General features: G+C 44.8%; 2 protein-coding genes and 1 pseudogene across 8 annotated transcripts; 1 reads left to right on the top strand and 2 right to left on the bottom strand.

Moving 5' to 3' along the window:
* The first annotated feature begins 17,972 nt into the window (after positions 1-17,972).
* On the top strand, positions 17,973-50,821 carry LOC133115128 (SH3 and cysteine-rich domain-containing protein 2-like). Of its 3 annotated transcripts, none has more exons than XM_061224873.1 (12): positions 17,973-18,639; positions 25,711-26,107; positions 30,455-30,818; positions 32,658-32,752; positions 40,286-40,370; positions 42,417-42,532; positions 43,052-43,127; positions 43,864-43,958; positions 45,175-45,263; positions 46,328-46,379; positions 47,527-47,664; positions 48,070-50,821. In XM_061224873.1, the coding sequence occupies exons 2-12, from the start codon at positions 26,096-26,098 to the stop codon at positions 48,166-48,168; spliced, it is 1,221 nt and encodes a 406-aa protein (XP_061080857.1). In that variant the 5' UTR covers positions 17,973-18,639; positions 25,711-26,095; the 3' UTR covers positions 48,169-50,821. The 3 variants fall into 3 exon arrangements, with proteins under 3 accessions (XP_061080857.1, XP_061080856.1, XP_061080859.1); XM_061224875.1 differs by having other exon boundaries at positions 18,563-18,639; positions 25,699-26,107; XM_061224872.1 differs by lacking the exon at positions 25,711-26,107.
* Positions 50,822-75,747: 24,926 nt separating this feature from the next.
* Positions 75,748-91,567, bottom strand: LOC133114969 (P43 5S RNA-binding protein-like). 5 transcript variants are annotated; one of them, XM_061224673.1, is made up of 11 exons: positions 90,244-91,567; positions 89,473-89,647; positions 88,474-88,598; positions 88,201-88,297; positions 87,797-87,885; positions 86,485-86,558; positions 85,431-85,511; positions 84,091-84,183; positions 83,390-83,619; positions 82,011-82,064; positions 75,748-76,212 (listed from the first exon to the last, which is right to left on the bottom strand). In XM_061224673.1, exons 2-11 carry the CDS (start codon positions 89,599-89,601, stop codon positions 75,961-75,963), a joined length of 1,224 nt encoding a protein of 407 aa, XP_061080657.1. In that variant the 5' UTR covers positions 89,602-89,647; positions 90,244-91,567; the 3' UTR covers positions 75,748-75,960. The 5 variants fall into 5 exon arrangements, with proteins under 5 accessions (XP_061080657.1, XP_061080658.1, XP_061080655.1 ...); XM_061224674.1 differs by having other exon boundaries at positions 90,365-91,567; XM_061224671.1 differs by lacking the exon at positions 90,244-91,567 and adding an exon at positions 89,959-89,977.
* A 196-nt stretch (positions 91,568-91,763) lies between these two features.
* LOC133114971 (alpha-2,8-sialyltransferase 8F-like) lies at positions 91,764-104,771 on the bottom strand (annotated as a pseudogene).
* Between the last annotated feature and the right edge of the window lie 13,206 nt (positions 104,772-117,977).

The following is a 117,977-nucleotide window of genomic DNA, read 5'->3' as shown; positions in this document are numbered from 1 at the left end:
AAAGTCCAAACTGCAAGTTTAAATGCACACTTTCTTCATACGGATTGTGTGTATTTATTTAGGGACTGTGCATTTTGATGCCTTTGCAGTATCAAACACTGAGAAAGTATCAAACACTTTTAGAACACTTTTTAATAACTTTATATTCCACATAGCAGGGTTTAAAGTTCTCAGGCGCCATGCCTGATTTCAGGCATATAGAGCAGTTTTAAATTCATATAATACTTAATTCAATACATTGTACACATTTCCACCTGGACAACTTTTCAGGCTCGCTAATCTTTTCTTGCTTTAATCCCTGACATAGTAGGGAAATGTCTTTTTTTTTCCCACACATCGGCCACCAGCTCAGGCCCATGAAAGAAGGTGCAATAAGTTAACCAGGTATGGGCTGCTTTCATTGGGTTCTGTGTAACAGAAAGCCAGACCAGGGCTGGGGAGCCATTGATCCAGGCCCAAGGGTGGCTCAGAGAAACCGAGTGTACCTGGGTTTAAGCAGGCTCGCCTTGGAGCATAATGACGATACCAGGGTCTTAGCAGGCTTCAAAAAGCAGCAGACACAGCGGCCCTCCTGGCTTTGAGTTCGAGATCCCTGGTCTAAGGCGTCCCTTAGAGCTCGTCTGTGAGCTGGCAGGTTGCTTTGAAAGCCCATGAGGTGCCGGTGATATTGTTAATATTTAATGGTCATATTGTTGAGCATTAATTCATGTGACGGGGGCACAATAGAGCACTGTCTGCTCTCGTTCAGTCATATGTACCATGGCAACCACAATACCCCACAGAACTCACCAGTGGATACACACCCTTTCACTGAATTACTATAATATGCACACACACGCAGTCCTCTCCGGGATCCTTCTAATCACACATTGACATTTTGAGGTTCACACCCCTGTAGCCAGGAAGAACAGGTCTTAAATCTAACCAAATATGGTTTGATACGGGCACTGCATCAGCACTATATTATGCACAAAACAAAGAAATGTTCCAGACGATATGAAATGTACTCTGTGAAAACTGCTTTGGTTCTTCAGCTGCTGATTTCCCTTGACGTGATAGAGACTTATTACTTAGAAAATAATTTTTAACCTTCACCGCCACTCTTCAGCTAACAAACAGTATTACACCTGCTGCTCCCACCGACTGCTTCAAGAACAGATGAACTCGTAATTAAGTCTGTGTGATTGCATCTGCACTGTGCCACAAACTTCATTTGTTCCTATCGCATCTGTTACCATGGTTGAAATTATTACAGTTGTCAGTTAGATCACATGACCACCGACCATCTTCATTTTTTTTTTTCCTCCACTGATGTCTGTTTGCCACACCGTCTCCACCCACCTGAACCGAACCTCTTTCCTGATCATAAAAGGCTCTTTTAATTAACTGATACAAATATGTACTTAAAGATAAATATGTAACTAGATTGAGATGAACTTCTCTGTACCAGTAAGAAAGCCCAGCCCCTCTCAGTTGTGATACAGTATAATAGCTTAATTTTCCTCACCCCAGTTTAGGCATTGACACTTCATGGAGACTGAAATTTCTTTAATTTCCTCAGTTTCCGCTTAATCCCCACCCCATAGGGAAAAGTGTGTTGTTGTTCTAAATGCTCAAAGTTTGGATATCGCCTCAGAGGGGACAACATTGTACTTAAAGACAAGCTTTGTCTGTGCTGTAAAGGCATACGCCGACAATTTGCATGCATGAAGTTTTAGATTTCTGTGCATGCAGATCTTGTTTCAATGTGCATGGATCTGGTTTCCTCCCAAGATTTTTCGATCATTGATATGATCCTTTCATTAGTTTTTTTACCCCTGTCTAATTGACCAGTGAACTTCTGGTCCTGGAGAGCCACAGGGAGTGTGCCCAGTTGGCACTTAAAGTGATACACTGAGGAACACAAACACACTTTGATGTCGCCGTTACAAATCCGATATAAGCCTTAATTTAGTCAACATTCCTCCTTAACTTTGACTTCCAAGTAAATGTTAGCATACTAGTTTTAGCGATTTCCAAACCCGCCAAACTAGGCCAACCAGCCTGCCGTTAGAATGGACTTCTCTGTATGTACCGTATTTATTTTACGGATACAGTACTGTGCACAAGTTTTAGGCAGGTGTGAAAAAATGCTGTAAAGGAAGAATGCTTTCAAAAATAGAAATGCACCAGCAGACCCTGTGGCTCTCCAGGACCAGGAGTGAGGACGACTACTACAGGCAGTAAGAGGCCTTCAGTGTGCTATGAAGGGTGATGGCAGCAATTCTCACTCATCTGGGAGTCTGTGAGACAGAATCTGAGACTCATTTAAATAAGCAGTGATTGGCCCGTGTTAAGCAGGGCTGAAAATGTCAACAATCAGGCTGCCATGTACAGTTACGTAGACACGTAGCGAGGAGGCTGCCACTCACGACAGCAGAGTTGCACAGCAGATATCAATAGTAGATGGCAATAAAATATATTTTCTGGTGTTCAGTTACAAGAAAAGTTGTGATAGGAGAAGTAAGCTTCATTGGACTATTTTTGGTTAGGGCTACCATATCATCTGTCAGTGTCCCAATGGTTGTTTGTTTGTGGACGGCAGAATCTTCTTCAAAAAGTCAATGATTGGCATCTCACTGTTGCTCCACTCAATTCTCAATTCGATTACATTTTATTGTATAGCGCTTTTTACAATGCAAGATTGTCACAAAGCAGCTTTACAAAGAACCCAGGCCTGAGACCCCCTCAGAGCAAGCCTAGGGCAAGGAACAACTCCCTGACTAACAGGAAGAAACCTTGAGCAGAACCGGCCTCAGAGGGGGAGCCCATTTGCTTCTGGCCGGCACTGGGCAAACAACAGTAGTATTAAACAGTAGTATGTAAGATATGAATTCATATAATTAATACAAATAATCAATTATGCAAATAATAGTTGTGATTATGCAGATGACAATTATAGATGCTCTTTATGTTTGCTTCATGAAACCTCACCCTCCATCACCAGTACGCTAAAGATTTCTCCACTCTTCATGTGCCACTAGGTGTCAGCAACCAGCTGCTTACAGTTCATATGCGACCGTCAGCAAGGCAACCTGCATCCATGCCCAGCTGACACTTAAAGTGATACACTGAGGAACACAAACACACTTTGATGTCACCGTTACAAATCCGATATCAGCCTTCATTTAGTCAACATTCCTCCTTAACTTTGACTTCCAAGTAAATGTAAGCATACTAGTTTTAGCGATTTCCAAACCCGCCAAACTAGGCCAACCAGCCTGCCGTTAGAATGGACTTCTCTGTATGTACTATATTTATTTTACGGATCTACAGTACTGTGCACAAGTTTTAGGCAGGTGTGAAAAAATGCTGTAAAGTAAGAATGCTTTCAAAAATAGAAATGTTCATAGTTTATTTTTATCAGTTAACAAAATGCAAAGTGAGTGAACAGAAGAAAAATCTAAATCAAATCAATATTTGGTGTGACCACCATTTGCCATTCACTTGTTTTGTTCATGCATTTTGTTAAATGATCAAAATAAACTGACATTTCTATTTTTCAAAGCATTCTTATTTTACACCATTTTTTCACACCTGCCTAAAACCTTTGCACAGTACTTTATGTTATGATCAAAGTACACATAAGGGAACCAGATATGGTTTTCCTCCTAGGAGGAATGGCTGAGTCAGCATCACAGCTTCACGTGACCTTATTTTGCAAGAAAGGGATTACGCAGTTGGCCCCCACAGTCTGAGTTTCTCAGTTTCTCTGGACCTCATATGATTACAGCTCTTCATACATTTCAGACACAGTGACCTCTACAATTTTCATACCCATTATGAAGATGAAAAACGTGGGTCTTTGACCGTCTCTCCATACAGATTCTTCAGATCCATATGTCAGCTTGTGGACTGCCCTGTTCTCACCGGAATTCATGACTTTCGTTGACCTCAAAAAGAGCCGCCGGGGCTATTAAATGCAAAACAACCAGCGCCAATTTAGCCATATATATGTCATTTTCAACAAATTAATTCACCAAACCCACTGCTGGTGCGCAGCCACAGACTAAAACAAACTTATTTCTATCCTGTCTCACCGTAACATCTGGCTCCAGTCCAATACCGCTGAGCACTCCAGACACTGACATTTTGTTTATTGTCCTCAATAGAAGCTTTTTGTCTGGCATCCCGTCACAAAAGCCTATTGCCACGGAGGTGGAGTCTGATACTTTGACTTTGCTTTCCCAAGATGCATCCAAGTTACGTAGACCTCCAACGGTGGCACTTCAATTTCTCTTTGGCTCTCGAACCATCTGCCTCACTGTGTGCGCGCAAGGTTTGTCCTTGAGTCCTCTTCCAGGCTAGTTTAGCACTTTTACTTAAACTCAAGGGCAAATCTGGCAAGCACATGGATTAGCGCAAGATCAGTGAGTTTTGATCTTAATTATTGATTATTAGTGGAAAGTTATATCTTTATTTATTCATTTCTTTCCAGACTTGTGAAGGCCAAAAATAATCCATCTCCTTTTTATCTGTCCTTTTAGCTATCCTCAATCAGTATAGATGGAGGATAAACATAAACATCTTTTAAAGTCTCTAATGTTTTTTTTTTCCTTCCCCACAGTGCAGGATGAAGCACAATTTTTGGGGATGAAACAGGAAGCAACGGGAGATAACAATACAGTTCCGAAAGGAGATGATTACAATTTGTTACATTTCATTTAAAATAATTATTAGGGGTGCGCATAATTGCATAATTGCTAATTGTGTTTGTACATTTTTGTCCATCTAGTCTGAACAGGGCTACTGTCATATCACTGCCCTGCCCTCGCTGTGGGCGGAAGGGGTCATTTTTTGGTCACGGAACAACGTGATAAGCATCCCGGGTCCTGTCACTCAAGAAGCCCCCGCTGACACGGCACAGCGACTCGGCTTTTATTTTCGGAGAAACGTCCCTGCGCGCCTCTAATTCCTTTCCCCGTCTCTCACAGCGTGGCTGTGACAGGCAGGCGGCTTATTTGCATTTCTGACCCGCTGTCTGATGCTGTGCGATAAGAAAGAGTCCCAGAAATATTGAACTCTCTCTCTCCCCCCTCTTTCTTTCTTTCAACTGCAGATTCTTCTTTAACCCCTTCTTCCCCCTCTCGCCTTCCAGCCGCCTGGCTTCTGTCGTCCTCGAACTCGAGTTATTCTTCTCTTTATTCTACAATTATTTTTCCTTTTCTGTCTGTCCGGGCTCCTCCACCTGACCTTCCATCTCTATCGTCATTGGCTATGAGGTTATGTCACGGGGCTATGTGACCTATAACCTCTTTCTCTTTCTCTCACATACATTACATTCCTTTAGCATATACTCTTTTTCATGTGATATAAGGGCATCAATAAGCAACTGTTACATAGACCTGACTATAACAACACTAAGTGCGTCATTTCAAAACTACAAATGTGGATTTACAATAGTAGTATGCAAGCATGGCAGGGCAAACACGTGAGCAATCCTACCTATATGATAACAACCACTGGCAACAGGGTGGGATGGAAGTGGAGCCTGGTTGCAGTCTAAAGAGGTGGGTCTCCTGGTCTAAAATGCAGCTATGACCAGCTTGAAATACCTGCTACCAGCTGTTTCAAAATATAGCTTGAGCTGGTCAAACCATGTTGAGTATGGAGCTGATTTATCTGGTCCTAGCTTGAACAGTGTTCTTCAGCTGTCTGAATTATAAATGGCAGGTGATTCATATTACCCAAGAGCCATTCATGGGTGTGTTTCTGCTGGCCTTTCCCCTGTCTGCTATATCCTCATTTCCTCTGGAAAGGGCCTAACCCGGAAATCTGTCCAAACACAGCTATTTCAAATTGTGTCGATGACGTTCCAGTCATGGGACCTTTGGGGAAAACTTTGGATGTTTTCTGTAGAATCTAGGTCTGTGCATACCTGACCTGATTTAGAAGTCTATCCACCAAGGTCTTTAAATATAAAGAAAGGAAGCTCATTCCTGAGGGAAAGAATGCAGATTTTTCTGCAGTCACGGTCATCTAACTAGCCAATTTCCCTTTTACATATGAGTGGACAGCAGTATTTATTGTATGGGATTGTTACTTTGGGTGTCTCACAGTGATTTCAGTGGCTGTGTATTGTGCTGGTGGCATGGATGGTGCAGTGGGTAGCACTGCCGCCTCACAGCAAGGAGGTCCTGGGTTCGAATCCCCGTTGGCCAGGGCCTCTCTGTGTGGAGTTTGCATGTTCTCCTTGTGTTCGTGTGGGTTTCCTCCGGGTACTCTGGTTTCCTCCCACAGTCCAAAGACATGCAGGTTAGGTTGATTGGAGAGTCTAAATTGCCCATAGGTATGAGTGTGTGAGTGAATGGTGTGTGTGCCCTGTGATGGACTGGCGACCTGTCCAGGGTGTATTCCTGCCTTTCGCCCAATGTATGCTGGGTTAGGCTCCAGCCCCCCCTGCGACCCTGTTCAGGATAAGCGGGTTAAGATAATGGATGGATGTATTGTGCTGTGTAATGTGAGTGAGGCCCACAAGAGGCAGCACTGAGGCTCCACTAGGTTGATTTAGGAGTGTGGTGAACTGGCTGTTTAATTAGAAGAATAATTGGTCACACTGGTTCTTGAATTGGCATTAACTAATGTAGTTGTTAACATGAATTAAAGATGGATCCAAATACATCCATCCATCCATCCATCCATTATCTTAACCCGCTTATCCTGAACAGGGTCGCAGGGGGGCTGGAGCCTAACCCAGCATACATTGGGCGAAAGGCAGGAAATACACCCTGGACAGGTTGACAGGGGTCACAGGGATTCAAACCCAGGACCTCCTTGCTGTGAGGCGGCAGTGCTACCCACTGCACCATCCGTAACTTTGCATTAGTTAATGCATTTGTTGACGACCAACTAACTAATTTGTTATATGAATATTTGTGCATTAGCAAACCATAGGATGACACTAACAAATACATTAACTGACTTTTTCATTTCAATATCCAATATCAATTGTCAATAACTAATTGTTATTAACATGAATGAATGATGTACATTAACAGAGACTCTACATATTAACTCCTTAGTTGTAGTTAATTAACAACTACATTAGTTCATGCCAATTCATGGAACCTTACTGTAAAGTGTTACCCAATAATTTCCCCTGTCTTTCCATCTTTTACATTACATTACGTGGCATTTAGCAGACGCTCTTATCCAGAGCGACGTACAACAAAGTGCAAATCAATCACAAGAACAAGTGCAAAAGTAGACCTGAGAGGACAGTACAGTTCCGAGTCCTAGTGTAAACATACAGAAATTCAGAACCCTTGAAGAGTACAATCAGCTTTCAAACTAGCATACCACTGTTGGCAGCTAGAATACAACAACAGTCAATAAAAACAACAATACCTATACAAGTAACGATATCTATACATAAGTGCCATTACGGTCTAAGGCTAATCACAGTGATTGTGAGTTGGGGAGGGAAAGGTGTAGCCTGAAGAGATGGGTCTTCAGTCTGCGCTTGAAGGAGATCAGAGACTCTGCCGTTCTGACATTCACCGGGAATCTACGCTAATGTGAGCCTTCAGAACCAAAATGGCTGCCTCACATCACCCAGGAGGTTGCTACCCCTTTTCAGTGGTCGTTGAGGTGAATTTACTCCCCATTCAGAAAGAAGCCTATTGAGACTGGGTTGCATTTATATGGCTCATAGTTATCATCAGGATCGAAGGAAATATGTGCTTGTTTCCAACTGTCGAAACGTAAATCTAGAGAAAATAATTCAAATTAAAATAAAAAACTGGTGTGTGTCATACACTCGCATTATCCTGCAGGGAAGCCCCTGTAGAGCTCTCCCATCTCTTTCTTGGAGTGGATCAGCAAGCCAGACGAAATACAGTCTGCACACTCTGTCGACTGACTGACAAGAGAATGCCGGTATTTCATTTCTCAGGAAGTGCACAATCAGCTTCCTGTTTTTTAGTGGGCGGAGACTGGCATAGTCATATGGAATAATGTTCATTACTATGCGTTACAGCCACAGGCAATCACATAGGTCACGCTATGGTGCTTATCCCTTAAGCCTGTGAGATTATAAAGAAAAAAGAGACAAGAAAACTGCAATTCAGCAAGGTTCGAAAATCCCCCTCCCCTCAATTTTCCATGGAGGGGAGATTAGTGTCTTTTAAGAACAGGGACTTTTAAGGGAAGGGTTGAAATCCTTTGACCTGTCACACACACCTGTTTTGTCCGCATATTATCTTCGAAAGTGAAAAAAGGCAGGACCACTGCTGTTGTTCCAATGAAGAATAGCTGCTGTACCACTCAACATTCTTCTCTTGTACCAATTTAATATAAGTATTTTGCCATTTATAGTTTTCACAAGTTAAATCAAGATGTTAGGAACTCACGTAGCCATTACATAGTTGTTCATTACTTCCTGTTTCACTGGGGTATAAATACGAGGTGACACGCATTGATTGATGACTTAAAGAACACACTAATGAAATGAGTCTAAAGGGTTTTGACCAACATAAATGGCTATAAAAATATATATCTCCACTATTAGAGCAAAAATGAAGAAGTATAAAAACAACTGGAGCTGTGATGAACCTGCCTGTAAGTGTATGTTGCCCTCATGTACAATTGAGGAGCCCAAAAAATCACAACATAAAAGTTTAAGGATTGCAGAAGTATTTGGATGGCTTGTCAGGACAAAGCCTAAACTTCCATCAAATCACAAACATACCTGCATGAAGTTAACCAAAAATCACTGGAACGTGGTCATCGAACAGCAAGGCTCAGATCCAACAACAATAAAGCTTTATTTGACTGGGTGTAGCTTAAACAGAGGGACGGTCATGCAAAATATAACCTTCTTAAGGAAGAATAGATGACTCAGAGATACTGTACCCAGAATCCAGACTAATTAGAACTGAATCCAGAACACAGCACACACAGTGGGTCATGGAACCAGGACTCTAGAAACAGGATACTATCTGGCTGTGTCACTGAATCCGATCTACTCCCCCTGTTAATTACAAGGTATAACTGACAACTAACTTGTGTTACATTTATGCTTGCAATTGCTTAAAGGAGCATACTGATTGGTTGATTGGTCACATACCATACTGATGATGGCCTGAGTTGACAGCCTGAAGTTTGTATAAGGATAAAACCAAGCCTGCTGCCAAAAGGAGTGTAAATATGTTTTCTTCAAATATACACATGGATTCCCTCACATTTTAAGTTGACACACAAATTGATTACTCGCATGCAAATGCAAAACTTAGACATTTTCATACTCTTTCTTTCAGACACATGCACATACACACACATATGCCCATGCAAATGCATCAAGGGTTCAAATTGTATCCATATGATCATGCTAGGACTCGGAACTGTACTTTCCTCTAGGGTCCTCATCGCACTTGTCCTTGTGTTCATTTTGCACTTCCTTGTAAGTCGCTCTGGATAAGAGCATCTGCTAAATGTCTGTAATATAATGTAATACACTCACATACACATGCACATACACACAACACACACACACACAAATGGACATTGGAAATGGGACACTAATTCCCATAAGGCCTGAAATTGAAACTCAGACTCAATTAGTTTTTGACTGTTCCATTTTGAATAATGAGGGGGAAATGTACTTTTCTCTGGTCATCTAATTATTTTCTCTAGTTTTGGTACAGTAGGCAAGTGAATGGCATGCTTTCCCATCCTTATCCAGGGCAAATGTTCCAGGATCAGTTCTTCTTTGTCTGCAATACCACTTGTCACCAAGTGGGGGCACCTCACATACTAAATCTGTCATTGACATATACACTCAATGAGCACTTTATTAGATATTTATTTTTTAGACTAATTGATCTTCTGCTGCTGTGGCCTATCCACTTAGAGGTTTGATGCGTTGTGTGTTCAGAGATGCTCTTCTGCATACCACTGTTGTAATGAGTGGTTATTTGCGTTACTGTCACCTTCGTGTCAGTTTTGACCAGTCTGCCCCTTTTCCATTGACCTCTCATGAAAAAGACGTGCAGAACTGCTGCTCACTGAATGTTTTTTTGTCTTTCACACCATTCACTGGAGAGTCTGTTGTGCGTGAAAATCCCAGGAGCTCAGCCGTTTCTGAGATATTGAAACCACCCTGTCTGGCACCGACAATCATTTCACGATCAAAGTCACTAAGATCACCTTTTTCCCCCATTCTGATGGTTGATGTGAACATTAACTGAAGCTCCTGACCCATATCAACATGACCTTATGCATTGCACTGCTACCACATGATTGGCCATTTAAATAATCACATCAATAAGGATGTGTTCCTAATAAATTGCTCAGCGCATGTATAAGTACTGGATTCAGCTTCCACTTACTGGTTTCTTGGATTCCTATGGGTGCATGAAGACCCTACATGCGGCCTAATGCGAGGTTTTGATAATGGCGTTTCTGTGGCACCAGAGCATTCACACTGGGTACCTAAACATGCAGGGATGAATAGAATGAAAGAAAAAAATCTTCTTCTGTGGGGAAAAAACTGGCAATTAATTCAGTGCGATGAAAATGTAGAATTGAGTAGTGTTGTCCAAAATAGTTTTGGCATGGTTAAATCAGTTTGGAATGTAGCCTACTTCAATGGGGACATTTGTTTCTTAGCGCGAGAGGCAAGTATGTAAATCTGCAGACCGGAGACTTTGCGTGGGTGGAGTTTCTGTCGCTCACTTTCTGACCAATCAGAAGGCTTGGATTTTTGGAGTGTCCATACGGAAGGAGGGTACATTGAAGCTCTCTATTTTCGTCATATTGTTGTATTAGCGCTTGGTTTCTATATCTATATCATTAATTTTCTAAATCAGGAGAGGGGTTTATTATTATAAAGGCACACCGATCTAATTAGGATTTTAAAACACTAACTCAGATTTATTTCACTCAACATTTCATTTCTTCGCTAGGTTTCTGTTATGCATATTTGTCCTTGTCATCGTTGTCATTTGATGATCTATTCTCTATAAGGATTTCGCACGATATGGTAGGCCTATTACATACCTCTAGATATGTGAACTGGAAAAAATATGACAATGGCAGTAAATAAAGTAGCCTACATTATTCCATACAGTAATATGAGAAACACTGCGCTTTTAATATGTTACCAAATAGCCTTTGCTGCAGAAGTTTAAAATGTGAGTACTTCCATTTTATGTAGCAATTTCTTTCATGAAGTGATATAATCATTATCAAGACATCTTAATTATGAAATAACTGCATTAATTGTATTCAAAGTGTGGACTGTGGATCCTATCAATTCACATATGATAATTATAATACAAACAGAACATACGTTTTTTATTGGGAAATTGCTGATAAAGAAAGTGTAATTCCCTCTAAAGTGCATGTCAATCCCTGGTCCCCTGGATTGTGTCAGACAAAAAGCTTGGAGGTCAGCCAACAAAAATGATATACAGAGCCCCACCCAAAAAAATGAGATCACTCAGCCTGAACGCCTCCTGTTTCCCCCTTTGTAGAGAACGGACTCAGACCTTCTAGTGAAGGCGGCAGTTTGAGAAAGACTAAAATAAGTTTCAAATTGTATATAGAGAGAACATTTATCACTGTTTCACAGTATTCTCCAGCTGAAAAGAGGCCTGCATTCCATTGAAATATAAAAGTGGAAGAGCTTTGATATTATCACCTCAAATGGCCTTTCACAGATACACATGAGAGTTAGACAGACGATACCAAATTAGGATTTTAGTGGAGCAACAGTGTTTATGTGTTGTGATATAGACTACGGCCACCCCCGTTTGTGAGTATGGTACAAACCCAGAAAATTAACTGCTAACAGGTGGCGAGGAAATGAAAGGTGCTCAAAGATGGATGACTCAGCAGAAAAGAGGAAGATGTGATGGGGCTAATGCAAGAAAGGGAGTTTAGAGGAGCAGAGGCTAGCTGCTGGCACGGAAGACTGAGATTGAAATGCCTTGCATGCGCTTGAGTGCAGGTATTAGTGCTGAGTGCTCTTTGAGTGCGTTTCAAGCAAACCTTAGCTTTCACGCTGCCGAAAAGAATCAATTACTCCATTTTTACATTTATAAGCCTCTCTCTTGTTCTCTCTTTATCTGTTTGTGGTGTGTTTAGCCCCTGTGAGGGGAACAGAGGACATGGTGTGAGAGTAAATGTGTTCTTACGACAGGCGTGTCAAATGAGGGCATCACATGCTTTGCTACTGGACTGAGAGTGTCACAGTCCTGCCTGACTCAGTGCGTCAAATACATACCTGCCTCAGTGTGTCAAATACCTGCCTCAGTGCGTCAAATACCTGACTCAGTGTGTCACATACATACCTGCCTCAGTGTGTCAAATACATACCTGACTCAGTATGTCACATACATACCTGACTCAGTATGTCACATACATACCTGACTCAGTATGTCAAATACATACCTGACTCAGTGTGTCATGCACATACCTGACTCAGTGTGTCATGCACATACCTGACTCAGTATGCCATGCACATAACTGAAACAGTGTGTCACATACATACCTGACTCAGTGTGTCAAATACATACCTGACTCAGTATGTCACATACATACCTGACTCAGTGTGTCAAATACATACCTGCCTCAGTGTGTCAAATACATACCTGCCTCAGTGTGTCACATACATACCTGCCTCAGTGCGTCAAATACATACCTGACTCAGTGCGTCAAATACCTGACTCAGTGCGTCAAATACCTGCCTCAGTGTATCACATACATACCTGCCTCAGTGTGTCATGCACATACCTGAAACAGTGTGTCACATACATACCTGCCTCAGTGTGTCAAATACATACCTGAAACAGTGTGTCACATACATACCTGCCTCAGTGTGTCAAATACATACCTGACTCAGTGTGTCACATACATACCTGCCTCAGGGTGTCACATACATACCTGACTCAGTGCATCATGCACACATACTTGACTCAGTACACCATGTACATGCCTGTCCCGGTGAGTCACACTTGCCTGCCAGGGGCATCACACACCCACCTGCCACCTGCCGGGTGCGTCAAATACATACCTGCCTCAGTGTGTCAAATACCTGCCTCAGTGTGTCAAATACCTGCCTCAGTGTGTCAAATACCTGCCTCAGTGCGTCAAATACTTGCCTCAGTGCGTCAAATACCTGCCTCAGTGCGTCAAATACCTGCCTCAGTGAATACCTGACTCAGTGTGTCATGTACCTATACCTGACTCAGTGCATCACATATATATCTGACTCAGTGTGTCATGTACCTATACCTGACTCAGTGCATCATGCACACATACTTGACTCAGTGCACCATGTACATGCCTGTCCCGGTGAGTCACACTTGCCTGCCGGGTGCGTCACACACCCTCCTGCCCAGTGCGTCACACACCCACCTGCCCAGTGCGTCACACACCCTCCTGCCCAGTGCGTTACACACCCTCCTGTCCAGCGCGTCACACACCCTCCTGCCCAGCGCGTCACACACCCTCCGGCCCAGCGCGTCACACACCCTCCTGTCCAGCGCGTCACACACCCTCCTGCCCAGCGCGTCACACACCCTCCTGCCCAGCGCGTCACACACCCTCCTGTCCAGCGCGTCACACACCCTCCTGTCCAGCGCGTCACACACCCTCCTGCCCAGCGCGTCACACACCCTCCTGCCCAGCGCGTCACACACCCTCCTGCCCAGCGCGTCACACACCCTCCTGCCCAGCGCGTCACAGTGCTTGACATGTAATCTGCTAGAATCCTCCGCTTGCTCTTTGATGTTGTCAGCGTCATGCTGAGCCGCCCCTGTGGAACTAGCCTGCAGCAAAATAATTTCCTCTCAATAACCGACAGCAAAAACATCAATAATTCACCGTCAGCTTTGCGTTTCTTTGATTCTGAAGTGCCCTCTTTTCGTGGAAAGACAGGCTTCACCTTGGAGGACAAAAAGTGTCACGCTAAAATAACAAAGGGCCTGAGCAAGAGCGATAGAGAGACAGAGAGAGAGAGTGAGCTGAGAGAGAGAGAGAGGGAGGGAGGGAGCAAGACAGAGAGAGCCAAGAGCAAGAGGGAGGCAGAGAGAGGGAGAGACAGAGAGATGGGGGGGGGGGGGTTGTTATGTTAATTCAATGGGAAAGGCATGATGAATCCTCAATGGCTTTCTGACGGCTTATTTTTCTGTGCCGTCTGGAAGGTCTAATCCTACCTATCTTACTGCAGCTGTATGCGAGACACGCCGCTTTTACATCCAAACACACGCACGTTGATACGTAAACCGAAGTGCGTAAACAGTTGCGCGGTCGCACACTCAGAGAGGTGCCTGCCTCAAACGCTTACATCTCCGCACAGAATGCTCCAGGGATGAGTTTCGCAAACATTGAAGCATAAGTAATAACCATAAATAATAGATAGTAGACCAACGAAATGGAAATGACACAGATTTTCTAATATTTCACCCACCACTGCACCTGTCCTTTAGCCACTGAAATCTTCATTCCTGTTCCAGGGTCTGCTGGCTTTTTTAATATCAGCAACCAATTCAGATCCAGGAAACCAGGTGAGGTGAGCTAACTGTGTACTTGGTTTCTTTAATTGATCAATTAAGAACAGAGTAACAACAAAAACCAACAGAACCTGCATCTCACCGAAACCAAGAATGAAGACCATTGTCTTAAACCAGGGCTGCTAAGCCATGCTCCTGGAGATCTGACATACTGTAGGTTTTCATTTCAACCCATTGTGCCAAACCCAAATTTGGCACAATTAGAGTTTAATAATTAGCAGCTTGATGAGATTCCCAGCTGTTGAATGAGGTGTGCTTTCTTAGGGTTGGAGTGAAAACCTACAGGATGGTAGATCTCCAGGAACAGGGTTGGGCAGCCCTGCTTTAGCTGTTGAATGAGGTGTGCTTTGTTACAGTTGGAGTGAAAACCTACAGGATGGTAGATCTCGAGGATCAGGGTTGGACAGCCCTGCTTTAGCTGTTGAATGAGGAGTGCTTTCTTAGGGTTGGAATGAAAACCTACAGGATGGTTTATCTTGAGGATCAGGGTTGGGCAACCCTGCTCTAGCTGTTGAATGAGGTGTGCTTTGTTACAGTTGGAGTGAAAACCTACAGGATGGTAGATCTCGAGGATCAGGGTTGGACAGCCTGCTCTAGCTGTTGAATGAGGTGTGCTTTCTTAGGGTTGGAATAAAAACCTACAGGATGGTTTATCTCCAGGAACAGGGTTGGGCAGCCCTGCTTTAGCTGTTGAATGAGGTGTGCTTTGTTTAGGTTGGAGTGAAAAGCTACAGGATGGTAGATCTCCAGGAGCAGGGTTGGGCAGCCCTGCTCTAGCTGTTGAATGAGGTATTGTCAGGGTTGGAGGTAGTACTGGTTGTGGCCATCAGGGGGGCTTATTACTTTCACCTGGTGGTCGTTAGTGCTTACTTGATGTCTACCTCCTGAAGGTATTTAAAGCCCTCATTTCCCCTCAGTCTTCGCTTTGGTGTCACTGTTCGCTCTGCCACCTAAGCCGGTATTTAGCACATGGTAGACGCAGCATCTAACGAGTCAGGTATTGTGCTGGTTCGCATTGTGGTCAGAAAAGGTAAGGAAGGGGTCTGCGTGCTAGTGTGTGTACACTGCGACCGCCTTCCTTTTGGTTCTTTTGTTCTTTGTTTCTTTTTATTTTCGGCTTGTGTGAGTCCGTGGGTGAGGGACGTTGTCCCCGGTATTTTGTATTTTGATTTGTGTGTTATCTCGGAGCTGCGACTCCTGAATCTTTATTTTTTGTTCGCCCAGTCTTTTATACTGGGTTGTACTTTTATTTTGGGTTTTCCCCGGTTCGGGAGAGGAATGCTAGCCTTTTACGCACTCATTTTTGGTTTGTGATTTTCGCCCTGGTTTTGTAGGGCAGTTTTATTTTCAGAGCCGTTATTTGGGGCTCTTCCTTTTATTTGTGCGGAGTTGTCTCCGAGTTTCAGAGCTGTCTCCTCTACTCCCCGGGGTCTTAGTGACGGGCACGTTTGTGTGTCCGCTTACAAGGGATTACCCCTTAGTCGCACCTGGCTCTCCGCACCTCCTCAACCTCACAGGTGTGCTTTCTTAGGGTTGGAGTGAAAAGCAACAGGATGGTAGAACTCCAGGAGCAGGGTTGGGCAGCCCTGCTCAAACTGTTGAATGAGGTGTGCTTTCTTAGGGTTGGAGTGAAAACCTAGAGGATGGTTGATCTTCAGGATCAGGGCTGGGCAGCCCTGCCTTAAACAGTCAGTGAAGCATGCAGCTTAGCAAGTTAATGCGGGCATCTCAAACTCCTGGAGGGCCCTCGTGCTCTGCTGGTGTTTGATATGTCTCAGCACTCCAATGCTTAATTTAAGTCATTAATTGGCTGAACAGGCTGCACACCTGGTTTCCAAGATTTAAACTGGTTGCCGACTGAGAGGAAATCACAAAAACCAGCAGGACTGCTGCCCTCCAAGCCTGGAGTTTGAGACTCGTGGGGGGTATGTCACAATTCACCAAGTATAATCTGCAACAGCTGTTTTTACTTTTTTACAGTCCATGTTCCAGTTTTGGAAGGGGTCTGGGTTTTACTCTGAACTTATTCAGCTAACACCTTGCTTTGTGATATACCCCTGAGAGTTGTCTCCCCAAAACACATCTATGACAGGTGTGCAATTCCATTTATTGAAGGCTAGTGTGTTTCTTATTTTTTGTTCAAACTAACTGTGTTGGTTTTAATTTTCGAAACAACTGAACGCACCAGTGCCGGTTTACTCCTGTATCATATAACATTTTTGCCACAGATACGTGTCCAGTCTGCGGCTTCTACTCATGACTCAGAAATGTCAGATCATGGAAATGATCGGGTATGTTATGCGATTAAGAGGAGAAGTTGGCATGAAATCCCAAATCGGAGCTGACCCCATGAGCCCCACATCGATCATCTTTGTGCACTGTCATCACAACGAGACAGTTAAGGCCTGTTGCCCTCAATATTTATTTTAATACACTCATAAATCTGAGTGCGTCTGTGTTGTAGTTTAATTTAGCAAATGCTGTTTATAAACTCTACTCTAGCTTCTGAGGGCTGTTGTTTTGAACCTTTTTAATTTAAAATAAAATAAAAACTCCCTGGGGCTGGGAGAAGCCCTCTTGGGAAAATGAGGGGCAGTGTTTTCTCTGGAAGAAATTATTCAAAATAATTTGATTATGACTATTATTGACTGATACAACCGTTGGAGATCTGAGACATCGAATCTAATGAAAGTGCAGACGAATAACAACAGTCAAATAAGCTGTCATCTGTTATGAAAGACACAGAGGCAGAACCGTCATTAATAAATAAATAAATAAATAAATAAATAAATCCTCCGTCCGTGTCGCTTGCAACAGGAAATTAGTCAAACAGGTAAATACGTTTTTTTTTTTTGTTTTTTTTTACAATTATTACCACTCACCAGTTCTGGACATCTATATTGACTCATGTTTGAGCTCTGCCTCTTTTCCCTGCTAAAATCGATGGCGTCAATGCCGCGTGACAGAGTCATCCGAACGCACATTTCCTCTTTTTTAGTAGCATGAAATTTGGGACCTTTTTCGTTCAAATAATTTAAATATTCAATTTAGTAGTCGATGTGCCATTAAAGAAACTCTTTTCTATAACTCTCTTGTATATTCATTATTTATACAGTTTATATTATTATTTCAATTATTGTTTCTATAATTTCTATAAATATAATCTCTAATATAATAATATTCTTTTTTCTACCTCTGCTTGTTCTTTCCCGTTGGCATTTTTACAATTGTTAACTGTAGACTTAGATTGTATACAGACATTTCGTAAAATAGCGTGTATAAGAAAAAAAAAAATGCACATGTCACTGAAAGTGTAGGCTACTAGAAAAAAACAACTGTGTGACTGCATACCGTCTTCTCGCCTGCACCAGTCTCTGTTTTTCTCTACGTCAGCAATGGCAGCCGGGGAGGGGGGGGAAGAGGCAGGCAGTTCACCAATCACTCGCCAATGCGTAAACTGCGTTACGGGGGGCTCTCGCTTAAATCAACCGCGAAGGTGCGTGTTTGGATACAGGTATACACGGTGTGGCCACTACAGCGCAACACTTTCATGGGAGATAGGACGGAAGCGCGTGACGCGTAATCGTCCCGACATGCCACAACAGAGCTGGTGTTCGTGAAAGAAATTACCTGGACTGTGGAGACTTTTTGGAATTATTACAATTATTCGACCCAGTGTGTTATCGAGATTATTGCACGCCTGTTACAACATATGCATTTGGATTACAGTGGCTAACTTGCAATTCCAATGCTGAGAAGCGCGCAAGAAATCACGTCTTGAAAGGGGGAAAACTTGCGGATAAAACACAAGCGCTGAGTACATCATAAACCGAAATAGTCCGAATACAGTGCATATGTTTTAAACGTCAAGTGTAGTCTGTGTGGATTTTACTGAGGGAATACAAATACAACATCACAGAACCATCGACCCCTCTCTTGGTCAGTGCGTTAAATTAACATCCGAGAATAAAACTGTCCTAGGATAAAACGGACGATGACGGAAAACAGTGAAAAAGAGAATGAACCACAGAACCAAGACCTGGAGAACTCACAGAGCACGGTGTCCATACAGCCCGTATCTAAGGTAAGGTGAAGATCCTACTCGTCTACTGTAGCACCTGGTCCTGGAAGGGTCACGGCAACAAAGCTAGTGATCCAAACCACGGGCACTGCTTGCTAGCAGTAACGGAATGGGATAGTAGCGCACTTGTAGGCTATACCACTACAACATTAGGGCAATGCAATTTTGTTATGTATTTGGAAAAGAATTGTGTAATTGTGCTTTAAGTCTGGCTATATTGTTGGCTCAACAGGAGTACCATTCATTAATACGGATTCAAACTGCATTTATCTGTAACAAGTGCTGAGATCATCGCGGTTATTCGTGGCAAGACCTGTTCAATGAAGCAGTGATTACCGCACCTGTTCAATGAAGCAGATTGCAAAAAAACGTATATAAAGTAAAACATGTTTCATCAAGAAGGAGCTTAAAGTCATCCGGAAAATAAAGTAATGAGGGCAAGCACGTTGTCTTGCTTCTTTCGAAATTGCATTTGTATTCTGAGAGTGAAGCTTATTCCACAAGAAGTAATTATCGAAATTACATTTTTGTTTCTGTTAATTATCTTGGACTGTCATGCCAGGATGGTATTAGCTGAATAATTATTCATTAGTATTGACTTGTTTTCGTCGCTCCTCTGTCTCTTGTTTATTGATATGAATCTGCAATGGCAATTTGGCTGGGCTATATTGGCCATTGTGTGTGCTTGCGCGTGTATATATGCAGGACAGGTATATGCTTCTTAAGTAACTTATTCATAATCTAAATTGTGTCTGAGTCATGTTATAGCCAATGTATGTCTCTATAGACTATCAAGGGTTGGTAACGTAAGTAATTGCAGCGTTCTCTTCACGCATTCCGCATAATGCTTAATCCGTGCGACCTTTAATGAAACCCCAATGTCACTTCTCACGGCCTCTCCTAACCTGCGATGTAGCGGCCTTTTGATTGTAGACTTGAAAAATACAAAAAAAACAACTGGATATGATCATGTGATTAACTCGCGACCTGTCTGTCACCCGCTACATGGACTCGCGAGAGAGAATAGAAAAATTGCACCGTCTGCAACAAAGACCCAAGGCGATAAAAATCTAGAAAAAAAGTATGGAAGGGGGTGCGGGGTATGAAATGAATAAGGCCCCCAAAAGGTCAGACCGACGAACACAGACCATGCCGCGCTCATCGTCCTGTGTGACTGAGGGGGAAAAAGTGCTTAATTTTCTGACCATAATTTGCAAATGAGCACTCAGTGCAGAGAGGAGCTTACTGTATCTGTGTCATTGGAAGCGCTACTAAAAATCTAGGACGTAAGGTCTGTTTCAGTTTAATGCCTGGGGATTGGCCACTTCCAACTGTGCTGTGAAAAGCTGTGAAATTGATATTCAAACAAGAAAAACAAGAAATTAAAAGCTGCTTTAATTTCGGTCTGGCCTTTTCATTTTTTTGGCTTGCAAGAAACAAGAGCCTGGTGACAATTCCAGCTGAGATTGGCTGGGATTCTAAGATGGTTTAAGATGTGTTTTCAACACTCTTAGTTGGTCATAGCTTCTCTGTGGCTGGTAAAAGCTGGTCTCTGGCCCATCAAAGCTGGTTAAACTGGTAAAGTAAGCTTGAAATACCAGCTACCAGCTGTTTGAAAACCTAGCTTGAGCTGTTTTTTTTCAGCAGGGTATGATACAAAAACATGGCAACACCCTGCTTATTAATGTAGTTTGAAATATTTTATACAAATCAAACCACCAGGCTCTATTCTCAAAGAAAAAAGTGTTGTGTTCATGTTCCCCCAGTACTTCTTCTTGGTCTTCTGAGAATACGAGCATGCTTGCAAGTAGCAAGGCTGTTTGGCACTGAAACACGATGAAATTTTCATGTACATATTACCATGTACATTGCTTTACCATTTCACAGACACCGCTATCCTCATATCCTCATATGCAAGAGCGGCCTGTAGCATAGTGGTCAACGTATGTTACTGGGACCTGCAAGGTCATTGGTTCAATCCCCGGTGTAGCCGCAGTAAGGTCCTTCGCATTGCTCCACGGGAGGATTGTCTCTTGCTTAGTCTAATCAATATTAGGATTGTCTCTTGCTTAGTCTAATCAACATTGCTCTGGATAAGAGTGTCTGCCATATGCCTGTAATTTAATGTGTACTTTTTGTGTCATATTCTTTTGATCTCGCCTACTTTTGATCTCAATTCTGCAAAAGTATAACGTATACAGCAAAAAGAACGAATATAATTCTACCGTTACCATACTTTTAGAGGGCACTGTATTATCAGACCCGAAATGACGCGGAGTGAAAGCTTTGTGAGCTCAGGTTACAGAATTGTCCTCGTGCTTGTTAGCAAAAATGCTAGTAAGCTAACAACTGTTGCCAATGGAGGTCTGACTGGTGCTGGCTTTCTGGGAAGCTCAGGGTGGTGATAAACAGTTTACAATCCAGAACACTTGGAGTGCCAGGACTGCTTCCAAAGACCTTGCACAGTCAGGATCCTTCTAAGAATAGGTCGAGGTTGAAACAGGGGTGCAAGGAGAAACGCTAGGATCTGGGTAACATGAAGGGGTATAATCGCTTATGGAAATATAATATACTGCACTATGTTGCAGATAGTATATGAATGCTGATAGTGTAGCATAATGGTTGGGGAACTGGGCCCATTTACACATTATTGCCACTTTTAAAATACTACAATATGTGAAAGTGGCAATATTGTGTAGATTTTCCCATATATTCTGAAGTGTCATGTCCCCACAAACTTTAAGGAAAGCTGGAATATCCCCACCAATATTTAGGTTTATTCATCTAAAATGAGGTATGTTGAGTTTGCGGTTTCACAATTAACTGAGCTTAAACATGTTACGGTTTGCAAACTGTAAGAATTTCCGAAGCTAGAGTAAGCCACAGTATTCAGCATTCCGTTCAACATTGCCGTGTTAAAACTCCTCTCGCGCCTCGCCAGTGAGTCACGTTCTGTCTGTGTGGTGTGCCTGGTTGGCTCGTGGCTTGTTTGTTCATGAGTGCCAAAGTTAGCGTACAGAGGAGCCTGTGAACATGACAGCGCATGATTTGCACTGAGAGATATGACTTATTAGCAGCTGGCAAAGTTTGATACAGTACCCTCTTCTCTGAGATAACTCTCGCTAGAATTACATGGATATGAACAAAGTGGTTACAATGGTCTGTCAAGCTAAAACCGCGAACGTTAGCTACACATTTATGCTGTGCAATAGGCTACATTGGCAAAGCTATATCCTGACTGTGATATGTAAATGTCTTTGATGGCTCAAGTGTAGGCTCATGTGTCTTAAAAGGAGATACGACTGCATGGGTTTATGAAAGCACAAAATTGTTCACATATCTACTAGTTCAGGCTCCTCCTGCCACAGAGTTTTCCAAAATTATGTATTTACATTTGTACATGGCTATGTTACTGTAAGCCTACATCTAATTAGTCTAATTAATTTGTCTGAATAATCACACTGACTCAGACATGACAGGCTGTGGGAAGCTTGACAGAGACATCAGCAGTTATTGGCTCATCATTGAACGTTTCTTTACTTTCATTTCTATTGTTATATTATGTAAGCTCTAATTAGTTGGCTAACATTATCTAGCTTGCTATGTCAACCCTGATGAATGAATAAGATGTTAACATTCAGAATACAACATTTGCAATATAACCAAGGCCCAGTTCTGCATTGCTTGTATTGTTGGTGCCTGTGACATATCTCTCCCTGCAGTTGAAATGATAATATCTGTTTCCATAACCTTAGCAGCCCCCCCCTTCCCACCATCCAAACACAGCCAAGCCCACCCATGCTTCCCTACAAACTTTAAAACCAAACCTGCACCCTTGGCGTTGCTATATATCTTCTCCGATCTTGATAATATTCCATTCCAGTACATACAATCCGGTATGTTCCATATTTGTGATGGATGTGGTTACACGGAGGACAAAAAAGGTGAGGAGGGAGTGAAAAAGTGCAAGAGAAGGATTATAATCTGGCTGCATCTCACAAGTAGACATTACATTACATTACATTATTGGCATTTGGCAGACGCTCTTATCCAGAGCGACGTACAACAAACCAAGGCAGAAGTACTAAGGGGGTTGAAAGTTCCTTTGAAAGCATTCTAAACATTGAGAAAACAAGGACACAGCACCCCAGTTTGTGTGGGAATACTGCAGACATGACCCCTGATTTACCTGCTGTCCCCTGTCCCCCAAGGCCACAAAACACACACACACACGCGCACACACGCATACACACACATACAGTACACACACGCATGCACGTACGTACACTCGCATAAATGCTCACACACACCAAAGAGCACGCATACGCCCTCAGAGTCTTACTCTCTATCCAAGAGCTGTTGATTTTTCAAATCAAACAAACAGATGAATCACTGATAAGCCATTTTGTTGCTGTCCTCATATGAGCGGAGATGATTGGGATTTGATTGGAGAGGCTGGGAGGAAATAGGACTCATCAAGGCAACAGATACTCTCTCCGCAAACCTCCACAATCTCCCACGGTCCCTCAGGGAAAAGACTCTAAAATTGTATACGAAGCCCCCGATACAGCCGGGGGCTTGATTCCCGGACATCATTCCTCTTATATTGTGATTTCATCTCTGTCTGTAACCCTCTCATTTGCAGTAGATAGAGATGAAAAAAATTAAAGATGAAGAGGACAGTTTTGTGATAGGCAACTCCCCCCCCCCTTTCCCAATACAATCTGTTACCCCCTCCAACCCTGCCCACAGGTCCACCACACTCACCGCTGTGCTTAAACCTCAAACTTTGATGTCAGTCCATACCCTGGTGAGAAAGCCTTCCAGAGATACTAGGCTGAATGGATTTGGAGAACCTTTCGACCCCCCCCCCCCCCCCCCCCCTTTCTACCTCTGGTTTCAGCTCTTTGTGTTTAGACTTTACTAGTGGAGCCTCCACAGGGGGTCCAATGCCCCCTTTGTTCTCCTTGGGTGGGTCACCTCAAACGATGAGATTTCTCTGGTGCATCGCCGAATGACGCAAACATCAGTCACACCTTTCAGGCTCACGAATATCCAGTAGCACGTAATGTCGCACTTAGCCAGGATTTCAAAGCTAGCTACGAGATAACAATGTCAGGTACTTGTAATGTCCTGTCGTCAAAATGAAAACAACTTCTTCCACAGCTATGCTAAATGAATGCTGGACAAACATGGTTCTCTATCGGTATCTTCACAAACGGGCACAAACCTTTCTGGTGGTCCTTAAACAGTTTAGAACAGTCCGCTCGCAATAACTTAACCCATGTCAACATTCTGAATGCCGTTTGCAGTTGATTAATTTCCCATTAAAACTTTTCATTTGAACGGCCAAAACAGAAAACAAAGGGCCTATTACCAAAACAAAGGGCATTGTGAGATAACTATGTGATAACAAACTGCATAATATCGGCCAAGCTTGATCGATGAAGCCGTTCTTGTATGCTGTTGGGTAGCAGGCAGGATGATTCAATTCTAAATGAGATTTCTAACAAAGGCATTACAGTGGGCTCAAAGCAAGAATGAAGAAACATTACACAGCAGCACATTTGTAGACTTGAAATGTCTCCATATTACCAAAACACAAGGTTTATACATGTATAATATCATGTATAAAAGTACAATGAAGTGCTTATCTGTGGGTATCTAGTCCGCTGTGCAATAAATCTAGTGTCATATCTAAGGAAGAAAATATGTGCAAAAGACAACAAAATAAAATTTCTATCATTGTATGCAATTGTATTGTAACAAACATGCTCTGAAAGTACAAATTCAACATTATGCAGTATAGAGGTGGGCACAGTCTCAGGGCTAGTGAGTTAAATGAAAAGCACCCTTTCCAACCCATCAAATCCATTATCAGAAATCTTCTGGCACCAAGTGGATTGCAAGAAGCTATCGGCAGAAAACAGTGTTTTTCCAGATGCCCTATCAGAGACGAAGCATCTGGAATCAGGTTGCCAGATTTAGAATTTATCATAACCGGACAGCGTGCGTTGCTGGAGGCTTAATCACGAACGAGGTGGGGAGCTGTCGGAACGGATCATGGGCTGGGGGTAGAGGGGCTGTATATAGAGAACTATAGCAGACTGGGAACGGGGGTTACCTATAGGAACAGATCAGGGACTGGTGAGTGGTTGAGACCATTGATTACTGGTGATTACTCAGACCGTACATTTATATTGTACGATGACAACCTGGACCTGAACGAATGGGTTTGAAAAACAAACATTGTGGCAACCCTAATCTGTCTCCAAAACTACAAATGAAATTGATGCCTCTCACTCTCACTCTCACTCTCACTCTTACTCACTCTCTGTTCAAATTGCGATCGACAGCTGGACTGCAGCTCAACGCAAACTCAGTTGACGAGCTTAACGGTCCTGTCTGGCCGGCAGGTTAAAGGAGAGACATTGGTGAATGGCAGGAAGTAGTGAAGGAGAGGTACACAGTTGCCCTTTCTTTGTTGTCGGCTTTTTTTTCCCTCTGGGCTTTGAACGCGGGGTGTCTGTCTGCATCGCAGATTTAGGGCGCAAGTTTTAAAAGCTACACAAAATCACTCAGGGAAATCAAGTGGCATAAACAGTCCTTGACAGGGGAGCTGTGCCCTTCATTTTAATGACGTCCTTTTCTTATTTTAGTGAGTTGCCGCTCAGATATGCCCAAAATACCTGACTACTGCTGGGTCACCCCATCCTCGACTGCTGCAATATAATACTGAATGGGCAAAAATATACAACAATGTATATAATTGTATTTTAATAATTGTATCACTTATGTAAAGCGTCTTTGAGTACCTTGAAAAGCGCTCTATAAATAAAATGTATTATTATTATTATTATTATTATTATTATTATTATTAGCAGCCTGGTCACTCAGTGGTCCTCACTCCTGGTCCTGGAGGGTGTGCTGGTTTTTGTTTTTGCCTTAATATCAGAAACCAATTCAGAGGTTTCTGAGTTCAAGAAACCAGGTGAGGTGAACTACCTTTGTAATGCACCGCTTTAATTGATCAGTTAAGCGCTGAGTAACAACAAAAACCAGCACACCCTGCAGCTCTCCAGAACCAGGAGTGAGGACCACAGCACACCCTGCGGCTCTCCAGAACCAGGAGTGAGGACCCCAGCACACCCTGCAGCTCTCCAGAACCAGGAGTGAGGACCACAGCACACCCTGCGGCTCTCCAGAACCAGGAGTGAGGACCACAGCACACCCTGCAGCTCTCCAGAACCAGGAGTGAGGACCACAGCACACCCTGCGGCTCTCCAGAACCAGGAGTGAGGACCACAGCACACCCTGCAGCTCTCCAGAACCAGGAGTGAGGACCCCAGCACACCCTGCGGCTCTCCAGAACCAGGATTGAGGACCCCAGCACACCCTGCGGCTCTCCAGAACCAGGATTGAGGACCACAGCACACCCTGCAGCTCTCTAGAACCAAGAATGACTACCCGGGTATAAAAAATATGGAAAATCAAAACATTTATAACAGAACATGCCCTTTGCCATTGGGTTCTTGGTGAGTTAAAAACCAAAGCACTCCTGATCAGAAACAATAATAAAAGACCTTTATTAAATGGGAAAATATAATGAACAGCTAAAACATTTCAACAAGCCTGTCAAGGGAGGGAAGGGTGAATCCAAAAAAAAAGGTCAATCTGATAAATGAGGCGAACTGGAACAGGCAGAGCTTTTAGGCTTAGCCGTTTAGCACATTTGATGGACAGGACCGGAACAATCTGACTTTTTGCCATCTATGACTCTTCCTTCAGAGTCAGAGAAGCGAAGTATTGGGCAGAATAGGAATGGAGAGGGGGTGGCGGGGATGGTGCTAAATGTCAGGCTTCAGGATTTATGACGTGTCTGACTCATAACGTCTAAAGGTTACCGTATAGGAAGGCAGGGAGGTCAGGCTCTGGATTTTCAAATGTAGCTCACGATATTCTTGTCCGTGCCAGTTGGGAACTCCTGTTAATTTGCATTAAATAAACTTACTGCTGTTTATAAAGAACCTATCACTGGAGACGACAAGGTACAGAAGCATTCATTCATTCATTCATTCATTATCCTAACCCGCATATCCTGAACAGGGTCGCTGGAGCCTATCCCAGCATACATTGGGCTAAAGACAGGAATACACCCTGGACAGGTCGCCAGTCTATCGCAGGGCACACACACCATTCACTCACACACTCATACCTATGGGCAATTCATGTCTTTGGACTGTGGGAGGAAACCGGAGTACCCGGATAAAACCCGGATACCACGGATAAAAGTGACTCGGTTGTAGATACAAGCATAAGTACAAGTATTCACGAGAGAGCAGAACAAGTCAAGCTACTGGTTATACTCCAGACAATCAAATAGTCTTCTGTATTGACTGAATCTGTGAAAAACAGATTCATCACCATTACAATGTTCTCTGATTTCAAACGACAACTCAATTCAATACAACACAATGAGTTATGTATGACATCATCACTTCAGATGGTCTTTGCAGATAAAGATTTGGTTTTGAAACATGAAATATAGATCACACCAATTACAGGACAGAACATCCCAAAGTGGCTTCTCAAAGTTCCTCCAACAAATAATGCAAGTACAAGAGAAAAGGGGGAGGGGTAGAAAGACAGGAGAAAGAGGAGAGGATGGGGAGAAGGAAACGAGAGAGATAAGGTGATGAGGGGGGAGATAAGGAGAAGAGAATAGATGAGAGAAGGGAGGAGAGGAAAGGAGAGGAGCGGGGGGGATTTGAGAGGGCGTGGTCCAAGCCCACTGCTCTCCAGGAGCTGTAATCCTCCCTGACAGGATCTTACTCATACAGGAGCTCTAAGCCAGCACCACAGGACTGATAATTACCTTTGTGTGTGTGTGTGTGTGTGTGTGCGCGCATGTGTGTGTGAGTGTGTGTGTGTGTGTGCGCGTGTGAGTGAGTGTGAATGAGTGTGTGTGCGTGTGTGTGTGTGCTTGAGTGTGTGTGCCCGTGTGAGTGTGTGTGTGTGGATGTGTGTGTGTGAGTTAGTGAGCCTGTGCTGTATATGCTTGTGTACGTATCTGCATTTGCATGGGCATGTATATGTGCTTGTGTATGTGCGGAGCTGGGGTTAGGGTGTATGAGGTTGTACGTGAGTGTACAGTATTTGTGAGAGGCATGCTGAAGGTGAACGTGCACTCTTAGGTTCAGTAATCTCTAACTTGGTTTGACCGCACTGCCGCACAAGTGATTTTTCGTTGCATAGTTTCTGGGGAAGATAAACATAAAAAAGCCTAGCTTCTGTAATGAAGTATTAAAATGGACGGCGTTTTTTTGTTTTTTTTACGAGCGTGCTACATCTCTGCTGGAGAGGGGCGAGTGAGCCTCCCGCTGCTATTCGGTTTTGTGGGATACGTCCCCCCTCCTTTCATCATTCATTTATTTATGGGATGCTTTGCACTACTTATTTTTATGCGCCTACCAAATATATTCCTCACCTCTTCAAAAACCGCATGCTAGGCTGTGGTAGCTTCTCCTTCTGTTTACAAAGCCTGAGAACTGATCACCGCCAAGTTACGCTATCTTGCATTAATTGCTGTTTGTTCGCCGAATGATGAATTGATCCTTTCCTCGTGAGCTATAAATAGTATGTTGGGGGGGGAGGGGCAGTTTTCAGGAGAGGTGAGGTAGGGATCCTAGGGGACCAGGCAGGCAAAAAGGACACTTTAATAAACACTCTCATGTACTGTACATTTCCTCATGGCCCCCCAAGGCACAGAATCTGGGTTACTGTTCATTGGTTCTGACAAATAGGACCCAAAGTGTATATAGAGCAGCTCTCATAACTTTCTCATATCTGACTTATAGTATAATTATAATGCGATTACTATAGTTGGTTGGTTGTTTAGTTAGTTCAGTGTAGAGTTGGACAAACCTTCCACACCTTCAGAAAAAAGAAAAATTGTAATCTGGGTTTAAATATAATCATGGTTATGGATAAATAGCGAAGTTAAGATGCTACATAATACTGCCTTGTTCATGCTGTGCAGACTCACTGCAGTGGAGACACATTTTGCTTTATGGCCGTAGGTACTAAGGAACTGCGGAATGTTCCGGAACCTGCCAGAATGCCACCTCTTGGCGATCCATTCCAAAGTCATAAACAGCCCCTGGAGCCCCGACAGAACCCCACATAAAAATAAATTGAACTTCTCTGTGCTCTGTAGTTTGTTTCAGCAAACAGGGTTCACTAAGCAAGGGTTAACAAGGACTCTGTCACGTGTCACACGCAAACTGCTTATTAAATCTGGTGTAATTATGTTCCAGTGCCAGAAATGGCACTGCCAGGTTAGCCTGATTGATGCGGTGCGCTGCAAAAAGCCTATTTACCAGAGAACGCGACCTTTGCGTCTCCCTCTCCTCAGTGCAGGGAACATAATCCAAGGCTCTTGCCCACGTCTTGCAAAAATCCATTTGAATCGCATAAGGGTTGACAGGTAGTACAATATCGCTTAATGAACATGTGCTATATTGCCATTTATTGCAATGCAGAGCTGTGGGAAGTTCTTGCTTAAGTTTTGATCCGCGATAGAAGCTCAAGGCTTGCTTTGAGTTTCCACTTTAAACTACATGCCAGGAACCTTCCCTGGAGGTCTGTCATAAATAGACTGCTCTGAATAGGTGGATTTGTTCGTAATAAAAACACACAGTTGTATGGAGCAAAACAGTTCTGGAGGGCTTGGGATTTGTGAGCAATCTACACTGCCTTATTTCAGTCATTCTAGAAAGGGCTTTGCCTTTATAACACTGGGCAAAATATATTTTTTTGTTCCGACACAACACATTGCTTTAATGTCATCACTGGAAGCTGTGACCTCCCTGTATTATTGTACAATAAACATACCATAATAACCAGCTGGCATCATCATCCTTTGATATTTTTCATCAGCCTAGTTAATACCATCAGAAGTAATTCTTCTGTGACCTTCTGCCTTATCCGTTCCTCTGGCCTGTAGCCTGTGTAGTTATTATCCCCAGGCACTATGTGGTGCCGTTCATTTTTATTTGTTCATAAACAAGCTGAAAGAGAATCCTCACTGCATCCTCATCCTGGAATCAGTGCATCTGTCTACTATTGAGTACATAAACTGCAAAAGTAGTTCATGGAAAAGTAGGCAAGTGTCCTGATGTTACTTTACATTACATTAATGGCATTTGGCAGATGCTCTTATCCAGAGCGACTTACAGTTGATTAGACTAAGCAGGAGACAATCCTCCCCTGGAGCAATGCAACAGCTGTGCGCATCTTATTGTGGCTACACCGGGAATCAAACCGCCAACCTTGTGTGTCCCAGTCATGTACCTGAACCACTACGCTACAGGCCGCCCGATGTGGATATACCAATATGACCAATGTTTAGAACAACCCTGCTGAAAAAAAACAGCTCAAGCTAGGTTTTGAAACAGTTGGAAGCTGGTTGACCAGTTCAGACTAGCTCCATACTCAACATTGGTTCACCAGCTTAACCCTCTGCTGCACAAAAGTGACCCTACTGAGTTCTTATTTCCTCTATCTTTGCATAACGTGTGCTTGTGCATCCCATTTATGTTTTGAAACAGCTGGTAGCCGATCATTTCAAGCCGGTCATAGCTGGATTTTCTTCACACCAGGGAATGTTCTTCATTTCTACAGTCCATCTGTTTCATTCAAAATTTTGCGGTGTTTTCAATTTGCATGCCGGTCCTTCAGCGTGATACGCGTTTGACCCTTGCGATCAACTCTGTCCTAAAGTCCGTTTCCCGTTGTGTTTCTGTTCCCCTCCCTGCAGCTGCAGCGTCTGAAGCGCTCTCTGTCCTTCAAGACCATCATGCGCAGCAGGAGCGTGGACAACTTCTTCCAGAGGTCCAACAGCGACGCCCGCCTCCCTCAGGACTTCCTGAGCGACCCCCCTCCGCCCTCCCCCCCACTCCCGCCGGGCTCACCGCTGGCCGGGGACTGGTCCCCCTCCCTCTCCCCCTCCCCCTCCCTCAGCCCCAACCCGTCCCTCTGCTCCCGCTCGCCCACGCTGGCCTCCTCCCCCGCGCTCTCCTCCAAGCTCGCCCCCCAGGCCCGCCCCGTGCTCACGCACTGCTTCCTGGAGCACGTGTTCCGCCGGCCCACTTCCTGCCAGCAGTGCAAGCACGCCATTGTGGGTAGGCGGCCGTTCAATGTGATTTTTCACCATTTTTTCCCCCAATTACTGATTAACCTTGGGAGGAGTAGATTGTTGGCTGGTTGTTTGGATGGTTTTTCAATATTCAGTCAGTGTTTGAGAACTTCTGGAGCATTCAGTTACCGCTGGTGATTGTCACACCGGCATTACAGTGTTCAGTTAAAGGCCCACCCCAGTAATTTCGGTTGCTAATATAATGGCTTATAACGAGCGAAAAAGACAAAGCTATGGTACAATTGTATAGATTTATTCTCCTAATAAAAGTAACTGTAAAGATACTCATGAAAAATACCTATTTAAAATAAGTCTTACATCTTCCTCATTTCATTCTTCTTCATTGCTTTATTTGACGGATGTTTTGGAGCCCTTGCTCAGCTCATCACCGTGGAAATGAACTGATCACTAATTCGACTGGCAAGATATCGAAACAATAGTTCAATGCCTAACTACCCCATGTGTACGCGACCTTGCCACAATAGCCTCAGGAAAACTTTCCTCATCATAATTATCAGTTCAGTTGCCAAAGCAAAGTTGTTGCCCGGTTTACCAAGATGCCAGTGCAAGACTACGAGTACCGTGATCCACAAAGCTACTTGTCATCTATGTAATTTTCCTCAAAAAAGCAACCGAACATTCAGTGGAAACTACTGAGTGGGCCTTTAAGGACATTCTAATCACGTATTTGACGTATTTGTGACCTCAGACCTTAAGGGGTTAGTGAGGAAATACAGACCATAAACGCCTCATCCAGTGACTATGCCACAAATACCCACATCAGAAGCTTTTACACTCTCTGACAGCTGTCAGCAGAACGAGATGCTCAGCGATTCAGACCAAACACTAGTGCTCCCCGAAGGCAGGCAGACAGGGTCTGGAAATCCGCGTTTCCTGATAAATCAGGACAGGGCACATTCCCGGGTCTGCACAAGAGGCTTGTGTTCTCTTTTGGGTACCATGGTGCCCCATATAAGGGGGGTGGGGGGCGGGGGGGGGGGGTGCAGTTAAGGAAAGTACATCGGTGTCACTGCCCATTACACAACTTTCTGAATTGAATTAAGAGAGAATGAATATTACATATACGAGCTCATATACATGCCCATGCAAATCAGATAGGTACTCAAGCATATATACAAGTTGTGTGTGTGTGCGTGCGTGCGTGCTTGTGTGTATATTCGTAAGTATATGTGCGACGAGTATTTCAAGTGTTTGCTAGTCATTGTACGTTTTCATGCAGGGTTGTTAGTTGTTGACTTTCCTTCCAAGGTAATTCCAAGCTATACCTTCAGCCCCCATTTCTTCTTATTTTCTTTGCCATTTTTCATTTTCGGTAGACCTCCTCTGTTTGTTCTTATTTCTCAAGCTAATTATTTCTCTCTTCTGTTCCCTGCCCTCTCTTAACTCTCCCATCTTTCAGAAATCTGGGCGTACGTGGCTCGGCTTCTCAGGGACACTGTCAAATAATTCCAGATCTTCAGTCTCTTCTGAGCGCTGAAAGCCATTATTCATCATACACTGTCCATTGCCTCTTCATTATGTGCAAAAGACTGCCTCCCTTTGAAGTGGGCACAAAACGTGGAATATGCATTCACTGAAAATATCAATTTTGTCTTTCAGACTCAAAATGAAAGCAGCTTTGATGTGAAATTGTATTCATTTGCTAAAAACGCTAATAGCAGAGACTGATGTGTATGTGTAATGTAAGGAACTCATCTTAGTAAAGAGTTGATGCTCACGCTCTTGCTTTGTGAGGTTGATCAAAGTTTCGGACGATGGTCCTGCCCGAATATTGTCTGTTCCCTAATCCGTTCTTATTCCACAGGAAACTCCAAACAAGGTCTGCGCTGCAAAACCTGTAAGATGGGCGCTCACCTCTGGTGTTCCTCCGAACTGTCCCAGCAGCCCTGCAACGGCAAGGTGAGTCCAGATAGGAGCCCATCACACAGGGTTAAACCAGGCAGGAACACAGCACACAGGGCTCAACCAGGCAGGAACACAGCACACAGGGTTAAACCAGGCAGGAACACAGCACACAGGGTTAAACCAGGCAGGAACACAGCACACAGGGCTCAACCAGGCAGGAACACAGCACACAGGGTTAAACCAGGCAGGAACACAGCACACAGGACTCAACCAGGCAGGAACACAGCACACAGGACTCAACCAGGCAGGAGCACAGCACACAGAGTTAAACCAGGCAGGAACACAGCACACAGGGTTAAACCAGGCAGGAACACAGCACACAGGGTTAAACCAGGCAGGAACACAGCACACAGGGTTAGACCAGGCAGGAACATAGCACACAGGGTTAAACCAGGCAGGAACACAGTACACAGGGTTAAAGGGTTAAACCAGGCAGGAACACAGCACACAGGGTTAAACCATGCATCTGATATGGCATGGATCTTCATAAAAAAACTCTATATGTCTCTAATGCTAACAAATAAAATGACTGCTAATACTAATACATAAAACTAATACTAATACATAAAACTATCACTTATACTATTCTGTAAACTAGCACAAATATCATAAAGTAAAACTTTATTAATAATAACAAGCAAAGCTGCTAATATAATAATACACAAAACTGTGTCTGATACTAATACACTAGCGATAATAGGAATACTTACAACTAGCACAAATGATTGTAAATAAAACTAATACTAATACTAATACTATGTGAAACTAATGTAATTTGTAATGTAACATAAAACAAGGCATGAGACAGAAAACTACTAATTCTAGTGCATAAGACCACTAGTAAAGAAATGAGCACTAATAGATGGAGAGAGGCACGTACTAATGAATCCTTTTTTACTTGCAATACTCTTAACCACTTTTCTATTTTCGGATTCGGAATCCCTAATCGGGGCGGCACGGATGGTGCAGTGGGTAGCACTGCCGCCTCACAGCAAGGAGGTCCTGGGTTCGAATCCCCGTCGGCCGGGGCCTCTCTGTGTGGAGTTTGCATGTTCTCCCCGTGGGTTAGCTCCGGGTACTCCAGTTTCCTCCCACAGTCCAAAGACATGCAGGTTAGGCTGATTGGAGAGTGTAAATTGCCCGTAGGTGTGAGTGTGTGAGTGTGTGAGTGTGTGAGTGTGTGAGTGTGTGTGTGTGTGAGTGAATGGGGTGTGTGTGTGCCCTGCGATGGACTGGCGACCTGTACAGGGTGTATTCCTGCCTTTCGCCCAATGTATGCTGGGACAGGCTCCAGCCCCTCTGCGACCCTGTTCAGGATAAGCGGGTTCAGATGAATGAATGAATGAATGAATGCATGAATGGCATTTACACCCCCGTCCCATCCCCGCGGCTTAAACTGAAACCCCTGCATCAGCTGTCACTCCTATTCAACCTGAACTTAATATCCGCCCTTGGATAATGGAGCTTCAAGGGTTTTTCTTTCTCCTTGCGGCAAATAAGCTGGCATAGATACAGCGTTATGTTCAGAGGACGGTGTGCCGAGACAGTCTGGGGAATTCCTCGACTCATCGCTCAGCGGTTAGTAAATAATAGGTTGTGAATTTGATTTGAGTTGAAGCATTATTGTTGTAATAATGCTCTCGTAATAACTTTGTAATAGCCCAGTCGTTCCCTGCGACAGACGGTACACCTAGGCGCTTCCTTTCTCATTGTCCTCGTAGACAAGTGCATTTAGCTATGTAATCATAGCTACGCCGAGATAAAACCTGGCTTATGAAGTAAGCAGGCAAAGCGGAGCTTTATCTTCGTGATAATGTACTTTCCCTCGTAATAAGTTGTTATCTGAGAGAAATGGTTTATTCCACTGCCCCTTTTGTCATTGGTCTTGGGAGTGCTGATTGGGTTACATAGCCACGGCTCTCAGATAAAAATGTGTCAAGAGAGACAGCCAAAGCGGCAAAAGCAGAGGCAAAGAGACTGAATATCAACGCTGGCTTTCCATTACGGCTGTTGTACACAATGTTGCAGTCAGGTTGTTATTCGCATAAATGGTAAAACTGTTATAAACACCACAAACCACAGCTTTTTAGCTATGTTGTCCGCAAAACAGCTAAACCTTTATCCCAGGAAAATGTTTCAAAGATATCTTAAAGACCCCTATAAAATCAAGGGAATGCTATGCTTTCATGGCCCTCCACATCCTAAAAATGTTTTAAAACCTTGTATAGTTCGGTCTTTGTCTTCTTCCAGCTCTTACGCCCTCTCTCACCTTCTAACCGTCTAGATCTCTCATCTCAGGCCACGAATCAATACTCCCTGGGGGCCTAATTCAGTGTTTTGTGTGCGGAAAGGTCGAGGGTCACGTGACACAGAGCTGCCGTGTGCCACTCACCGTGCCGCAGTCATGGCTGTTCCTGGGGTTCGGTTATGACACTGCTTTCACGCTGTGCTATGTGTACAGGTATCAAAGGAGGCACCAATATAAAGGCAATCAATAAGGTGTCGGGCTACCGCTGTTTTTTTAAATTAAATCTTTGCCGAAACTAAATATGGGCTGAAAATGCACTTGACCACGTCCTGTTTCTATGTATGCACACTCACTGCCAGCCAGAAGAGGATGGGCTCCAAAGTCTCATTCGTCCCGAGATTTCTTCCCGCATCAGTGCATCCAGGCAGTTTTTCCCTTGCCACCACTGTCTTTGTCTTGCTTTGCGGGAGCTTAGTCCGGAGTAGATCTGTAGCGGTCTGTAGCGTAGTTGTTAAGGTAAATGACTGGGACACGCAAGGTCGGTGGTTCTAATCCCCGTGTAGCCACAATAAGATCCGGACAGCCGTTGGGCCCTTGAGCAAGGCCCTTAACCCTGAATTGCTCCTGCTTAGTCTAGTCAACTGTATGTTGCTCTGGATAAGAGCGTCTGCCAAATGCCAGTAATGTAATGTAGATTGTGAAGTGTTTTCTGAAATGTGCTGTATGAATACAATTTCACAGATTGATTTGATTAACCTGTCTGCGCTCCACCCGGCGGTGGAGTGCTACGCCGCTGCTCATCAGCGTTGCCTCGCACGTCGGATTAATGTACGGGCGTGAGGTTCCTGGAGCAGAATTCCCAACACTGCTGTTATTCCCTCAGAGTTCCACACCCTCGTACATCAGCATCCCTCACATCAGCAGCGCGGAGCAGTCTGCGGCCTCTGGCGGTGCTTCTTTTTCGATTATGTGCGAGACACGAGGCCAATACCGGTGACGTATTGAACAGCGAGACCGTTGAAACAAACTAGCACAGAGCCGGGCCACTCATTCTGAGTTCAAAGGAGAAAATTGGCCAGCTTTTGTATCGATTGAATGTTTTATGCTGGTACGATCCCGTCCGTCCAGCTGAGAAGATAAAATCCCTTTGTGTTTGCCTCTGGAACCTGGTTGGCTTGAAGGCGTTGTAAAAAAAAAAAAGGATCAATAGGTGAAAGTCACTGTCTCCAGGCTGCTTGGAAATGTTGAGGGGAGTTGTGTCACCGCAGATCCTTATGGGTTGACTGTGCCGCGGACACAGGGACGCTACAGGAGCAGAAATGCGTTCTTATTGGCCCTCGTCTGACTAGCTCTGCAGTGAAAATGCACACAGATATCCCGGGGTTTTGTGAAAAGGTTGTGAAAGGTGTTGTGAAACCTTTTGTCAAAGGTTGTGTTGGCACAAAACCCAAACCCTGACCCAGATCCATACCCGGACCAACCTGATGCTGCCAGGAAGCAGCATCGTATGGATGTGATGCATCATCTGTGAAAGAATTGGTTTGCCTTGTATTTTTTTAACAACCCTGCTGAGAAAAAACAGCTCAAGCTAGTTTGTGAAACAGCTGGCAGCTGGTTGACCAGTTCAGACCAGCTCCCAGCTCGACATGATGTAGCTGGTTGACCAGTTCAGACCAGCTCCCAGCTCAACATAGTTTAGCTGGTTGACCAGTTCAGATCAGCTCCCAGCTCGACATGGTTTAGCTGGTTGACTAGTTCAGACCAGCTCCCTACTTGACATAGTTTGACCAGCTCAAGCTATGTTTTGAAACAGCTGGTGGCTGGTTGACCAGCTACCAGCTCAGACAAGCTACCAGCACTAGCTGGTTGACCAGCCCGCACCCACCAGACCAGCTTATGACCAGCTCAATTTTCAAGCTGGTCAGGCTGGTAGGCTGGATTTTACAGGAGGGAAGTTACTTCAAACTTCTCTCAAACCTGCGGAACCTGTCAATGGACTGTCTCAACTCAACGTGGCATATACCTAGCTCTGTAAGGCGCTCAGGGACTGTAAGGCAGCATCTGTTAGGAAATGACCACCGCTGGAGAAATGCTGCACACCAGATGCTGGGGCTAGGAGCAGCATGATCTCATCAAAGTAATCATTGTTACCTCGTAAGAATGAGGTTTCGGGTCTTCTCGCTATGGAGTTTGCATGTTCTCCCTGTGTTTGTGTTGGTTTCCTCCCACACCAAAAGACATGTAAGTCAGGTTAGGTCAACTCCATTGCCTTTAACCAAGGCACAGGCCTCTGGAGGGTTGAACTGAACTGAACTGGAGTTGGTCCCCGGGTGCTGCACTGTGGCTACCCGCTGCTCCTAAGTACCTGGGATTGGTTAAATGGAAAGGACGAATTACCGCACAGGGTTCAATAAAGTATATCATAAGCCCTTGCCACAGGTTGCAGCTGAGTCTGAAAAAAAAAACTGTGTATCTTTTCAGAATTCATGCAGGCAATCATAAGTAGGTATCAAGCGTGTAGCCTAGCTTTGCGCACTCTGTGCAAAGAATTGGCCCATTTACACGGTTCACTGTCAGTGGCTTCATCCCTCTCCAAGGCAGAGTCTCCCTCCATCTCTCTAACAAGCCCGCTGACGAGGCTGTCCCCAGGGCCAGACGCTCACATCGAGGGGGGTCAGCTCCCTCCGCGAGTGACACTTACGTTTTTATCGGGGCGCAGGGACGCGCTTCTTTGCGTCCGCTTCAAAATCCGACCGCTTCTTTCTTCATTTCCGGCTTATTGAGCTGGCAGCGTTTCACACCTGCTGCGACATGCTGCCACACAAATTCTCTTTTATGGGTCATGCCAGAGCGATCGCCACCCAGCAACACAGCCCATCTGGCCTCAGCCTCTGTAACCAGCGTCTTCATTTCACACTCGTGAAATGCTGCGGTCCGACTTCTCCGTTTTCCCTGAAAATGAACTTCAATGATTTGACTTTAAGGTGTATTAATATTTGCACTGGTCGTTCCGTCGACTGTTCATGGATAACTGTCAGAGTTAATGGGCAGGGATACTAGGCTTGTGTGTACCTGCGCAGATTTCAAGCCGATTGTGATTAATAAAGAGAACATTTCAGCCCAGTCTCGTGGCGTATACGTAACTCTGAGCATTCTTTTTGCAGAGCCATGATTATGTCCTCACAGGTGCACTTTGCTGCAGTTTTCAAACAAAATGTCTGTTGGGGTGATAAAGGAGCTCAGACTTTAAGGAACGTAACATTGAATTACAAATGAAGATTGCCTTTCCCCAAACCCACCGGGTTTGCACTTTGCACTTTGCTGTACGTCGCTCTGGATAAGAGCGTCTGCCAAATGCCATTAATGTAATATAGTTTATTGTATTTACGCCACGCAGTCTGATATTACATTACATTACATTAATGGCATTTGGCAGACGCTCTTACCCAGAGCGACGTACAGTTGATTAGACTAAGCAGGAGACGATCCTCCCCTGGAGCAATCCCGGCTTAAGGGCCAAGCTGTGCGGATCTTATTGTGGCTACACCGGAGATCGAACCCACAACCTTGTGTGTCCCAGCCATGTACCTTAACCACTACGCTACAGGCCGCCCCAATGTTATTTTATAAATGTGGTTTTCAAACCCAGATCGCAAACAGGAGAATTTGACGTCCTAACCACTAGATTGAACCACTACTTTAAAACTGAGCATTTGTGCCTCATCTCCAGTAATTGAAGGTCTAAACTTCCCTTTAGCGCCCCCAGTGGACATTTGATTTCAAACTGCAGTAAAGTGTACCTGTGAGAACGTATTTGCGCTCTTGCAAATAAGTGGTACACATTTTCCATGAGACTGGGTAGGAGAATTGTGTGCAGGTGAGCGTACAGATGGTTTTACAAACCAAAATATCTTTTATTTAGATTTTTCTTCTTTTTTGCACTCGTAACTTTTCAGGATAGAACCTCCAAAATATTTCAGAAATAAGCCCCTTGAGCAGGGAAATATGGAAATCAAAGCATCCACGGAGCTCTTTGATCTTTTCACTGGCTGAAATATTTATTTACAAGCTTTACACAGCCCGACGACAGCCCTTCACCCATCCTCTGCTACTCTGCACACTTAATCAGGAGAATTGCTTGAGGTATGTAGATTTGCAGATTTCCTTCAGTGTACAGCTAGAATGAGCTTTGTAGAAATTGATGGACACATCTAGCTTTAATTTAAAATAAATGTTTGTTGCCATAGATTACAAAACCTGTCCAAGTACATCAACTGGATTTTTTTCAGAAAGACCTGAAAGAGGTCAGAACACTTATTGTATGGAGAACGACAACATATCTGCAACAGTGTATCTGTGGCAGTATAGTTTCTCAACTGGACAATTACATATTTGTCTTTAAATGCAATATTCATGCATAACACATTCATATTATCCTCACACTATTTTCAGGCAAACTGTCAACTTGATTTCACCAAGTTATCATTTTCTATCACAGTTTGTCTTCCTTTTAACGGAACATTATATCCATTAACATAAAGCGCTTAGAGTGTAGCTGGGAATATTTTTTAACAGTGCATTTCAATTAAAGTTTTCAGAGCATCCACCATTACACACACCTCTTGACATTTTTCCAGCTTAGCCACCAGTTTCTCAACCCATTAAATGTACCAAAACCAAATGTCCTGTCTCTTTAAGACATAAAAATTAATTGGAAAAATAACTATTAATTTCTCATTACTACAAACATTTTTGTTTTTACTACCACAAACACCATTTTGGATACTACCCGTGAGTAAGCCAACTTGTTTAAAACTAACTGACTGACCTGAACTGAGTTTACTGACCTGAAAATGTAATTCCACGGCAGACTGAGATGGCAGTACATAAAGGCAGGAAGGTTTTTAGGTTATGATAAAAACAAGGGTACCTCCCAACAAGGGGTAGTAGTCTCTGGTTCAATGAAGATCTTTAAAATGTTTTTGTAGACCAGGCTTTCTGTATTGATATTCATCACCAGAATTTTGGAAGAAATATTGATATTTCCCCAGTGTAATAACAGCCAGCATGTAAATAGGCAATTTACTCATTCCAAACACCATAAATAAAACAACACGAGGCACTGTAAAATTTTGTGGTTTTAAAACGAATGTGGTCAGAGTAACAAATGGCGATGCTTCTTGGACAAAATATTGAAAGAGTATACAGCTATATTCATACTTTAACACCAGCTGCAATACCAATAACAGTTGAACCCCTCTCTCCTCTCTCTCTCTCAGACCGGGTTATTCAAACGGAACCTCAGTTCTCCGATGCTCATAAACGAACAGTTGGGGGCTGTGAAGGAAGCCCCTCCACCCAAAGGTGAGAAAACGTAAACGTGCTGGACACCCCTTCACCCCGCAAGGAGCGTATCCCTGTCCCAATATGTCCGCTATCTCCCAGCCACTGCCAGTGATAACTCACCCTTAATTCATATTGCGGTCATTAGGTATGTGGTCACCTCTCACCAGTGAATTCCAGGTCATCAGCATGCAGTCCATAGCAGGGATCTGCTAAAACCTCTGCTAAATAAATTATTTGATCTGACAGTTATTTTGTTAAAATCAAGAGGGGCACCTGAAGGCAGCAATTCATCCTTGGTGAAAGTTTTATGTGTATACAGCCGATTAGGAATTAAACCAGAATAAATGTCTGGACCAAAATCCATGATACACAACAACCCTTCAGGAACTGAATTGTGTTACCCTTGTCTGTCATATCTCTCTTTCCAGCCAGTCTTTAGTGTGTCTCTCCAGAATATATAGTGCAGGATTACTTACATCTGGATCTTAAGGCCAGTAGTAGTGCCCGTTTTATTTTCTACTCAATATTGAATTAATGAATTGGGGCATGTTTTGTTTTTCAGCAGGGAGGTCTTGTCCCTGATTTTAACTCCTGATTATAGGAGTAGACTGAGAACCTGCAGCCCTGCTGGACTCGAGGGCCAGATTCGGCGTCCCTGATTTAGCGCCTCTCCTCTCACACACAACTAGTGTTGCACTGCCGTCTCTCCCGTAACTCACAGAGTCCCTCTCCCTGCCCCGTCGCTCATGAAGCACCGTGTCTCTGCGCTCCCCCCCCCTCGCCTGTTTCGGTGTCACATTAAGGTCGTGCCACGGACGGTGCGTTCTCCCGGCCGCTAAATGGGTCGGCCCTATCTGTGCCGGCCAGAGCGTAATTATTCCCCAGATCTCCAGTGTCCTCTCTCTCTGTTAGCTAGCGATGAGCGCTTGCTTCCGGAGCCCCACCCAGGGGCAGCGGTCCCTCGTTCCTAATCTCAGTGGTGCTGTGTTGAAGTTAAATGCTGCAACGGGGTTAGTTCTTGGGAGCAGAACCTATGATAATGTATTTGAGTACACTGAGTACTTACAGTGCTGTGAAAAAGTATTTGTGGCAGTTATTGCTGCGAAAGGTGGTGCAACCGGTAATACTTTTTCCACATGGGTGTTTGATAAGTTTGTGTTTACTCAGTTTCCCTTTGTCTAATATTATTTTTGTCTCATGATCTGAAATCATTCAGTGTGACAAATATGCAACAATGGAGGAAATCAGGAAGGGGGCAAATACGTTTTCAAAGCACTGGAGCTGAGTGTGTGTGTGTGTGTGCATATGTGTGTATGAGCGTGTATCTGTGTATGTGTGTGTATGTGTACATGCGTCTATGTTTTTGAATGTGTGTGTGTGGGTGTACAGTATGTGAATGTGTATATGTGTGAGTCTGTATGTGTGTAAGTGTATTTTTGCATGTGTGTGCGTACATGTGTTTTTGTGTGTGCACGTGTGTGACCATGTGTGTGTGTATATGACAGTGTATGTGTGTGTATGACAGTGTATGTGTGTCCGTGTGTGTGTGTGTGTGTGTATGACTGTGTGTGTGTATGACTGCGTGTGTGCATATGTATGTGTGTATATGACAGTGTGTATCTCTCTGTACAGACCCATAGCAGGGCCGTGTGTGTGTGTGTGTTGTGACAGTGTGTGTGAGTGTGTGTGTATATGTGTATATGACAGTGTGTGTGTGTGTGTGTGTGTGTATGACAGTGTGTGAGTGTGTGTATATGACAGTGTGTGTGTTTGTGTATATGACAGTGTGTGTGTGTGTATATATGACAGTGTGTGTGTGTGTGTGTGTATGACAGTGTGTGTGTGTGTGTGTATGACTGTGTGAGTGTGTGTGTATATGACAGTGTGAGTGTGTGTGTGTGTGTGTGTGTGTGTGAGTGTGTGTGTATATGACAGTGTGAGTGTGTGTGTGTGTGTGTGTGTGTGTGTGTGTGTATGACAGTGTGAGTGTGTGTGTATATGATGGTGTGTGTGTGTGTATGAGTGTGTGTGTGTATATGACGGCGTCTCTCTCTCTCTGTACAGACGCAGTGCGGGGCCGTGTGGACCCTGTGTATGAGACGCTGCGCTACGGGACGTCGCTGGCCCAGATGAGCCGCTCCAGCTTCGGGAGTCTCTCTGAATCCCCCACACGCAGCATGGTGCTGTCCTGGGGCGGGCTCTTCAGCTCTTTGTGCTCCAGTTACACTTACACCCCCTAAAGCTCGTCCTTCTGTCCTTCTGTCCTTTCTCTGTAGACACATCCATATCTGTGTGATTTAAAACCTGGGGCTGTGTCTAAAAATACACTCTCTAAACTTTAACTGATATTCATCAGCAGAGTGCTGGAAGAATTGCTCATATTTCCCTGCTCATAATAGCCAGAAGATATCTCCTCTCTCTCTCTCTCTCTCTCCCATTGTCGCTACCTTTGCTCTCTCGCCCTCTCTCCCTCACTTGCTCTTGCTTTCTCTCTCTCTCATTGTCTCTACCCTCTTTCACTTTTATATTCTGTCTCTACCTTTGCTCTCTTGCCCTCTCTCTTGCTTTCTCTCTCATTCTATCTCTACCCTCTCACTCTCATATTCTGTCTCTATCTTTACTCTCTCTCTCTTGCTTTCTCTCTCATTCTGTCTCTACCCTCTCACTTTCGTATTCCGTCTCCCCCTCTCTCTCTGTAGGGTGAGGGAGGAGAAGAGAGGAGAGAAGAGGAGGTCCAGGCCAGCCCTGAGGAGGACAGCGGTCTGGATGCTGCAGGTAAGGGCTCATCCTCCAGAGCCCCAGTGACAACAGGGTGGAAATGGAGGACGACCCCATTCCCTGTGATGGCCACACACTCACATCACTGCTGTCACATTTAATTTCATGTGCTGCACTTATGACACGGCCCCTTATTACATCCATCAATTACACAGATAGGGTCCTCATAATTGCCCCCTGTGTGTGCCTGTGCGCACCGTCACGTGTGTGCGACCACGTGTGCCTGCAAGGTTGTGTGTCTATGCGTACGTGTCTGCACTGTAGGATGTGCGTGTACCAACCTGTTCAATGCAGCAAATAAAAAGGAATCACACGTTAAAATTTTGGCAAATGTGTCATGTACGTTTATTCACTTAAGAGGTTGTGTTAGAGGTTGCATAGCACTGTATATCTGTATTGGTACAGGATGCCTGTTAGCATGTGTATGAATGTGTGTTGGTGGAGGATGCGTGTTAGCATGTGTTGTCAGCATGTGTGTATGTGTGTTGGTGGAGGATGCGTATTAGCATGTGTTGTTAGCTTGTGTGTATGAATTTGTTGGTGGAGGATGCGTGTTAGCATGTGTCATTAGCATGTGTGTATGAATGTGTGTTGGTGGAGGATGCCTGTTAGCATGTTTTGTTAGCATGTGTGTATGAATGTGTTGGTGCAGGATGCGTGTGAGACAGTATGAGCCTTACCATACTGCCGTTTCCCTGGGTGAATACTGCTCTCTCTCACTCTTTTTCTCCAGATGTCCCTGTCCCTGTCCCTGCTCCTGCTCCTGCCCCTGAGACTGAGGCTGAGACCGAGAAAGTGGAGCCAGAGGATGGTTTGAGCAGCCAGAAGGTATGAAATGTCTCCATCAGTCCTGCTGGTCTGAGGTGGAATACTGCCTTGCTTCTTCATGTCTTCACGAGGTCCATCCCAAACCTCTCTTTCACTCTCAATGTACTTTGAGATTGATTAAATTCAATGACTGTCTATGTTATATTGCATTATATTATACATACTCAGTGAACACTTTATAAGGTATTTATGACTTATTTTTTAGACGTATTGGTCTTCTGCCGCTGTAGCCTATCCACTTAGAGGTTTGATGGGTTGTGTGTTCAGAAATGCTCGTCTGCATCCCACTGTTTTAATGCTTGGTTATTTGCGTTACTCGTCACCTTCTTGTCAGCTTTGACGAGTCTGGCCATTCTCCTGACGTCTCTCATTAACAAGGCGTTTTTGCCCGCAGAACTGCTGCTCACTGGATGTTTTTTTTTTCATACCATTCTCTGCAAATTCTAGAGTTATTCAAACCACCTTGTCTGGCATCGACAAAAAGTCATTTAGATCACATTTTATTCCCATGGTCTGAAAAACCTCTTGAACATTTTTGCATGCTTTTATGCATTTAGTTGCTGCCACACAATTGGCTCATTAAATATTTGCATTAATAAGCTGGTGTACAGGTCTACTTAATAAAGTTCTCAGTGAGTGTATAATAGGACAGTCGATGGGGGAGTTCACATCTTATAGTTTTATTTGTGCCTGGGGGAAGATTACGAATTTAAATCCATATTTTTCCACTGATGCAATAAAAATAGCTAACTGCCAGTCTCTCTCACTCTCTCTCACTCTCTCTTTATAAATTGTTTGTTGTCATCTCTGTAATGACTTTGTCTCCAGCAAATATTCTGTTTCCCTTTTCCCTTAGAAATGACTTTCATAAAGGTTACCCTCTCTTTGCTTTTAAACGAAGAAGTAAAAATGAAGTTTGCATCTACGGAAATAACAGCCTGGCATTGCTGGATACTGTAATTGGCTAGTACATCAGTGCGGCTGTTTCAGAGTTGGTTTTATTGTTTATTGTTTTAATGTATTTTGGTGTGTAAATGTTCCCAAGACTAACAAAATGTATAAATGTTCATTTAAAAGGGGCTTGGGCTGGGGTTAAATAACATACATAATTTCTAATAACTTTGACTAATATAATAAGTTATGTACTAACTTTCTGTAACTATATAACTCTCTCTCTCTCATTCTCTCACTCTCTCTCTCTCTCTCCTTCTCCCAGGCTCCCAAACGGATTGAGGTTCACTCCGTCCATACTTATGTTGCTCTGTATAAGTTTCTGCCACAGGAGCAGAATGACCTGGAACTACAGTGAGTAACGCTAAAACAATGTGTGTGTCTGTGTGTGTGTGTGAGAGAGATGGTCAGAACTGGAGATGAAGGCGGTGTCCCGATTCTCAAAACAACGTATCCTCCTTTCCTCCACTCCTCCCCCTGTACTTCCAGACAGACTACAAGAAGGTAGTGGAGGAAAGGAGGATGCATTTTTCAAGTATTGAGATGCAACCAAGGAGACACGTGTATCGCTCATGAGATGGGAGGAGAAAGGGGGAGAAAGAAGGCAGGAGGGGGTTAGGGAGAAAGTGGTGGGCAGAGAGGAGGGAGCAGAAATGAGGGAGCAGTGACCGCAGGCAGGTAAGAGCGGTTACCTGAGCTGTGTGTCTCCGGTGTCATGGGTCGCCTTTATGGAGGTACACTTAGGGGTAGGAAAAGGTGAGCATTGCTGGGCTGAATAGCCTGTTCTTGTCATTACCTGATGTTATGTTATATGATGTTATGTTACATTGTATAAAACCGTTGAATAGGTTGAACCCAGTCTTCCTTTTGCTTTCGACGGCCAATCATGCGCCATGGAGGCCTGACAGTTTCATGCCGGTTTTCATTGCAACCAATCACGACTCCAGCTGATTTCACTGATTAACGCACCTTCAACCGGAGAGGAGAAAAACAAATTAGTGAAGCCAGCAGGTGTAGCGATCGGTTAGACCCAAAAACCTGCGTACCCTCGGCCCTCCATGACACATCGTTGGGCACCCCCAGTTTTAAATGGACTTGTAGTTGAAGCAAGAAGTGACTTATGAATCACATCGACAGAACTCTTCAGAGTGAACATTCAAATCACTTTCATTGTTCTCCGTGTCTTGAAGAGGACGAGCGGCTTAATTAATCAATTACGTTAATCAGAAACGATTTGATTGCCGCGGTTTTGCTAATGGGCCTATCGTGATCGTCCTTTTATGCGCACCGTTCCCCGGGGGATACGCTTTAACTTGTGAAATTATGTGCTGTCATGCTTGCATTAATTATACTTCATTAATATCCTCTCTCTCTCCTTCCTCTCTCTCTCTCTCTCTCTGTTCTCTCCTTTCTTTTAGACCAGGGGATCGCGTGCAGGTCACAGACGACTCAAATGAAGAATGGTGGAAGGTAAGCGTGTGTGGTGTGTGTGGTGTGTGTGTGTGTGTGAGTGTCCATATTAATGAGCATGAATCTTACAGCGCCCAGCCTACTTTCTGTCATTAAAAACAGGCCCCTCAGAAATAGAATTCAATTTCCTCGGAAAGCGCTTAAACGTGAAACATGAAAAAATAATGGATTTTAAAATGCTTTGACCCGGAGTGACCTGCATTGGATTTCTAATGAGCATAACTCATTCTGTGGCGGCACGGATGGCGCAGTGGGTAGCACTGCCGCCTCACAGCAAGGAGGTCCTGGGTTCGAATCCCCGTCGGCCGGGGCCTCTCTGTGCGGAGTTTGCATGTTCTCCCCGTGTCTGCGTGGGTTTCCTCTGGGTACTCCGGTTTCCTCCCACAGTCCAAAGACATGCAGGTTAGGCTGATTGGAGAGTCTAAATTGCCCGTAGGTATGAGTGTGTGAGTGAATGGTGTGTGTGCCCTGCGATGGACTGGCGACCTGTCCAGGGTGTATTTCCTGCCTTTCGCCCAATGTATGCTGGGATAGGCTCCAGCCCCCCTGCGACCCTGTTCAGGATAAGCGGGTTCAGATAATGGATGGATGGATAACTCATTCTGCTTCCCTTTAAAAATCATTTTGAACATCTGGCTGGAAAAAAATCTGAAGGGGTGTGGATGTCAGTTCACACATGAGTACACAGCACAAGGACTACCCTCACAGTAACACTGTGACAACCATAAGGCATGAGCGTATTACTTTGAGCGTGCGCAGCCTAGACATAACCTTATGAGCCTGACCAGGCTGCTCATAACCTTAGAGTATTATGAGCCTGACCAGCCTAGTCATAATCTTACATTACTCTTGAGTCTTCCCCGGCTACTTATATGTTATAACCATACAAGTACTATGATCTTGAACAGGCTTCTTATAACCATACAATGTTATGAGACTGAACAGGCTGCCACTCTGTGAGGGAAGGCCACCCACATTCGAGGGAACTCTGCCAATGGTCAGTTATGTTTTCTGACACATGATAATCTCATATATATAGGTGGAGCTTCAGTTGGAAACACGCCATTTGCACTTTACCACTGTGTGTGAAGCCACATGTACAGTAAGTAGCCCGTCACCATATTTTAATTGTTGTTTTTGGCCATAGGGGAAAAGTGGTGATAAGGTTGGGTTTTTCCCAGCGAACTTCGTGCAGAGGGTGCGCCCAGGGGAGAGGGTGTGGCGGGTCACCCAGGGTAGCCAAGGCAACCGAGAGACGGGTCACATGGCCGTGAAAGAGTCTCAGGTGAGCTAAATCTTCTCTGGATCTGTCACTCGTTTTGTCTCCTGTTTCTCTCATCCCTCAGTTTCTCCATGTTCTCTTTATCTGTTCTCTTCTGACTTCCCTCACATCTCCAACTCCTCAGTGGCCATCTTTACCTCTTCTTCTCTCTCAATCCCAGTCTCTGTCCTCTGTGTCTCTGACTTTTCTGTCTCTTCTCTTGCTCCTCAAAGATTTCAGAAGCATAACCCCTCAATGAGTGTCCCACTGCTCTCCCTGTCTTATTTATGATTTCACGGTAGCGTGTAAACATGACAATCTATTTTTGGTCTGCATCATGAAGGAGACATAAACATCAAAATGTCTGTTGTTCTCTCTCTCTCTCTCTCTCTCTCTCTCTGTTGTCTCCTCCTCTCCACCCCCCCTCAGATCTGTGTGGGTAAGAGTGAGGATGGTAACAGCTTCCTGAAACTAAGCAGTGGGAAGAAGAGAGGTCTGGTCCCCTGCGACTCCCTGGAGGAGATATGAGCTCCTTATCGCCCCCTTTTCACCCCCCCCCCCCCCCCTCACCCCCTGTCCTGTATTCCCCTGAAAAGCCCCATAGGCCTCAGCCAGGAGGGGCATCATCCCATCCCACCAATAGGAAGAGGTTGACTGTAGGTGGAGCAGCTCAAAGTCCAAACTCTTACCCCTCACATGAACCCCACCCACAGTCACAAGACTGGCCGGCTAGGCTTCCTCACAGATGTCCATCAAATCGCTCAACCCCAGATTCACCCCGGATTTATAGGCCCAGGTTTACTGGACCCTCGTGACTGTCCCCCAGTGGGGCGGATGCTGAAATGGACCCCTCTCCTTGCTTCCCAAGTCCCGGACATGAAGGAGGGGAAGGGGACACTTTCTCCCCCAAAGGGACGGATGGTGGACCTCTCGGGTGGACCTCTCTCCCTGGACATGAAGTCGAAGGAGGAGGGGACACTTTGGATGTTGATACAGTTCTAGGTCTGGTGAAGGCTGGAGGATGGGGGTAGAGAAGACAGAACGGAGGGTGGGGGGATAGAACACAGCGCACGTCATCTTGTTCGGCATTCAGTCACACACACACAGAGAAACCCACCAAACCAATCCAATCAATGTTGGCCATGAAGGTTGATATTACATCGATCGGGTAGCAATGAAAGTTTTTTTTGATGTTGGTAGCCATGAGGCAGGTCAACAAATTGTTTAGGGGGGGGAGGAGTTTTTAGTGTGTACCTTTCTCTCTTGCAGCTTCTCTGTAGGATTGTGGAAGATTTGGTTTCCAATGTCCTGCTGTTTCAGGTCTCTCCCGCTGCATAAACAGTTCTAGCACTGCAGACATCGGAGGGAGGGTGTGTGTGTGGGTATGTGTGTGTGTCGCCCATGCCTTGCCCTACTCTGCTGCACTCTGGGTACTATAGTACTAGTATTAGCTAGTCATAGCTAACTCTGTTCCAGCTCAGCCGCCACACACACATGCCAAACACGAGGACGACACATCATCATAGAGACCATCCACAATGCACCTCTATTCAGCAGTCAAACAAGCCTTTCCTTTCATTTTGAGGAACAGACCTCGGGTTTGATTTTTTTCCTCTTAATGTCATGGCAGTCGGTGGAATCAATGAAAAGCATTACGGTAATTTACTAAAGTGCACTACAGCTAAACTGAACAAAATACTTGCCGTCATACTCGGTTCCTGAGGACAAGAGTCATGCAGGCCAGGGACGATACAAGATGCACTGAAATATCCTGGGGCTTCTGCGCTATTTAATACGCAGCTTAGCAGCTAATGCTGTGGTGTTGCTGATAAACATAGATCTCTTGCCAGTATCTTGAATTAAACACACAGTAGCCAAGTCAACGGTAGATCAATATGCCAATATACAGTATAGAGCAGTGACCTCTGTAAGGATGTTAAATTGTCTTCGGGGATTGAACGGAAGTAGAATCTGATTGTCGATACTTCTGCTCGATGGAGCTTCAGGCACCAGAACAGAAAGTAACGGAGGAACGGGCACAGGTGCCCGCGCAGCAGGTGGAGCGAAGGCGTCCATTTTGCTGGAGGAGCAGGATTTGAGAGAAAGCAGGGAGGGAGCAATTATTTTAGACCAGAGGAGGTGCACCCCAGGTACTGGAGAGCCGCAGGACTTAACTGATAAGAAGCTGGTTATACCGTTAACTCGCCTCAGCTCACCTGGATTCTCGGGTCTGAACAAACAGAGAGAGAGAGAGAGATACAGAGGCATAGAAAGAAGGAGAGATGAAAGATGGAGGGAGAGTGAGAGCTCTTTGATGAGACTGAAGCAGTGAGTAGCATTAATGCTTCAATGATCTCCCTCACCTCAAGCCTGTTCCTTTCCGGATCCCCACCTCACTGGCTTCATATTTGCAACAAGATTTGAAAATGGATGGATAAAAAGTTAGACTGTATCTTGGAGAATGTACAGAAGCCCCTGTACAGCTGGAGAGGCTGGGTAGATCATGGCAGAAATGCATGCCCGCTATCCCTGTTTCCAACTTGCAAATTTTAGCTGCCATCAATACACAACGACATGCTGAAGAACAAAGCAACCGACTGAAAAACCAAATTTCTGGACAACACTCCTGTGAATAGCCTAGAAAATGTGTGCACCGTCGATGTAATCCCTTTTGATAGATGACCATTCCCCCTCCTTCTGCAGTGCATGTGCACTGTCCCTGAACTTGGGCAAGGGAGTGTGGGCAGCCCCAGTCTTGGGACTCTTTCAATGATTTCAACAATATTTGAAGTTTTACCCAGAATGTGAAAACAGGTGGAAAAATGGAAAGACGAACACAAAAGTCCTACTGGAGAAGGGGTTGGGGGAGGGGGATCTTGTCATGTGAGCCACAAACCAAAATGTCTGATTAAAAAGTCATGTTCTGTTTCTGGGTGGAGAATTAATTTGCTGCTGGATAGCGGTCCATCTAAATGTTCTAGAAGATTCTTGTAATTTTTCATTGTTTATAATGCTGGAACAGCAATAACAGCCCATGTGTAGCATCTTCTATAGAACACGAATTTGCATCGACGTGTAATGTAAATAATGTAGATGAATCTTGTGCGTCTGTTATTTTCTGTGTGGCATGCAGACTGGGTCCACTGTCTCTGCTGGCCTGAATAAACCCATAAAAACCCCACAGCGTCTCACTAACCACCACCTCTTTTTCTCTTCAAGCATTACATATACAGTCAGGTCCATAAATATTGGGTGAAATACCACCACAATGGATTTGAAATGAAACGAACAAGATGTGCTTTAACTGCAGACTTTCAGCTTTAATTTGAGGGTATTTACATCCAAATCAGGTGAACGGTGTAGGAATTACAACAGTTTGTATATGTGCCTCCCACTTTTTAAGGGACCAAAAGTAATGGGACAAACTAACAATCATATATCAAACTTTCACTTTTTAATACTTGGTTGCAAATCCTTTGCAGTCAATTACAACCTGAAGTCTGGAATGCATAGACATCACCAGAAGCTGGGTTTCATCCCCGGTGATGCTCTGCCAGGCCTGTCTTCAGTTCCTGCTTGTTCTTGGGGCATTTTCCCTTCCCCCAGTTTTGTCTTCAGCAAGTGAAATGCATGTTCAATCGGATTCAGGTCAGGTGATTCACTTGGCCATTGCATAACATTCCACTTCTTTGCCTTAAAAAACTCTTTGGTTGGTTTCGCAGTATGCTTCGAGTCATTGTCCATCTGCACTGTGAAGCGCTGTCCAATGAGTTCTGAAGCATTTGGCTGAATATGAGCAGATAATATTGCCCAAAACACTTCAGAATTCATCCTGCTGCTTTTGTCAGCAGTCACATCATCAATAAATACAAGGGAACCAGTTCCATTGGCAGCCATACGCTACACTACCACCACCATGCTTCACTGATGAGGTGGTATGTTTTGGATCATGAGCAGTTCCTTTCCTTCTCCATACTCTTCTCTTCCCATCATGCTGGTACAAGTTCGTCTTTGTCTCATCTGTCCATAGGATGTTGTTCCAGAACTGTAAAGGCTTTTTTTAGATGTTGTTTGGCAAACTCTAATCTGGTCTTCCTGTTTTTGAGGCTCACCAATGGTTTACATCTTGTGGTGAACCCTCTGTATTCACTCTGGTGAAGTCTTCTCTTGATTGTTGACTTTGACACACATACACCTACCTCCTGGAGTGTGTTCTTGATCTGGCCAACTGTTGTGAAGGGGTTTTTCTTCACCAGGGAAAGAATTCTTCTGTCATCCACCACAGTTGTTTTCCGTGGTCTTCCGGGTCTTTTGGTGTTGCTGAGCTCACCGGTGCGTTCTTTCTTTTTAAGAATGTTCCAAACAGTTGATTTGGCCACACCTAATGTTTTTGCTATCTCTCTGATGGGTTTGTTTTGATTTTTCAGCCTAATGATGGCTTGCTTCACTGATAGTGACAGCTCTTTGGATCTCATATTGAGAGTTGACAGCAACCGATTCCAAATGCAAATAGCACACTTGAAATGAACTCGAGACCTTTTATCTGCTCCTTGTAAATGAGATAATGAGGGAATAACACACACCTGGCCATGGAACAGCTGAGCAGCCAATTGTCCCATTACTTTTGGTCCCTTAAAAAGTGGGAGGCACATATACAAACTGTTGTAATTCCTACCTCATTCACCTGATAAAAAAAGCATATCTTGTTTGTTTCATTTCATATCCATTGTGGTGGTGTATAGAGCCAAAAAGAGGAGAATTGTGTCGATGTCCCAATATTTATGGTAACTGTTATTTAACCAGGCAGATCAACTGTGAACTCGAGGAGGTATTTTACAAAGCAGGATTAGAGTTAGCTGGATAACTACCGTGAGTACAATGCAGAGCAGGTATTTTACTTCAATCCTTGTTCCAGATTTGGGAGGGTTCTGGCTTTGACTCATTACAGTTATCCAGCTAACTCCGTAATCCTGCTTTGTGCTGTTTCTGAAGTGACGATGCAAGGAATGAAAGTGGTGTGTAAAGGTGAGGGATTGTGTAGCTAATCAGCTGTAGGAACGTCTTTCTGTGTGACCAGGAGCCAATCAGCCGGCCAGGGATAAGCCAGTCAGGAAACACTGACTCACACACTTCATTTGCCTCTCATCCATACCTACAGTATATCAGAAGAACAGCATCATTGTTAAAGACCGTTTTGCATGTTGTGCACAGAGCTCTTAAGAGGAGCTGACTCTCAACAACATCCTCAGGGGAGCAGGCTGTCCGTCTCTCCCACGCCACGGCCAGCTAACGCCTTCAGCTACTACCCAGAATGCAACGCGGCAGCCGGGTTTGCCGTTCGTCTGCGCTCCTTTTATCCAGCAGGGCTGAGCGCAGCGTGGCCACCGGCGGCTAACAGGACAGAATACATAACGAACAGTAGCGGGGGAAAAAACCCAAATCTGTCAGAAAGCATCAGCGTATTCGTCTTTTCACACGGACCAGAGGGGGTGAGAAGTACTGAGCTCGGCGCAAAGTTTCGCAGAGCGGTGACTCATCGGAGGAGAGCTCGTCTGAGGACTAAGGAATACCCGCGGGCTTCGGCGAGCCGTCTTTCGGAGTCTCTCACAGCCCGAGGGGCAGTAGCTGTCTGTCGCTCGCTCCTCCGGAGGAATGGCGTGATGCTCCCGCTGACGTGTAAGATTACTATGATCCTGTCGGTAATGGAGCGTAGCTGACGTGCGACAGAGATAAGCCCAGACTCTCCTTCCCCCCCCCCACCCCCCCACCCCCCCCGTTAGCCGAGTTCTCGTGTCCTCGCGGCGTCAGCCACTAGGCCCGCCCCTCCGTCTGGACACATTCCCGCTCACCTGCTCGAAACGCTGTTTAAAAATCGCCAAAGAAGCGAGAGAGACCACAAAAAATAAGAGAACTGAAAGAGATTAAATGATTATGCCGCAATGATGCGTCATTTGCATATTCTTCTCAAGGGTGCTTTTTAATGGTGTACACAACTCCTAATTAGCTCATTCTGGATAGCGGCAAGGAAGTCGCGCGTAATTGGCAATCAGACGCAGTTTCACAATTACTTATTTATAACAGGTTTTACTTTGCTCACCCGAGGGCACCAGTACGTGGCGTTAAACTGCACTGTCTGCGCTCGCTGTTCCCTCGATTTAGTCATTTTCTCACAGTGGAGCAATAAAGCAATGAAAATAATTCATATTGAGCGCAGTTTATTTATGAGAGATCTGTGTGAATGAAAATGCACCCCAGTTCTCATTACACAGAAACAGACCTGGGTCAAATATGAAATTGTTTTGGAATCAAATATTTTTCTGTGCTTGATTGATCTTACCTGGTGTAATTGAGCGGAATTGAGAGGACCGGAAGGCGGGGTTTGCACTTTTTGAGAGTATTTAATAGGTTCCAATACACCAGACAAGCTCGGTAAAGCGTAGAAAAGTATTTGAATCTGAAACGATTACGCATTTCACCCACGTCTGCGCGGAAAGAGACTCGTGTTCCACTGGGCTGACACTGGCTGCTGAGGATCACGTCGGACTGATTCCACAAGTGAGACGTGACAGATTACGGGGACACGGAGGTGTAGCTGAGTCAGACCCAGTCTGTCCGGTCAACACGTTCCTACCGTACAGCCGCTGGCAGAGCTATGGCGTGTATGGCGTGTATGGCCGTCTGTCCGTTTTTGCAAATGGACTCCATGGTGGTCTGCTAGCAGAGAGCTGAGCCAAAGCCCAAAGACAGTGAGCTGGTTTAAAACGGGTGCACAGCTCCTTTCCTGCTGAGGCAGCATGTAGCATTCCTGGTATGAATGCAGGATAATTACCAGCAAGGTTGGTGGTTCGATCATCGGTGTAGCTAAAATAAGATCCACACAGCTTTTGGGGCCCTTGAGCAAGGCCCTAAACCCCATATTGCTCCAGCAGGGAGTGTCTCCTGCTCAGTCTAATCAACTGTAAATTGCTTTGGATAGAAGTGTCAGCCAAATAACATTTAATGTAATGTGTGCGTTGGGTTTTGTTCTGACTCATTATACTCGTTATACAACCATTTTGAAATGTGCATTTTATGTTATGCACATCATATGTTGCATATTATGTCATGCACATCAGTGCATGATTATATCAAAGCACAGAGAAAGCACAGATGCAGTCTACATCGATGTGTTTACATCAGTCTACGGCTTGTGATGTCATTAAAGGTTCCGGAGAATTCATTAATTGGGCCAATTACATAATTAAACGCTGTGGTCGGAGTGAAATCCCAAAACAGATGGGCCATGGTTGTAAACCGCAGAAAGTGCAGAATGGACTGTGGCCTCCCCGTGAGTCACAGTCATCGTTTGTCTAACTCAGTGTTTCTCAACTCCTGTCCTCAGGACCCGCTTGCCAGAAGGTTTTTCTTGTAAACAGGAATTTGCACACCTGTTTTGACTAATCAAGGGCTTTTGCTGGTTTGATTGGTTCAGTCATGAAATCAGTTTATTTAAACAGAAATGGTGGCGTGTTGAACATCCTGTTGCAAACCGTGGGTGGACTGACTGATACAGTACGGTTTGCTCCTGTGGCATCTGAGAAGGCATTCTCCGGCCTTTAAAGCATAGGGCTATATCATTATATATAGATTGGGCTACACCCCCGACACACCCACCAAATGGGAGCAGATACACCTCAAAGCCTGTTGTAAACATTGTACACCATTGGGAGAAAACATAATTCAACACAGAAACCATTTTCAGATTGAACATGCCCCTCCAGACCAGAGAATAACACACTAGCCAGGATTCAATCACCATTTGTCCATACCTTTGAATGTCAATCAAATGTAAATGTTACTTTTTCCACTGCAAGCAGTTTAGTGAATTATAGTGTTTGCTGAACTAGCCAAACTGTGATGATGAAGAACAGAATTGTGTTCAAATGGGACCCTGCTGAAAAAAAAACAGCTCATGCTAGGTTTTTGAAACAGCTGGTAGCTGGTACTTCAAGCTGGTCATAGCTGGATTTTACACCAGGGGAGCCTACATGCTACAAAGCAGGCAATGTGGTGCTTTTCAAATGTAGCAAACTGGCATCAGCTCGAACAGTTTAACCTTCAATGAAACGTATTATGAAAAACATTAGAATAACCACACTTTTGTTCATATTCGTGGGTGTCTTTCTGTGATCCCAATAACAGCTCATATTTTATGTCCCTCTGTTTTTGAGGAATAATGAATGGTGACAGCTGTCAGTACAGAGACTCCCAGCTTACAAGGACCCAGAGACTCCCAGTTTACAGGGACCCAGAGACTCCAAGCTTACAGGGACACAGAGACTCCCAGTTTACAGGGACCCAGAGACTCCCAGTTTACAGGAACCCAGAGACTCCCAGCTTACAGGGACCCAGAGACTCCCAGCTTACATTTTAACCTCTTAGAGTAAGTCAGTGTTCTGAAGCTCCATTGCTTTCAATCACGAGTAGTGTTTGTAACATCAGCAGTCAAATATTCAGTCTAGAACATTCCAATCACATTTGTGACCTCACACCTTGACGTGTGCAACTGGCACATCATTACTCATTGGACTGTGTTCTGAAGTCAGCATCAGGTGAGATTGGTTCTATCAGACGCCTAATCCGAAAAAGGAAGAGCGGAGTCAGGAGTTAATTTTATTTTGCGAAAAGAATTGAAATGGTGGGCAGTTTGGGCTAATCTCACCGCAACACCTGGTTCGAATCCGAAAACATTTTAGCTATACACACCATTTGTGGGTTCACGATCAGAAGGATATTTTGAGCAAAAAGGATGTCATACTTGCTGGGAAATATAGTGGTGAAACTTGCTTTGAGGCTGTTTTGTACCTACTGGTCCTGGGGCTTCTTGTAAGGTCAATGTAATGAGGAACTTCAGCAAAGACATTTTGGGCAAACCCCCCCCCCCCCCCCATGAACTGATTGAAGATTTGTTTGAATGGAAGAGGGCAGTCCACAGACAAAAACCAACGGATCTGAAGGATTTTAAACGATGCTCAGGAATCCCCTCCACCCATATACACTCAGTGAGCACTTTATTAGGTATTTATTAGACTTATTCAGTCTTCTGCTGCTATAGCCGATCCACTTAGAGATTTTACGCGTTGCATGTTCAGAGATGCTCGCAGAACTGCAGCTCACTGAATGTTTATTCATTTTTTGGACCATTCTCCGGAAACCCCGAGACTGTTGTGAGTAAAAATCCCAGGAGACCAGCAGATTCAGCAGTTTCAGCAGTTTCTGAGTTAATCAATCCAGCCCGTCTGGCACCAATCATTCCACAGTCAAAGTCACTTAGAACACATTCTGACATTTGGTCTGAAAAACAGCTGAACCTCTTGATCACGTCTGCATGCTTTTATGCATTTAGTTGCTGCCACATGATTGGCTGATTAAATACTTGTGTTAACAAGCTGGAGAACAGGTCTACCTAATAAAGTGATCACTGAGTGTATATTCACCAATCTCATTAGACACTACAGAAAAAATTTGAGTAGTGTTGTCCTACTGAAATGAGAGTGCATAAAGTGTGCCAATAATTTCACACACATAAATTCAATTTTTGTGAAAATATTATTTCCCTATTTTGCGCATATAATTTAGCGAATTTTCTTTCTTGTTCATTTTATGTAGCATTCATTTTGCACACTGCAACAGGGCTAGCACCAGAGAGAAGAAACTGACTTGCATGTAGTTAGTGAGTTATCACTTATCAGTGGCTGAGCCCTGTGTTTGTGTCTTAATACACAGAATTAAGAGGCCCTCAGCTCTGCCATCGGCCAAGCCTTTCCCATCCCTCCTGTTGAGCAGAGGTTGGCTGCTGATACGTGAGGTGTCAATGTCCCTCTCTTTCAGATGATAAAGTACGATCGACATAAAGTGCATAATCATGAACTTCTCTTTAAAAGAGACCAGAATGATGGATGGGCCTTTGGAAACTTCTCACAGTTCAGCTCTGGCCTTTTTTGGAATGAAATCTCAGTCATCAGTTCATTTTTGCCCAGTCAGGATAAGAGAGAAAGTCGTGTAGGAGGGGAGCAGGAAATTGAATGAAAGCGTTCCCAAATAGTGGAAACTCGGCTAATGTGCATTCACAAAATTCCCGAGGCAAAATACAATATCTTGAAGATCAGAGATAAAGAAAACTTGATTCGATGAGACGCTTGTAAAACACTGTTCAGTAGAAACAATGCACTCTTCCAAATGTGTGTATGTGTGTGGAAGCGTGTTTGTGGCAAGTATCTTCTTCATTCAGTAAATTCTGACGAAATTACTGAATGCTATGAGTAATTCCAAGTCCCTTTTTCACACCGAAGTATGATTTCCCCGCACATTAATACCAGAAGAATATTTTAATCGATGTAGGTGTAGATGTAGATCTCACGCGAGAGGAAGGTCAAATGTGACCGCGGAGAGAGATGAAAATGAGAGCAGAAAGAAAAGAAGAGAGGGATGAAGGAAGAAAAGGCTATATATACTCCTCAACTGGGTCTCAACTACCTGCCCTGTTCCAGCAGTCTGCACTGGCACGTGATGAACAATAAGCACGTACAAGTTACTATTAAGCACAAACTCCTTTCCCTCCTCTCTAACTCCCTTTCCGCCTCTGTCTCCAAGCCCCCTGTAGAACATGAATTTTCAGCAATTACCGGGGGAGTCTGCATGCGTTTCCGCATTTTATCCAGCTGTGGATAAAATATGATAGGACACATTAAAAGACGTGGGAGGGAAGCGCATAAACAGAGCACGCCAGGAGACAGTAATTATCCCGCTTTCCTTTTAAGAAGAAATCAAACAAATCCATTATCCAAAAAAGCAATATAAAAATTGAAAGCGTCCGCAGCAGTTTACAGCAGCTGTAGAGCAGGCTGATGGAGTGAGTATCGCTCCGAGAATAGACGGTGATTACAGAGAAAGGAAAGGTTTGTGGGGGAAGGAGTTAGGGGTGGCACAAGCAAAAAAAGGGTCTGTGAGATGAAACACAGACATTTCCCCACAACGCCAACACATCGCACCATACCCGCATCTGGGTCTTCAGAACACAGACACACACAAACAATTAAATGAAAATCAATCTTATTGGTATTGCACTTTTTGAAGAGACACTGTCGCAAAGATGTCTATCTAAGCCCAAATATAAAAAAATCTACCGAAGGTAAAAACTCCCAAGTGAGATGAAAACAAAAGTAAACATAGATTATGAGAGACAGAGAGAAAGAGAGAATATGATATAATTAAATCAATTTATGCAAATAATAAATGCAGAATAAAAATGGGCAATAAAAGGACTCAAGGGCGAGGTGTGAGGCAGTGATGTAACTTTAACTCCATTTAATATCTATATAAATGAGTTACGGTGTTATTGGAACAATCTACAGCCCCTGGCCTAACACTAAACAAGATGGACGTTAAATTCCTCCTCTATGCAGATGACCTGGTGCTGCTCTCACCCAGTGGACAGGGGCTACATTAGAACTGAGCCCTCACAGTAAAGCATAAAGAATCTAAAATAATGATCTTCCAAAAAAAGGCAAGATTTCAGGAAGGCAGACACACGTTCAGTCTAGGAAACACTGCCCTAGAACACACCCTGTTCTATAATTACCTGGGGCTGAACATTAGTGCCTCAGGAAACTTTGGTCTGGCAGGGAATTCACTGAAAGAAAAGGCCTGCAGAGCCTTCTATGCAATCAGAAAAAAGTTCTTCCAGATTGACATTCCAATCAGAATTTGTTCAAAAATATTTGACAGTGTAATCCTGCCAATTGCTTTGTATGGAAGTGAAGTATGGGGTTCACTCAGTCAACATGACTACATTAGATGGGAGAAGCATCCAATTGAAACACCAAACAATGCAGGCAGGACTGAATTAAAAAAGGTCACTCAAATTCTGGATGCATCTAAAATCAAGTCCCAAAACAACACTACAGTTCCATGCATTTCAAACCCAAGAGCTGAACCCTGCAAAGAGTCCGCTAAGAGTCAGCTGGTACTGAGACAAACTAATCATCTCACACCTAACAAGAACATCTCTCAGACCAGCACTGCTTCACAAACACAAATCAGAATTAAGCACATTGTTAAACAAAATAAAACCATTTGTCTGGAACATTGGAACAACCAAACCAAAACACAAAACAAGCTTACTTGCTACCTGGCCCTAAAACAAGAATACAAATTGGCTGAATATCTTGTGACTGTCTGAGATATGAAGCAGACTTCTTACCAAGTACAGACTCAGTGACCTAGCCATTGAAAAAGGTAGGCATAAAACGTCCTGGCTACCAAAAGAACAGATAATATGTGGTCACTGTACAACAGGTGAGGTTGAAACGGAGGTGCACTTCCTTCTAAAATGTCCAAAATATAATAATATTTGAGAAAGTGAGTGACAGAGATCAGAGACAGTGAGTGACAAAACAAACATACAATACTACAATTCACAAACACACACACACACACACAGACAGACACACACTGACATAGAATTTACACATTCAAACATGCCTGTTATATAAGCTTGTTATTAGTACGCTAGAACAATTTGTATATAATTGTATGTATCTGCGTATGTATGTGCATGTATGAGCATGTGCATGTATATGCATATATATAGAATTATTATCGTGTTAATTATTATCCTGTTTTTATATGTAATCATATTACCGTGTTATTTTCCTCTGTTTAACATGTTCCCTTGCCATGCATTGGCAATACAAATGCAAATTTTGTCATGCCAATAAAGCAATTTGAATTTGAGAGAGAGAGAGAGAGAGAGAGAGAGAGAGAGAGAGAGAAGACAGGGGCAGACAGCTGTTTTCCCCTTCCCTCTGTCCTTTCCTTCTTTTGTCTTCTATCTGCCCCCCATCCACAAGCTTGTCGCCTGCAGCCAGTCCCTCCCTTTCTGGGTCTGTCACTTATCCTATTGGTGAAGTGGAACCAGTCTGTTCTCCAGCTATTATTAGATACTGGGACACACAGGATACTGCTGGGATACGTTATAACTTCACTAGGAAGACCTTCACTTCTATCCTCCACACAGTATAACAGTATAACAGACATAATACTCCTAATAACTGTGCCAACAGGTTTCATTCCCCACGGTATAACTTTAAGACATAATACTCCTAATAATGTGTCAAATGGTTTCACTCCAAACAGCATAACAGTGGTATAATAGCATTAAAGACCACAGAAGAAAACAACTAAGTGACAGGAAGCTGGTGCTTTCCGGGTATTTTTATGGTAATTACAAGGACGGTTATTGTGGTCGTATAAGTTATGGCCTTGGCTTAAGCTCCTGTGTTATTACATAGAAAGCTTTTCTGCAGGATTCGGTACACAAATTAACTTCCGAGGTTGTGAGGTTGACAGCCCTCATACTGTCAGCTAACATGCTCCAAAGCTCCTTTTTTTGGGCATTACTCATTTGTCATTTTGTTTTTCGACTAAGGTCGTGACAAAGTCAAGGATCTAACCATAGCACCAAACTGGCAACCTTGACATCAAACTGTAATTAAACTGGGGATTCATTCATTACTGCTTGCATACTGGTGCACTTATGGTACGCAAACAAACATCCCCGAGAAGACTGCTCCACCCACAGAAGACTGATCCACCCACAGAAGACTGCTCCACCCACAGAAGACTGCTCCACCCATAGAAGACTGCTCCACCCACAGAAGACTGCTCCACTCACCGAAGACTGCTCCACCCACAGAAGACTGCTCCACCCACAGAAGACTGATCCACCCACAGAAGACGGATCCACACACAGAAGACTACTCCACCCATAGAAGACTGCTCCACCCATAGAAGACTGATCCACCCACAGAAGACTGCTCCACCCACAGAAGACTGCTCCACCCACAGAAGACTGATCCACCCACAGAAGACTGCTCCACCCATAGAAGACTGCTCCACCCATAGAAGGCTGATCCACCCACAGAAGACTGCTCCACCCATAGAAGACTGATCCACCCCGATGGCTCTGCAGAATACTGTTCAGTCAGTAGATAACAGAAAAAAAAAAGAAAAAAAACATAGCTTGATCCCAATTCTTAAATGTTTTTAGTTTTAAACGGTTTTAGTTTTTCTAACTCAGTGCACATGAACTTTATGGTCTTGTGGTGATCAGAGTGAACATGATGCATTACATCACCAGGCTAGTGTAATGGAAACCAATGTGAGAGTAATTTCCATTTCAATTCAGTAAATTCAGGAGACATATTGAAATTGTAATCAATTTGTTGCATAATCCTCATCGAGCATGTGGGCCATTTTCAATTATTGAACTGACGTCAATCGATTTCCTGAATTGACGGAAATTGTGAGGGAATTGACCCAACCCAGTTGAAACTACTTTCCTACCATGGCAACCACTGCATCTTAGAAACCAGAACCCAAATATGCATTTGCAAGTATTTATTTAATATAAATATAATGAAGGCTGGTCCTCCTTTTTAGTTGTAACGTCTCTGTACCACCCACAAAGCAGCAAAGTCTTTCGCCCGTTTTTTTAACAAGGTACAGTTAGAATGTGTTCCAGCTACAGGGGTTATGTACCGTTCAGTCCATCCATTTTGATGAACGGTTTGTGATGCAGACCACAGTTCAGCACGCTGGTATTTTATCCACCGTTCTCCACAACAGCAGGAGATAGTCTGAGCCACTGCAACACGTTCACTCTCATCACATTTGTTTCCAATTCTCTCTCTCCCTCTCCCTCCTTCTCTTGCTCTCTATCTGTCTCCCTCTCCCTCTCTCCCTCTGTGAGTCCACTGTCTCGCCGTCTTACCCTGATTCATGTTGTCCTCTCCCTCCTACCCCACCATCACACCATAATGTTATTTTAGATCAAAGGCCAACGAGAGAAGCTGTTTCCACACAGGCTAGATCTCTCTCTCTCTCTCTCTCTCTCTCTCTCTCTCACACACACACACACACTTAGACACACACAGGACACATAAGGATACATTCTGATGCCATGAATATAAGCTCTGGGGACATTCTTCACCAACTCAAACAAGGACACGCATTGAGACGATGAAGCATGCACGCACGCACGCACGCACGCATGCACGCTCTCCCTTTCTCTCTCTCTCCCTCCCGCTCTCTGGCACACGCATAGAAACATCAGCCTCTCCCACCAGCACTCCCCAATATGTACACCTACTGTACGAGAATCTGAGAACGACACAAGGTCGCAGAGATTACATCATCCTCCGTGTTGCTGCGCATCACTCCCCTCGCCTCAGGGCTGTCCAATCTGATTCCAAGAGCAGGTGGTGTTATTACCCTCCACATCTGTACCCATCATCCCCGTGACCTCCCCTCCACCCCTGCTCTACCTCCCTGTCCACAGATTTACCTACAGCTCCCTTCTCCTCCATCTCCCTCTCATCCTCTCTCTCCTCTGCTAGTCCAAAAATATCTGTCTGTAATCGGTCACTTGCTCTGTCTACTCACCTGTGCCTCTCCTGTCTGGGGTAGGCTTTGAGGGTGTTCACTCAGGATTCTGTAGAAACCTGTGGGGTCACAACGGACGGCGATAGAAAGAGGCTGCAAATCCGTCGGCCGTTTCTGGTGATAAAACCAGAGACAGATGTACGAGAGCACCCTGTGGTCAATCTGACCAATTATGGTGACCATTACTGACCCTGCAACGCTCTCTCTGACCAATTACGCCAACCATTAGTGGCCTGCCAATACTACTTCTGACCAATTACACCAACCATTAATGACCCAGCCACATATCTTCTGACCAATTATGTGAATCATTACCGTCCAAAAAATACTGCCTCTGACCAATTATATGAAACAGTACTGACCCAGCAACACTGCCTCTGAGGCAGATCAGAACATCCTGGGCATCATCATTACCCCTTACTTTATGAAACATACTATACATGGCGCAGATCAATGGAGACCACTCAACCACACTTATTTTGAAAGAGACCGTCGTGAGTAAGGTCAGTATTCAGCCGTATGACGTTAGTACGGCTAGAATGTTCTTCCTCATGGCTATTTCGTTCAATTTATTCCTAAGCATTCTGGCACTTCATCCCTGAAATATTGCCCATCTGTTTATCCATAAAAGCTCTCTCTCCTCCAGACAGAACAACAGTGATATCAACAAAATATGATAATACATCTTTACTTAAACTCCCAGCAGACATCATAATTTGGTATATTCCTTCACCCATAATTTGGTGTGATCTTTATTTCACCATCGGGTGTCATGGTGTGCTTGGGATATAAAAACTCTTCATTTTCTTTTAGACAACACTTTGTGATTGGCCGAGGCACATTCCTTGAGTGCTGATATACATATTCTTTCTCGTTCGCAAGCTAGCGACAGGTTAACTTCAACATCAATTGGTGACAATGGTGACAAATCTATTGTTTATCCTATATTTTCAGAGGCCACAATATCGATTGTAGCCTCCACTAAATTTTCTGAATCCAATCTCTAGAATAGGGAAATGGGAAGGCATTATATCCATGTGACATTATCATTTGGGGTGAGGCTCTGTACATTTGACTTGACGTGGGCGAAAATATTATCCGGCACATTAAGATAGATAAATTATTCATAAAGGTGAGGACCAACATATAAAATAATGATTTTTTTATTTGAGTTCCCGTTTAAATTCAGAGCATGTTTGTTTTGATTGAATTCTCAAACGCGTCCAGTGATTTAGCGAATACCAAATGGGCTCAGTTGCTTTCAGATTTAAATTGATCGATGCATATTCAATAACGGCACGCCAGAGACGAACTGAAAGACGTGCGCGAGAATAGGAGAGGAGAGGGGAGAGAGGACGGGCTTTAAGAAAAGGGATTTTCAGTTCCGCGTCTGCCCGTTAGCACCTGGGCGGCTCGCCTTGAATACAGATGAGTCGCGCACCCTTCCCTGCCATCCTCTGAAAGGACGGACTCCCGCGAGAGTGGCCATGCGTGGGGCTCAGGTATCTTTTGCGGCGGCAGGAGGTCGCGTGTGCGGGTTCGCTAACATTTACTTACCGCGTATAACCTCTAATTAATCTGAACAGTAACCGCGCTCAGCACCTCGCCGCATTAATCAAACATGAGACCAGCTTCCCCGCTGGTACTGAGGCTGCCTGTCACAGTCTGCTGAACCCTGTCTGCAAACAGTCTGCTCCACTCTCAGAATCTGGCCCCTATTCAGAAAACGTTTGTCCTTAAATTTGATTTACAAGTAAACAAAAGTTTCATTTTTTCCCCGCGATTGCAGAGCTCGCCGAACAGATGTGATTCCGAAGAAAAAACGAAATTACTCCTGGCTTTTGTAATTGTCAGTGAATGTTATGGACAAATGCTGATTCAATCACAGAATCTGTCTCCCTTCCTTGTCAAAGCCACCTGCCCCACACTTAAATTTGAAAGTTTCTGTTCTCCACCAAAACCCACAGGCCCAGGCTGTACCTCCTCACTGGGGCCTGTTGCTCAACACCAGTGGTCTCCGACCCTGGTCTTGGAGAGCTACACTACAACCTGCCGCTCCACACTACGACCTGCTGCAGCACACTGAGACCTGCTGCAGCACACTATGACCTGCTGCTCCACACTACGACCTGCTGCAGCACACTATGACCTGCTGCAGCACACTATGACCTGCTGCTCCACACTATGACCTGCTGCTCCACACTATGACCTGCTGCAGTACACTATGACCTGCTGCTCCACACTATGACCTGCTGCAGCACACTGAGACCTGCTGCAGCACACTATGACCTGCTGCAGCACACTATGACCTGCTGCAGCACACTATGACCTACTGCAGCACACTATGACCTGCTGCTCCACACTATGACCTGCTGCTCCACACTGAGACCTGCTGCAGCACACTATGATCTGCTGCTCCACACTATGACCTGCTGCAGCACACTATGACCTGCTGCTCCACACTATGACCTGCTGCAGCACACTATGACCTGCTGCTCCACACTATGACCTGCTGCAGCACACTATGACCTGCTGCAGCACACTATGACCTGCTGCTCCACACTATGACCTGCTGCAGCACACTAAGACCTGCTGCTCCACACTATGACCTGCTGCTCCACACTACGACCTGCCCCTCAGGGCCACGTCACACATGCAACACTTGTGCACAGCATGGGAGTGAACCGAAATGGGGATGTTTGCTCCCCCCTTCTGGGGCCAGGTAACAGAAGGCAGGACAAATCTATTGCTAGTCTGAACATGACCGGCGTTTGGTCGGACTCAGGAACGGCTGAAAAATGAGTCTGCTCTCGGGTCATCTTCCATTCCTCTGCGTCACATCCACACACGCACGTTTAAGTCCATCTGGCCCTGAGGCTGGGAGGGAGAGCAGATAACCCATGTCAAACAGCAAAGTGACGCAACCGAAGGAGGTGGCAGGGAGGTAAAGGGGAGGAAAGGGGATTTTATTGAGGAGTGAACATTGAACTACGCTACGGAATCCATTGGCCTGAAACCTGTTGAAAATGACAAGAAACCTTTGAGACAGTGGTCTCATTTTTGGGTGAACTGCCCATTTAATGTCCTTTGTTGTCGGGAGTCTCTAAGACAATTAAAAAGAGATTTGGATTCTCTATCGATCAAACTTTAATGCCTGAATATTTTCACTCTGCCAGTGCTGTAAAACTGTTCATATGAAGAATAAGAGGACAAAGGGAGATCAGAGGCTATAAATTGGGCATCCAATAAGAGTGAACAAGACAGCAATCTGTCTTTGACCATAAACGACATTAAGGCTCATTTGCACAACTGATTTGTTAAATTATCAAATCACATAACAACTGACTACATGTGCAATATATATACACGTCTGTCCCCGATTACTTTAGATCGAATGTGTGATTTTAAGCAGACGGCATAGTAAATGACTAAATATACAATGCAGACGCATTTCAGTCAAATTATTAAAATTCATCATACAAAGAATACAGCCCTGAAGAAACAGAGAGAATTTTGAGAAGCCTGAACTATATGCAATGACAGAATAAAGGATGTCCGTCTATTTTTAGGTTAAATTAGGTTCACTTCAATAAGATTATATGCAAATTCTGGGATAGCGAATGGGCATAATCGGGTTCCTGGTGACCTGGGATCAATCCGCTGGGAGCAATGGGTTTTTCCGGAGACTTCCGTGGTGAGCACGGCTCATTTCTATCAAAGCGGAATTTAATCAGGGATGGGGACTGGAAGTGTCCATATTGGACGTCTGAAATGAAGTCATAATATCTTAACACCATCCTAACGCATGACAGTTCATTTACCGAGGCGATCGTTAGGCATTGATGCTGCTCTTTGTGCCAGGGGACAAACTACTCATCCTGTCAGAGAGATGTGCATCCATCTTTCCCATCTTTGGGCCTTGTCATTTATTCATTACATCCTCAAGTAAAATATCTACAACTACAGGAGAGGGGCTGAAGACGTGAAGGGAGGTGAATTCTGGAAAGCGAACGGTAAGAGAGGTAAAAGGAGAAAAGACGTTTTCAGTTGCCATCTTTAAGACATAAAAACACCCAGGACACCTGGGACTCCATACAGGTCTGTTACTACAAAGCCACTGGCTCTAAATGGACATATGTTATTTTTGAAAAATATACACAAGAAGTGAAAATACACCATACAGAGTGTAAATATCCCCATGGGGATGTCATACTAATCTTCATTCATATCAAGCAACTTTATACATTGCCTCTTGTCTCCGTGGCTTCCATTTCTGAGACTTGCTGAAACTGCACCCCTCAGTCTAATTGTGTTTACATGCCAGTTCCACATCCAAACAAATAATGTGTGATGTCACCAGCTGGTATACAAGTTCATTACCCTGGCTACATTTCCTATAAATGTATACTTAACATTCCTGGATGATATACACTGTGATCTCTCTCTCTCTCTCTCTCTCTCTCTCTCTCTCTCTCTCTCTCTCTCTCTCTCTCTCTCTCTCTCTCTCTCTCTCTCTCTCTCTCTCTCTCTCTCTCTCTCTCTCTCTCTCTCTCTCTCTCTCTCTCTCTCTCTCTCTCTCTCTCTCTCTCTCTCTCTCTCTCTCTCTCTCTCTCGACTGCGATAGAATCGTCACTGCTACCATTACTTCCATGGTACTGCCATGATACTGCAGTTGAAAATCGATTTCCTCCCAAACAGAAGCATTTCCTGTTTCCTTATCAGTCATTTCCCATACATCCAAAACACAAGGGGGCGATAACAACAAAGGATCAATCAAAATAACATTCAATGGGAAACAATAACTTGGGAGCAAGTAGATTGGCATAAGGAAATTAAATCAAATAAGACAATGTCATTAAAAAAATCATAATTAATATAAAAAATGAACATAAATAAGCTATAATTGGCTCTCACACAGACTAAGGCACAATCTCTCAGGGACAAAAGAGGGGGCTTCAGGCATCTGATAAACTCATGGGCCTGGATTTGAGACGCTCCTCCTCCTTCTCACTCGTCTTCAGCGACTCCCCACGACCCAAAACGCTCAGCCTCGTAGCCGTAGAGTATGACAAGTGAGAAACGGCCGAGTTAACTTCTTACAAGAGCTATTCTGGACCAGAGTCCCTAAGGGAGAGCTCAGGCCCAATCTGAGTTTTAGGTCAGCTATTCTCAAACACGGAGGGCTATATCAGTCTCGTGGATCTGAACGCTACCCTATTTTACTTTTTTTTTCCCGGATTCTCCAAATTCTCAGAATGAAACCTGTGACTGATCCCTTTTGTCGCCGGGCTATTCTCTCCAGTCCGCCCCCCCCCCCCCCCACTTATCTCCGATCAGACTGTAAGGAGGTAGACGGAGATAGCGAGTTATAGTTCACTCACACACAGTTACAGACTGTTTTTTTTACAACTTAGCCTTGGCGGGATCCAATGAACCGAAAACTGCTCGGCCAATGTTTCAGCTCGACCGGCTTTCAATAAACAATGCAGTTAATTATCTGTTTACAATCCCTGTTCTCTCCCTGGTGCGATGGGAAATATCTACTAATTACACATCTCCCAGTGTAATTGAACTGATGTGAACTGAGAAAGCTTCGTACAAACAGCACACGTACGGAGGCCGGTTGGCATACCAGCCAGGAGAGGTGCTAGGCTGGCTGTGTGTAAAACAGCTTGATAAATGACTGACATTTTAAATGTCAAGAAGTCATAAAGTAATTTCTGTCTCTCCCCCCCACTGATTAACAGAGGTGGTTTGTATCCCTCTGCATAGCGGATGGAAAGGGGGAAGGGAGCGGGGGGGGGGGGGGAATATGAAGAAAAAGAAGTCTAACAGCTTGAGATTGTCATATGAAAAATGGATAAAATCCCCTCTGTGCTGAGACGGCTACACGCAGTCAGGATTACAGCACGTGCTGATAGTAAACCCCCACCCCCTCCTTGTGGAACAGCAGTGCTTCGCCGGTGACTAGAAATATTCCCACCAGCAACCCGGCTGCAGCCCAGATACCTCCAAGCCGTAAAGTCTGAGGAATGAACAAATTCAATATTTCAGTTCCATCGACAAAGCCTTCATCCATTTGCTGAAGTGTGGTGAGTGCTCTGGCACAAAATGGCCGCCGTGCACCACCTAGGTGGGCGCGTCACATTGGTGTTTGAGGCAAGGAGGTGGCTATGAAGCCCCAGTCTTTGGTTAATTCCTGGGCTCTCTTCCTCCCCGTCAGCAGGAGTTTGGTGCAGCGAGTGCATCCCTAGACTGGGGGAGCCACTTCTTCAAACCTACTCAAAAGATGCTCCTGCTCAAAAGATGATCTGCAAATATAAAAATTCACATCAGCTTATCAAGAGTTGAAATGGTTTCATTCTTCTTATCAAGTACCAATACGTTATATTTAGACCATGATCTAAGCAAGACATAGGCCTACATTGATTATGATTTATATGATTTATCATCTCATCCTGATGAACTTCATTAAGAGAGTATATTAAATATCATTAATCAAAATCCCTTAGCTATTGTTCAGATATTAATGTGGGATGGCTCCTTTCAAATAAGCATAATGCAGATATACAAGCAAATAAATCTTTCCACGCCAAATAACAGCATCAAAACAAAAAATAGTGTTAATTAATAATTCATGTTCCTTCCATCGAAAATGAGCCCTAGGCCACAGATTAACGTTGGCAATCATTTTTGGTAATGGTCATAATGACCATGTATCGCTGAAATACGATATTGACAATTCAACCAAGACAATGTGAACAACACAATTGGTAACGATTTTTCCCATTTGAAAGTGCTCATTATTTTCCTCACAACCTACAAAATAATGACAACAATAGCCTACATTGCAATATCCATGTATCCAAGACCATAGTACCTAACTTTATGGAATAGGAAACAACTTGTGGGACGATATTAGCTCAGGAGGTACCGTCCGGCAGTTGGAAGGTTGCCAGTTCGATCCCCTGCCCTGTCCTGTCAGGCTGATTTGTACCTTTGCCTGGCGGCCTATCGCTGTCAGTGTGTGTGAATGGGTGAGGCATCAATTGTAAAGCGCTGTGGAAGAAAGCACTATATAAATGCTGGCCAGCTACCATTAAAATCACAGCCTCTCTCAGGTTTTAACGGGTCAATACCAAATATTCCCAGCAATGCCATTGCGGACCCTGCAGGAAGGGCACAACACGGTGAAAAACAAACACATTAATCCAGCCTTTATTATCCACTGGTTCGCTTAACAAACTATATTCCCACTTCGCCAGCGATAAAGAGGAGAATATTATCAATCACAGTGTATTCACTGTTGCAAACGAATCTGTAATAACCATCCGTCTGTAGGTCTGCGATAGAGGCCGGTTAAATGGCGCAGCGAACAGCGTTGTCCCTAGCAGGCTGTGTTTCTGAAAGGTCACCTCCTAATACCGACGGCTCTCAGCAGTGCTTTATAGCTTTCGGAGAAAGCGCAACGGGGTGTGAAATCCATCGCCCGGGAGACCGCCGGGCTGCGGACAGCGTGCGGGAAGCTGGCCGGCGGCTCAGCTGCTGTGGGTCAGTGGGTCCGGGGCGACGCCTGGAGACTAGCGATAGCTAGCCTACAGCGTGCAGCCGCGACGTTATCAGAGAACGGGACTCACCACTGCGCTGGTAGGAACGGCGAATTAGCGCAAGGACGAAGTTAACACCCAGATAGGAACTGATTGATGACCCAGTACTGGCCCACAAACCACCATAGGGAACATAGAGAAGAACGGTGACGGCAACGGCGACGAACCCATCCGAATCTGGCTGCCGGAGCGCAGAAACAACACAACCTTGACGAGACCATGCCTCAGGTATGATTTGCATGTTTGACCCAAAATCCAAATGACATTATAAACGGGTGTGGCTGGATACAGTTTGGCAACATTTGGCACAAATGGTTGTTGGTTGCAGTTGGGCTACATGTAGCCCATAATATACTTGCCATTGCCAGTACTGCAAGTGCCTAAACTCTTACCATATTTTGCTCAGAATTGTCCGCTATCAGGCCAACTTCTGACGAGGGCTGATAATTAACAAATAATTATTTCATGAAACACGAAGGTAATAAACAAAATGAGGCAATGGGTAGCCAGAAAACTATTCCCTCAATAAAACACAGAATCACTCATCGCCAACGAAACAATCTCATTGCCAAACCACTCCCACACAAAGCTCTTAAATTCAACATACAGTACTTCTCCCACTCTCTCCCCAGATGTGTTCTACTAGGCTCCGTGGAACGGCCGAGTTTTATGCAGTCAATTCAAGTTTTTATTTTGCTTTTAATTCCACTCTGAGGATTTGTCTTATTTATTACCCAGCCGAAACAGTACGAGTGTGTTTTTTTCATCGAACCGATAGAACAGATGGAAGCAGCATTACGGTTGACATAACACCCAAGTGCTAATTATAATAGCAAAACAGCAACAAGGCTGTTCTCCCTGGTCTGCCGCAAAATTTAGCTGTCAGGTTTTATCGTCTTAATTTAGGGCCTGAGCCGGAGGCTGCAAGCTTCACAAAGCAGGCTAAACAAAATGGCCACTGCTGGACCAATAACCAGCCGAGTGCAAACCGACAGCCCGGGGCTAAGCATCGCAGAGGAGGGGCAGGCAGAAGAGGGCTTGTCTTGCATGTGAATCATGTTAAAGGATAGAACGCAGCTACACAAGCCCAGGGACCATGGGCCTTCAACTCCAAAGGCTTGACCCTTGTTATTGGAGGTGTGCGTAGGGTGCGTAGTGCTGTCGCCCAAGGTGAACCTATAGGTGAGTCTTCAGATCCCCAATACAAAAATATTAACATAAATATGGATACGAGTCATCACCCATTTTGGTTTGGCTGCCATGTATCAGGCTATGACAGGGCATGTCGCAAGCACAGCTCTTTAACCCGCTCAGCTCAGTTTAGCATTTAGGGTTTTGGGCTCGAGGTGGCACGGATGGTGCAGTGGGGGTAGCACTGCCACCTCACAGCAAGGAGGTCCTGGGTTCGAATCCCCGTCGGCCGGGGCCTCTCTGTGTGGAGTTTGCATGTTCTCCCCGTGTCTGCGTGGGTTTCCTCCCACAGTCCAAAGACATGCAGGTTAGGCTGATTGGAGAGTCTAAATTGCCTGTGGGTATGAGTGTGTGAGTGAATGGTGTGTGTGCCCTGCGATGGACTGGCGACCCGTCCAGGGTGTATTCCTGCCTTTCGCCAAATGTATGCTGGGATAGGCTCCAGCCCCCCTGCAACCCTGTTCAGGATAAGTGGGTTAGGATAATGGATGGATGGTTTAGGCTCACATCCTGAAGACTACCATCCACCATATATTATATGATGTAATCAAGGGCTGGCCAACCCTGTCCCTGGAGAACTACCTTCCTGTAGGTTTTCACTCCAACCCTAACAATGCATACTCCTTTCATTACCTTGTGTGAGTGACATTTCATTGTAGGGGGTGACACGGCTCAGGTAAGAGCAGTAAGTAAGAGCAGTCGTCTGGCAGTCGGAGGGTTGCCGGTTCAATCCCCTGCCCGGGCTGTGTCGAAGTGTCCCTGAGCAAGACACCTAACCCCCAAATGCTTGGTCGGTGCCTTGCATGGCAGCCAATTGCTGTGTGTGTGTGTGTGTGTGTGTGTGTGTGTGAGGGCGTGAGTATGAATGGGTGAATGAGAAGCATCAATTGTACAGCGCTTTGGATAAAGGCGCTATATAAATGCCAAACATTTACCTAGAGAGCTTTTTGAGCTGCTCATTAGTATAATCAGGTGTTGAATTAGAGTTCAAAATGAAAACCTACAGGACGGCAGAGCACAGTGTTATCCCTGGTCCTTGAGCTCCAGAGTCTGACGGGTTTCAACACTTGCTACTTTATTTGCCATTTGATAAATTAGAGCAGTTAATTACATATTTGCCTGTTAAATAACCCTATCGGATTTATTGGGTCTGAAATAGCTGCCGTTTTAATGCGGTGCGGTGGCCTGAGCAGATCCAGAAGCTCTCTACATGACATGATGTGATCCGTTCCTGATAAGCTAAACATGTCATCACTTCTCCACATGCTAGGATGCAGCCCTTGGAGCAAAGCTTATGGCAGCCCATTCTCCGTTACTGCTACATCTGCCTATCCAACAAACACAGGGCCCTGCAGGCCTAGCAATGTAACCATGACACCCCTTTATCTTTCAAAGCATATTTCCACATCCAAAATCTCTGTTAATGTATTCCCGATATGTCTTTACCCTTGTTAAAGAAAGGTGAGGTCTAAGCCCTATGGGATTTATTTTACCACAGCTTCACATTCTGTGTGTATATCATGACAAATTCAATTTTAATCATTTCATGCGAGTACAGAAAATTCCATTCTCCTCTGGGGGTTGTTGCAAGCAACTGCTGCTTTTCCCTTTGCTGATCATCAGGGGGCAACACTGGCTGAGGAGGTAAGAGCAATCATCGGGCAGTCGGAGGGTTGCCAGTTCAATCCCATACTGGGTTTCTCGTAGTGTCCCTGAGCAAGACACCTAACCCCCAAAATGCTCCATGTCGTTGCCTTGCATGGTTGCCAATCGCTGTTGGTGTGTATGTGTGTGTGAGTGAATGGGTGAATGAGAAGCATCAATTGAAATGCAGACATTTACCATCATAGCTAGAGTTGGCCATTTTGTGTCCTGCTGGTGCATGCCAACTGTAGATGGAGTCACTCTCGTGTCATGAGAAGAGACTTCCTAGACAACCAAAACACTCGAGTGACACTACAACTATCCAGGTCATGGCACAGTCAGGATCCAAAAAGTCAGGATCCACACCAGTAAGTCCCTTGGTCTGGTAAGAAGCCAACTGACAATGTACAGTGCAGTCCCAAAGTATTTGGACAGTGGTACAATTTCCGTTCTTTTGCCTCCGTAGTCCAGCACATTGGATTTGGAATACTGAGCACAGACTGACACCTTTAGTTTGAGGCCATTTACGTCCATATTGGAAATGTGTAGGAACTGCACACTTTTTATACACTGTCCCCCCATTTTAGGGGACCAAAAAAGCTTTGCAGCGGTTTCTGATTAGAGTGTATTCAATCACTTTCTTAGTGCAGGTAGAACAACATTTTCAGTATCTAGTCATGACTCTTGGCTTTTGATCACATTTGGAGTCTGTTATTTGCATTTCTCACCATGATGACCAGTGCCGTGGTAACAACAGTCAATGAGGCCATTATGAGGCTGAGAAATAAGAAACCGAGACATTGGCCATACAATACTCTTAACAAAATAAACAGCTCATAATCATAGCTTTATTTCAAATCCAACGTCGGAAGAACAGAAATTGTACCACTGTCCAAATACTTCGGGACTGCACTGTATATGCATGTTACAGAAACTGCTTACTCTTAATCTTCAATTGTGTTAACAGGTAAAACTAACCCTGCAGGCTGAGTGAGGAGTGGACAACCAGACAGAGGAACCTCTGATCCTCATCAGGGAATGATAATTACCACTAATTAAGGCCATTCAGTGCGAATGAATAGATGTGCTCTTAACAATCACCATGGCAAATATTCACTGTAGTCAATATTCACAGCGCACGGTTTAATGCATAATGTATGCTGGGATCTCAGCATATGTTCTAACAAGTAATAAAATCAGAATTATTTATAAAGCTTTCGAACTGTAAATAACTGGAGTCTGATGAGGTTTGAAAAATGCGAAGCAGCTTTCAGGCTAAACAATTTCAGGCTAAAGTAACCAGGGCCCCGGTTTCAGGCTAAAGTAAAGGTCAGACTCCTTTTATGGAAATGGGGGAGGGAGATTTCAGTCTCGTTTCTGCAGAGGTGTGTCCAAATCTCCCTCTCTCTCCCCCTCTGAAAAAAATACAGATTTTCAGACCATAAAAGTTCTACACCGAATGTTCAGTAACAAAGCTAAACTACTATTGGCCCCAGAGAAATTTAGAACCAGTATTATTAATGATGCCTGCTTGTGCACTATACTATATTAGCTTGTATTATATCTTGCAGCTATAGATTTACTATACAATGAATGCACAAGTTGGAATTTCATCCCATTGCCAATAAACGCACACCATTGGCCCGCTGTGCATCATTTACACATTTCATTGGCTCAAAAGTAAGGGAGTCTCTTCTTTCAAATATTCTCCTCGTACATTGCCCTCCATGTTGCCATTCGTACCTTCTAACCTGGTGTATCCAGGTTTTTGAACAGTGTCACTCCAGGGCTAATGGGCACCAGTCTGGCTTAGGCCTCCAGGACACCACCAACCCGCTGTCCTCACAGACAGGCCAACGGACTGCTAGTCAGCCCCCACACAGCATTTAGTGAACAAGTCTCAAGGTTTGCCTTCCAGAATATTGTTCGTACTAGAAATATTTAGCCAAATACAATTCCTAATTTGGAGCTGGTCTAGCCCAAGTATATAATCAGCTGATACAAAGATTCATACTAACAGACCTGTAACAGGTGGGGACCTGTGCTCTCCAGAGTCCAGAACTCTCCCAATGTTAACATTATTAACAGTCAACATTAAGGGCAATGGGTGGGGCCAGCAAATATTTGGGTTGCTAAAAAAGCTACAGAGTACTACCATTTGGGGCAATGAACAGCCCTTCTTTATTGGGTATATAAAACAAAAACAGACTATACAAGTCTTGGTCTCATTAAAAGAAAAATACCCACTTCCTCTTGTCATTTGTACAATTAAACAAAGTAAAATTCAAACTTTCAAGCAGTCAAGCTCATTCATTTGCTTAATACGAACAGAAAACGTTAAAGAAAATGAAAGTAAAAATACTTTGCTGGGTGTGGGTTGCCTGCGTGTTTGCCTTTAAGCCTCGACTGGGGGAGCCTGGCTGGCAGGGGCCTTGAGGCTGAAGAGGTCATGCAGGTTGACCTCCGGACTGACGAGACGCGGGATCTTGCGCTCGTTGAAGAGGCCCGAGAGGTCGGCCTCTACCTTGGCACGGCGCGGGAAGCGCAGGCGCAGGGCGAAGAGGCGCCGCAGGTCCTCCTCCACCAGGGGGCGATGCTGCCGGCCCTTCAGCCGCTTCTGCCACTTCTTGCTGGATCGCCAGCGCTTCTGTGGTCGCGGCAGGCGGGGACCAAACACAGACTATTACAATGGAAGACGGTGGATAACCAGGTCCGCGAACGAGGAAAAAAAACCAGCTAGTGACATTACGCTCGATCTTATCAGAGTGACGTACAGCATACGGTCACCGACGCTGCTTACATGCACAGTATTATTCCAATTTTCAGGAGAACTCCAGTACTCTGGTTACAATACAGGCTAAGTAAGCACCTTATTCCAAAAAGCCAATACCCGGTTAAGCGTTTGGGATTTTGCTTTAGGGCCCATGCTTATACGCCTTTACCCGTTTTTACATTTTTGGCAATGGATATCTCCAGTATATCATTTTCAGTCCAGTTAAGGCCTTATTCGAAATATGCAAAAGCTGAATAAGACTGGTGCATACCTGTAAACAAATTAAAAGCATGCATTCCGTTTACAACTTCGAAACATGGTTGACACGTGTTTAAATTCGCAAGGTGTCTTGGGAGTTTAAGTCAGCCAGCACATGTACCGTAAAAATGTTGCAGCAAGCACTAAGCCCTCAAAATTCATGACCTACATGGAGAACGCGATCTTAATTCCTGCATAAAAAAAATGAAAATAAAATATTTTTAAAAAATGCAGAAATGTGCAAAACGGATGAAAAAAACGAAGTGATTTGTGGCTGCAGCAGACCACATGAAAGATGCTGAGTCCAGTCAAACCACAGAACGAATTAGACACCGGTGGAATACCGTGAAAGCTATGTATTTTAAGTAGGGCTGTCAACTCAAGCGATTAAGGCAGAATAAGAAAATAATGTGATTAAGTTCAAGTTTGACACATTAATCATTAAAAATGACTTAACGCATTAAATCGACAGCCCTCAATTTAAGGGGAAGGCGCAAAACTATACCGGCGGTTTAAGGGGATTTTAAACACTTCAGACACGGGAGATTAACGAGGATGCCACCTATTAGTGCTAACTGAAGGAAACAAACCGAATATTTAGCTGACCGTGTACACAGGAACAAGACTAGGTTATTCCTTTCGGAATGCATGCAAACAGCATAAATGGAATATGACCACAAAAAGAATAAGGAACATTATTCTGAATATGGTGTGTATGCACGGTCAGAGTAACTCCCTGGATTATTCAACTGGGTTTTTAAACGTTAATATTTGGGGGAGACTATGTGGAAAGTTACCACTCTCTACAAAGCGAATTTCTTTCCAGTGAGGGTCACTGGTGGACCCACATTTTAAGACTCACTTTGAGCCAAAATGGAGGTCAATGACCAATGTATTACAAGGACAGATGGCAGAAAATAGACTGGACCACCGGTCAAAAGGGCCGTGTCCAAAACAACTCATGCTTAATAGAGTACAAAAAGTTGTATACAAGATGTACACAACTTGGTAAACTCAATAGCAGGCAAGAAAGCAGTTTCAGACATGGCCAAGCACCAGACTGAGATTTGCAGAGTGATATCCAGAGCTGGATGGACAACCACCATCTAAAGCTCAATCCAGGTAAAACTGAAATGATATTCATCCCTGCTATTACCTCTCCCCATCTGGATCTCTCCATTTCCCTAGGAGATGCCACACTTACGCCATCACCCTGTGCAAGGAACCTCGGCGTGGTGATGGACAGCAGACTGTTCCTCTCCGAGAACATTGCGGTAGTGACCCGGTCATGCAGGTTCTTCCTATACAACATACGGAGAATCCGCCCCTTTCTCACCCCCTACTCGACCCAGCTCCTGGTCAAAGCGATGGTTTTGTCCCGCCTGGACTACTGCAATTCCCTCTTGGCTGGCCTCCCAGCGTTCGCCATCAGACCCCTCCAACTTATCCAGAATGCAGCAGTTAAGGGGTATGTTCATTCATTTGCATGGTGAATAGGCCCTGATCCTTATCTTTGTTGTGCAGGTAGCAGTTGAAATTGTACTTCCCTCTAGGGTCTCTCAGTGCACTTATCCTTGGGTATAGGTATGCACTTTGCAGTACATCGCTCTGAATAAGAGCGTTTGCCAAATGCCATTAATGTAATGTAATGGAAACGTGCCGCTTCAAATCCACCCAGTTGTGGAAACGGCTAACGGTGGGTATTAGTGTTCGGGCTACTGAGCATGATGAGGTTTCAGTCACACATCCCATGAAACAGGAGGAAATTCACTGCAGAGTAGCATGTGCAGAACGGTAACAGCCCAAGACAAACACTGCAAACAAATGCCGCACCATGACGGTAATAACCGCTCGTAATGGCCGCCAAGTCTCCTTCCAATCGGGGGAGGAAAATGTGAGAATGGGCGCGTCCCATTAGCCGGAAAACGCAAACTCCTTCACTCCCCTACCACCCTCCTCCACGCCATGCCCCAAAAACCGATCTTTGTGGACTCCCTCCCTCCACTGGGACACAGCCTTCCACTTGCATCGTTATACAATCCGCTGGGGGAGTGAAAGCAGTTTTGTTCATCCACTTCGAAAATGGGACAGTGGAGGAAGGGAGTCTGCAAAGATCAGTTTCCGAGTGGAGGAGGGTGGTAGGGGAGTGAAGGAGTAGGCCTTTTCCGACAAATAGGACACTCCTAAGGGCTTTCAGGTGTTCCATACAGAAGTCTTCATTATTGTGTTTTAATGCATTTATTATATTATCCATGTATTACTTTCACAGAAAGGAAGCAAAGAGGGCTACATACAGTGCATCCAGAAAGTATTCACAGCGCTTCACTTTTCCCACATTTTGTTATGCTACAGCCTTATTCCAAAATGGAATAAATTCATTTTTTCTCCTCAAAATTGTACACCCAACACCCCATAATGACAACATGAAAGAAGTTTGAAATTTTTGCACATTTATTAAAAATAAAAAACTAAGAAATCACATGTACATAATTATTCACAGCCTTTGCCATGAAGCTCAAAATTGAGCTCATGTGCATCCTGTTTCCACTGATCAACCTTGAGATGTTTCTACAGCTTAATGGGAGTCCACCTGTGGTAAATTCAGTTGATTGGACATGATTTGGAAAGGCACACACCTGTCTATATAAGGTCCCACAATTGACAGTGCATGTCGGAGCACAAACTAAGCATGAAGTCAAAGGAATTGTCTGTAGACCTCAGAGACTGGGGAAGGGTACAGAAAAATGTATTCTGCTTTGAATGTCCCAATGAGCACAGATGGTGCAGTGAAAGCGAAGGCTGGTAGCAGGTTATCCCGACAACACTCCCCGATGACATAACCCTCAAATTCAAAAGAACGTAGTTGCCCTTGGCTAGAGGCGAGTTTGTCTTTAGCTGACTGGTAACGCGTTCGTTCAACAAATAATTTGGTACAAGTGAGAGGCCGGGGTTCAAATCCCACCTCGGACTCAGGCAAATTCTTCACCCGTTACAGCAGCATCATGCTGTGGGGATGTTTTTCAGCGGCAGGAACTGGGAGACTAGTCAGGATTGAGGGAAAGATGAATGCAGCAATGTAGAGAGACATCCTAAATGAAAACCTGCTCCAGAGCACTCTTGACCTCAGACTGGGGCGACGGTTCATCTTTCAGCAGGACAACGACCCAAAGCACACAGCCAAGATATCAAAGGAGTGGCTTCAGGACAACTCTGTGAATGTCCTTGAGTGGCCCAGCCAGAGCCCAGACTTGAATCCGATTGAACATCTCTGGAGAGATCTGAAAATGGCTGTGCACGGACGCTCCCCATCCAACCTGATGGAGCTTGAGAGGTGCTGCAAAGAGGAATGGGCGAAACTGCCCAAAGATAGGTGTGCCAAGCTTGTGGCATCATATTCAAAAAGACTTGAGGCTGTAATTGCTGCCAAAAGTGCATCAACAAAGTATTGAGCAAAGGCTGTGAATACTTATGTACATGTGATTTCTTAGTTTTTTATTTTTATAAATTTGCAAAAATAAAAAATAAAAAATTCTTTCATGTTGTCATTATGGGGCATTGTGTGTAGAATTTTGAGGAAAAAAATGAATTTATTCCATTTTGGAATAAGGCTGTAGCATAACAAAATGTGGGAAAAGTGAAGCGCTGTGAATACTTTCTGGATGCACTGTATTAAGATGGACCACAGTTCAAAGTGGCCAGGAATCAAATCAAATTTGGCAAAACAAATATATGAGTCAGCCACTCTATTACTATTAAACACAAAAACTATGTTTAAAGTGAGAGATAGTGTCATAATGGTTGGCAAAAGCCGAAAGACAGGAAATTGACAGAAGCACCAGGAACATTATCTTGACCTATGCACTGACCAGGCTTCCAAAGCACAATGCATTAATACCTGCTATGGGTACCATAACTATGGTGGTCTACAACAACATTTACCACTGGGCAGGCTGCTGAGGATTCAATCAAGTATTGTCTTTGAATCAACAACCAAATAGATTATTTTCAGAGAAAAGCAGGAGTTGATTTCAATATGGCTCTGGCAATGTATAAATCGTACATTCCGTGAGGCGCGTGGCTTGCAGTTGCGCCATGCCTTACATTATAGAGTCACTGGCTAACAGACAAGCCAACTTTTCACCATTCATTTTCAACAGGGCTTCGTTCTGAAAAAGTACATTTGAATAACAACCGTAGCACATGAAAACCCGCTTTTCGGAAAAGGCACTAGTCTGTTCAAATTGGGTGAGAAACTGTACAATGCTTTAAAAAGTTTGTAGAAGAGTGCAAAAAAATTATAATAATCTTACGAAAATGCTAATATTTTCACTCATCTTTTTAATAAAAACTACCAAACGGAATTATGAGATTGTCAGGGTTCGTTGGAATAGCGCATCTGCCTTACCAAAAGATTTCTCATGTATATTGGTCCAAGAACAGCGAAACGACGAGGCTGGATTTTCACGCATTGCATGCAAGTGTGGTCCAGCTCCACAAGTGTGGCACGACCATGCCTCTGTTAATGAAAAACTCTGACGAATAATCAAACTCAAAGTCAGGAGCAGACAGGTTTGGTTTGTTTCCCAGTTCAAGCAATGGCTAAATCTGAACAGAACAGCATGTCTTTTCAAAGCTGTGCCAGGCACCTGAGGAGTGGCACATGCCCTAGAAATCATAATAATAATGCTATGATTTCCATATTTTCCCTTATTAATCAGGAAATCATGATTTTTCAGACACAAAAAGGTCTACTTGCGAGGCAGAGCATGTGTCATAAGCATACACAAATCGAGGAGGAGACGGTTCAGTAATAAAGCCAAATACTAGTGCCCCGCAGAGAGATATTTATGGTCTGAAAATTAGCATTTCCCACACAGCTTTGAAAGCAACCACACCACATCCAAATACCCAACTCCGTGCCCACACACAAAGCCTGTGAACCTCCTGAAAGCCGCCTTCAGAAATGCGTTTAAATCAATAATCTTGGGAAATAATTGAATTCCCATGCGGCAGACTCAAAGGATGCGTTTATAGGTTCATAAACTGCAGAGATCCAAGAAGCTGCAATCGCCCCCTCCAGGCCCTGAAGCCCCCCCATCGCCACACACAGACACACAGACACACAGACACACAGACACACAGACACACAGACACACAGACACACAGACACACAGACACACAGACTCTCCCGAGATGGTGGAAAGGAAGACACTGCTAACACTTGAAAGCTTCCTGCCAATCCCTCAGCAGAAAGCCACAAGTTATGCGGCTTTTCCTCATCACTAGTTTAATGATGAAATGCTCGCCGATTTTAACAGTGAAAACGACCCAGCGCTTCCCCAAGGACGAGACCACCCCTGTCCTAGCGCCCCAAGCCTTTCTTTCAGAAGAGACATGGACGGACTCTCACTTACCTTCAAACTGGCTCCATGCGGATCATGGTGAACCATGTGTCTGTTCAGGCTCTCCTGCAGGGGGCAGCAAAAAGCAGTCAAAACTCACTGTTCGAGGGCCACGTCCAAAACAACTTGAGCTTACTATCAGGTTCACCGTTTGTATACAAATTGTCTGCCACTTGTATACTCAATAGTAGGTATGTAAGCAGTTTTTGACAGAGACTTGCAATTTCTAGAGTTTCACATCCTCCCATTTGGGGAAACCGCTAACTGTAACAGACCAAGACTGAGACACTACAAACAAATGCAGCACTATTCAAATTCAATGAAAACAATGCCCACTGCTTCCCTGTCACCAGATTAGTACCGGGCTTTGCACCACAGAACTCATGTTCTCTATTTTAATGACCTCAACCACAGCAAACCGTTTCTTTCATTTACGTGAATGGGAACGGACTAAGACCGAGCACTGCTGGACATTTTCCAGAAACTTCCAGAGGCCTTCGTGGCAGACAAGAGCTAACCGTGAACCCACACCCTCGCCATAAAACCTTTCAATTATCAGTTTCACAGAAGCTCTCAATCAACAGCTGTGAAAACCGCTCCCGGCAGCAATTGCCCGCTTTCAGCAGCACATAAATTGTGCTTAAAGGGAACACCGCGTATTAATTACTACAGCATCTACTGAACAACCGGCAAAACTGCAAAGAGCGCAATAATACAGGACAGCATTATTGCGCATCTACCCTTTGCAAAACAACACTTACTTGGGTACAGGATGCAAATTAAGTTTTACAAGCTTGAAATATTCAAGGTCGATACTTAGGAAAAGCGTCCGTCCTCTCGGTTCCAGGATGAATCATTAGAATTTAAACTTGAGAAAGATTACAAACTGGCAGTGCGAAACCAATCAGGCAGAGTCCGCTTTGTCATTCCACTCGTGCTGCAATGGGCGGGGCCACAATATGCACACAGAATACAGGTGTGGCAGTTGCATACAGACCAGGGGCTCATTCCAACCGCTTTTCTTTTTCTTGCTCCTTTTTCTACTTCTAGCTCCACCCATCAGGAGAGGCCACATTAAATTACATTACACGGTAGGGATTTGGCAGATGCTCTTACCCACAGCGACGTACAACAAAGCGCATACCCATAACCAGGCTACACAAATAAGGGGAAATCGAAAAACGTGAATTCGGCAAATGGAATGTCATTGCTCCTTCAAGTGTCAGTCTGGACCCACGTCAACTTCGACTTTGATTGGGAGTTCCGAACTTGGACTTTGAAGGAACATTTCACAGGTTGGAACGGCCTCAAAGATGGCGGACCTCGATCGATTCCAGAGTCGGGACCAAGAGAAGAGGAGGAGAGAAGGAGCCCGAGCGGTCAGCGCTCACCCTCATGGCGAAGGCGCGCTCGCAGGCGGGGAAGGCGCAGCGGTATTTGAGCAGCTGCAGGTGCGCCTTGCGGATGTGGTGCTGCAGGTTGAAGGTGGTGGAGAAGTAGGTCTGGCAGCCCTCCCTGGGGCAGAGGAGCACGGGCTTCTGCAGGGCGTGGCGTCGCCGGTGACGACGGAGGGCCTCCCGCCGCCCGAAGCTGGCCTGGCACCGCTTACAGGTGTAGGAGACTGGAGGGAGGGGAGAGACACACATCATAGATGGCGGCCATTTTGCGGACAGATATTTGCATAGTTGTAGACCAATACAAATATCTGTCCACAAAATGGCCGCCAGTTACAATGGGCAGGGTGTAACAGCACTCCCGGTCTAAGACACTCCACTACACTGCATTACATTACATTACACAGTTTGTAACTGTTCTGCAGCAAGCTTTATATGTACATTTAGTCCCCAACCTAACACTGAGCCTGGGCTTTGAAAGGAACACATTGAAGAATATAATAAAAATGAAACTGACCAAAAGAATATGATCGCAGACAGACTATTAAAGTTTCATTGTCAAAATCATTATTTAAAAGTGCCTATTTTATGGGTCACATTTGAAAGATTTCCTTAGAAGATACATGGCACCTTACTGCAGTGAATTAGGTATAACATTACATCCAGATTAGCAAAAAAAGAAGCCACATTTCGGTTACCAGCTGACAACCTTGCTGCTGATTTTTTCGATTGAAAAGCAAGCGACAATCCTCTCGCAAGATTCAATTCCATGGTTTCCACAAAGTGTATATCTGAGTTAGGCAAATACAAATGAGAAAATGACTCATTACTTGGCGAATTCTGGGACACAGCTAAGGAAAGAAAGGTTTCTTTGTGTTGACATTATCACCCAGCATCCTCAATGACAGAACGGACTTTTGAATAACTGACCACACTACAACAAATTGGTTTAGAAACTTGATGCTCAACACTTATTCAATTAAATTCATAATTCTTTTAAAATGTCGGCTGCAAGCAATGTCACTAAATAATATAGCTTGTGCGAAAAATTATGCTGAAAAAAATGAAAATAAGTCTTTTTCATTGCCTCTACCAAAAGCAAACATTTATTATGCTAGTAAAAGTATAACATTTTGCAACATGTACAACCTGTCTGAGCTCATAATGAAGTGGACGGAATTAAACACAAGTGTCGCTTGTAAACATCACAGTCAATCATCGACAGTGCTTCATTAGTGCCAATTACTATCAATGTAGATTCCTTGGGTTTAGCAATTGGGATAATTGGCACATGGTTAAACAGAAAGGCCATCTTGTTGGCAGGGGACTGAAGTACATACAAGACAAGTACTTTACTACATTACTGAGGCAGCCCATGGGAATTCTGATTTCTCCTAATGCGTTTAGTAGGAGTGTGGTGCTTGGACAGCCACTTCCCGAGGGAAACTATGTTGCCAACAGGAAATTACTCGGCCTCAGAGGGAGACCGTCTCCGACAACAACTGAAAAAAGAAAAATAAACTGGCTCCATTTTCAATCGGCACTTGTGAAAATGAGTCACCCCCAACACCACTGGTACCACTGGGTGACCAGTAGGGTTACCGAGACCGCAGGTATAGTGTGAGATACAATCGTACACAACTGTCAACACTACATGAAGGACCGCCATGTTGAATTGGGCACATTCCCAGCCAAAACATTTGTTTAGTACATTCCTCGAACCCAGGGAAAGTTAGGCCAAACATTGCCAGACTGAACATTTGTCCAGTCTCCTGGATGTCCCTCGAGTGCCATCTGTAAATCACGAGGAACACTTAAGGAAAGGCATGAGAACATTATTCATTTTTATTATGCTAGTTAAAGAATTTTTAATGTCAAATGTAATTCTTGTTTATTTTAGCAGGAACGGTACCAATATTAAATCGAATATTTCAGTTTGGAAATAATCGTGTACTATGCAGTGCAGTTTAGGAGCGCTGTCCAGAACCCTGCACCCTGGAGGGACAATTCTGTTGGGGTGGGTGGGTGCCATGGTTACCTGGATGTGTTTGTGCATGTCTACACATCCTTCCCCAGGTGGGTTCCACCACCGGGCAGTCAGGCACAGGACAGGAGTACCCTGAAAAGAGAAGCAGTGCTGAAACCCACCCCCACCCCTGAAAACCCCATCCATCACAAACATCACAGCTGATAAACTTTGCAATCCCCAAAGGGAAATTTGTCTTGGATACAAATAGGGCAGCCTGTAGCGTAGTGGTTAAGGTACATAACTGGGACACGCAAGGTTGGTGGTTTGATCCCCAGTGTAGCCACAATAAGGTCCACACAGCTGTTGGGCCCTTAACCCTGCATTGCTCCAGGGGTAGCTCCCGTTTAGTCGAATGTACGTCGCTCTGGATAAGAGCGTCTGCCAAAAGCCTAATGTAATGCAAATGCTGCTGCATTACAAAAAGATAAATGTCCATCATGACAATACGCAATACAAAACAAACGCCTTGTACACAACATAATACAAGACATGCATGCCCCATACATAACATAATGGGTTCAAGTCCAAGTTTGGCCAAATTAGCATGACTCCACATCCTTGACGCGCCATATCTATATTTACTATTAGTCACAGAGAAATGGTTCCCAATTCTTTTCCAGCTTCATCTTATACATCTGTACCATGTTCACCCCAAAAATGAAAGGCAAGAGTTATGAATAACTTCAATATTGAACGTTTACATATAAAAACTAAATCTCAAAATGGATCAAACTTTCACCAAAGTTAGGTTATCATGTCATCAACACCAATAGAAAATTTGGTTTTGGGTTTTTGAGTCATTGCCAAGGTATTACTTATCTGGGGTGGCATCACATCACTAAAGTCACTGAACATGATCAGTGCTAAGAGTTTCTTTAATCCTCTGTACTGCATGTCATATCCTGATTTCTCTGTAAAGTGACCTTGGATGTCTTGAAAGGCATAAATAATTCATTATTATTTTGTTTAATGACACCAATTACCCCCCCCTGCCATGGCGCTCAAGAACCAGCCAATCAGATTCAGCGATAAGCTTGGGGGTTGGAGCTCTTCCCGGTCTCACCTGCATGGGTTTTCTCATGAGCCCTGCGAGCTACACAGGAGTCGAACTCGGCTCCGCACCCCTCCTTATTACACCTGAAAGTTTTTGGCACACACAAAACATGCAGCAATCAGTTCAGCTAAAGTTAGGCCATTCATAATTCATCATTCATCTTCCAGGGCCTCAGTTCTCGGTCATTCAGCCCCAAGCTAAAAATTCAGACGTGGTCTCGCTCCCAGCTAAAACCAGATGCAGCGTCTCGCTCGCTTCCGAAAAGCCAACATAATTTTCCTTTTCAGAGCGTTAATATTTTATTGCACAATTTTCTGCCAGAGAATCATCAAACCGAACCGCTCGGGCGAAGCGAACGCACCTGAACACGGCCGGTTCTGTGCCTACATAAAGCCAGAGAAGACAGAAGAGTCCAAACCCAATTATTCTCTAACTCCTCTTCCTGCAAGTGCAAACACGGGATCACAGGGAGCATCAACTGCGGGGTGAAAAGGTTTGGGGCGACGGGGCATCTCACTTCTCTTACTGCCACACCTGAGTCCCGGAAACCCCCTGGAGCCCCACTGCATTCCCCCTTTGCAGTCACAGCCACAGATTAAGTTTATAGGTTTGACAAGGTCAACGCACATTAAAAACATTTCTGTAAATGTGAGTTAGCCAGGGAGGCTAATTTTCACCTGTAGACCTGGGACTACACGACTTTGTCTTCAGGGTCTCTGACCCAGAAATGTTTCTGGGGACCACCATTAAGCACGCTCTCCTTGAAGTGTGCGGTTATGGCATACGAGCCCTCTGGGCCTGGTTGAGACCATTAAGGTCTGAAAAATAAACACAGCATTTCCTCTTTAGTTAGGAAAAATCTAGAGGGGGAAATAAATCCCCATCATAACAGATCAGCGGTATTACCAGTCACCACTACTTACCACCAGACACTTGGGAAAGGGGTTAAAGTGGGACAAATATGTAGACAGAATCCTTTAGTATAGCAGAGCCTACTCCTCAATTGCACAAGGACACAAACCTGCCTGTCATATGGAAGAAAGCATTCCACATCCAAAACTGACATTTCCACTTTCCAGATGGTCCTTTGTGCAGGCATATTCCCGAAGCGCAACCATTGTAACACATGCACAGTGAAAGCGCAGCTTTAGGCGCGCTAACTGAAAAGTACCAGTTTATTAAGGCATGACTGCATTAACAGGTTTAAAAGTCCATTTAAATTACACCTCCGTTTCGATCGGGCGAAGAGCCAGAAGAACAGATTTCCTGGCCTTTAAGCAGAATCACTCAATAAAAGCCTTTAGCTTTTCCAAAAATTTACCTGAAGCTGGGAGAGATGCCATGTTCTTTCAGATGCATCTTGTACATCCGACGTTTACGGAACATTGCATGGCATTCTGGGTGGCGACACTAGACAGCGGACAGCCAACAGGAAGGAGACAGAAAAAGTCAAGCAAGAGTGAATCTGGCTGATGATAAAACTGCCATCTTCACCTGAAAGTGAAGTGTGTAGTCATTCAAAGACAGCAGACAATAAGGAAAGTGTGTGTAAGGACAGATCATGGGCAATCATCTTAATTTTAACAGTTTATGCTGCTACAGAGAACAAGACATTGGGATGCGTTTAACTGGTGGATAAGGTCAGCACAATAGGTTACTGCACTTAGGAGCCAACGACGGATATAAAGTAAACTGTGGTAATCTGGTTCCCTCTATCGAACAAACCTTGAAGTATGCGTCCTTGTTACCGTGGACATACAAGACGTGTCTCTTCAGATTGTCAACGTTAAAGAATCTGCTGGAGCAATCCGTCCGACTACATCTGTAGAGAAGTAAAAACGTTCCACGTCATTATAGCTGCAAATTACTGATTCGATTTTATGAGTAAATATTAGGAAATTGGGCAGCCAGGTAGAAATAACTACTGTATAGTTGCTTATATGTTCACATTCCCATTAACTCTGTAATAAACATTTGAAAATCAACTAATCAATTTACCTGAACTGTTTCGCTCCAGTGTGATTTAAATTATGACGACTGAGGTGAGATCTGCGGGAAAATCGTCGACCACAGCCCGGCACAGGGCACTGCAAGGGTCGCTGAAGTGGAGAGAGAATTGGCGGCTGTAAAGGACGATGAATATTGTATGCAAAATGCACGTATAAATATAAATGAAGGCAGCTTAAATAACTGCAATAGTGCGTCAACATCACACTGGCATAATGAGATGTGCACGAATTTTTCGTTGCCAAGTCACTGAGGTTGAAATATGCGTAGCCTGGACTACAACCTAGAGTAAATGGCTTTGCAATCACACATCTCGATCGGGCTGCTTTATTGATGTAGCTACTCATAACGCCTATTTTCAGGTAAGCCTTTAGCTTTATTGGCCGTAAATTAATCCCTTGCAGTTTTATAAGGTTGATTGCGAACTCGTTACGGAAATCATAGTGCGAATCAAAACCAACAGTTGTCCGTGTGGACGTTATAGCTCAATAGGAAAGTATTCGCTTTCAGTCGGTCTGGCACGCGTGTCTTGCATAGCGCTATATTTTTTTGCTTCCTGTATGTGATCATGTTCCACGTGGTTTAGAGTTAATTTGGCTGGAGTGAATCAACAAAATTACCGGATTTAAATTCGCCTTCGGTCAAGGCTAAATCATTCCCATGCGCCAACGTATAGTAAATAGCCAAATTGAGTGTATTGGCATATGATTTCATTTGCTTACAAGTCAAGAATGCCATAAACAATGTGTAACCTCGAAATAACATTATGTCTCAAGACAGACAGAAAGGTCTCATGCTGAAAGGCCTATATTATACGCATGAAACCTATGCCCATATTGCACCGACCACGTCGCCACTACTTAATGTATCCAAACGGAAGACTAACACTTCAACTTAAGTTCCCATTGATTCATCCATCACATCATTGGTGTAGGGGGGGGGGAAATCATTTTCTATACCCTTTAATTAAATGTATACACTGTCACTTACCGCGCGAGTATGGGCCGTCTCGTGCTCTCTCAAACGCCATTGTCGAGTGAACCTGGCTCCACATTCGGCGCAGTTAAATAGCTGCAAACGTGGTATCGCATCTAGTTTCCCATAGTTTACGCTGTTCATTTTCTCACTACTGTGCAACACTTCCTTACTCTTCTTATTCCACCGTCTATCAAGGAGAAAGAACAATTCCACTATTTTGTTTGACACTGTTACGTGTTTGGTAGGCTAGTTGACTGGGCCTTCTATCACCTGCGCTTAATAACAGATTAGTGAAAGTGAAGGAACTTGTCCTATTTCGCATTTCCTGTAATCATTCAAGTTATTTTACACACGGCGTAACGCATTTTTACATAATAGCTTCCCAAATGTTAAGATCAAGTGATATCAGACCAGGATTGTTTATTTGGTCTCCCAAGGAAAAAATAATGTTCGATTATCTTTGTAATTTTACTATTTGTTGAATTTGCTAACCCATACATCATTTTACTTTCCAAGGTGTCTTCGAGCATGTGTAAGTAATTAAGTAATTAAGCAGGCCCTCTTGTGGTCGGCCTGTATCCAGATTGTCTTCAGTTGAATGTTGCACATGTTGCAGACTTGATTAATTGCGTCAGCGTTTTCATTTCAGCTGAAACACCACAAGACCAAGAGAACTTCCATTAAAATCATACTGATTTATAGACTTGCACACTTCTCATAAAATACACACGTTAATCTAATACAGTGCAGGCCTTCTGGAGATTCACAGGAGGCGTCCCCTACCCTCGTCAATTGCTTACAGACCGCGTAAAAGAAGCACGTCAGCGGGTACATCCATCACACACACGATTGTACGCCAAAAAAGATTGTACAGTAACTCAATAAAAGACATTGGGAAGATAACCGTTTTCTGTAGTTATCGCAAGTGTCGAAACAACCTCTTGGAACTTCACAATTATAGTCCTTTCACAATGGCAAGCAGTCTTACAGATCCCAATGGTTGTCTGTTCACATGCGCTATGGAAATACTGTCCCAACCAGCAAACATACAGCGCCCTCTAGTGGCATACCTTGTGACTACAGCACAGTTTTCGTTCCTTCGCCGTTATGCAAATCAACAGTATGGTTGAGAAGAACTAATTCCAGGGGTGCAAAATTCGGGTTTGTGTGTGTGTCTGTGGGTGTGTGCGTGCGTGTGCATATGTGGGTTTTATTTATTGGAAGCTGCAGCTATCAAAGCTGTCAGATCAAACGCATGATTGGGGCTAATTAATAATAATTAAGAGAAAGTGCAGAAATTGGAATAATATCCCAAAATGGATTGGCCCTTGTTGTGCAACCCAGGTCAAAGGTCAGATCTCAGTTCACAGTTTTGGCATTGTATAAAGATGCTAAAAATATTTAACATACATTTTGAAATGAATATGCCTGAATGAAAAAGGAATTAAATAAAATAAAAGCATAAATATGCATATCACAGATTACCCTTTGAAGTGTGTGTTGACGAAAGTTGATCGCATACTTTAGACCTCAGACCTAAGATCAATGGGTGTATCAGTCTTGTATTTTTTTTAAATATGGATGACATCAATTTCTTAAGTAGGGGAGCTAAAGATGGAGGACTGCCTTTTCTTTGATGTTCAAAGAGAACCGGCGACTCAGATCTGAAAAAGTTCAGCCCAGGGGGAACTGGCAGTCTCCATGTTGTCCGCACATGAGTGTCTTATACAGGGGCTGCACATGTCGACTCAAAACAGCCTGGACTTTGTGTCAGTATGACTTTAAGGAAGCACAAAGTCTTACAAAGTCCAATTTACAAAGGTTCCAGATGCCAGCTGGTCCCCCTTCAAAAATAAATATCCGCAAATATATACTTCTATGAAGACATTTATGTACACATACATTCGTACTCATGGCTACGGTCTGCTCTCCGATGCGAAGGTAATGAGGTCAGGGCTGCTTGCTGGACATTCGTTAGCCTCCATTTTGTGGGTCCGCTACGGGTCCATGAGGCGAGTTAAAGTCGAGTTAAAGTCACGGTGCGGTGAAGCGTCTGGGCTGTAAAGCTGTAAACCTCTCAGGAGAAAATGGCGGTTGCCCTCCCCCTGTGTTCCCTCCCCCCCTGCAGAGGACTGTCACTGCCTTTCCCGGGAGGCGGGGTCAGGGGAGGGGCCAGGGGCGGGGCACCGGGGGTGGGCGTGGTTCCCCTGCAATGCCTGGCATGGGGAAAAGGTGGGAGGGGCGGAGCTGGAGGAAGGGGTCAGGGATGTGGGAGGGGTCAAGGGGAGGGGCAGATTCACAGTCCTGGGGTGCGCCCCAATACTCGATGAAACGCATCCTCCTTTTCTCCGCTCATCTCCTCTTCTGTCTGGAAGTACGGAGAGAGGGAGAGAGAGAGAGGGGAGGGAGAGAGGGGAGAGAGAGGGGAGAGAGGGGAGGGAGAGGGGAGGGAGAGAGGGAGAGAGAGGGGTGGGAGAGAGAGGAGAGGGAGAGAGAGAGTGGGAGGGGCAGGAGAGGAGAAGGAGAGTGGGATAGGGGGAATAGGGGGAGAGGGGCAGGCAAGGAGAGGATCCATTTTAGTGTCACCTATAGTCCCCCCCCCCTAGTTTGCATGGGGCGGGGACGTGGCCTACCTGGGCCCCGCCTCGCACTGGCCCAGGTGCACCCTGACCACGCCCTGCCGGTGTAGGCGCAGCAGGTGGCCGAACTCGGCCGGCATGGCGTGCACCTTCTTCTTGCCCTGCCGGTCGTCGTAGTAGTGGTTGGTGAGCGGCCGGCGGTCGGCGGGGTGCAGGCTGAAGGGCCAGAATCCGTACAGGTGCACGTTGGCGCACAGCTCCAGCGCCAGGCTGCTGACGATGAGGCCCGTGCTGAGCCGCACCGTGCGCAGGCCCTGCGCCCTCCAGAAGTGCGACAGGCTCTGCAGGTAGTCCGGGTTGAGGAAGGCGGGCCGGGCGGGGCTGCCGAAGTCGCGCAGCGTGTACAGGGGCGCGCAGCGACACCGGCGTGTTGTGGGCGTACGAGAACGCCGGCAGCAGCAGCAGGGAGTCGCCGTACGCCCGCAGGCTGTCCGCGAAGGGCCGCCGGTACTCCATCAGGCCCTCGAACCTTACGGGGGGGGGAGGGGAGGAGAGGGAGAGAGAGAGAGAGAGAGAGAGAGAGAGAGAGAGAGAGAGAGGGGAGAAAGAGAGGGAGAGAGGGAGGGAGAGAGGAGAGGGAGAGAGAGAGAGGGAGAGGGGAGGGAGAGAGGGAGAGGGGAGGGTGAGAGAGAGAGAGAGAGAGGGAGAGAGAGGGGAGGGAGAGAGAGAGGGAGAGAGAGAGAGGGGAGGGAGAGAGGGAGAGGGGAGGGGGGAGGGAGAGAGAGAGAGAGAGAGAGAGAGAGGGGGAGAGGAGAGAGGGAGAGAGGGAGAGAGGGGAGGGAAAGAGAGAGGGAGAGAGGAGAGGGAGAGGGAGGAGGGGAGGAGAGAGGGAGAGGGGAGGGAGAGAGAGAGGGAGAGGGGAGAGAGGGAGAGGGAGGGGAGAGAGGAGGAGAGCGAGGGAGAGGGGAGGGAGAGAGAGAGAGAGAGGGAGAGAGGAGAGGGAGAGAGAGAGAGGGGAGGGAGAGAGGGAGAGGGGAGGGAGAGAGAGAGAGAGAGGGGGAGAGAGAGAGGGAGAGAGAGGGGAGGGAGAGAGAGAGGGAGAGAGAGGGAGGGGGGAGAGAGGAGAGGGAGAGAGGGAGAGGGAGGGGAGAGAGGTGGGAGAGAGAGAGGAGAGGGATGGGGAGGGGTAGAAAGGGAGGCAGAGAGAGGAGGAAGCAAAGAGATATGAATCAGCAGAGTAGAATATAGAATATGTCCCCAGGCCCAGGATCTGGATCAGTTGCTGTACATTTTTGTCATATCATAGCCCCAGCACTCAACTATATTAGTTGCATACTTGAACTGGCAAAGGCAGCAAAGACATACCAGCAAACTATGCGGCCAAGGTTTTAATTGTTGAGAAACAAAAAAAAAAGATTTATTCAAGATGAGATTCATGCCTGCTGCCAAAATGTAGTTGCCAAACCTTCATTACAGTGTTTGATATGCCTATTTATCTGCTCTATGAATTACACCACTTATTATTAATTTTATATTAATTTTCCAAATAATTTGACCCCTTTCACACAAATGACTACAGATATAAAATTGTTCACCAGTAGGTTTCGATGACAATGGATTTTCGATGCCGAGATAGAGATTGTGTGGTGAGAAAGCACCAGCAGGAAACATTAACAGCGAACACTTCTAGTGTTCAAGCTGACGCTGTAGCTGAGTGCTAAATGCGCTGTATGTATCCCCTCCCAAACAGATAGGATAACAAACATAGAAGCTGACAAATTGTCTTGTGACTTTCGTTTAGACTGGGGGGGGGGGGCATATCTTGAGGGCTGTATGTATTTCTGGGTTTCATAGCAACTTCTGCACTCAATTATTCAGCTGCAGCAATGCTAGGCACTCACTGACCAGACCACAGTGAAATGTTTTCCATAGGGACCGACTTCAGCTGCCATGTATACGCTCGCAGATGAATACAATGCCAAAAAAAAGTCTGCCTTAGCAAGTGTGTTCCTCTTGCAATGAGGCTTACAATCATGCTTCTTTCTCTCAAGGAAAAAATATTAGCTTGTTTTGAGTTGTTTTGACTTTTTGCTTGACATGAAGTGAGGTTGTCTTTGCCCAGATCTTGAAATTAGTCAAAATGTCTCACCTCATTGGCAATCTTTTTGAAATAAGATTTCAAGTCAAAATATGACAATAAAACTTTCAAAAATGTCAGGTTGCGTAAATGCTTCGGGCAAGCGGACATGATTGGTACACAAGTATGCATGCACAGAATTTTTTTTTTTGTTATGATGTAAAATTGCAGCACATTTTAATCTCTTTGCCAAGCATCCTTCTTGCGTACCACGTATGTCAACCCCTGATAATGACATCAAATAATTAACATAACATTGCCATAGCATTCATGGTTTTGACCCGCTCCGACCCCTGACTCACTTCTCCATGAGGATGCTGGGATTTGCAGTCACCAGGTTAGTCTTGTTGCCTACATCTTTCCTGTGGGCCTTGCCCAGGGGAGGGAGGTTACACCTTTTCACAGAGGGAGAGACAGAGACTTTATGATTACGTGGCTCGGGTAGTGTTGTCGTTTACGGTGCAGTCGCTCAGAGGTCCTCAACGCCGCTCTGAAAGGCGTACCCACCTGAAGACGAACTGGGCAGAGTCGATGGCCTCCCCACAGCTGCTGTTGGCCAGGATCCCGCCGTTCCCCACCACCGCGCACGTCTTCCAGGTGACGTTCTCCAACGGCTGCTCCTGCAGACCACACGGTGTTACACCCTCTTCAGACCACACGGTGTTACACCCTCTGCAGACCACACGGTGTTACACCCTCTACAGACCACATGGTGTTACACCCTCTGCAGACCACATGGTGTTACACCCTCTACAGACCACATGGTGTTACACCCTCTGCAGACCACATGGTGTTACACCCTCTGCAGACCACACGGTGTTACACCCTCTGCAGACCACACGGTGTTACACCCTCTACAGACCACACACACACACACACTAACACCCACACACACACACACTAACACACACACACACAATAACACCCACACACACTCTAACACACACACACACACACACACTAACATACACACACATACACACACTAACACACATACACACACACTGACATACACACATACACACACATTAACACACACACATACACACACACCCACTTAACACACACACTAATACACATACACACACCCCCACTTAACACACACACACACTAACACATATACACACACTAACATACACTAACATATATACACACACACTAACATACACACATACACACACACACACACACACACTAACATACATACACACACACACTTAACACACATACAGACGCACACTAACACACACACACTAACACACATACACACACGAACACATAGACATACTAACACACACACACACACACACTAACACACACATGTACATACACATAATACGTACATAATACAACACAAACTAATACACACATTGAGACACAAACTCTCTCCCTCACACACACACACAGTGCATGTTACACTCACGCACACACTCACTAATAAGGTGAGCATTATTCTTTGGGGGCGTAGGTACCTTGGGGAACGTGCTGTAGAGTTTGGGGGTCACCTGCAGGGGCTTCCTCTTCTCCCCATCGTAGACAATCTTAGAGTCCAGCGGCGTGTTATTCTGAGTGACGATGGCCGTAGAGATGCCATGACACCTGTTAGACAGCTGGGATCTGTGGGTAACACAACAGTGTGAGCACATACAAACCTACTCACTTGTTTCAACATACAGACCTACTCTCCACAACATGTTCCAACATACAGACCTACTCTCCACGACATGTTCCAACATACAACCCTACTCTCCACAACATGTTCCAACATACAACCCTACTCTCCACAACATGTTCCAACATACAACCCTACTCTCCACAACATGTTCCAACATACAACCCTACTCTCCACAACATGTTCCAACATACAACCCTACTCTCCACAACATGTTCCAACATACATTACATTACATTACATTATTGGCATTTGGCAGACGCTCTTATCCAGAGCGACGTACAACAAAGTGCATACCCATAACCAGGGATAAGTTCGCTGAAAGTCCCTAGAGGGAAGTACAATTTCAATTGCTACCTGTACAAGAAAGATAAGGACGAGAGCCTTTTTTTTTTTTTTTTTTTTTGAGAACAAAGAAACAAACAAACAGCAAAAGTGACCAAAGTTAACTATCCAAACACTGCTTACCTAGCCAACTAAGAATACCGATACACAAAGCAAGTCACAGAGACAACAATTAAGGTTCACAGGGAGGTAGGGAGGGATGGGGAGAGGTGCTGCTTGAAGAGGTGTGTCTTCAGCTTGCACTTGAAGGTGGGGAGAGATTCTACAGTTCTGTCCTCAACGGGGAGTTCGTTCCACCACCGTGGAGCCAGAACAGACAGTAGTCGTACAGATACATACAGATCTACTCACCAAAGCCTGTCCACTCATACAGACATACTCACCACAATCTGCTCCAAAATACAGCCATACTCACAACAACATGTTCCAACATACCTACTCATCACCAATTGTTCCTACATATGACCCTACTCACTCACCACATGTAGAACTACTTAGAACATGTTCTCACTTAGAGATCTACTCACTACAACCTGTTCACTCATACAACCATAGTCATCACAATCTGTTCAATCATACTACCGTACTCACTACACCCTGTCCCAACATACAACCTTAATTCAATTCAATTCAATTCAATTCAATTTTATTAGTATAGTGCGAGTATAGTTCTTCCCGATGGGAAGAAATCTTGAGAGGAACCCAGCTATAGGGGAATGCCCATCCAAATTTAGCTCCAGGACTCACCACAACTTCTTCCTGACCTACTCCTCCCTTTACTCCCAAAGCTCTGTGCACTTCCTGTGTTTTACTGGTGCCCAGGTCGAGCCTCATTATCTTATATCCTGTTCCATTCCATGGTTTGTTAACCTTCAACAAACATACTGCTATCAGTGTAGATTTGACCTTTAGCTCATTTACACCCATGACCCCTTGTTCCGCTGATAGAACTGAAAGGGGGGAGAGGGAAGAATCTCTCACACTTCCCTTTGCTAATCCCTTTCAGTCAAATTCTTTTGCTGATCCTGGAGATTAAATGTCTTGAGACTTTACTTTAATTTCTAGTAGAAACAATTTTAGGTGCCCTTCATTATAGCATCTATGTCTTTACTGTAGTGAGTAGCCCAGGAAAAGGCACTACTTTAAATCTAGGGTGACAAAGGCACTGTATAATATCAATATCATCTTCTTTGATTTACACCAAATACCGTTTGCCAAAGCCAAATGATGCCACAAAACTGGAGTTCACAGCAGTTGCAGTAATATATCTCACCTTCATGGTAACACATTTGTTTGGTAACATCATTTGGTAACAAATTTCTCACGTCGTACTGACAAATTCTCAAATTTCACATGCATTTGAATTATGGAAATTTTTGTGTTATAGGCCTGTGTGTATGTGTGTGCGTGTGTGTGTGTGTGTGTGTGTGTATGTGTCGACTGCTGCCTCTCGTTATACTGCTGAGCACCGCAGCTGAAGTTTGTGCACTAGCCTGTGACAAAGCGGCTGGTTTCGATACCGCAGGTCATGTGGTACTAGAGGAGAGCGGCTGCTGGTCAAATGGGAGGGGGCCGTTATCTCTCGCCGAAGACGAGTCTTCTCCCACGAACATCTGGAGGGGTTTAAAGCGGCAGTAACCCGAGAAATCCTCACGGGATTCAGTCTGCTCCACATCTGGCAAGATGAAGCCACCTGCATCTCCCAGTACAAACTCCCGGTTGCTGAAACCTGCGATATTGTGGTAGTCAGACGCAGCCTTCGACCTCAGCCTTGTGACGAGGGCCTTTTCCTTTCTGAGTCATCGAGGAGGAAGAACCTCTCGAGAAGACCCTTCTTTTCTGCACTCTGTGTCCTATTACAGTTAATGATCCTACATGTGTTTTGACACGGATGTGTTATCTCTACCCTTATTAACCAGTTGGGGAGGCCCACCCTTGGAGTTGCCCACCCCCTTCATCCGCAACCTTGACCCACTGGACACAGAAGCTGAGCCAGCGTTGTGAAAATCGTTTCCCAGCTCCTCCTGTAGCTGTGTGTTTACATTGTCTGTGCGTGTTTGGTGGGGGGAGTTAACTTCGACCTGGATTTTAGGTAAAAGGTTAGCTCTGACCACTCCCCTCCCAAAAAAAGGAAACAAAAACACAAAAAGACATTGCGTTCACGCTTGTAAAGTCTGACAGAGGTTCAGTGACTATCGACTGAGCGAGTTCTTTACCTGAACTTGTTGAAATTGGTATTCTGCTTCTTCCAGGTGTGGCTGTAGAGTTCCACCATCTTGTCAATGTCCCTTCAGCGGACAAAAGTGACAGACAGGTGTGACACAGGTATGGATGGCGTGGGACAGGAAGGAGACAGTGGAGGAGAATTTTAGAGCAAGGCGGAAGACAGCGAGGGACTTTTAGTCAGTTGGGAGACAAACAGGGACTGTGGCAGATTGTTTAAGTCAAATAGGACTGGGAGACATTGGGAGTCTGGTGAGAGAATGCTAGCGTCAGACAGGAAATGATGAGACTCAGGTAGGAGACAGTCAAGTGTAAATTGTTTTGGGGCGGCCTGTAGCGTAGTGGTTAAGGTAAATGACTGGGACTCCCAAGGTTGGTGGTTCTAATCCCGGTGTAGCCACAATAAGATCCGCACAGCCGTTGGGCCCTTGAGCAGGGCCCTTATCCTTGCATTGCTCCAGGGGAGGATTGTCTCCTGCTTAGTCTAATCAACTGTACGTTGCTCTGGATAAGAGCGTCTGCCAAATGCCAATAATGTAATATAATGTAATGTTTTTCTTAAGTTGGACGCTATGAACTGGAAATCTGATGTACTCATGTGCTTCTCTCCCACACATACCAGAGTTGTTCAGTTGGCTCCCTTCCCTGTGTAGATTTCAGCAGTTATTCCCTTGCTGTTCCCCATCTCCCATTCAACTCACAAAAGACATTATGTGCTCTTGTGGACAGTGCACTGACAAAAACGGACCCAGAAATAATAATCAATCATAGCGCTATGGCATAGGAGACATTAAATGGAAACACGGAACATGAATTTTTAACAAACAGACATAGGCGTAACAGAGTTCCTTTGGCAGAGGACAGGCCACACAGTTTACACAGCCCACTGAGAAATGCTTAATTTGTTCCCTCCAATAATCAGAAAATGCCTGAGTCAAATTTCCTCTTTTTGGCACTGCGGCCTATGTTTCAACTAATTAGTGTCTGTCAGACATATTCATATCATGTTAATATTAATATATGTTAATATAACCCATCAAAAATAAGTAGTTCAGACAGACCCATTCGATTAGTAGCAGTTAGCCTATTTATTGGAAATTAATTCACAGATTTCCTGCGTCAATTCTGTCGGTCGGTAGCATGGCAGCCTCCAGCTCTTGTGAGTGAGAGTTGTGTGCAGAGCTGAGCTGGAATGCGGGTGGCCCACCATTCCACTTCATTAAAAATGACAACTCGAGAAGCTCCGCCCCCTCACATGATGCTTACGTCGAATGGGAGGGGCTATATAAAGCACCACCCTTACCTGTTCAGGCCCTTGCTCATTTTGCGCACTCTGCCGTGCTATGCTGCCTGCTAGCTGCTGCCGCATCTGCTCTGATGCAGTCATACGAAGCTGCCCTGCTGCCTGGTGCATTCTGCACGCTAAAGCCATTGCGCTGCGCTGAGATCCCCGTGACGGGGGGGGTTTGTAGCGACTCCCTGTTTCAGCAGGCTTTACATCAGGGAGAGATGAGAGGCAGAGCCGACGCCAAAGTTAGCATTAAACCTCGATACATATTCATCGTGACTTGTCTGACTCAAATGAATTTTTAATGCGTGCGTTCATACCGTAGTCTCTGTTCATGGAAAGCCAATCGATTGAGAATCCAGAGAGCAAGACAATCTTACAAACTGCAACTGGGTACGCCTACTATATATCAAGTCGGCTAATAGTTAACTAGTCTCTCATGAATGATGTAGGTTGCATTAGCCTCACTGGCACACAGCTTTGATTCATAACATTAGATTCATTCAATTTGTGAGAAAGCAGCTGCGTTGATAATCACAAAGGACACAATATTCCTGTTCCTTCAGTGACTGGGTGCTCACACTGTACAAATGCCATGTTGATTTAATTGCCAGAGCTAAAAAACTTCACAGGAAGGTACGCCCTTCCAGCCCCGAAATCTCAACAGCAAAATTTTCTTGCGCAGAGGGCTGTCAGCCATAACCCTCGAGGCTATAACAAAGAATCTGTCTGCTGCATCACAAGGTACAGATACAACGGCAAAAAATACATTTTCAAGTGTATAAAGCCATAACACACATTTTCAAGTCAAGTGAAAATACGCTTTGTTGTTTATTGTATTGTCGCTAACTAGCTAGCATTACAATTGCTTGCTGGCTAGCTTTCTCCCAAGCTTCAGTTTTCATTTTAGCTGCATGAAGCAGGGCAGTGAGCAATATTTCCCTGTATTTTGCTCCAGTCCCTGCTGATGAAAAGCATCCCCATAGCATGATGCCATCACCACTATACTTCACTGTAGAGATGGTGTTTCCTGGGGCATGGCCAGTGTTAAATCTAGGCCACACGCAGAGCTTTGCATTTTGGCCAGAAACTTTTATCTTGGTATCATCTGACCATAAAATCCTTTTTTCACCTTGGCTTATCAGATCTTAGTTGGGTCACGCTCATGATTCCTAACAGACTCCAGATGCTTTCAGATATACGTACTATATTTACATATCGTGCCTTGCAAGTATTCCAGCCCTTGGCCAAGTTTTCAAACGCAGAGTGAAGCTGAATTATTTTAAAGTGACATTGCTTTTTTTTGGTAGAAAATATTCTCTGTATTCTGTTTGTATTAGTATTAAATAAAGCATAGACTCTGGAAGCTCAAAGTCAGCACAGATGAAAAATTCTCTATAAACAATACAACTCTGACATGATTTTGTCACCGCCAACAAATTTCCAGCATTGGGCACGAAATGAACGTGAGGAACGACTAACGGACGTCTTTACCCCTCGTAGTGTCACATAATTTGAAGATCAGCGATGTGGCATCTGGGATGCCCCACAACAACCCGATGAGAAGTCTAGCATGTCATAATGTTTTGTCTTTTCCTGCCTAGTTTGATACTCCTGATGACGATCAAGTATGTGTTCCTTGACGTTGACCAATAGGATGACAGAGCGCTCTCTGGTGCACATAGGTAAATATCACACATAGTGCTTCGGCAGTGTAGGATGATTGGTCAGGGTAATACTTGTAGTGTTGCCACTCTCCTGGCCAAGACTTGATGGCACTATGACTACCTAATCTGATACAGTGACCATTGTGAAAGACTAATATATTGTTTAGTCTGATTCCGGCATTACCATTGGTCTCTACCTGTGAACCATTAATGTAACTGTCACATTTTGTGGATAAAAACTGTCAGTTTAAAACTTTTATGATCATTTACATTACATTACATTACATTACATTACATTACTCCTGGTGCTGGAGAGCCACAGGTTCTGCTGGTTTTTGTTCTCCCCTTAATATCAGCAACCAATTCAGACCCAGGAAACCAAGTGAGGTGAGTTAACTGCTTTAGTTGGTCAATTAAGTGCTGAGACCAGGACAGCCTGCGGCCCTTCAGGACCAGGAGTGAGGACCACTGATTTAAGCCATTTACGATTTGGACTATTGTCAAGTCTAGTTTGAATTAAGGGTGTGAAAAGAAAGATGAGAGAGCTTCCTACAGAAGCGAACACACAACTCAAAGCAAGCTTCTCGCACTTAATTTTACATACGATTACATGTCATTTGGCTGAGGCTTTTATCCAAAGCAACGTACAGTTGATTAGACTAAGCAGGAGACAATCCTCGCCTGGAGCAATTCAGGGTGAAGGGCCTGGGCCTTGCTCAAAGGCCCAACGGCTGGGCGGATCTTATTGTGGCTACACTGGGGATCGAACCGCCAACATTGCAGGTCCAGGCTTAACCACCTTAACCACTACGCTACAGGCCGCCCATTTGTATCTACTCATTATGTTGTTATGAGGCTTGAGGATTTTCCCACGTATTGAAAACAATCTCGGCATCTGGCTCCAATGAAATAACCCTGCTGTACACAAACAGAAGCTAGACCAGGCCGGCAGACCAGGCCGTCCAGCAAACAGACACGCAAAGACCACCATCGCTGCAGTAAGGCAACAGGCCCTCCCTCACCTGCACTCCTTGCACGCCAAAGAGGGGTCCAATTCTGGGCTCTTGTGAGCCTGAATTGAGGGGCTGTGTGGCTTGACATCACTGTGGAGACAGAAACGCAGCGTGAACCAAACAGCCTCTATGGGAAGGAAAACTAATGAGTCATACATTTATCATTTCAAATACACATCGAATGTATATCAAGCTTGAATTGTGTGTATGAGTATATCACACGCTCTCTCTCACACACACACACACACACACACACACACACACACACACACACACACAGACATATAAATGAATGATTAAATCAGTTAATGCAGCGTGAAATATGCGAGTTGAAATGCCTACTAAATTTAGCTGATGTAAAGAAAACCACTGCTAAATACACCTGACCAAACCACTGCCTTGTTTACATACAGCTTAATCACACCACAACACATTTTTAGCACAACCAAATCAGCTTAACAGCATAGAAATAATTACCATCAACCCCAATGACTAAAAATCCTTTTCAATTTAATAAAAAACATTCTACAAAAATTGCAACATTTGTTGAAGTATTTTGGAAACAACCAGGAAAGGCATGTCCTCACCGGCAACATGGAGAAAAGTAAGAGCTACTCACTTTATGTTTTAAAATAACCGTGCTAGCTACAGGTTAGCTTGAAGCAACTAATCATTGTAGTAGTAGACCTACCCATAGTGACTTGTAAGTAAATTAGAGTTTTAAGTAACATTTATGTACAGTACATTCTGAACAAAACTAATGTGACGGAGAAGTGTTGTTTTAGTCAACATTTCCCCAACTTTATTCCAAATTAGCTCACAAATTTTGCACTGTTCTTCAAGTCTCAAAGAATGATAATAAAGATAACAGCAGAGTTTTTTTATGTGGACCAGGGCCCATTCAACAAATCAGAAGAAGAAACCAACATTCAATTAAATCATTATTTAACATTAATGTGTATAACATTTAACATTTGAACCTGGCTTACAAAACCATAGAACCATTATTTGAATCACATATACTTGTATCTACAATAGCCTTTATTTTTGTATCTTTCTTCAGCATAAATGTACTTCCCCAAAACATTTTTCTTGAGCAATATAACTCCCATGACCCATCAACCTTAGAACAGAATTTGAACAAAACAATAACTTTTCAAAGGGTATTAGCAGAGCTGAGAGTTGAGTTACCCCACGTTTCTCCTGACCTATAGAATACAGGGAGTGCAGATTCGTGCTTTGGATATGTGGCCATATCAGTGGACTTTTGACTCATTCCTGGATTCATCTACCTAATCGCTCTGAGAGACTCTGATTGCGGAGCCAAGCCGGGCAAAAATTTCCACACAGATCACCGGGTCCCAGCATTCTTTCAGCGCTGTCGTAACGAGCCGTCGACCCTCGAGTGGAAAAGAACGGCATTGTTTAATGCGGCCGGCGCAACGTTTCCCTCCCAAACGTTTCACTTTCCCGCAAGGAAACTGCGTTAGGAAGCAATTAATCCCAGAAGTATCCAGCCTGGAATTCCATTCTCTTGCCTCCTCAGGGTAAATCCCTTCTCCGGGCGCCTGACTGCGGGGGTCCTGTCTCCACAGGGGGCCTGACTGCGGGGGTCCTGTCTCCACAGGGGGAGACGTCCGTCCACACTGGGACAGTCCCCCCCCCCCCCCCCCCCCCCCGCGCTGGAGACAGAGCGGATAAAAGTTGCCTTCCTGAGCGCTGACCCCGGAGCAATCTCGCCTGACCGATGGTGAAAGGGGTGAGCTGATCCCAGATCAGCTGAGGACTCACCTGTAGTTGAAGACGTACCATACGAAGGCGGTCAGGACTGTTCCCAGGATGAAGAGACAGAGCATCAGGGAGAAGAGCAGCCTTAACAGCAGCCCCTTCATCCCTCCCTCTCTCTCTCTCTCTCTCTCTCTCCCTCTCTTTCCCTCTCTCTCACTTCCTGCCTCCTATACTCTCTCTCTTTCAGTTTAACTGCTGCCTTCTCCGGCAAACCTCTTCCTCTGCCTCCTTTAGCCGTTTATCTCTGCCTATTTGCCTAACACACTCTTATTTTCCTCTATCTCTCTCTCACACACACACACCTTTATCTCTCTCTCTCTCTCTCTCTCTCTCTCTCACCACGCCTCCTCTTGTCTTATATCACTCTGTCTTTGCCCCATTAAACGCTCCGCTCACATCCATTCCAACTTTTTTCATTCATCCGTCATCTTCGTTTCTGCCCCTTCCTCCGTGCGGGGAGAAGATCAATCAGTCGGCTTCCCGGCTTTGCTTTATCGAAACTCCCCCCACTCTCTTTATCTCCCTCCCACATTCACTCACTCACTCACTCGCTCTCTCTCTCTCCGTCTGTCTCTCTCTCTTTCACAGACCCTACCACGTTCCCACTTTCTGCTGAAGTCCCGAATTTCAAGCTGTTCCTCCTTGTGCTTTCCCAACCCCCACCCGAAGCCTCCCCACTGTTTCCCTCCACACCCCTCCCTCTCAAGCGCTACCCCCGCCCCCCTGACCCTCTCTCTGGCTTCAGTAGTAACATGAGTGCCTGGTACTGAATTAGCCCTGGGCCTGTCTCTGCTGTGTGTGTGTGTGTGTGTGTGTGGGGGGGGGGGGCTGTGCGTGTAGCGGGAGAGTCATGAAAGATTGCAGCAGGGCGGTTGGGTAACTGTGTATACATGTGTGTGTGTGTGTCTGTGTGTGCGCGCGACTGTATCCGAGAGCAACCCCCCCTTCTTCTTTTTTTCATAACCGAGACAGCCAATGAGGGTCAGTCGAGGCTCAGGTTGGGCTATCGGCCAATCGGATCTCCCCGATTGCGTCGCTCTCCCTTTTCTCGCTCCCTGCCAAGTTCTGGTGGAGTGCTCTCGGAGTCTGGCTCAAGTTGGTCTGCAGCATCAGCGCCTTCCTGCTTTTAATATAGGAGAGAGTATTTTTTTTTCTTTTCCCAGAGCAGCTGTTGGGTAGGGAGGGGGGGTAAGAGTAATGGAATCGTTACAAATCTAATGCTGAGGAACGAAAGGGGTGGACTCTGAAATAATACCGGGGGGGGGGGGGGGGGAACAAACTCAAGCTCTGGATATCTCCTAGTAGGTAAAGGAGTTCATACAACACGGCCGCGTAACTTCTGACTCTGCCTCCAAAGTTCATATTAATTCCGCTGGCAAGTGTGGCTGAAATAACAGGCTTATGAAACCCGTCGCACACAGCAGTAAAGTGGCGATCTCGGCAGTAAACGGGCTGATGGAAATGGAAAATGATTAGCCTCTCAGTCTCGCCTGCCCGCCACAGTAGCGGTGTGTTGTCGGGTCACGCCGGACGACGGCGCTTGGCACCGCGTCCCTTCAGTTGATCATTACTTTTGTTGTGAATTCAGGAATGTTTCTGAGAAAGAATGAGGGGACTGGCACTACTGGGTTAATGGCGTCGTGCTTTACTGGAGTTTAAAACCCCTGGACCACAGAACAGCATGTTACATTACATTACATTTTATCCAGAGCGACGTACAACAAAGTGCAAAGTACCCATCACTGGGAACAAGTGCGCTGAAGGAACCTAGAGGGTTGAGCAATTTCAAGTGCTACAAGTACAACAAAGATAAGGACTAGGGCTTATTTGCTTCATCTGACAATGGATTATATGTAAAACTGTTTTCTACAGCACAATGCAATAGAATGAAATACACATGACATACATGTTGACCTCAAATGCCAAAGTAGGGCAGAAGCTGGTAGTTTTGTCAAGAACTTCACGCAGAATGATGCCAGGGGAGGTATTTCCTTCAGTTTGGCAATTACCTGTATATCGGATCAGTGCACTGAGGCAGTTTTGTTTTTTGTAACGGCGTGCCTTGCTTCTGTGAGAAAGTATCGCCCTTTCAGACTCACACTGTGTGAGATATTTCTATTCTGTGAGTGCTCCTCTGTGTGAGAGTTCCTCTGGTTGAAAGTTGAAAGATACTTTGAGTAGAGAAACATCAGGCCGTAACGCTCATAGAAGTGAATGGTTTCAATTCAGAAATCTTAAATTTATTGTGAATGGCCTCGGTATGGATTAAGAGTCATTTTGCTACAAAGGAGTGCTCAGCCTGTTCCCAAAAAAATTTGTGACAATTCTACTTGGCACTAATAAACACTGATAACCCTGAATATTTTCAAATCTTTTGTTCTCATTTTTCTTCTTTATGCATGAAAAAGCTTGCCTGACTCAGTGTATGGTGAATCATGGGGTGTGACAACTATTAAATAAAATATAAAAATGCACTTTTGACATGATGTTCCACTTTTGGCACTGAGACATTTTACACAGAACACCACAACATATGGCTTATCTCATTTTATCTGAGCCGGGAACATTTTATCTGTGTGAGAGCGTTCTGCTCTCTGAGAGTTCCTGTGTGAGAGAGTTCTGCTCTATCAGAGTTCCTGTGTGAGAGAGTTCTGCTCTGTGAGAGTTCCTGTGTGAGAGAGTTCTCTGTGAGAGTTCCTGTGTGAGATAGTTCTGCTCTGTGAGAGTTCCTGTGTGAGAGAGTTCTCTGTGAGAGTTCCTGTGTGAGAGAGTTCTCTGTGAGAGTTCCTGTGTGAGAGAGTTCTATGTGAGAGTTCCTGTGTGAGAGAGTTCTGCTCTATGACAGTTCCTGTGTGAGAGAGTTGAGTGGGAGTTCTGTTAGGACTCACATGGGAGCTCAGCTTTATGTCCTTTGTGTACTCTGAGCCCAGAGGGTAAACACTGCTGCAAAGCACTATGGGTGAAGCTGTTCTACCCCCTCCCAGCCCTCTGTAAACATTGTGCCTCTTTAACATGCACACTCACATTTCAGTTTTACTGTTATTACCACTGCAGCTGTCATCATTTTTAGGTGATTGCTTATTAATTGATTAATTTCATCCACAGCGCTCAGACTGCACTGTGCATATATTAATACGGTATTGTTATTCTTGTTACCGTTGTGATATTGAGAACATATTTATGACAACTATTTAATGGATCATTCTCTACAAGCCTGGTAAATTGATCTGGATAATTGCAGTCATCAGGCTCCAAGGTGAGAAACACCATTCACTCTTCTTTTTCAACAGTAATACATTGCAGTCCTCCTCGATCTGTCTGTTTAGGATACTGTCGGCGGATTTTTTCCGTACTAGTTGAAACAGCTGCGTCCCTGTTGTGGGAACTCGAGATGCGTGCCTCCGTAGACATCCCACTCGTCCCAAAAGGAGCCTGACCCCGTGACAGACAGATCTTTCGAAGATCCCTTTTTATTTATTTCCTGAGCACGCGTCCGTCTCCCGGGCAACGTAAAGCACTTACTGCCCGGTGTTTACAGCTGGATATTTCAGCCATGTGAAGAGCCTTCTCAAGGGTACGACAAAAGCGCTTTGCCCGAGATTTCAACCGGCCGGTCCCCTAACGGTTACGTGACGCTGGTAGAACAGCCTGATGGTAAAACTCTCCGGTGGAGGACTGTGGGGAAAGACAAGTGTTTCATAATCCAGCGCGTTTGTTTGTGAGGGAGAGCAGATCTGCACCTTCATTTGAAACGGGCCTCCAACCACTAGGGGGCCTCTGACCACTAGCTGCCCAACGATGCCTTTTATGATACGTTATATCAATGATCTTCATTCCTGGTCCTGGAGAGCTGCAGGGTTTGCTGGTTTTTATATTTGCCTTAAGAGCAGCAACTTGATTCAGATCCAAGAAACCAGGTGAGGTGAGTTAACTGTGTAATCAACTGCTTTAACTGATCAATTAAGTGCTGATTAACAACAAAAGCCAGCACCCCCTGCAGCTCTCCATGACCAGGAGTGAGGACCCCAGCACACCCTGCGGCTCTCCAGGAACCGGAGTGAGGACCACTGCATTATATGAAGGGGCAGATGGGAGAGGGGCCCCATGGTGGCACGCTGGCCCCAAAATAATCAGATCCACCCCTGAGGGAAAGTCTGTTGGGCACTGGGTACTGTTGTTCACATCCATTGGCAAACGCGTCCACACATCAAATTAATGTACACACTGTCATTTCATGCGTCATTTGACAAAATAATAAAAATAATATATTAAGAAAACTGACCCCAGAGGTAATTTTCAAATTGAACTACATGGAATTTATGGTCTTTTTATTTATTAATTACTTTGTCTTTTAAAATATGATTTGTTTTTTATAAATGTATAGATTTGATATTTTATGTCATCTGAAGTAACGTATTGTCCATTTGGCATTGTGTCTATGTTTATGGTATCTGTTTTTCCACTGCTGTAAAGCACTTTGTGCTGTATGCTCGAAAAGTGCTATACAAATAAAGTAATTATTATTCATTCTGTCTGGTGTTGAAAGAAACCCTTGGCGAAGAAATGATAAAAATAATATGTGAAGAAAAACCCACGTACACGTCGGCAATTTCATAAATTGTGAAATATTTGTGATTGACCCAACTAGCTAAGACAGTTGTACCAAAGGAATTCCCTATGGACATTAATGACATTACATTATTGGCATTTGGCAGACGCTCTTATCCAGAGCAATGTACAGTTGATTAGACTAAGCAGGAGACAATCCTCCCCTGGAGCAATGCAGGGTTAAGGGGTTAAGGGCCTTGCTCAAGGGTGGATCTTACTGTGGCTACACCGGGATTAGAACCACCGACCTTGCAGGTCCAAGTCATGTAGCTTAACCATCCATCCATCCATCCATTATCTGAACCCGCTTATCCCGAACAGGGTCGCAGGGGGGCTGGAGCCTATCCCAGCATACATTGGGCGAAAGGCAGGAATATACCCTGGACAGGTCGCCAGTCCATCACAGGGCACACACACTCATACTCATACTCATACTCATAACTCATACTCATACTCATAACTCATACTCATACTCATAACTCATACCTATGGGCAATTTAGACTCTCCAATCAGCCTAACCTGCATGTTTTTGGACTGTGGGAGGAAACCGGAGTACCCGGAGGAAACCCACGCAGACACGGGGAGAACATGCAAACTCCACACAGAGAGGCCCCGGCCGACGGGGATTCGAACCCAGGACCTCCTTGCTGTGAGGCGGCAGTGCTACCCACTGCACCATCCGTGCCGCCACATACCTACCCTGTTAATTCCTCACTTCCTGTGTTTATGAAGAGAGTATCAAAATCGTTGCTCATTTTCATGAGTTTCGCAAAGAAGCATGTTCAAGGTCTCCCGAACACTCCCTAGACCAGGGATCAGCTCTGGCCTTTGAATCCAAATCCAGCCCTGTTTTTTTCTCCCAGGTAATTAGTGCTACTGATTCGGCAGACAGTCTTCACACCTGACTGGCGGTGAAGGGAGGGTGGAGAAGTAGTTGCCAGCCCTTGAGCTGCAGACCCGTGCCCTGGATAAGGGGTGGCCAACCCTGGTCCTGGAGAGCCGCAGGGTGCACCGGCTTTTGTTTTCACCCGAAACTCAGCAACCCATTCAGACCCAAGAACCAGGTGAGGTGAGGTAGCTGCTTTAATTGATCGATTAACTGCCGAGTAACGAAACAAAAACCAGCACACCCTGCAGCTCTCCAGGACCAGGGTTTGCCACCCGTGCCCTAGATCAGAGGAGGGCCGTATCTGTTTCTGGTTTTCATGCCAACTGCTGGTCTTAATCACTAAATTGGGTCTAATATTAACGACATTTTAGCTACATTTCTTGATGAAGGCATTAATGACAGTCAATGACTGTTCTTGTGTCCCTGTATGATATGGTTTTACTGTGATCTAATCAGAGTGAACTAGTGTTGGTGCATCTGGCCAATTAGCTTATTTAGCCTGAGTAATTGGTGGAAACAAAAACCTGCATACACACCGGCCCTCCAGGACTGAAATTGCCCTAGATGAAAGAAGATTAGGACCAGGGGGGCATGCTATTTAAAACGTGCGTTTCCATTGAGGTACTTCTTATGTATCACAGGTTGCTCATTGATTTTCTATGGGGCAGTGTGTAGCTTCGTGGCTACGCTACACGACTGGGACCCTGAAAGCCTCGGTGTAGCCATGACAAGATCCGTACAGCTGTTGGGCCCTTAATACCATATTGCTCCAGGGGGGATTGTCTTCTGCTTAGTCTAATCAACTATACGTTGCTTTGGATAAAAATGAAGCGTCAGCTAAATAACTGTAACTGCATGGCTTTGTAGCCAGCAAAGCGGCCTGTGCCCCAACCATTTTGATTTTAGTTCAGAGACAATGGAGATTGTTCCTCACTGGACAATCAGCCCTGAGGATGCCTGAAATGACTGAAGAACGACGTTAGCGGATAGAGATGATTTATTCCGCCAAATCATTTCCATCCTCTCTGTCCTCGGTTAATCTCATTCATTTCTTCAATTGGCTTTTCGACTTCGGGCCACCGGAACTTCGTTGTTGAAAGAAATCAGATGATGCGGTTTGCGAGTGATAGGTCTTATCTTAAGACATTGTCTTATTTCCGCATTTATGATTGGGTGTGTGCGTCTGGGGCAAAGAAAGAGGAAGCATGTGTGTGTGTGTGTCATTTGTGATTGATACAGCATGAGTGTATTTGTGTGTGTGTGTGTGTGTGCGTGTGCGCACGCAAATAAGTGTGTGTGTTAGATATTGAGTCTCCATATGTGGGAGTGTGTACCAGAGATATTGAGTCACTATGTGTAGGAGTGTGTACTTGGAATATTGAGTCCTTATATATGGGGATATGCACTTACTGTGATAGTCCTTTCTCCTTTGTGTCTGAGCGGTGTAAGATGAAGGAGATTTGGGAGATGAGCAGTCCTTTTTTTGGTGTAAAATGAAGGAGATTTGGGAGAGGAACAGTCCTTTTTTGGTTTAAGAAGAAGGAGATTTGGGATAGGAACAGCCCTTTTTTGGTTTAAGATGAAGGAGATTTGGGAGAGGAACAGCCCTTTTTTGGTGATGTGGCAGATCCACCTTCAGTTTTGTTGTGCAACAGCGTCCAGAACTGATCTATTTATAGACACCTGTGGGAGGAAAAGCAGAGTCCAGCCGTTTGTTCGAAAAAGTGTGTGCATCTGGGGCAAAGGGAGAGGAAGTGTGAGTGTGTGTGTGTGTGTGTGTGTGTGTGTGTGTGTGTGTGAGAGAGAGAGATACATACAACAGGAGTGTGAGGGAGAGGGAGGGAGAGAGGAGAGAGAACTTGTGATTGATACGTCAGGAGTGTATTTGTGTGTGTGTGTGTGTGTGTGTATGTGATGTTGTGTGTATATGTGTTTGTGCATGTCAGATTGTGTGTGTGTATATTTATGTACGTGAGTTTTTGTGTGTGTCTGGTGGCGTGTGAGTTTGTGTGTGTGCATGCGTGTAAGTTTGTGTGCGTGTGTGCTGGCATGTGAGTTTGTGGGTGGATGCGTGTAAGTTCGTGTGCGTGTGTGGTTGTGTGTGTCTGTGTTTGTGTATGTGAGTTTATATGTGTGTGGTTGCGTGTGAGTTTGTGTGCGTGTGTGGTGGCGTGTGAGTGCGTGTGTTTGTGTATTTGAGTTTTTGTGTGTGTGTGTGGTGGTGTATGAGTTTGTGTGTGTGCATGCGTGTGAGTTTGTGTGCGTGTGTGGTTGTGTGTGTCTGTGTTTGTGTATGAGAGTTTTTGTGTGTGTGCGGTGGCGTGTGAGTTTGTGGTTGCGTGCGAGCGTGTGTGAGTTTGTGCGCATGCGTGTGGGTGTGGTTGCATGTGGGTGTGTGTGCATCTATATTGATCTTGGCCAGCTGTTCCTAAAGATGAGGGGCTGCAGAGGGGTGGACAGTCCCTGTTTTGTGGCCTGTAGAACCTGAGCGGAGCAGAAGGCGCAATAAAAAGAGCAACTGTCCACCCCCACCTCCTTTCCTCTCTCCACCCACCTTCCCTCCCCTCCACCTCCCCTCCACCCTCCCACAGGCCTGCTGCTCACCCCAGCTCCCCCAGACTGCAGTGCAGGGGGCAGAGCAGCCCAGACAGGTGCACAGTGTACAGGTACAGAAACACGACAGTGACCTGACCCGCTCCTCAGAGACAGGCGCAGAGTACAGGTCCGGAAACACTACAGTCACCTGACCTGCTCAGAGACAAGGCCCCATTCCCCACAGGCACTTCCTCCTGCCACACTATCCTGGGGTTGGGTGTGTGTGTGCGTGTGTTTATGTATTTATGTGTGTGTGTGTTTGTTTGAGTACGAGACACTGTGTGGGTTTAATGATGTGATTAGATTGCACTGGTCTGCTTCCTCTGGCTGGACAGAGCCCGACTGCCGCTCTTTATCTCCGAGCCGCCTGTCTGCATTTGAGCAGGGCCTGCGAAGTGTGTGAGTGTGTGTGTGTGAGTGTGTGTGTGTGTGTGTGAGTGTGTGTGTGTGTGTGTGTGAGTGTGTGTGTGCTTATGTGTGTGTGAGTGTGTGTGTGTGCTTATGTGTGTGTGTGAGTGTGTGTGTGTGCTTATGTGTGTGTGAGTGTGTGTGTGTGAGTGTGTGTGTGTGTGTGTGAGTGTGTGTGTGTGTGTGTGAGTGTGTGTGTGTGTGTGAGTGTGTGTGTGCTTATGTGTGTGTGAGTGTGTGTGTGTGAGTGTGAGTGTGTGTGTGTGTGTGTGAGTGTGTGTGTGTGTGTGAGTGTGTGTGTGTGTGTGTGAGTGTGTGTGTGCTTATGTGTGTGTGAGTGTGTGTGTGTGCTTATGTGTGTGTGTGAGTGTGTGTGTGTGCTTATGTGTGTGTGTGCTTGCGTGTGTGCTTGTGTGTGTGTGTGTGTGCTTGCGTGCGTGTGTGTGTGTGTGCTTGCGTGTGTGTGCGTGTGTGTGTGTGCTTGCACGTATGTGTGTGTGTGTGTGCTTGCGCGTGTGTGTGTGTGTGTGGGCTTGCGTGTGTGTGTGCTTGTGTGTGTGTGTGCTTGCGCGCGTGTGTGTGTGTGTGTGTGCTTGCTTGTGTGTGCGTGTGTGTGTGTGCTTGCACGTATGTGTGTGTGTGTGCTTGCGCGTGTGTGTGTGTGTGTGTGTGTGTGGGCTTGCGTGTGTGTGTGTGTGTGGGTGTGCCTGCGCGTGTGTGTGTTTTCTCACCAAAACGATTAAAGTATCTTCATACTCAGAGGACAGAAGAAACGGGGACTGGCGGGCCTGACTGCGATGAAGCCACAATGTCACGTGTGATTTAGGACACAGCCGTGACACGGGGTCACGTGTGATTTAGAGTACAGCCATAACAGGAAACGGTTGAGGAGCACCGCCTTATGAGTTATTACAGGCGGTAGCTGGGTTTAAAAAAAGGGCACCGTTCTCAACCACCGCCCCTCCTCAGCTGGGAAAGAAGATGGACCCCCCCTCCCTCAACCTCCACCCCTCCATACCGCCTCCAGACTGTAAATAGGTCAGGTCACCTTGTGGGGGCGGGGGGGATACCCAACAGCCCCCATGGGGCCAGGGTTTTTTTGGGGGGGGGGTTTAATGCTAAGCAGCTGACCCGGCTACATTCCACAGACTCTGCTCTGCACCAGGTGCTCCGTGGCTGTGCGCCCTCTCACTGTCTCACGCACACGTGCACACCACTCACACATGCTCAGACAAACACACGCCCACTGTCACGCTCTCCCATGGTAAGGTCTGTTTGTGTAACTTTAACACACTTATTAACATGCGGGGTGTATGGCAAGGACATGCTCAAACATGCTGACACAGACACCTCTCGGCGAAAACGAGCTCACAGAAGAGGGCGAGAATGCAGCAGTGTTCAAATAGGGTAGCACTCCTTGCATACATTTACACAATCACTTATGCGCATTCATAATTTATACGAGCTGCATAAACACTGCCTTGACCGCTGACATATAGACTATACTCTCATCCGGTGGGAGAGGGGGAGAGCGCGAGCTGGACTCACTAGCCTAGCCCTGATACCGTGAATTTCTAGGCCGAACTCATGTGGAGAAAATGCAGACAACATCCTTGTATGACAGAACACAAAATGATTCACAGGAAAAAAACACGCAACAGAGTCCGCCCTCATGCCTGGCACTGGCTGGATTCGACGCTAATCGGAATAGCCTGTGTCCGCGCTGTCAGCGGTAAGATCAGAAACTGGCGACTGTGGCAACGGCAGGATCTCTCTATGCATAACTGGGGCGTCCAATCTGATCCGAAAAGGGTCGATGTGGGTGCAGGTCTTTTGTTTTTCGCCTTGCACTACGACACCCGATTCCACTGAATCGCGGTTTTCCTTGTCAGTTTTCAAGAACTAATAATAATAAAACAAATAAGTGGGCTCGGTGAGGCTGGGTCAAACAAAAACCTGCGCCAAAATAGACCAATCGAATAAGATTGGACGCCCCCTGATGTAAAATAAATTCCACATTAATCCGCATTGTGTGTAACATTTAACACGGACAAAAGGGGGAAGACCATGAAGAAGGGACTTTAACAGCAGTGCTCCGAAAACAAAAGCCGACCTCTTTCTAAGATAGAACTGTCGTATATTAGGAATGGAAATAAGACTTTTTCAACAAAAACACAAAAAAAAATGTCATGAGACTTTTTAATGAAACTTTTAATGAGACTTTCTGAAAGGAGTTCAGCAGCAATCCACCTGCCCCGCTCTGAAAGGAGACAGAGAGAAAAGCACTACACCGTGAGGTCACATAGGCCTATACTAAGCAATAGTGACAAGGTCTATATACATCGTTTGTGGCAGCTCATATACTTGTTGTAGGCTATAGATGATTTTCTGCAATTCATTTAAAACAGCAATTTGTATAGGCTATAATTGTCATGGGTATGGGATTTGGAGTTGGCGCCAATTGGCTCATGCAGGATGCGTGGCATTATTGTTTTGGCCTGTCTGTTACCCAAGGCATTTTGACTTAATGTTGTCTGACTAAATACTGTGATTGATTGGGTTGATTGTTGAGTCCCATGACGTGAGTGAAAGCCACTCCTGGCATTCCAAATGCAACAGTATTGTAAATCATACAGGCTCTCACGGACGCCAATAAATAGATTCCCCTCGTTAGGCTACTAGAACGAGGCAGAGATTCCGTTGTAATGTTCTGTAGGATCTTTTACAGGTGAGGTGACAATGAACACACTGTAGTTATGGCTCACGTCCACATAAGACCAGAGTTTCGGCTCATATCAAACAAGCCCAGACTCCCACCGATTTCACATCATTCCGCTCCTCCTAAGATGCAATACCGGAGGACGATTGGAGCAGGCTATTTCAAACACGGGCTATTTGACGCATCCGGATCTGTAAAGATGTAGGCTGTAGAACATTTTGTCAAGATAATCGACGTAATGTTAATCAAAAGCGCAAAACGACAACTCGGTACAGTACCCATGATACAGCACAGGGTGGCGACAGTCTTCCAGCATTAGGAATCCATTCATCACAATTCATCACATTTCTGAACCCACTCGCAAAGTAGGCTATCATGACTGCAATGTAAATACCGAAATCAAAATGAATAATGACTATAATAGAGCATTTAAATGTGTAGGCCGACAGTACTACAAAAGCCCACCGACGAGTTTTGACACTATTTTCAAGAAGCCAGCGTTCTCTTTTCACTCCTTATAAAAAAGAAAAATGCCCTTTTGCGCAGGCATAGCCTAAATACTTCCAATTACAAATACATATAAATAATTATCAATAATAATTAAAATATATATTAGGTTAGAATTATAATTTTAAATGACAAGTAGGCCGAATTTCCCCATACTTTTTGTCACATTCTCAACCGTAACATTGTGACGCACTTATCTGTCATGAGATACACCCATCTAATCAGAAAATATGCTTTGTCAGATTCTCAAATAGTTCCGTATATTTAATTACAATATTGACAGTTTATTACAAATTTCAACTGGATAACAAGTAATTCTCCCATATACAGGGGTGTAATTCCATGGTAACCTAAACTGCCTTTTATGTCAACTATTCTAAGTTGTACAATGCACGTGAAATATATGATTCCATTGAAACCATTTTTTTGCGCTTGGTTTCACAAAAAGAATTACCATAACTACCACCAAACATCCTATAAATGCATGGAATGTGTCCGTGTACGCGGGCACAGGGTTGAATTTATGGTCTTGTACCAACATTAGCATAGTATCACAAATCACAGCTACATAAAGAGGTTTTTTTTTTTCTCCTCTTAGGCTGTATGGGAGAGTCCTGGAGATGGTTAAATACAGTTTTTGACGTTTCTTTTCTTAATATTCAGTTGTAGTGTATGTTTGTCCATGTGTATATTACCAAATTATTCTTTTAAAAAATTACATTTATCCTTATTTTGATCAGAACCATTTCATATGACCGTGTATCCTGTGCTCAAGAAAATTGTGGCATAGCTTCGAGTTCCTATAGCAACATTCGGCTACTACACCTGTGGGAATTAAGAGAACGGAGAAAGAAAGAAGTCATGGCACTGAACTGATTTTCATGTTTGTAATTGTGAAGAAATGCTATACAATTAACCTTACCTAATTAAGACCAAAAGCCTTCTGGTATAAAATCTGCTGTGATCTGGCCTTCAGTTTAGAACTTTATTCCATCATTCCCTTATGCCTCATGGTAACCCTGGATACCCGGTACATTATCGGGAGGGGCTAATGCAGAGGTAACCACCAGGAACTCACCCCAGCTGGCTTAAACCTGCTCTACCCTGTGGGAACAAGCTAACATCTGCATCCGATTCGCATGCTACATTTCAAAAACATTTCGCTTCGTTGCGCTACCTTTTGCCTTGGGCACGATGTTCGCTCTAAACATTTGGCAGCGTTCCGCGCAAATCTTGGACTCCTTTTTTTGGTAGGCGTGACGGGGGTGTAACCAGAAGCACCAAGTGACATGCTTAAGAATCAGTGGGTACACTCAAGGGCTCCAGTGTTGTGTGAATATTTGAAGGCAGAAACAAGAACTGGACTGAGCATTCGAAGACAGAACAGTGCAGCCATTGTAAGGCGGCGATTGTGTACAGCTTTTACATCGTGGCCAACTACAGACTTCAGTTCCCGGTAATGCATTGCCTCCCCCGCCAGCCAAGAGGAGACAACCTTCCCACCCGACAAAACAGAGAAGTGCTGCAAAACATATAAAACAGTTCAGAGCAGGGATCTCAAACTGTAGTCCCGTTGGGTCACAGTGCCTGTTTTGATGTGTTCCTGCAATACAGCGGACAATTAATGCAATGGCCGAAACCGCTTACTTGTCTACTAATGTATCTAGTATACAAGTTTAATACAAATAGTCAGTTTAGGACACAACCACTGATTGGCTAAAGAGCCTGTACACCTCGTTACCAAGGCCTAAATTGGCTGCTGAAAATCACAAAACACAGTAAACTGCAGCCCTCCAGGACAGGAGCGTCACACCAGGGGTTTAACTGGACTTCCTAGTCAGTACCTCCCATGGAAATATAACAGAGCGTCCTCTGTTCCACATATATCGTTGGGATATACTTTTAAGACCATGGATGAAAATGAGGAAATACTATGCTATTGCTGGCTAGTCTACAACATTTGAGGGCAAAGGGTGGTACATGCCTCGTACAAAAGTCCCTGGGGCTGAAATTAGCTCCACAGAACACAAACTGTGTAAGTCTACCTGGCCTGACACTGGGCCCCACGTGTGAATAAT

Source organism: Conger conger, chromosome 16, assembly GCF_963514075.1.
Source record: "Conger conger chromosome 16, fConCon1.1, whole genome shotgun sequence".
In the NCBI taxonomy this organism is placed as follows: Eukaryota; Metazoa; Chordata; class Actinopteri; order Anguilliformes; family Congridae; genus Conger; species Conger conger.
Note: the sequence above shows the minus strand (reverse complement) of the source record. Positions and strands in the feature narration are given on the sequence as shown.

Coding starts and splice junctions, on each gene's coding strand:
- LOC133115128 (XM_061224872.1), top strand. CDS start 18,550: ATGACGGAAAACAGTGAAAAAGAGAATGAACCACAGAACCAAGACCTG. Junction 40,371..42,416: donor GGAAGCCCCTCCACCCAAAG/GTGAGAAAACGT, acceptor CTCTCTGTACAG/ACGCAGTGCGGGGCCGTGTG. Junction 43,959..45,174: donor ATGGTTTGAGCAGCCAGAAG/GTATGAAATGTC, acceptor TCCTTCTCCCAG/GCTCCCAAACGGATTGAGGT.
- LOC133114969 (XM_061224671.1), bottom strand. Junction 88,298..88,473: donor ACTGGAGCGAAACAGTTCAG/GTAAATTGATTA, acceptor ACTTCTCTACAG/ATGTAGTCGGACGGATTGCT. Junction 84,184..85,430: donor ACATGCACAAACACATCCAG/GTAACCATGGCA, acceptor TGCCTAACTCAG/ATATACACTTTGTGGAAACC.